The sequence below is a fragment of the Capricornis sumatraensis genome, chromosome 11 (genome assembly GCF_032405125.1).
Source record: "Capricornis sumatraensis isolate serow.1 chromosome 11, serow.2, whole genome shotgun sequence".
NCBI classification, from domain to species: Eukaryota; Metazoa; Chordata; class Mammalia; order Artiodactyla; family Bovidae; genus Capricornis; species Capricornis sumatraensis.
This window is the reverse complement of record NC_091079.1, coordinates 82,987,468-83,131,646: the sequence shown is the minus strand read 5'-3', so window position 1 is coordinate 83,131,646 and position 144,179 is coordinate 82,987,468. Positions and strand designations below refer to the sequence as shown.

The 144,179-nt window shown below is 40.5% G+C and overlaps 3 protein-coding genes across 3 annotated transcripts; 2 read left to right on the top strand and 1 right to left on the bottom strand.

Annotated features, from left to right (window-relative positions):
• Positions 1-11,268: 11,268 nt before the first annotated feature.
• Positions 11,269-24,698, bottom strand: FBXO43 (F-box protein 43). Its single transcript, XM_068983436.1, is given in 8 exon segments — positions 11,269-11,517; positions 11,623-11,829; positions 16,354-16,456; positions 18,805-20,287; positions 22,386-22,395; positions 22,397-22,457; positions 22,815-23,429; positions 24,568-24,698. Coding segments are annotated over 8 exon segments (2,859 nt in total).
• An 8,289-nt stretch (positions 24,699-32,987) lies between these two features.
• Positions 32,988-35,588, top strand: POLR2K (RNA polymerase II, I and III subunit K). The gene is made up of 4 exons (XM_068983963.1): positions 32,988-33,034; positions 33,806-33,874; positions 34,223-34,315; positions 34,982-35,588. Exons 2-4 carry the CDS (start codon positions 33,814-33,816, stop codon positions 35,002-35,004), a joined length of 177 nt encoding a protein of 58 aa, XP_068840064.1. The 5' UTR covers positions 32,988-33,034; positions 33,806-33,813; the 3' UTR covers positions 35,005-35,588.
• A 9,971-nt stretch (positions 35,589-45,559) lies between these two features.
• Positions 45,560-129,632, top strand: SPAG1 (sperm associated antigen 1). Its single transcript, XM_068983818.1, has 18 exons — positions 45,560-45,699; positions 48,051-48,210; positions 58,289-58,414; positions 64,311-64,375; positions 64,875-64,981; positions 65,573-65,678; positions 69,072-69,202; positions 72,468-72,574; positions 74,211-74,370; positions 103,137-103,529; positions 103,843-103,942; positions 109,990-110,142; positions 114,578-114,744; positions 118,131-118,263; positions 121,015-121,141; positions 126,954-127,118; positions 128,193-128,564; positions 128,670-129,632. Exons 1-18 carry the CDS (start codon positions 45,560-45,562, stop codon positions 128,799-128,801), a joined length of 2,844 nt encoding a protein of 947 aa, XP_068839919.1. The 3' UTR covers positions 128,802-129,632.
• The last annotated feature ends 14,547 nt before the right edge of the window (positions 129,633-144,179 follow it).

Sequence of the window (144,179 nt, the reverse complement as noted above, 5' to 3'; positions counted from 1 at the left end):
AAGTTTTCTTTGTCTGTGAGTCTATTTCTGTTTTGTAAATAAGTTCATTTATATTCCACATGTAAGTGATATATATTATCTTTCTCCACTTCACTTAGTATGACAACCCCTAGGTACATTCATGTGTGTATGTGCAGTCACTTAGGCATGTCCCACTCTTTGCGACCCCATGGACTGTAGCCCACCAGGCTCCTCTGTCCATGAGATTTTCCAGGCAAGAATGCTGGAGTAGGTTGCCATTCCCTTCTCCAGGGATTGAACTTGTATCTCCTGTGGTCTCTGCATTGGCATGCAAACTCTTTACCACTATGCTACCTGGGAAGCCCCGAGGTCCATCCATGCTGCTTCAAATGGCATTATTTCATTCTTTTTTATGGCTGCATAATATTCCATTTGAAGAAGGAAATGGCAACCCACTCCAGTATTCTTGCCAAGAGAATCCCATGGACAAAGGAGTCTGGCGGACTACAGTCCATAAGGTTGCAAGAGTTGGACGTGACTTAGTGATTAAACCACCAATATTTCATTAGTGTGTGTGTGTGTCTGTACATATATTACTTTGTACTCCTGACACAGGTCCATCTAGTCAAATGGATGGTTTTTCCAGTAGTCATGTATGGATGTGAGAGTTGGACCATAAAGAAAACTGAGCACTGAAGAATTGATGCTTTTGAACTGTGGTGCTGGAGAAGGCTCCTGAGAGTCCCTTGGACTACAAGGAGATCCATCCAGTCCATCCTAAAGGAGATCAACCCTGAATATCTATTGGAAGGACTGATGCTGAAGCTGAAGCTCCAATACTTTGGCCGCTTGATAAGAGCTGACTCATTAGAAAAGACCCTGATGCAGGGAAAGATTGAAGACAGGAGGAGAAGGGGATGACAGAGAATGAGATGGTTGGATGGCATCACTGACTCAATGACATGAGTTTGACCAAACTCTGGGAGATGGTGAGGGACAGGGAAGCCTGGTGAGTTGCAGTCCGTGGGGTCGCAAAGCGTGGAGACTGAGCGGCAACAGCTATAAATGCACACACACACCACACCTTTCCACATTCTTCTCTTGATGACGCCTTGGCTTCCATGATGATGTTTGCTCCCATGCCTTGGCTATTGTAAACAGTGCCTCTATGAGCACCGGGGTGCATTATTTTTCAAATTAGAGCTTCCATCTTTTTAGGATATGTACTCAGGAGTGGGATTACTGGAAGATCTTAATTTTTAATCTGCCAATCAGGTATAGGGCTTCCCTGGTGGCTCAGTGGTAAAGAATCTCCTTCCAGTGCAGGAGACATGGGTTCAATCCCTGGGTCAGGAAGACCCCTTGGAGAAGGAAATGGCAACCCACTCCAGTATTCTTGCCTGGGAAATTCCATGAACAGAGGAGCCTGGCAGGCTGCAGTCCATGGGGTCGCAAAAGAGTTGATACAACTTGGCGACTAAACAACAAAACAATCAGTGATCAGGGAAAATAAAAAGTCCATTAGCTTGAATTTCATATCTCCTTACCTTAAGCCAAACTGACAGCAAGTGATTCTCTAATAATCAGGGAGCAGGAGAACCAAAGTTTTGCTGCCATGGGAGAGAGCTACTACTCAGGTTAGTATGAGCAGGCAGAAAGCCTGCAGTCAAACAGCCACCATTTTAGCCTCAGCCCTAAATTCACTAGTGGGGATGAACACACTTTTAAACTCCTCTAAGCCTTAGCTGAAAGGGGGTCGGGGGGAGCAAGTATAATGGTACCACTCTCATAGCTTTGCTCTTAATATAATGAGATAATGTCCGTAAGATACATGGTTCACTTCCTGGCCAAATTAAAAATTAGCCACCAACAATAAAGATCTATAAATATTATAAATTGAGGTCACTGTCTCAGGAGTCCAGAGCCCATTTAGTCAACATTTGCTGTGTCTCTGATTATACTAGTAGACACTAGAGCACTAGAGAGTGCTAAGAAAGAACAGCTCCTGCCCTTGGGATATTTACACTCCTCATGGAACAATTCAAAAGCACTTACAAAGTAACTTGAAAATGAGTGCAGATTATCCTCTGTATCAGTACAAAAAGAGAGAGGCAGCAGTGGACATTTTCCTGGCAGCCGAGAATAAGGGAAAAGGAGGCCTCCCATGAGGGCAGCCTTGACAGCGCCTTATTTTCAACAGTGACATGGAACGCCCTCTCTCCGCGCCCCAGGGCAGCCCATCTATATACCTAACCCAGGGTGAGCATGGGAAAGGTGGAGCGAAGCCTTCTGGCAAACGGTGATCTTCTATTCAGTGCTTCGGTACTAGACTGAGTAGTGGGGACTCAGACACGGGTCAGAGGACTTCACTGTCTAACGAGGAAAGCACAGACCTGCTGATGAATGCTGTGAGAACACATTGGTCTCTGGAGACTGACATAACCAGCCTGGGGGTCAGGGAAGGTGATCAGCTCTGGTGTCCACTGAGCAGAGTTAAAGCAAACAGGAGTGAGGCAGAGGGGAAGGGAGAAGACGACAGGCAAACTCTCAGTGACGGGAGGGTCGGAGCAAAGGGAGCATTCATCCTCCACTAAGGCAGTGGCTCGATTTTAGCTCTTTCAAAAGCAAACAACTATATCTGAAGTTCCCTAGGTTATCAGCTGAAAAAGTAAAGAAAACTGAGTTGGACAACATTTATCTCATATTATGAATTGCTCAATTATTAATTCAGCAATTAAGATTTTAAACAAATGACTCAGATTTCTACTTCAATAAGATCAGATTTGTACTCAAACCAGACCATAACTGTTTTGTTCTTAACCCATGACTGTATTATTATGAGTTATTTTAAATATTTAAGGTTATTCAGCTTTTTTCAGGTGACATCCAAACTTACTCAAGTCATTAATATTTACCAAAACTCATGAAAACATCCAAGAGATAAAATAACATTCAGTTATCAGCTTAACCAGTTCTGGGGTTTTAATGTACAGCATGGTGGTTGTAGCTAATCATACTGTATTATGTACTTGAAGATGCTAAGAGAGTAAATGTTCCCACCATACACACAAGCTGCTGCTAAGTCGCTTCAGTCGTGTCTGACTCTGTGCAACCCCATAGACGGCAGCCCACCAGGCTTCCCCATCCCTGGGATTCTCCAGGCAAGAACCCTGGAGTGGGTTGCCATTTCCTTCTCCAATGCATGAAAGTGAAAAGTGAAAGTGAAGTCACTCACTCGTGTCCAACTCTTCGCGACCCCATGGACTGCGGCCTACCAGGCTCCTCCATCTGTGGGATTTTCCAGGCAAGAGTACTGGAGTGGGGTGCCATTGCCTTCTCGGATACACACAAGAAGAAACAGCAATTAGGTGATGGGATGGAAAAAACAGCAATTAGGTGATGGGATGGAAATTGTAGCTAATACAAGAATGGAAATCATTTTGCAATAATATATGTGCATCGAGTCAACATGTACACAGTAAACTTACACAGTCTTATGTCAGTTCTACCTCAGTAAAGCTAGGGGAAAAATAAAATACTTTTCCTTTAATACAAATCCTAAGTTTTGAACACGTATTTCCCTCTTTTGAATACCAACACACACAAAAATTAAGTACCTTTGCCACCCTAGCACATAAAAATTTGAATGTTGTTTACTTTCTGCATGTAGTTCTATGCCACTTAAAGTGATACATATTTCACTCTAAAGGCCAAAATTCTCTGCCCTGAAACTCCTAACATTATGTATGTATATACACATACATGCATGCATATCTTAATTTTCATTCATAATAGTATATTTTATATTATCATATCATATGATAATCATTATTTATTCAGCAATTAATACTTGCTGCACCATCTATCATGCACAAGACGTCCTGCTCTAAGAGACAGAGAGGTGGATAAAACAATTCTGCTCTTAAGGAACTTGCTAAGGGCAGAAGAATTTGTATTGATACAAATAAGACATGCCAGAATTACCACAAGAAAGGTATAAATGAACAGTAGATTCAAAGAAGGTAAGAATTTCATCTTGTTGGAGAGATCAGAAAATGATTCATAGAAAGAAACTAAGGGTTAGCTGGATCTGATGGGATTTAGTGTGGCAAGGGAGAGAGGAAGTGGGAGACGGCACTGGGGACGTTTAGAAAACAGTGAGTCTGGTTTGGCTGGAACAAAGTATGCAGAGTGGAACGGTGGGAGAGATTGCTAGAAAGTTAGGACCATTAGGAGATCCTAAATTCTGCTACATCTTTAATAGGAAGCAACATAATTGGAGCCACATTTTAGTACAAATAACCTGGCAATGGACACTGAGGACGGAGTCAGACGGGGGCAAAGTAGAAGCAGAGAGACCTGTGAGGAGGCACTGAGCAGGATCTAGGCAGGATGGGAGTAGGGCCTGAGCCAGCGCCTCCTTTCTGCTGAAATGAGAATTCCAAAAGGAAAAAATCGGCAGCACGCCACCACCATTCACAATTAGCACTCACCTCCACGTTTCTACTGCTCCTTCCATTCTTCTGGCCCCACAGTCTGTGATGAGGGAGCCAGGATGGCAAGCCATTGGGCAAGGGGAAAAAAGATGGCCCAGCTACAGACCCAACTGCCAACAAGGTATTCTGTTGAAAGTCATTCCGGAAAACAGTACACACTTCCAAGCCAGCTAAAATATTTTAATTACCAACTCTGAGTAATAACTACTACAAACATTTATTCTATATACATTTTAAAAGTTAAGTCAAGGAATATTTCCCATATCTGGCAATGTCACATCACATCGATGTCAAGTATATAAAAGCTAAACTTACTTTTTTGAAGGACAGTCAAAATCACTATAAGTGAGTCTTTGGCGGCCCCTTGTGGAATGTTTAGTGTGAACTTTGAAATATTTACTCTCCTCCACAGCATAGGGTTTCCCTTATGGCTCAGCTGGTAAAGAATCCACCCTGAATGCCGGGGAAACCTGAGTTCGATCCCTGGGTTGGGAAGATCCCCTGAAGAAGGGAACGGCTACCCACTCCAGTATTCTGGCCTGGAGAATTCCATGGACTGTATAGTCCATGGGGTCACAAAGAGTCAGACAGGACTGAGGGACTTTGACTTCCACAGCACAACATACACAGAAACAATAATGGGTATTTCCATCTTTAATATATTACATTATTTTTAAGAGATGCAATTTAAAATAAATCCACATGAATAACTTAATACAAACCAGGAACATAAGAGATCGGATGTAAAAAATGTTCAGTAAATTTTTGCGTCGTAAGTTTATGATGGTTTTGCTTCGTGTCATAAATTAAGCAAAGATAACAAGAAGTCAAAAAACTTAGCTTTATATGGTGCTAAGTACATATAAAAATTTTTTCTCAATAATACTTCTACCCTTAAATTATTACTAAGAATTCTTTAAGACTTTACTAAGTCTTTAAATAGCTGGAATAAATTTTAACATATATTATTTTGCTCACAGAAATGCCAGAATAAAATGATTAGATAGCTCTTAAGTGTCACTTTCCTTTATATGACTTATGGCAAGTTTATCACCTTTTTTGCCAAATTAGAGTGTCAGGAAGTCTCTATCCTTCCTGGAATCACATTGAGGTCAAATAGAATATTACTGCCCATTAGCGAGCAAGGCTCGCTAGGAGGGGCACACCTTAGGGGGAAGAGATAGATTGCTATCCTAAATCAGTATAAGGTAAAATATTTATTGGTTGTTCCCAAAATTAACACTAATTTTTTTCCTAATGTCTTCATTAGAAGTGAAACAAAATAGAAGAATATAAAGTACCAAATTAATCATCCCTCAATATATGATTGGTGAGCTTTTTTCTTACTACTTTCTCCCACCTAGTAGTCAGTACCTGTAAGAATGTAGTCATTACTAGAATGTGGTAATATTTATTTTTGTCTTCATGCAATGAAGATGTAAAGACCTTGGGTTGGAAGCAGTGGCCTTTCTTCGGAACTGAACTCTCAAGATAATTGTATTCATGCAACTCATTTAGCTCATCAAATGAGATAGTTGTTTAAGCCACTAACACACTAAGGAGCTACTCTATTCAGGCAGAATTATTCTAAATTAGAATTTTTTTCCTGGTATACCAATAGGTTTTTCTTAAATGGCAAAACAATCTTCCATTTAAGACATGGTAATCATATGCATCTTGAATTTATCAGCAAGAGTTGTGCAAAGAGTTTTGTCATATACAAGTGGCTGACTATCTCTGCTAGACCCCACACTTGCTATCTGTGTGATCTTAGCTTATTTAACCTGATTCCTGGTTTCCTGATATAAAACAGGAATGATAATAACTGCATTAAAGAGTCACTTAGAGTCCCTCTGAGTCATGTAAAGGACTTAGGACAGTGCCTGTACATAGCAAATGCTCAGTTAACGCTTTGCTGAAAAAATTTTTCAGTCAGACAATTTTCACAAGCAGGCTAGAGGTTGACTTCACAGTTTCATTCAGCATAGTACTAATAATATCAAGATCATATGCTGTATAGCCATAACTGTTGTTTTATTTTATTGTATTTATATATACCCAAATGTGTAGTTACACTGATTGGCATCATAAATTAAGAGTAATTTCACGATACATCATTTCATTTAATTTCCCTTATTTAAAGAAACATACTTGGAATCAGTAAGTGACTTGTACAAGGGCACAGTTAGTAAGAAGTTCAGGATACCAACCCTGGCTTTTTGATTTGTGGCCTAGTGTTCCTTCCAGAAAACCAGGATCATGGCATCTGCTCCCATCACTTCATGGCAAATAGATGGGGAAACAGGGACAGACTTTATTATTTTGGGCTCCAAAATCACTGCAGATGGTGACTGTAGCCATGAAATTAAAATATGCTTACTCCTAGGAAGAAAAATTATGACCAACCTAGACAGCATATTAAAAAGCAGACACATTGCTTTGTCAACAAAGGTCCATCTAGTTAAAGCTTTGGTTTTTTCCAGTAGTCATGTATGGCTGTGAGAGTTGGACTATAAAGAAAGCTGAGCACCAAAGAATTGATACTTTTGAACTGTGGTGTTGGAGAAGACTCTTGAGAGTCCCTTGGACTGCAAGGAGATGAAACCAGTCCATCCTAAAAGAAGTCAGTCCTGAATATTCATTGGAAGGACTGATGCTGAAGCTGAAACTCTAATACTTTGGCCACCTGTTGCAATGAACTGACTCATTTGAAAAGACCCTGATGCTGGGAAAGATTGAAGGCAGGAGAAGGGGATGACAGAGGATGAGATGGTTGGATGGCATCACCAACTCAATGGACATGAATTTAAGTAAACTCTGGGAGTTGGTGATGGACAGGAAGGCCTGAAATGCTGCAGTCCATGAGGTCACAAAGAGTCAGACACGACTGAGCAACTGAACTGAACTGAACTGTTTCTTCCATTACACCCTAACTAGTTATAAGAAAAATCAGCTAAGAGAATGAGCAGGCCAAAAAATTGATTACATATTTTAAGGCAATTTAAGAAATCATTTATTATTAAGAAATTATTCTTATTATTACTATTTATTAAGAGACTATTTTAAAGCAATTTAAGAAATCTGACTGTGGCTCAGATCATGAACTCCTTGTTGCAAAATTCAGACTTAAATTGAAGTAAGTAGGGGAAACCACTAGACTATTCAGGTATGAACTAAATCAAATCCTTTATGATTATAGAGAGGAAGTCACAAATAGATTCAAGGGATTAGATCTGACAGATAGAGTGCCTAAAGAACTATGGATGGAGGTTCGTAACATTGTACAGGAGGCGGTGATCAAAACCATCCATAATAAGAAGTGCAAAAAGGCAAAATGGTTGTCTGAGGAGGTCTTACAAATAGCTAAGAAAAGAAGAGAAACAAAAGGCAAAGGAGAAAAGGAAAAATATACCTCCTTTGTATTAAGAAAATTCCAAAGAATAGCAAGGAGAGATTATTAATAAAGTCTTCCTAAGTGAACAATGCAAAGAAATAGAGAAAAACAATAGAATAGGAAAGACTAGAGATCTCTTTAAAAAAATTAGAGATACCAAGGGAACATTTCAGGTAAAAATGGGCACAAAAAAGGACAGAAATGGTATGGATCTAACAGAAGCAGAGGATATTAAGAAAAGGTGGCAAGAATACACTGAAGAACTATACAAAAAAAAGATCTTAATGATCCAGATAACCATGATAGTGTGATCACTCACCTAGAGCCAGACATGTTGGAGTGCAAAGTCAAGCAGGCCTTAGGAAGCATCACTACGAACAAAGTTAGTGGAGGTGATGAAATTCCAGCTGAGTTATTTCAAATTCTAAAACATGATGTTGTGAAAGTGCTCCACTCAATATGCTAGCAAATTTGAAAAACAGTGACCACAGGACTGGGAAATGTCAGTTTTCATTCCAATCTCAAAGAAAGGCAATGCCAAAGAATGCTCAAACTACTGCACAACTGCATTCATCTCACATGCTAGCAAAGTAGTGCTCAAAATTCTCTAAGCTAGGGCTTCAGCAATATGTGAACCGAGAACTTCCAGATGTTCAAGCTGGATTTAGAAAAGGCAGAGGAACCAGAGATCAAATTGCCAACATCCGCTGGATCAAAGAAAAAGCAAAGGAATTCCAGAAAAACATCTACTTCTGCTTCATTGACTACACAAAAGCCTTTTGACTGTGTGGATAATAAACTGTGGAAAATTCTGAGAGAGATGGGACTACCAGACTACCTTACCTGCCTCCTGAGAAATCTGTATGCAGGTCAAGAAGCAACAGTTAGAACTGGACACGGAACACAATACTTTCCAAAATGGGAAAGGAGTGCGTCAAGGCTGTATATTGTCACCCTACTTATTTAACTTATATGCAGAGTACATCATGCAAAACGCTGGGCTGGATGAAGCACAAGCTGGAATCAAGATTTCTGGGAGAAATATCAATAACCTCAGATATGCAGATAACACCACCCTTATGGCAGAAAGTGAAGAAGAACTAAAGAGCCTCTTGATGAAAGTGAAAGAGGAGACTGAAAAAGCCAGCTGAAAACTCAACATTCAAAAAATGAAGATCATGGCATCTGGTCCCATCACCTCATGGCAAATAGATGGAGAAACAATGGAAACAGTGACAAACTTTATCTTCTTGGGCTCCAAAATCACTGCAGATGGTGACTGCAGTCATAAAATTAAAAGACACTTTCTCCTTGGAAGAAAAGCTATGACCAACCTAGACATCATATTAAAAAGCAGAGACGTTACTTTACCAACAAAGGTCTGTCTAGTCAAAGCTATGGTTTTTCCAGTAGTCATGTATGGACGTGAGAGTTAGAGTATAAAGAAAGCTGAGCATGGAAGAATTGATGCTTTTGAAGTGTGGTGTTAGAGAAGATTCTTGAGAATCCCTTGGACTGCAAGGAGATCTAACCAGTCCATCCTAAAGGAAATCAGTCCTGAATATTCACTGGAAGGACTGATGCTGAAGCTGAAACTCCAATACTTTGGCCACCTGATGCAAAGAACTGACTCACTGAAAAAGACCTTGATGCTGGGAAAGATAGAAGGCAAGAGGAGAAGGGGATGACAGAGGATGAGATAGTTGGATGGCATCATGGACTCGATGGTCATGAGTTTGAGTAGGCTCCAGGAGTTGGTGATTGACAGGGAAGCCTGGTCTGCTGCAGTCCAGGGGGGTCGCAGAGTCAGACACAACTGAGCAACTGAACTGAAGAAATCATTTAGATTCTATGTTTTTGTATAATCAAGCATTGAAAATTAACAAATTATTAGGACAGCATTATAATGGTTTACCTGGATATAAAGTAACACTGGTAGCGCTAAAAACAAATCCACTCATTCAATGAGTATTTACTGAGCCTCTGCTACTTGCCTGGCAGCAGGCTAGGTACTAGGGATACAATGGTATTTTAATCAAATATGACAGAGTCCAGGCCTTCACAGAACTTACAGTCTCACGGTGAGAGAAAATTAAAGACATAAATAAAAGCACAGGATGCTGCTGGAGCTATTGCCAGCCAGTTACAATAATACATCAATAATTGACAATAATTAGGATAGTGATTATTTTATGGATATCTGGAGACTTTGTTTAATAAAGTCATTCATGAGTACCATGTGATCCTCTTCCAGTTAACCTACCAACCCCTTGACCTCACTGCATCTGTAAAACCTACCAATAAGAAGCTTGGAATTAGCTTCATTCATTAACTTTTGAATTCCTACTCTGATCTTTTGTCTTCACAAAGTTTTATTTTTATTATAAATTCATTTAAATACACGGCACTAAGTCCTTACACTCTTTCACTCATTATCAATTTAAATACTCATCCAAATTTAAAGCCAGAATTTTTTTTTTAATTAAACTTCAATTGTTTAACAGTTCATTAAGTAGAGAATAACACATGGAGATTATTTATCTCTAAAACTAAACATGGTAAAATCTACTTTTTCACCACCAGAGTGAAATAAAATATTATATTCTAGTGGATTGAGTAACCACAAAATGACAAATGTGACATACAAAGGGGGCAGTGTGATTGCGGAACATGGAACAATAACAAAGTACCTCTGGATGGATTAGAGGCAGGATTCCAGATTCCTACACTGCACTACTGACAATTTCATATGTAACAAGGTAAAAGAAACTTCTGTGTGGCTTATGGGGATTTATTAATTCACTAAAACTCTCACTGGAATAACCACATATATCTAATAAACTACTTTTTAAATCTGCTTAGTTATCAATATTAAGTAAATTTTATTTAACCAGAAGTCTGCCCAAATATGACACTTGCTAAATTAAGAGAAAGATTGAGATTATAGAGTAAACTCAACAGAATTTCTGAAAACATTTTATTTATATTTCATTTTCAGTCAAATATTCAAAGATTTTGAAATCTATAAGGCCATCTGTCTCAAGTTCAAAAATTTTAATATTATCTGGAAAACTATTTTTGAAAGTGATTAGTGAAGAACATTTCAACACATAGTGATGAAATGCACAGTTTTTAAATTTTACCTGAAACAGTTAAATACATTTAACACTAAAAATTCTTTATTTAAAAACACTAAGTTATTAAAATGAATAAAAACGACATAGTAAAATTAGATTTTTCCAAAACTCACTACTTCAAAGAAAACATACAATGACATGGATCATAATATATACAAAACAGGAAATAAATCATCATCTGTCATTGATGGGGAGATTTGCATGCTTTCAAAATACTCATAATTTTAAGTCACACAAAATGTTGCTCAGAGGGAATGCTTCTTTTATATTTAAAGTCTCTTTAGAGGCGTTTTAAATTCCGCTTACTCTGGGCACTTCCTGGAAGAACATCTTTTCTATTTCTTGGCTTTGCTGCTCCTCTACTACATTCTTCAGACCCATGATAAGCACACAAACATAGCACACAAAAGTCAAAGCCACAGGCTGTGCGGCTACATAGCCCCCTTTTCTTATAAGGCTGGTACTTAGCAGGGGACTGGCACCTTGGGCAAGGTTTTAACGCTTCATCAATAAAAAGTGTTTTGGCAACCTGCAGTAAAAGCACACACACTAAATCTTCCATTTTCACATAGAGGACAGCTTTATTTCAAACTCTGTAAATAGTTACTCCTAATAACTTATGATAAATACTCACCTTGACATATTCTTCCTGTTTACTACTACTTAAGTGAGTAACAGAAGAGCTTGCTATAGGTGTCAAAACTTCTCCCCAAGGAGAAAATGTTGAAGCTTGTTCTTTCTGAAAACCTGGTGTCCTAGCCTGTGCTTGCACAGACCTTAAAGCTGATCGATTTAACAGATGGAGCCGAGTGGCGGCATCCTCAACATTTAATACAGCTCCCTGTGGTAAAAGACAAGAGGGGTCAACACTGCCATATCGAAAGTTCCAGGACAGGTTTCAGATGCACATGTAACATGTTTGGAAGTGATTTCTGCACCACTAGAATTTTCTTGCTAAACCATTCCTTTTTAGAGAGAGAAAAAAAAAAATTCTCTTATCTAGCATTTAAAAGTCAAAGAAAAATACAAAGTTGAAACAATAAATGCTAGCTTTAAGTTTGCATCATTGGTTATTTTTCTGTTTAAGGCATGAGTTTGCAAATTTTTCCTGGAAAGGACCAGACAGTTGCAAGCTAGTCAACTGTCATTTTAGCAAACACAGCTACAGAGATATGTAAATGAAGGGTCAGGGCTGTTCCAATAAAACTTATTATAAAAACACAGGTGATGGACAGGATTTGGCTCACAGGTCAGAGTTTATCAAGTCCCCTTTTAGCCCAAGGTAAAAGAGGAGGTAAATTTTTTCAAAATTTGCTATGGGACATCATGGAATTCTGTGAAGATTTCTTACTTCAGCCGCATGTCAGAAAATTAATGGTCCTGGTTAGACCATGAAACCCAATTTGTTTGGCTGGCTTTTACAAATACCAAATACTTGCAAAACTTGATTCATTTTTACACTTGAGTTTAAACAGCTTTGATATTTTTAAAGGAGAAAAAAATATCTCTTATTTGAAATGGATTTCCACATTACTCAGATAGTTGCTGCCAAGTTGCTTCAGTTGTGTCCAACTCTGTGTGACCCCATAGACAGCAGCCACCAGGCTCTGCCGTCCTGGGATTCTCCAAGCAAGAACACTGGAGTGGGTTGCCATTTCCTTCTCCAACTCAAATAGTTAGCCAAGAAATATTTTCAGTGAATAATACTTATAGCCTTCTATTTTGTTAAGGTTGGAAATGAGAAAAACCATTGTAGGTTTTTTTTTTTTTAAACAAACTGGCGTTCTTAACTAATTATTAAAATAAAATATACTATAGGTGAATTTCCCAAGTGTCCACCTATCATTGTGTTTTCTCTACCTTGACAGCCTCCCTTTGTCAGAATTGTTTCCTAAAGGGGGAAGAGGTAGAACATGAGACATGATAGTAGGATAAGTATAGGAATGAAGCTAGCTGGCCATGAAAAATTATGCAGTTGACAGCGTAACAACATAGGCATATGTGTAATGGGTGACTACTGGTTTTTAGAAATTAGAATGAATACAGTTGAACTTACTCAAGGATTCAATATGTTACATCCTATAAATGATTTGCCACCTAGGCGAGAAGCATATGACACAAGAGTACTCTAAAAGAAAACACCCACTGGATTTCCACGCAGTGGGCAAATACAGTGATGACGCATGCACCAAAAAATGAATAGAGATATATTGTCAAAGCGAATTTCAGCCATAGAAGAACATTCATTCATTTAACAAAGATTTCGTCTAATAGGTGCCCAGTGAATAAAACAGTCTAACCCCTATCCTCCCAGAGCTTACTATCTCTGAACAGTGTAAGGTCTAGCAGTCAACAAAGGCAAATATTCATGAGTAACAACATTTTTCAAAATATAGGCACCCCCACCATACCAGAAAATATTTAAATGTGAGAGGGGAGTCTCTTACTGTTGTTCATTTCCATGATTATAAGTAAACAGTAAAGACTACAGTAAATTAAGAAATTTGATGGAAATAGTGTAATATTCCAATTTTATAGTCATTCTCACTGCTGCAAGGCAAACAGATAAAATGAGATCCTATTACACGTAACTGGTGCGTGTGCCATTTATTTTTCACAGGTAAGGATCTTTCAGTGACACTATACACATGTGAGGAAAACCATCAAACAACTTTGTTTTATAATTTTTCTGTTTTGGTTAATGATATACATTAGGATAGTGCAGGTAGAAAGCAGCCAGTTCATTCGGGAACAAGAGGGCAAAGGGCATCTGGAATGATGTCTCTGAAGAAAAGAAGGAACAGGTAGAATACCTGATTTATTCAGACTTACACAGAGAAGAGTTCCAGTTCTGGCGGATGGTGAGACAGGCATCTGTATAGAGAAACACTAAAAAGAAAGAAAGAGCAAGAGAGAGAGAAGGAGAAGGAGAGAGAAAGGGAAAGAGAGGAAAAAGAAAGAAACTGGGCAATTATTAACTTATTAACTGTGAGGGGAAAAGTTATATAAGAAAAAAGGTGTAATAGGTATAATCATACTGTACTATATGTTACGGCTGTCAAAAAGTCACAATAATCTCAACGCAGTCTTAATAATGTCAGCACCTAATCCTGATTCACTAATGATGGTGTAATTACATTCATAAACTAGGAGAAAAGACTTCAGAGGAAGAGCTGGGTAGGCAGGTAGTAGTGGGACGTTAGAGAACTAACCTAGTTCCTCTACAGAAAAAACTAAACAAGCAATAGCAGTGAAGACACGCCACTCAGAAATATGCAAGTGAATATCAAAAGAAAAAGAACAACTAGAGAGTTGAAACTGATTGCCTTGATGAGGCAAGAATCAAGAGCAGGAAGAGCAGGAAAATACATGTTTTGTTATAAGCTTCAAAGTCCAATTTGATGTTTTAAACCACATACTTGTTTTTAGTTTTTTAAAAATTTAAAGCGAATCAAAATAAGGGGGAAAACTCAAGGAAAAAAATAGAGTTCTTTAGGAATCCAAGTTTTTTTAAAAAGTAGGATATAAGGTAGAATACTTTATCTAGAATTACTCAAAGGCTTGCCAATGTTTCTTTTACATAGGATGTAAGGAATGCATGAAGCTAAAAGCTTAATAGGTACTTGCTTAAAAATTTGTTTTTTGGTTTGTCCTTAGCAGTAGGGTGCCACTCTAAAAAGATATGTTAAGAAGGCAATTAATATCTTCAATATTATAAGCTCCCAGAGCCAGCAGCTGCAGCAGTAAGTAGCTTGTGAGGGATTATCATAGGTGAGAAGATAAACTTGCCTTCAAATGAAATAGAAAGTCAATACTTTAGCTAACAGCAGTCCCTAATATTTCCTTGGAATGAGAAAACCCTCAATCTATCTGGGTGTTCCTATTTGTTTACTCTATGATTCACTTCCCTGGAGGCTCAGGCGGTAAAGAATCCGCCTGCACTGCGGGAAACCTGGGTTCCCTCCCTGGGTTCAGAAGATCCCCTGGAGGAGGGTATGGCAACCCACTCCAGTATTCTTGCCTGGAGAATCCCCATGGACAGAGGAGCCTGGTGGGCTACAGTCTGTGGGGTCGCAAAGAGTCAGACACGACTGAGTGACTAAGCACAGCACAACATGCCTCATTTCAATTATATTTAGCCAAAGTATGAGTTTACTTGTGTTATTACATGCTTTTTACTAGAATAAGAATAAGGAAGTTAATTCTGAGTTTCTCTTGGTATTTATGCCTAAGTAAGGTCTAAAAGTTGAATACATAGTAAATATGGGTACTCGAGTCATCAGATATTTGCTTATAATTTCAGGGCTGGACCTCAAATCTTTGAGAAAGTGCAAGGTCATGACGCTTTACAAGGACTAAGCCGCCATGCTCACTCACCTCCTGCTATTCCCTCTGCTGAAACAACCTTCCCGTCTAACTCATTATTCGAGTCTCAGCTGAGATGCATTTTTTCCTTCTCCTGATCCCCAAATATCAAACACTTCTTTTAAATGTCCTAATAGAACTAACTCTGAGCTTCCTCTAACACACCTGTATTGTAATCACCTGTTTATATTAGGTGTAAAGCTCCAAGAGAGCAGGGATCATGTCAAAAACATTCACCACGGTAATCTGAGCAACTGGCATATACTATCTACTCAAGACTATACTTGAGTAGAGTGTACTACAAGTATACTACATCAAGACTGGATGATTTAGTCACTAAGTCATGTCCGACTCTTGCAACCCCATAGACTGGAGCCCTCCAGGCTCCTCTGTCCCTGGGATTTCCCAGGCAAGGATACTCAAGTGGGTTGCCATTTCCATCTCCAGGGGAGCTTCCCAATCCAGGGGTCAAACAGGCGTCTCCTACGCTGGCAGGCGGTCTTCTGCATTGCAAGCAGATTCTTTACAGCTGAGCCACTAGGGAAGCACATAAAAGACTGAATAGGTAATGCTATAACAATATCTAATTATGAACAGGATCTGGCATATCCTATTAAAATGGTATCAAATACCGATAACAGCATATATACTTAAACAACAAAACCCAGCAAGATGTTCTTCATTTCAGTTAGTCCACTCCATTTATGGACTTGGTAGAGATGGAGTTTGGGGGCGGGGGGAAATGAGTTTATGAATGTGGGAGTTCCCTGGTGGCCTAGTAGTTAGCATTCTGGGCTTTCACTGGCATTCAATCCCTGGTGGGGGAACTGAGATTCTGCAAGACTGTGGTGTGACCAAAGGAATAAAAAAGAACTTACGAGTGAATGTTGATAAAGAGAAAGACCAAAGAATAGCAGGAAAACCAAATTAGGTTGTCCAGACATATGTGATTATCAGATACTCATACAAATATGTTTTAGAATAGCATTATATACATTACCTCAGAATTTGTTTTCAGTTGTGTGATATGTAATTTCCTCCTTCGATTTGCTTTTTTATCTTGAACAATAATTTCGCGCCAATTTCTGCTCACTTTCCAAACACTGTAACGAAAAGATCAGTCCTTATATTGTATATATGCCACAGAATTAGCATTTTTTACATATGACAATAAGAGAAACTTGTTTATAAAGATTTTGGATAGTTAATTTAAAGCTAAAATTTCACATTAAAAATATGACTTGATTTGCATAGCTGTGAGAGAAGACCTATTAAAATACGTCAGCATCATATTGATAGGTTACTATCTTACAAACGGTTAAGGAAATAAAACAGTTTCATATAAACCCAAGTGAGTCCACTGGAGACTGATTAAGAGGATTTAACTTACATGCAACACTAATATTTAAAACTTGGAACATGACATGCCACAAATGATTATCAGCTACAGTGCAAGAGATTATATAAATTTCTCCTATTATTGTATTTAACAAATATCTGTCATTTTGAGTAAACAAACACAAAAACAATCAATCCTGTTTTGGAACTACTAAGTGCCAGATACAGCTCACCCCTGAACAACATCAGTATTCTTGCATGGAAAAATGCCATGGACAGAGGAGTGTGGTGGGCTACAGTCCACTGGGTTGCAAACAGTCAGACATGACTGAGTGACTAAGCACACACCTGAACAACATGGGTTTGAACTCTGTGGGTCCACTTACATGTGGATTTTTTTCCACGGTAAATACTACACAGTCCCTGGTCAGCTGAAACCAGGGATGCCAAACCACGGATACAGAGGAAACTCAGATGTGGAGAGCTGCCTATAAATTATACAAAGATTTTAAATTTTAGGCTGCACACCAGAGGGTCAGCACCCCTATTTTCTGGTTGTCCAAGGGTCAGCTATAATAAATATTATTATGAGCAGCACTACAAGTTTCTATTTTGTAAACCAAAGTTTATGAGAACAAAGCAGCTAAAGAAAAAAACATAATTTATGTCCAGTGAGTGCTTATTTATCAATAAAAGTGAATGAGGTTAAGAGAAGGTTATGGAGGGCCCCAGGTTACACCTAAGTTGTCAACACTACTATCCTTCCAGCCATCTCAGTTACCATTGGCTCTCTAAGCTGACACAGGCACCTTGTATTAGATGGAGAGGAACTAGCAAAAAGTCACTCATTAATGGAAAAGAAATGAACCATCAGTATATAGTTGGGTGTTCACCTCAGCTATTTCAACTGAGTCCGTCTCTCACATTTCCAAGAATAAGCACTGCCAAGTTACACATGCACTCTGCAGTGCAAATACTAGAAATCTTGAGGGATGAGCAGGGAAGGCAATTATTGCAATGTGCTCTTTCACTTACATTGCAATATGACTGAATATCACTTGTCCCACAAGTGAGCACCTAAAAGGGTCACCCAAGTTTTAACTAGTCTGTATCCAAATATTCGGTCGTGTAAAAACAAAATCCCTATATCATAGCCATATCCCTAATTTTTTAAACAAATAATTTATCTCATTTGAACGTTTTTTAAGGCATAGACATATAGGTCATTAATCTTTCTTATTGTCCTATTTGGGTTACACCAAAGACATTCCTGACCAAGACTATTCTGAAAGGACTGAAACCTCAACAAGAGTTTGTGGGGAAATATGGGCTTAGACATCAGAGGGCTCAGTTATAAATCTGCAGCCATTCCTATCTCCTCGAGTGACTGCCGGCAGGTCGCTTAACTTCTCTAGAGCTCAGTTTTCTCATCTACAAATACATGAAAGGACTAGACATTTCAGAAGACTTCTAGCAATGAAATTCTACAATTCTGTGCAATAGCCTACACTTAGTTTATGACAGCGGAGCCTGGTTGGCTGCCGTGTATGGGGTCACAGAGTCGGACACAACTGAAGCAACTTAGCAGCAGCAGCAGTTTATGGGGGAAAGGTGAAGAAGGGTTTCAACAGAAGTAGGAGCCAGAAAAGAATAAGGATTCGATGAACCAAACTCTTGACATATACCTACGGAAAAAGAGACTGACTAACTCTCTTGTTTGTCCTGCCTCAACCATGACCTTGCAGAAATCCTGTTCTACATGGCTTCTCTCCTTCCTGGTCCTGGCATACCGATGGGGCTTGTCTTCTGATAGTCCTGCACTTTGCAAAACTGCCAATATAAGCAGTTTCAATTTAGTCTTGTAACTAGTTCCTACCCTCAATACTTCCATATATGTGACTCAGTTTCTGTTTACTTATGAAGCAGCATTCAAGATACTGAAATTTCTGACACTGAAGAATTTCACTTAACCATCTTTCAAAAAATATAAAGTAACCAAGACAGAGATCATAAAAAAAATTTCAAAAAGCTACTCAACTAACAGAAAAGTTTTCCACCTTAAAAAAAGAAAGTGATAAAAGGCAGTTTTATTCCAGAAAAAAAAAAATCTTACCTACATAGGCTTTCTGCAGTCAAGGAATCTAAAACCATAGCAAGAACATGCTTTAGATTTCTGTACTTTAATTCTGTTAAGATGTCCAGCTTTTCTATACCCATTTTCTTGCCAATCAGTCCTGCAAGTACACGCTGTAGTACAGCTATTTTTCCCCCGTCCCTTTCTTCTAACAATTCATGTGCACCGTTTTGCTGGAATCTTTTCCTTTTGCTTTTCATAAAAAGCTCATGCACTAATTGCAAGGCTGGGGTCTTTGATAAATTCTTAAAGCTTAAATCTTCACTCTTATTGTCACTGCTCGGTTGGCTCTCTGAAATGTCTGAAGCGGTCGCTGGTGTTGATTCAGAGCTAGAGAGGTAGGTCTGGTTTTCTTCTTCTGTCTCAGATTGTGAGCCTTGCTCCCGAAGGGTGGACAGTCTTCTCAATCTTCCAAGACGCCTCGACTTTTTTATGGTGTCCCTGACTTTGAGAGAACCCTTATGTTTCTGAAGTAGTTCTTGGAAAGAGCCCTCTTGCTCAGATAGGGGATCTTCTGATTTATCCAAGCAAAGTGAGTTGAAACCGCTGTCTTCAGGGGTCGAAATATTGCGTCTCACTCCAGCTGAAGGAGAAAATCTTCGACTTGCACTAAATTTAACACTTGGTAAAAGATTACTGATTGGAGTCACAAATATGTTCTCATCTGTTCTACAGCTTGTTCCACCAACAGAAGAGCCCAGAAGTTCAGGATATGTATTCTCATTATTAATACATAGACTGCTGTCACTGAAGTCATGTGTGATAGAGTCTTTAAAATTACTGCCCTGAATCGGAGATATACATTCAACTTCAAATAGGCCACAGTCATCTTTGGAATCATCCACTGTGGAAGTCTTCTGTTGAGAAAAATTAAGTCTCAATTTTTGACTGCTGGAAGTTACTTCTTCTGTTCTCAAAGTGCTAGTAACTGAAGAACTCAAAGTATCTTGCCTTGGAAAACCTGAAGCACTGCTTGGAATATTTTTTTCTAAATTGGGAACTTGGCTTGTACTGCTTTCAAGGGAACTGCTTTGTGATTCAACATCCCTGTCTAGAAGAGAGAAAGATATGTCCAATCTTCTGCGCAGCAAATGTTTTTTTCCACTGACTTTAGGAGTTTCACAAAGGTCTGGGGTTTTATCATTTTCCTTCCTGAGGAAGACAAATCTCTTTCTTTGAGTGGGAGACTCTAAACTATGGGTTAAGGCCAAACTTGAAGTTTCAGGATATTCGTGGATCAATGTTGAGCCTCTTTCTTTCTTTCCAAATAATTCTTTATCTGTATTATCAAAGCTGGACGATTTTAACAGCTCACTGTAGCCACTATCTTGAAAAGAAGATGTGGAACAAAGGTCTCCAAAGCTGGAGGACTTGAGCCTGACAATAGGAGAGTCGACTTCATTTCCTGCTCCAGTGCCGGCTTCACCTGAATGCCTTTCTGACATCTTCCAAAGCTCTGTTTCTACAAAGTGAAAACAAATTTTATTCTTCCTTTGAAATTAATAGCCTGGCAGCTAATACCAAAATACTTGTTATGAGCACAGATGATTATGGAAAATTGTATGGCAATAAAAAAAGTTACTTTAAAAAAACAAATCTCCTCTGCTCTATACTCCTGTATATCTTGCTTACAACAGTGTTTCAACATCATAAAAACCAAATTTTCCAGGATATAAATGTTCACAGATTACCTGACTAAGCATAGTCTAGGCACTGTGCACAGATATTTTCATTAACTATGCTTGAGGAAAAAAAAATATCATGGCATAATTTTTAGATGATTGTATTACCTTATAATTTTTACAGTGCTAAAGTACATTATTGTAGTTCCAACATTCTAACTTATTTGTGCTGGCCTATATTTAGTCAAGTGGATATTTCCTTTCTGAGTTCTGTAATGTAAATAAAGATGCTTAAAAAAAAACTATATGCTGATTTTGACCACTGGTCAAGTGAGTGCAGCCACTATAAAACAGCAATTCAGCAAAGCAACTCTAGGATAATGTTACTCATACTTGTAACATGGGCTTGTCTCAGAAACCTGGTCTTTCTGACCATTCACAAGGTCTGAATTCCAAGGCTTTCACCTTTGCAAAGGCTCTTTGGCTCACTGATAAATTAGTAACATATTCTTGAGCTAACCAAAATGAACCAAAGCTCCACAGGCCATCTCAAACCTGGAAAGTTATACTCATTCGTGTCTCATCTGGTAAATATTTTCTACTCAGGAACCCACCCTTTATAATATTCTTAAATTGAAAATAAAGAATTTAAGTACATTACTTAGAGAAGTGTGATTCAGTATTATATTTGTAAGGAAGGACACTAGGAAACATTTAACTTTAAGGAAACACTTTAAGGAAACTCTTTTTAAGGAAACTCTTAAAGGTTTTCAACAGTATCACTGCATTCCTTTTTAGAACTTGAATTAAATCTTAAACTTTTCGAAACTTGAATTAAATCTTAAAGTATAAGAAAGTTATTTCTCCAGATTATTCAAAGGACATGAAGAAAACTGTCATTCTTTTAAAGTTTTCTCCAGACCGAATACATGATTCTCTATTTAAAAGATCCTGGGAAGATATATTGTTAGTTGAATATAATGGGAAAGTTATTTATGCCTAAGTTCCAGTTAAACATGTAAGTGAATACATTTTTTTTTAATTGCTATTCTAACCAAAAAACCAAATTGTTTCTTTGTGGTATAATGATCATTATTACTGGGCAAAGTAAGTGTTTTTCAACTTTTAAAACCTATATTCTATTTTGGTAAATCTCACACATGTTCTCTTCTGACTTAGATTCCCTCAGATTGTGACAATCACTGGTCTCTTCTGTACCTGCTTACCAGCCAAGATGATCAAATTTTGCTTTCTGTATTTCATATTTTAAAACAATTTTTGTTTTCAAATTACACCTCCACACACGAATGTTTCCTACTCTCCGAAAATCACTTTATTAAGTAACATTTTCTCTCATGTCATTTGGTAAAGTTAGGTCTGAGCCTTTTTAAAACTTTTTAAAATTAAAACAAATGTAACTATTCTTCTACTTCACCACTAGGTGTCTCACCATGCTCGAATTTGGGAACCTGAGAGGCAAATTGATGGAAACAAAAGCAGGGATGCAAATAAAATCCTCTCCCCGCTAAAAACCATAGACCACTTGCTTTAGACATACAAAAAACTTCCGATTTTCCTTTTGTTCATCTACCCATTTGAAATTTCTTCCACCGTGCTTTCTCTGGTGTCATCTTTTTTTTTTTCATCATTTTCAACCCAAGACACTGGTCTCAAAACGTGGTTTTTCAAACTTCAAAAGTATTTATGCAAAATCGTGGAATGCCGGTTGACTTGCTCAGTTTCACTGATTCAACAGTTCACTGATGAAACAAACAAGCCTCTTCAATATTCATTTTTTAAAACCAAGCTCCTGATAAAGAACACACATCTCTATAGTGCTCTTTAAAAAGGCAAAAACAAAAACACTGGTTAACTCAATGAAGTACTTAAAGTAATTAAAACCGAATTTCCTTCATTTGTTAAAGTGCAACATCTTACCATCAGTAAAATCTTGAGTTCTTAGACGCCAACGTTACGTAGGCTTCCGATAAAGGAAATTTCTCACTTTGCCTTTAAAATTCACGCCAAAGTAATACCACTTAAAGAGACAACTAATTTTGAACAATTAATGGAAACGTGCAGTAGCAGCACGATGCCGGCTAAGATTTGAAGGATACCTCAAGTACGTGCTATCGGGATTATTTTCTAACGCTTTAAAAGACCTAAATCACTTTGAATTCCCCCCAGCTTTCCAGACAACAGAAATTGTCATATCTCTGTGTGCTCCAGCTAGTCTCGGGACGGAGGAAAACGGCCCCAATTCGGCTCTCTGACCACGCAGGGTCAGCTGCTGCGCGGTCGCGTCCTGCGCGAGGTGCCGTCGGCGGGTGGCTGGTTAACGGTCTCCCCCGGGGGCGTCAACCAGGCCGCTCGTCGGTCCGCGGACCCTCCCCAGGCCGGGCTGGCGGAGGGAGGCCGGCCCCAGGGCCCCAGGAAGCCGCCGACGGGAAGAGGATGGGCCGGCGTCGCCTGGAACCAGAGCGAGAGGAAGGCGAACCGCGTCGGGGCGCCTCTCTCGTCGCGGCCCCTGGGAAGCTGAGCGGGCGCGGGGCAGCGGCCGCCCAGGGGCCGGCCGCCCTCACACACCTGGCGTCCCCGCTCCCGCCCACCTGGGGGCCCCGGGGCGGCCGCGCCCACCGCGCCGACGCGCCGGGCGGGGATGTGTGGGCGGCAGCCGCCCGAGCGCCGCCGAGGAGCCGCGGCCTCGTCCCCAGGGATGCTCGGCTATGGCAACCTCCACGCCGGCTCCGCGTGGGGCCGCCGCCTTTTCCCTCCTTCGGTTTGAACTGCCCGCCCTGAGTAACCGCCCCGCCCTGAGTAACCGCCCCGCCCCGCGCCGCGCCGCGCCGCCCCTTCCTCCCGCCGGCCGCCGCCCCGCGACCCCGCAGACCCCCGGCCCTGCTTGCGCCCGGGAGCTCCGCCTCTGCTTTCCAGCCCTCCGCGCCCCCACCGCACCGAGGCACCCGCGTGCGTGCTAAACCGCTTCAGTTGTGTCAGACACACTGTGACCCCGCAGACTCTAGCCCTTCAGGCTCCTCCATCCATGGGATTCTCCAGACGAGAACCCTGGAGTGGGTAGCCTTTCCCTTCTCCAGGGCATCTTCCCGACCCAGGGATCGAACCCGCGTCTCCTAAGTCTCCTGTATTGGCAGGCGGGTTCTTTACCACTGAGTGAGTGAGTGGAAATCGCTCAGTCGTGTCCGACTCTTTGCAACCCCATGGACTATGCAGACCATGGAATCCTCCAGGCCAGAATCCTGGAGTGGGTAGCCTTTCCCTTCTCCAAGGGATCTTCCCAACCCAGGGATCGAACTGAGGTCTCCCGCGTTGCGGGCAGATTCTTAAACCACAGCCACAAGTGAAGCCCTCTTTACCACTAGCGCCACCTGGAAAGCCCCTCTGAGGCACCTAGGGCTTTCTAATTTGGTAGGCTCTTTCTCACGCACCCCCCACCTCCCGCCCCCCATCCCACCCACCACCACCCCCATCCCCGCTCCCCGCCCCTCCCCCCCCCCCGCACAACCCCCACCACCCCCACCTCCGTTTTAACTTCGGGCAGCACTGTATAGAAAGGTTAACAGGTCCTAGGCGCCATGGGTGCTAGGTTGCTTTAGTCGTGTCCGACTCTTTGCGACCCTACGGACTGACTGTAGCCCACCGGGCTCCTCTGTCCATGGGGATTCCCGACCCAGGGATCGCACTGGCATCTCATGTCTCTTGCACTGGCAGGCGGATTCTTTACCGCTAGCGCCATCTAGGAAATCCAATAGGTCCTACTGTGGGATGCTATTAAAAATAATGTAGGAGAACGTTCACTTGAAGATGTTTCCAGCGATGAAATGAAGCGTGAAAAGCAGGTTACAAACCGAATGCCATCCTTTAGAAGTACAGATACACACAGGATAAGATCTGAAAGGTATGACTAACTTGGTTACAGCATCTGTAGACTAGATTATGCTTAAAAAAAAAAAAGACATCTAAAAAGGGATATTTTATGTGCCAGGCTCCATCCTCTGCTCTTAGCAGTTTCTTTCTAATCTCTCTCTTTTTTTTTTCTGTCTTCTTTTCCTCTGTTTATTCCCTACATGGGGCGTCCTACATAACATTTTTCTTACTTTACCATTCTGTGCTTACATAATTCGGATTAGGAGTTAAAAGCATTACTTTAAAGTCAGTTACAGCCACTGCTACCACTCTCCTCCGACACAGAACTTCTCCATCTGGATGCCCCTTCGATATTCTAAATGCCATATATTAAAAAAAAAATCAGACTCACTAACAATTATTAAGCTTTGACTATGTGCCAAATGAGGGCTTCCCTCATAGCTCAGTTGGTAAAGAATCTGTCTGCAATGCAGGAGACCCCAGTTCAATTCCTGGGTGGAGAAGATCTGCTGGAGAAGGGATAGGCTACCCACTCCAGTATTCTTGGGCTTCCCTCCTGGCTCAGCTGGCAAAGAATCCACCTGCAATGTGGGAGATCTGGGTTCAATCCCTGGGTTGGGAAGATCCCCTGAAGAAGGGAAAGGCTACCTACTCCAGTATTCTGGCCTGGAGAATTCCATGGACTGTTTAGTCCATGGGTTCACAAAGTCAGATACGACTGAGTGACTTTGACTTTCACTTTCTTTCAATGTGCCAGTTACTGGGCTGCTGCTGCTGCTGCTAAGTCGCTTCAGTCATGTCCAACTCGGTGCAACCCCATAGGTGGCAGCCCACCAGGCTCCTCTGTCCCTGGGATTCTCCAGGCAAGAATACTGGAGCGGATTGCCATTTCCTTCTCCAAATTACTGGGCTAGGTACTGGGAAAACAAAGATGGAAAGACGCAGTTACGGCTAGCTGGTATAAATGCTATAGTAGAGGAATGGCAGTAACACAAAAAGGTCAACTAACGCTATAGAAGAAGAGCGGCAGGGCTGACTATACAAAGACTGTGATATGCTTTTATGTATTTATCTTTTGGCTTCACCCGCACAGCATGTGGGATCTTATTTCTGAAACCAGAGATCAAACCCATGCCCTTTGAAATGGAAGCACACACTCTGATATATGAGGTGGAATTTGAAGGACGAGTGACATCTTTCAAGAGAGCAGGTGATTCTAAACTCAAAACAAAATGTGCAAGAGCAGGAGAATTGAAACAATGGGGGCACATTACAGAAACTGTAAATAACTTGTTATAGCTGAAAACTGACTCGTTCCAGGAAAGGGCAAAGAAAATTCTTGACAAGGGGAAGAAGTCAAGCCATGGAGAGTTTTGGATGCATGTTAAGAGTCTGAAGTTTATCCTCTCAGCAATGCAGAGCATTTTAGAAGGACCACTCTGGTGGCAGAGTGGAGGACAGAAAGAAGGGAGGTGAGAGGGGCACTGGAATCTACTGTATTACTCTGGAACATAGTGGGTGTGGAGAAGAACCTAGACCCGACTCAGTCAGCAGAACCAGCTGTCTGGAGCAGGGGAATGAGGAACAGAGCACAAGTTTGGGAGAAAGTAAGATGAATTTAGTTCAAGGTTAAGTATGAGGTACCAGTAGGACTTACGGTAAGGAACTGGTAAATTACACATTTTCAAGATGGCACCTTCCTGAAGCCTCAGTCACACATTCAGGTAGAGGGAGGAGTGTTCTTTCTAGGTCCTCAAACAAGTCTCTATTACAATCCAGGCTCTATTTTGCCTCTCCCTGCCCAGCACTTGCTATCCTCCTCTGCTGAATTTTCTCCATATCATATATCACCTTCTATAATACCATATTACTGGAACTTCCCTGGGATGGTCCAATGGTTAAGAATCTACCTGTCAATGCAGGGGACCCAGGTTTGATCCCTGGTTTAAGAAGATCCCAAATGCCGCAGGGCAACTAAGCTCATGCACCACAACTACTGAGCATGCATGCAGCAACTACTGAAGGCTGTGCACCCTAGAGCCTGTGCTCCACAAGAGAAACCACCGCAGTGAGAAACCCACATACCCCAAAAAAGAGTAGCCCCACTTGCTACAACTAGAAAAAGCCCTCGCAAAGCAATGAAGACCCAGAGCAGTCAAAAAGAAATAAATTCCTTTTTGGTTACATGTTTTAAGGTCTGCATCACACTCCACTGTAATGTAAAAAGGGAAGGGAATTTGTTCTGTGGTTAAAATCCACACACCCCCAAACACCATTTAAACACTGGCCTTTTCTCTTTCTGTAGTTAATTTTTCTTTTGTTCCAACTGAAGAGTAAAAGAGTACACCATAACTCCTTTAGATAGTCAAAGGGTATTTTTAATACCACTCCTCATCCAAAAAAGGGGGGGGCAAAAGACACCTGGTTACATGTTAGCTTGCCCTAGCTTTACTCATATAGCCCAAATTTAAGCCACTGAGCTATATTTTCCTATTATTTACCCATCACAGTATTTGGCCTCTTCTCTTCCCTTTCTGGATTGGCTGTAATCTTGTTACTGACCTCAGAACTCTAAAACCCAAATGTTTTCCACTGATCTAATGCTTCTTTTGGAAACTATCCAGGAATACATAATGAAAGGTTTTCCATCACCATGATATTCAAGCTATGCAGTATACTTAAATGAATATGATCAAGGAAAAGGAAAACAGATATTCAGGGGAGAAAAATAGCAACATGTATCTCCATAACCACACTATAAGGATTTAAAAGCACTAGTATTCAAGATCACAAGACAAATATGTTCATTCAGTTCAGTTCAGTTCAGTCGCTCAGTCATGTCTGACTCTTTGCAACCCCATGAACCACAGCACGCCAGGCCTCCCTGTCCATCACCAACTCCCAGAGTTTACCCAAACTCATGTCCATCGAGTAGGTGATGCCATCTAACCATCTCATCCTCTGTTGTCCCCTTCCCCTCCTGCCTTCAATCTTTTCCAACATCAGTGTCGGTTCAAATGAGTCAGCTCTTTGCATTAGGTGGCCAAAATACTGGAGTTTCAGCTTTAACATCAGTTCTTCCAATGAACACCCAGGACCGATTTCCCTTAGGATGGACTGGTTGGATCTCCTGGCAGTCCAAGGGACTCTCAAGAGTCTTCTCCAACACCACAGTTCAAAAGCATCAATTCTTCTGTGCTCAGCGCTCTTTATAGTCCAACTCTCACATCCATTCATGACCACTGGAAAAACCATAGCCTTGACTAGAGAGACCTTTGTTGACAAAGTAATGTCTCTGCTTTTGAATATGCTGCCTAGGTTGGTCACAACTTTTCTTCCAAGGAGTAAGCGTCTTTTAATTTCATGGCTGCAGTCACCATCTGCAGTGATTTTGGAGCCCAAAAAAATAAAGTCTGACACTGTTTCCACTGTTTCCCTATCTATTTCCCATGAAGTGATGGGACCAGATGCCATGATCTTAGTTTTCTGAATGTTGAGCTTTAAGCCAACTTTTTCACTCTCCACTTTCACTTTCATCAAGAGGCTCTTTAGTTCTTCTTTACTTTCTTCCATAAGGGTGGTGTCATCTGCATATCTGAGGTTATTGATATTTCTCCCAGGAATCTTGATTCCAGCTTGTGCTTCTTCCAGCTCAGCATTTCTCATGATGTACTCTGCACATAAGTTAAATAAGCAGGGTGACAACATACAGCCTTGATGTACTCCTTTCCCCATTTGGAACCAGTCTGTTGTTCCATGTCCACTTCTAACTGTTGCTTCCTGACCTGCATACAGATTTCTCAGGAGGCAGGTCAGGTGGTCTGGTATTCCCATCTCTTTCAGAATTTTCCACAGTTTATTGTGATCCACACAGTCAAAGGCTTTGGCATAGTCAAGAAAGCAGAAATAGATGTTTTTCTGGAACTCTCTTGCTTCTAGGATGATCCAGTGAATGTTGGCAATTTGATCTCTGGTTCCTCTGCCTTTTCTAAAACCAGCTTGAACAACTCGAAGTTCATGGTTCATGTATTGCTGAAGCCTGGCTTGGAGAATTTTGAGCATTACTTTACTAGCATGTGAGATGAATGCAATTGTGTGGTAGTTTGAGCATTCTTTGGCATTGCCTTTCTTTGGGATTGGAATGAAAACTGACCTTTTCCAGTCCTGTGGCCACTGCTGAGTTTTCCAAATTTGCTGACATATTGAGTGCAGCACTTTCACTAATATGTTCATTAGGATAGGGCAATGCAGTGATGTCTGGCACAAAGTAAAGGCTCAAGAAAAGTTAGCTGTAACAGCATCTACTGACCATGGTTCAGAATGATCCTAAAATTACTGATTCTTGCAGATAGGAAAGGGAATGTTGGGCTGGGAACTAGCCTTGACAGAAATTCTTTATCCTACCCCTCTGTAGGGTCCCAGGAATCATTTCTATTCTGCATGTGTTGATCCATTTTTGAGGATCCATTATCTTAATACCTCAAGCTGCAGAATCAGAATCCAAGTCAGTTTGCAATAACTAAAGTTATACTCTTCCAGGCAGTCCAGTTATTAAGAATTGGTGTTTCTAGTGCAGCAGACACATTTTTGGTCCCTGGTTACGGAACTAAGATTCTCCATGCTGTGTGATGTGGGCCCTGCCTCTCAAAAAACAATTTTTGTTTTTAAACAGGCACAAAGATACACTTTCTGGATCACTCCATAACCTTTCTCTTATGATGACAATAGTTTTACCTAATATTTCTTCAGTCAGTTCAGTTGATCAGTCATGTCTGACTCTTTGCTACCCCATGGACTCCAGCACACCAGGCTTCCCTGTCCATCACCAACTCCCCGAGCTTGCTCAAACTCATGTCCATCACGTTGATGACACCATCCAACCATCTCATCCTCTGTCATCCCCTTCTCCTCCCACCTACAATCTTTCCCAGCATCAGAGTCTTTTCAAATGAGTTGATTCTTTGCATCAGATGGCAAAAGTATTGGAGTTTCAGCTTCAGCATCAGTCTTTTTGATAAATATTCAGGACTGATTTCCTTTAGGATGGACTGGCTTGATCTCCTTGCAGTCCAAGGGACTCTGAAGAGTCTTCTCCAACACCACAGTTCAAAAGCATCAATTCTTCAGCGCTCTATTGAGTTACCTCTTCCCTTTGGCTAAGAGGGGAGGTACTTTGTAAGACAGCTGCGGATAAAAAATATTTATGTTCTACCTTAGCCTGTCTGTGGAGGAAGAAACTGCATAGTTTCATCTTGTTTATTTACCTTATATGCAGAGTACATCAGGTGAAATGCTGATGCACAAGCTGGAATCTAGATTGCAGGGAGAAATATCAATAATCCCAGATATGCAAATGACGCCACCTTTATGGCAGAAAGCAAAGAGGAACTAAAGAGTCTCTTGATGAAAGTGAAAAAGGAGAGTGAAAAAACCGGTTTAAAACTCAACATTCAAGAAACTAAGATTATGGCATCTGGTCCCGTCACTTCATGGCAAATAGATGGGGAAACAATGGAAACAGTGACAAACTTTTATTTCTTGGGCTCCAAAATCACTGCAGATGGTGAATGCAGCCATGAAATTAAAAGACAATTGCTCCTTGGAAGAAAAGCTGTGACTAACCTAGACAGTGTATTAATAAGCAGAGACATTACTTTGCTAACAAAGGTCCATCTAGTCAAAGCTATGGTTTTTCCAGGAGTCATGTATGGATGTGAGAGTTGGACTATAAAGAAAGCTGAGTGCCAAAGAATTGATGCTTTTGAACTGTGGTATTGGAGAAGGCTCTTGAGAATCTCTTGGACTGCAAGGAGATCAAACCAGTCCATCCTAAAGGAAATCAGTCTTGAATATTCATTGGAGGACTGACACTCTGATGCTGGGAAAGATTGAAGGCAGGAGGAGAAGGGGATGACAGAGGATGAGACGGTTGGATGGCATCACCGACTCAATAACATGAGTTTGAGCAAGCTGCAGGAGTTGGTGAAGGACAAGGAAGCCTTGTGTGCTGCAGTTTATGGGGTCACAAAGAGTTGGACATGACTGAGCGACTGAACTGAACAATGAAGAAGCAGGATACTCCACTGTGTTTCCTGTATATTTAAAAATTGGCCTCTAGGAAAACCCAGAAAGTCAAGTCCCAAGTTGGTCTGTGGAGGTGCAACCAATTAACTCTTGGAAATGAAAGGTCAGGCTCAATGTTCCCAGGTTGCTGGATGGGAGAGAGAAAAGCAATAGAGCCTGCTTAATAAAAAACCAATAGAGGCTTCCCTTATAGCTCAGTTGGTAAAGAATCTGCCTGCAATGCAGGAGACCCTGGTTTAATTCCTGAGTTGGGAAGATCCGCTGGAGAAGGGTTAGGGTACCCACTCCAGTATTCTTGGGCTTCCTCTGTGACTCAGCTGGTAAAGAATCCACTTGCAAAATGGGAGACGTGGGTTCAGCTGGTAAAGAATCCACCTGCAATGTGGGAGACTTGGGTTCAATCCTTGGGTTGGGAAGATCTTCTGGAGAAGGGAAAGACTACCCACTACAGTATTCTGGCCTGGAGAATTCCATGGACTGTACAGTCCATAGCATTGCAGAGTTGGACACGAGTGACTTTCACTATCAATAAGAAACCAAAGTAGTAGATGTTGCGGAGAAAGAAACCTGCTTCTCAGATTAACTACAATAGTTATTAACAACTGTTTATTTTCTAAATTTAATAACTTCATTTTCTTCTTCCCCTTTCTGACATAAATATTTGCTGTTGAGAGTGCTAATTCTTAGGTAGGTTGATTCAGGAGGGGGAGGAGGGGGGGAAGAGGGGGAGGAGGGGGGGAAGAGGAGGTAGGGGAAGAGAAAGGGGTCTGGGGCTCTCAAGGAGGAGAAAAGGACAAACGTTTCTTTCCTACATTCCTTCAACATAGTCACATAAAATGTTTTTTTTCTTTAAGCCCAGAGCTAATAATTACACAACTCATCTTGCTCAAGGTATGTTTTTCCTTAAACTCTTTACCAATGATTATAAAACAACAATGTATCCTGTTGGAGGACATGTTCCTCCTTAAGAACCTTCTGACTATCCTGTCATCTTAAAATGTATGTGGTGGGAGTGGGTCTGGTAAGATCTTTCTGGTGAAAGTGAAAGTTGCTCAGTCCTATCAGGACTCTTTGCTACCCCATGGCCTGAATTCTCCAGGCCAGAATATTGGAATGTGTAGCTTTCCCTTCTCCAAGGGATCTTCCCAACACAGGGATCGAACCCAGGTCTCCCACATTGCAGGCGGATTCTTTACTGTCTGAGCCACAAAGGAAGCCCATTATTTTAAAAATGTTATCCCATTATTTTAAAATGTAAGTTGTGGGAATGGATCTGGTAAGACCTTTACAACCCTGAGACATTCTTTTGATTTACTGTAACAACCAACTGAAAAAGTATATAGCTCCCTTGCTAAGACTAGGGAGGGGGGCACTCTCCATCCCCTCTTCTGATGTCTACGTTAGAAGCTTTCCGTCCTTTTTCACTGTAATGAGACTTCTGCCACACAAAGTTCTGAGCGTTTGAAGCCTGGTTCCTGATGCCCATGCTAAATCTTCAGAGACCACAAATCCGACATCGTTCACCGTAAGCTATTACTGTGGAAAAAAAAAAAAAAAGCAAAGGTTGCGAACCCAACTGTTCAATTTCATTAAAATTTTGACCTTTGAAAGCATACGGCCTCACTGGTCGTCGTCTTGTTCTTCTAAGGAGGAATGAATCCAGGGGACAGAAGGAGGGTCAGTGGACAGCTGCTGCTGCTAAGTCGCTTCAGTCGTGTCCGACCCTGTGCGACTCCAGAGATGGCAGCCCACCAGGCTCCGCCATCCCTGGGATTCTCTAGCCAAGAACACTGGAGTGGGTTGTCATTTCCTTCTCCAATGCATCAAAGTGAAAAGTGAAAGAAGTCGCTCAGTCGTGTCCGACTCTTAGCGACCCCATGGACTGCAGCCTACCAGGCTCCTCCGTCCATGGGATTTTCCAGGCAAGAGTACTGGAGTGGGGTGCCATTGCCTTCTCCACAGTGGACAGCTACCACTACCTAAATCCCTTAGCTTTAAGTGGGAGCAACTGACGTACCTGCCCACAAGTAAAATGTGTGAGTCAGAGAACGAGCTCCTAGGAGAGAAAGGGTCGAAAAGCAAAAACGAAATTATATGAAAGATAGCGACCGAGGGGGTGCTCCACTGCCCCGGCACAAATAGCAAACGATTCGAAACACGTAGTCTGAAAAGGGCTTTTCGACGTGGATATCCGCGGTGGAGCCGATTCTTCTACGTTCCTTGGAGTAACGGTCAGCCTAGTATTCCACGAGCACTTCACTGGGGTTTCTCTTCTAACCCTCTGCCCGCCTAGAAAAATGTTCCTTTCTGCAGACTTCACTTATCAGAGAGACAAACCTCCTTGGACGTGAAAGGCTGCTAAAATGCTTTGCTTCCCTGAAAAATGAAAACAGCTAGGAGCGAAACAAGCACTTTCCACTGGACTCGGAAACACGAAAGCATCCGCTTCACCCGCTTCTGCTCAATCCAGGTTCCTCAGCCACGCCCGGAGCGGAAGGGGCGGAGACTACGGAAGGGGCGGAGACTCCGATACGTCAGAAGCAAGCGCCGGAAGTTGGCGGCGGGTCAGAGGGGAGTCGGAATTTGTTTCTAGAGGCCTAAAGATTTCTCCGTGTTACGTGAGTAGGAAGTTGAAGGTTTGGGATTTGAGGGTGGGAAATTTGGTCCCAAACTGAAAAGACAGTAAGGTCTAAAGAGGTCTAGTGTAAGGGTTAGAGTTGGGAGAGGCTGGGGATAGAGTCGATACTTTTAGTTTTTTGCCTGTTTAGCTGTTGGGTTGTTTCCCTGTTTAACTGTTGACTAGCTTTGGGGAGTTATTTATTCTTCTCTTTGGTTCGCGCGTTCTCCTGTCGAGAGAGGTAATTTTTCTTTTTCTTTTACAATCTCCTGCTAAATTTTGGAAAAATATAACGTGTTAAATGAAGACGCGGGCTTTGCAATCAGATCTAAATCTCTCTGATTCTGCAACTGAGTGTGTTAGTCGCTCAGTCGTGTCCCACTCTTCGCGACCCCATGGACTGTAGCCTGCCAGACTCCTCTGTCCGTGGAATTCTCCAGTCAAGAATACTGTAGTGGGTTGCGATTCTTTACCCCAGGGATCTTCCCGACCCCGTGATCGAACCCGGGCCTCCTGCATTGCTGCTGAGTAATCCTGCCCAAATGAACTTCCCTAAACCTGACTTCTTTCATCTGTAAAATAAGAGTCCAATTTGGGGGCAAATGCACAACGCGTTTTTTTTGTTTCGTCCTTTAGACCCAGCCATAGGATTTGAAACAAAGTACCGACTAGGAATTGGGACCTTTTTAGCTTGCCCTCGGAAAAATGATTCCTGGTTGGATTTGTGAGGGCCCCGTTTTGAGATATTAAATATTTGAGTCTCCGATTTCAGGGACAACAATGGACACCCAGAAGGACGTTCAACCCCCAAAGCAGCAGCCGATGATCTATATCTGTGGAGGTAAGAATAACACAAAGTAAGAGTATTTAAACTCGGTTTTAAAAAAAAGAATTGTGCATTTGTCTTTGACTTAAGTGAGTCGTTCATCTTTAAAGTTAGAAAGCTGAACAGCTTTAGCAATCTTTAAAAAAAAAATCCTCTCATTAACTTTTCATTTCCTCTTCTAGGAAAAGTGCCTTGCCCACCACTCTTTTTTTCTCTCTCCTTTAGCTTACTGATAATAGCAACACATCCTTGAGATTGAGTGTATTTTAGTGTGTTGGATGAAAAATATGGTCAAGATAATTTGCTTGTCTGTAATAATTTCTCTTTTAGGCATTGAATAAATGAATGTGTTTTCGTTTCTAGAATGTCACACAGAAAATGAAATAAAATCAAGGGATCCAATCCGATGCAGAGAATGTGGATACAGAATAATGTACAAGAAAAGGACTAAAAGATGTATCCTTTTAACTGTGCTTCTTAGGTATGAGATGGGAGCAAGTGAAGAATAACGCCTGGTTTGATAGTCAAAGACTAATTACTTGTGAAAATGGTAACAACTTTGATTACTACACCAAAAAAAAAATGTTTATCATTTTCTTTGACAATACTTCGGTGTGTAGACATATACCAAGTAATCTAAATACTAGTTGATTTTGGCTTTCATAAGTGTATTTTTCAGCAGTTCTATATAAGTACTCATTCCTGAGCTTCAGTTTATGAACAAACTAAATTATACAAGGGGAACTAAATAGTGTTTTTATGCTACCTAATGGAAAAAGTGAGACTTATGAATTAGTTGAAAGACAGAGTAAATTGTTATGTAATAACTGACAGTATTTTTTAGAACAGTAAATTATTGCTTTTAACACTGCTTTAGTTTCTTGGTGCATTGGTCTCTATCACGGAAAGAGAGCTAATAATTAAAATAGTTTATTTTTTAGTTCACTTCTCATCATAGTAGATAGTGAATTTTATTCTTTGTGCATTTTAGATTAACTTAAATCTAAAATGACTAATGTTTTAGATTAAATAAATAGATTATTGCAAAGAGAAAGTGACTTGGAAGTACTAAAATTTTAATTTTAATGTACCTTTTTATGTCCTTAACTTGGTATATTACAGTGGTGGTTTTTGATGCTCGGTGAAACATGAAATTTGGAGGAATATCTTCATTTTTATTTGGATTTGTTGTTAATGTTGTATAGATTTTGATTAGTGTACTTTATGAATACAATTATATACACATTTCATTTTAAAAAACCATATTGTATTTAGATATCTGTTAATAGCTTATATAAAGATATTATTTTTCATTCAGTTACATGGTTTGTATTTTAATTTTATTGTATATGTAATCTGACACTCAGTGGAGGTTAAAAATGTTTCCCAAACTACACTTTAAGCAAAACCTGGAATCATCTGGGACCCTTGTTAAAAATGAAGTTTTCTGGGGCTTTTTAAAGGTCTGATTAAGTAAGTTCTTAGGAAACCTCTGTTTTCCATCACCAATTGTTTGTAAACTCTCCAGCTTTTGTATAGAGTATACCAGTGCACTTACTGTCAATGTGCATACCTCATTTTGAGTTACAGTTTTCATTTGTTAACTTGGCATAGGCTTTCTGTATTTATATGTAATGGTTGACTTTTTAAAATCTTGGGCAAGGGAAAAGAAATTTTGATGGTTGCTTTCTGCAAGACAAAATCAATCCCAAGTAAAGTGGATGAAGCAGACTGTTAAGGCAGGTGTGGTTTCCCAATTGTAATTATTCATTAAAGTAAACAAAAAATTCTGCTTTCACCTATTAAAAAAGTTGGTTTACACTTAATTATTGGATGAATGTTTAAAGCTTTTGCTTTGATAACTAGGAATATGGATACTGAGATACTCCATCTGTTCCAGGATTCAATTAGATAAACTTCATTGATAGCTTTGTGTGCCTCGAACATTCAGAGAATTATCTGTGCCATTTAAAAGAAGTACCTGTTATTTTTACTGCCATCCTTAAATACTAAGTTCTGTAAGTTCATTATGTGCTATATAGCACTACCATACTCGAGATTTTTAAAGGGTGCTTCCTTAATCCAGTTTTTCCTAGACCGTGGCTTTCATAATTCCGTGATTCTGCCATATTCCTTAATTCCTTCTTGAGCTTGTCCTTTCTGTATGGAAGAGTCCTGATAAATGACAGCTGCCTAAACACCAACTCACTGATAATGTTGCTCTTAACTATTCTAATTTTATCATAGGTCCTTTGTGCTTTAGTGGTTTGAGTATTGTTATTTGGTTAACTAGTCTGTGGTTTAATGGGTAAAGTATTACGCCTGGAATTCATTTCAGTCAGTTACCTCCTTGTGTCTCCTTTATCTATAAAATGGAAGTAATTTTACTTCTGGCCTACCTGGACAGTTATAGAAAAGGTAAAATAGATATAAAATAGCTTTTAAAAAATAATTTTGAATACTGGTCTATAAATATAAAAATCAGTAAATCTGAGCTTGAAGCTAACACATAACTTGTTCCCTACTTAAACTGTTTATCAGACACACAGGTTCATCAAAAATATGTGGAAATTGATTCAAATCCAACACTACTCATTTACTGGCCAGTTTATTTAACTTCAGCTTAATTGTTGAAGTCAAGAAATTAATACATCTATACCTACATACACCTGCAGAGTCCCTTGTTAGATGGCAGTGACTTCACCAGGATTCACTTTCCTTATTTGTAAGGTGGGCATCAAAAATTACACTGTAGCACCTACCCCAAACATTTGCTGCAGGATAAAAACTCTTAAAGTAATGAATGTTAGCTATTCACACTGTTACAGTTTCTGCACAGATGATTGTATCCACTTCAGTTCAGTACAATCCCTCAGTTGTGTCTGACTCTTTGCAGCCCTGTGGACTGCAGCACGCCAGGCCTCCCTCTCTATCACCAACTCCTAGAGTTTACTGAAACTCATGTCCATTGAGTTGGTGATGGCATCCAACCATCTTATCCTCTGTCATCCCCTTCTGCTCTAAATCTTTCCCAGCATCAGGGTCTTTTCAGATGAGTCAGCTCTTCACATCAGGTGGCCAAAGTGTTGGAGTTTCAGCTTCAACATCAGTCCTTCCAATGAACACCCAGGACTGATTTCCCTTAGGATGGACTGGTTGGATTTCCTCGCAGTCCAAGAGACTCTCGAGAGTCTTCTCCAACACCAAAGTTCAAAAGCATCAGTTTTTCTGCGCTCAGCTTTCTTTATAGCCCCACTCTCACATCCATACATGCCTACTGGAAAAAGGTAGCCTTGACTAGACAGAACTTTGTTGAAAAAGTAATGTCTCTGGTTTTGAATAGGCTGTCTAGGTTGGTCATAACTTCCTTCCAAGGAGTAAGCGTCTTTTAATTTCATGGCTGCAGTCACCTTCTGCAGTGATTTTGGAGCCCCAAAAAAGTCAGCCACCATTTCCACTGTTTCCCCATCTATTTGCCATGAAGTGATGGGACCAGATGCCATGATCTTAGTTTTCTGAATGTTGAGCTTTAAGCCAACTTTTTCACTCTCCTCTTTAACTTTCATCAGGAGACTCTTTAGTTCTTCACTTTCTGCCATAAGGGTGTTGTCATCTGCAAAGCTGAGGTTATTGATATTTCTCCCGGCAATCTTGATTCCAGCTTGTGCTTCTTCCAGCTCAGTGTTTCTAGTGATGTACTCTTCATATAAGTTAAATAAGCAGGATGACGATATACAGCCTTGATGTACTCCTTTTCCTATTTGGACCCAGTCTGTTGTTCCATGTCCAGTTCTAACTGTTGCTTCCTGACCTGAATACAAGTTTCTCCTGTATAGCAAGTCAGGTGGTCTGGTATTCCTTTCTCTTTCAGAATTTTCCACAGTTTATTGTGATCCACACAGTCAAAGGCTTTGGCATAGTCAAGAAAGCAGAAATAGATGTTTTTCTGGAACTCTCTTGCTTTTTCCATGATCCAGCGGATGTTGGCAATTTGATCTCCGGTTCCTCTGCCTTTTCTAAAACCAGCTTGAACATCTGGAATTTCATGGTTCATGTTTTGCTGAAGCCAGGCCTAGAGAATTTTGAGCATTACTTTACTAGTGTGTGAGATGAGTGCAGTTGTGCGGTAGTTTGAGCATTCTTTGGCATTGCCTTTCTCTGGGATTGGAATGAAAACTGACCTTTTCCAGTCCTGTGGCCATTGCTGAGTTTTCCAAATTTGCTGACATACTGAGTGCAGCACTTTCACAGCATCATCTTTTTGGATTTGAAATAGCTCCACTGGAATTCCATCACCTCCACTAACTTTGTTCATAGTGATGCTTTCTAAGGCCCACTTGACTTCACATTCCAGGATGTCTGGCTCTAGGTGAGTGATCACACCATCTTGATTATCTGGGTCGTGAAGATCTTTTTTGTACCATTCTTCTGTGTATTATATCAACCTTTGGATTAGTCTCAGCTACTGGTCTTGCTGTTTTCCGTAGTCTTCAGCTTGCTCATTGTAGAGTCCTAACCCCTAGACCACCATGGAATTCCCATCCCAACTTGGATCGTTGTAAAATAGAAATTTCACGGCTCTGTCTTGCTGAAAATCTTCAGTAGCCTCCCATTTTGATAAAGTAAAAAACTGTTGGGACTAGTACAAGCAGAGCCCTCTTCCTCCTCTGTCACCACTTCAACCCACCTCTTAATCTTTGGTTCTAAGGAGATGTATGCAGTACTTTAATCGTGTCAGATTTTATCTTTTTGGGCTCCAAAATCACTGAAGATGGTGATTACAGCCATGAAATTAAGACACTTAACTCCTTGGAAGAAAAGTTATGACCAACCTAGATAGCATATTGAAAAGCAGAGACATTACTTTGCCAACAAAAGTCCATCTAGTCAAGGCTATGGTTTTTCCAGTGGTCATGTATGGATGTGAGAGTTGGACTGTGAAGAAAGCTGAGCACCGAAGAATTGATGCTTTTGAACTGTGGTGTTGGAGAAGACTCTTGAGAGTCCCTTGGACTGCAAGGAGATCCTACCAGTCCATTCTAAAGGAGATCGGCCCTGGGTGTTCTTTGGAAGGAATGATGCTAAACCTGAAACTCCAGTACTTTGGCCACCTCATGCGAAGAGTTGACTCATTGGAAAAGACTCTGATGCTGGGAGGGATTGGGGGCAGGAGGAGAAGGGGATGACCGAGGATGAGATGGCTGGATGGCATCACGGACTCAATGGACGTGAATCTGAGTGAACTCCGGGAGATGGTGATGGACAGGGAGGCCTGGCGTGCTGGGATTCATGGGGTCACAAAGAGTCAGACACGACTGAGCGACTGAACTGAACTGAACTGAAGCTGATAATGGACCTTGCCTGTGCCTTTTCTCGTGTTTTTCTCTCTGCCTAAAATGACCTTTCTTGTGTTATTGCGAACATCAGAATTTTGAAATGTTTTGTTGTGTTCTAGCTATCTCTATTATTGTGGGAAAGTACAAAACCGTTCTTCCTTATCCTTTGTCTGTGACCTTCTTTCTCTCTAGAAACAGAATGTTCTTTGCTAGTGTCCTGAAATTTTGCAGTATGTACCTTGGAATGAATCTGTTTGCTTGTTTTGGTTGCTGGGTGTATACTCTCAGTGTGGAAATTCAAGCTCTTCAGTTCTGGGAAATTTTCTTGAATTAATCACTTCCTATCCTCAGTCAGCAAAAACAAGACCAGAAGCTGACTGTGGCTCAGATCATGAACTCCTTATTACCAGATTCAGACTTAAATTGAAAAAATGCAGAAAACCACTAGACCATTCAGGCATGACCTAAATCCCCTTATGATTATACAGTGGAAGTGACAAATAGATTTAAGGGACTAGATCTGATAGAGTCCCTGATGAACTATGGAAAGAGGTTTGTGACATTGTACAGGAGACAGGGATCAAGACCATCCCCAAGAAGAAGAAATGCAAAATAGCAAAATGGCTGTCTTGAGGAGGCCTTACAAATAGCTGTGAAAAGAAGAGAAGCAAAAAGCAAAGGAGAAAAGGAAAGATATACTGCTTTGAATGCAGAGTTCCAGAGAATAGCAAGGAGAGATAAGAAAGGCTTCCTCAGCAATCAATGCAAAGAAATAGAGGAGAACAATAGAATAGGAAAAACTAGAGATCTCTTCAAGAAAATCAGAAATACCAAGGGAACATTTCATGCAAAGGGGCTCAAAAAAGGACAGAAATGGTATGGACCTAACAGAAGCAGAAAATATTAAGAAGAGGTGGCAAGAATACACAGAAGAACTATACAGAAAAGGTCTTCACGACCCAGATAATCACGATGGTGTGATCACTCACCTAGAGCCAGACATCCTGTAATGCGAAGTCAAGTGGGCCTTAAAAAGCATCACTATGAACAAAGCTAATGGAGGTGATGGAATTCCAGTTGAGCTATTTCAAATCTAAGAAGATGATGCTGTGAAACTGCTGCACTCAGTATGTCAGTAAATTTGGAAAACTCAGCAGTGGCCACAGGACTGGAAAAGGTCAGTTTTCATATCAATCCCAAAGAATGACAATGCTGAAGAATGCTCAAACTACCGCACAACTGCACTCATCTCACACACTAGTAAAGTAATGCTCAAAATTATCCAAGCCAGGCTTCAGCAATAGGTGGACCGTGAACTTCCAGATGTTCAAGCTGATTTTAGAAAAGGCAGAGGAACCGGAGATCAAATTGCCAACATCCGCTGGATCATGGAAAAAGCAAGAGAGTTCCAGAAAAACATCTATTTCTGCTTTCTTGACTATGCCAAAGCCTTTGACTGTGTGGATCACAATAAACTGTGGAAAATTCTGAGAGAGATGGGAATACCAGACCACCTGACCTCCCTCTTGATAAACCTGTATGCAGGTCAGGAAGCAACAGTTAGAACTGGACATGGAACAACAGACTGGTTCCAAATAGGAAAAGGAGTGTGTCAAGGCTGTATATCATCACCCACTCTGCTTATTTAACATGCAGTGTACAGCGTTAGAAATGCTGGGCTGGAAGAAGCACAAGCTGGAATCAAGATTGTTGGGAGAAATATCAATAACCTCAGATATGTAGATGACACCACCCTTATGGCAGAAAGTGAAGAACTAAAGAGCCTCTTGATGAAAGTGAAAGACAAAAGTGAAAAAGTTGGCTTAAAGTTCAGCATTCAGAAAATGAAGATCATGGCATCTGGTCCCATCACTTCATGGCAAATAGATGGGGAAACAGTGGAAATGGTGGCTGACTTTATTTTGGGGGGCTCCAAAATCACTGCAGATGGTGACTGCAGCCATGAAAGTAAAAGATACTTAGTCCTCGGAAGTAAAGTTGTGACCAACCTAGACAGCATATTAGAAAGCAGTGACATTGCCAACAAAGGTCCATCTAGTCAAGGCTGTGGTTTTTCCAGTAGTCAGGTATGGATGTGAGAGTTGGAGTATAAAGAAAATGAGTGCAGAAGAATTGATACTTTTGAACTGTGGTGTTGGAGAAGACTCTTGAGAGTCCCTTGGACTGCGAGGAAATCCAACCAGTCCATCCTAAGGAAAATCAGTCCTGGGTGTTTATTGGAAGGACTGATGTTAAAGCTGAAACTCTAGTATTTTGGCCACCTGATGTGAAGAGCCGGCTCATTTGAAAAAACCCTGATGTTGGGAAAGATTGAAGGCAGTGTGAGAAGGGGACGACAGAGGATGAGATGGTTGGATGGCATCACGGAGTCAATGGACAACGGGAGTTGGTGATTGACAGGGAGGCCTGGAGTGCTGCAGTTCATGGGGTCGCAAAGAGTTGGACACAACTGAGCGACTGAACTCAACTGGTCCTCAGTATTCTCTCTCTAGATCTTTTAAATCTAGTTTAGACTCATTGACCTGACTTTTTCATCTTTTCTCTTTTTTTTAATCTGTTCTGTGAAAGATTTCACATTTACTTTCTAATCCATCTGTATATTCTTGGATGGAATGTCTTTATGAAGATGATAGTGATGTTTTTAATTTGCCAACATAGTCTATTTACTTTCCAGTTAGTGTTTATCCTGCTTGTTTATTCAGCTTGATTGTTTCTGTACACAATTATGACCAGAAAAAAACAAAGTGTGCGTGAAAAGAAATTTTCTGAGCACGTGTAATTGCAACTCCTCTTTAATAATCCTGTGTCTGAGTGAAGCTGGGTCTGCAAGGCTAATCAGTGGATGGCAAACCGGAGACTAGCCAGTCGTCACGCAGAGACTAAACCCCGCCCGCGGCGGTCCGCCTCAAGCTCTTGGTCTGGGGAGGGGCGGTGTGGGCAGGGGCGGGGCGGAGCGGCGCGCCACTCCCCGGGTGCCTGAGCGAGGCTGGTACGGTGTGTGGCTGGGTCCTCTGCACGGCTTGGAGTCTGAATCAGGTGAGTATGTGCGCCCAGGAGTAAACTACATCTTCCCATCGCAATCCCTCCCTCCGGGGGGCGGGGTGAAAGATAGACTCGGAAGTAGGGAGGGAGCGCGGGATGAACAGCCTTCTCAGTCGGGGAAAGAAACTGGGGCCTTTTGTTTCTCGGGGCTGAAGTTGGCCGGTGTTGGGGCAAGGTCTCCGGTGGCGGCCACTAGTTCTTGTGAACAAAGCCGGGGAATAGAGAGAAATTATTCATAAGAGTCTTGAAGTGCCCCCTGACCGCTGCGGGTTGGCTATAGAAGCTCCGGGATCGCGGACAGGCCCTGAGCCCGCTGTCCTCTCTGGTCGCGCTGTACATAGAAACCGTTGCTACGGGCTGGAGGATGCCGTTTCCTTTCGGTCTCCGGCTGCAGGTGGCGCCCAGCCTTGTGGATGCTGGGGAGAACGTGCGAAGGTGGAAGTCAAAACAGCGTTTCCTGTTACTAGCGCATTGCAGTTTGCGCTGGAGGTATTTATTACTGACAAACTGATGAGTAAATGTGGGAAATGGATGTGAGTTAGGATGGTGGAGAAGTTAACCCCAACTAGGACCACAACTTTCCTAATCAGATACAAGGTGCAAGCAGATGTGGAAGAGTTCTAACAAGAGCAAGTAAAGTATAACTTGTTTTTTGGAGTTTGAGAGTTAACATTTATTGATCTTGAAAATGTGTCTCCTCCCCACCGCAGTCCTCCACGTGGTAGTTTTCAAAAAAGATTCTCAGAAACGTTAAAACGGGGTTTACGTTGAAATTCTCTTAATTAGGTAAGCGATGCCTTTATCATTTCTAACGTTTTTCACTATGTGTTATTCAAATCATAAAACCTCAGGGGTTTCAAGATTCCTTTAATTGAAGGTAATCTTTTTTAATCCCGTTAGGTGCTTAAATCCTCCCATCAAATATCCTCCAGCTCTTGGGAAAAAATTGTGCTACAGACAATTCATTCTATTCTGGGCAGCATCAATAGTTTTAAAGTTCTTCACTTGGTTTCTTGTAACTTCCACCATGAAGTCTACCCTTGTGATGGGAGACCATCCTACTGGGCCCTGCTAGTTATGGTGTGAAAGCCATATTCTCACTTCCTCGCTGGACCTCATTCAAAAGCTGACAAACTGTCATCTATATTCTGTACCCAAGTCAAAGCCAGCAGGAATATGGAGATGCTGACAGTGCATCCTTTTTCTGCAGAGGTCTGATGTATGATCAGATTCAGAGGGCAGGCATGCTGAAGGGAATATTCCTTATGGATTAGACTTATTGCTACTTGTTTTAAAATTTATCACCCAGTGTGTTTTAGCGCAGTGTTTAAAAAAAAAAAGTTTGACAATATAACTCATAATGTATACATTTTACTTTGTAACATTTATATACACATTTGTGTGTGCATTTATATATGCCTGTATTTATCATTTCTTTATATAGGCATGAAATAAAATTTTCTGTAAAACAGTATTTAATGGTTTGTGTCAGGTAGTCTGATTTTATTCCTGATTGCAGCTGACTAAGTTGATTTCATGAGTTGCCACCTGTGATTTGAAAAGCACAGTTAAGTATGTGGGCTCTGTAGTGGCCTGAGGTTCAACTCTTTAGTTCACTACTTAATAGTTATATGACCATATGCAATTTATATACTTGAAACATCACCTTCCTCATCTGTAAAAAGGAAGTAATATCTTTCATGAAAGTGGTCTTGAGGACTGAGATAATTCATGACATAGAAATTTAGCTTCATAAATGTTAACTGTTATTACTGCTCTCTGTTTAAAACATACTTGATACAGTAGTTGAAGGATTAAATAAAATAATACATGCAAAGTTCATTAAGAATTATGTATTTGTTGCTGTTATTGACACTATCATTAGCAGTATATCATTAGAGTGAAACTGTCCAAGGCCATCATATTCCCAATTCAGTTGAATTTAGCAGGTATTTCTTAAGGGATATAAGACACTACTTACTATGTTAGTTCTGAAGCTCTGAGATGAGTTAGGTAAAATCTCTCATAATCTAGAAGAGAAGACAAAGAAATAGAATTTGGATATCTGCTTTATGGTACGAGAGAGGTATGTGCAGAGTGCCTTTAGAACGTATTAGGCCTGGCAGCTGTTCACTGATGGGAGTGGGCAACTGAGAGTGAAAGGAGGCAGAGAATGTGGAAGAAGACGATGCAGAATTACAGAAAGGAGATTATTTATGTTTGTACCGAATCAAAAAGACAATTAGGATGTTAACAGCTAAAGTAGGAGATACCAAAATCAATGTTTAAAGATACCTTAAGAAAGCAGCTTGAGCACTAAAGAGGATCAGAATACGCACACTACACCCAAGTTGGCCACTTTGGCATAAGGATTATTTTGAGCAGAAGGCAAATAAGAGCAGACACAGAAAAAACTCTTTCTGCCTTCTCCTTTTCTGCCTAACAGCAGGACATAAATTTCTGTTTATGAAGGTATTCCCTCCTCTCCTCTCATACCAAGGTGAGGAGTACAATCCTTATCACAGCAGTTGGACAGTCAGCACTGAGGTGAGTCTGCAGAAACAAACCTCATTAAAATAACTCATGTTCCATTAGTTTTTCCATATATTTACTTTCTAGAAGCCAAAACCCTTTTTCCTTTGTCTAATCATTTCTACACAATTTATCACACTTTGTTAAAATGATACATAGGTTCCCAGAGGTAGTGGTTTCTTTGAGTTTTCACTTTTCTGTGAAGCCTCCAGGAGTGTATAAAGTAAACCTTTTCTCCTGTTAATGTCTTTTGTCGGTATGAATTATTGGCCTCAGGTACTGAACCCAAATTGGTAGAGGAAAAAGATTTTTCCTCTACACACCAAATCCTGCTTTGTCATTACATTTCAATTTTGCTTAAGTGAAGATTAAGGAAGCTAATCTACGTGTGGTAGATAGTAATTTAGCCCCATGAATGCTAACTACTCTTATAGAGTTTACAATGAGCTTCCTCCTTAGAAGAAATACTCCAGGGACTTCCCTGGTGATCCAATGGTTAAGACTTTGCAGGGGGTTGCCAGTATGATCCCTGATCAGGGAGCTAGGATCCCAGATGTCTTAAAACCAAAGAACCAAAATAAAAGCAATCTTGTAACAAATTAAATGAAAAGCTTTTAAAATGGTTCACATTAAAAAAAAGAAATACTCCATCTCCTTTTCTGTAGAAATGAAAAATAAACATTGCAGAAGTACCTAGATGGTTACTACTATCCAAATTGAGTTTTACTATATAAGATTCATAACTGTTTTCCTACACTACATTTCAGCTATGGCCACCAAAGATTATCCATCATTGTGGGGCTTCGGGACAACAAAAACATTTAAAATTCCTGTTGAACATTTGGATTTCAAGTATATTGAAAAATGTTCAGATGTTAAACACTTGGAAAAAATTCTTTGTGTGCTCAGGTAAGCGTTAAAAAATCTTGTTTCAGTCTGCCAATTTTAATTATCTTGTTGACTTCTGAAATTCAAAGCCTCATTAGAAATTTTGGAGCAAAATTTCAAATATTGAGATTGTTGTTTTTGTCCATGTTAGGTGCCAAAACAGTGGTTTTAAATCTGTGGTTAGTTTGGAGGGTTCTGGCCCGATTAAATTCCAGCAAGAAAATGCAGGAGACAGGTTCAATCGCTGGGTTGGGAAGATCCCCTGGAGAAGGAAATGGCAATCCACTCCAGTATTCTTCCCTGGAGAATCCTATGGACAGAGGAACCTGGCAGGCTACAGTTCATGGGGTCACAAAGTCAAACATGATTTAGTGACTGAACCACATTTTCCAGCACCAGACTTAGGTTAATCGGCATCCCAGGAGGAGAGCATTTTTCTTGCTTCCTTCCTCCCATCAAGGTAAAGCAGCTGTTAGGAGGCATCTGCTTCTGCTGATAAAGCGCTTTGGCACTGTCTCACTTCAAACTACCTGCCAACAAAGGTGGGTGACTCACTGGGAGCTGTCACATGGACAGTGGGGTGGGAGCAGGAAGTAGGACCAAATGTCAGGGAATCAGGGCCTTTTCTGGGTAAGAGCCCTATGGCCGTGATTGTCAAACTTTCATATTCACCAAATATGGCAATTAAAAAATTGCTAATTTGAGGGCCCCATTCTTAGAGATTCTGCTTCAGGAAATTGGGAGTGGGGCCCAGGAACGTGTTTCCAACAACAGCCTGGAAGATCGACAGGCAGGTGGTCAAGGGGGCTCTGCAACAAACGCTGACCTGGGACTTCCCAGTGGTCCAGTGGTGTGCCTCTCAATACAGGGGATGCAAGTGTGATCCCTGATCAGGGAACTGGGGTCTCACAGCCCTCAGAGCAACTAAGCCCTGGTACTGCAACTAGAGAGAGTCTGTATATGACAATGAACGATCCCACATGCAACAAAGATCCCAAGGTGCTGCAACTGAGACCTGACGCAGCCAAATAAACAAATGTGCTCAGTCGCTCAGTCGTGTTCGACTCTGTGATGCCATGGACTTTAGCCTGCCAGGCTCCTCTGTCCATGGAACTTTCGACGCAGCTTACCTGAAGCAGATTGTTGCCATTTCCTTCTCCAGGGGATCTTCCCAACCCAAGGATCAAACCCGAGTCTCCTGCATTGACAGGCAGATTCTTTACCACTGAGTCACCTGGGAAGCCCAAGTAAATAAATACTTTTTTAAAAAGGGAAACACTGACCCGTTGCATACGAACCTGTGCCACCTGTGTGGTGTTTCTCGAGGGATTTTCATTTGGAGGGTTTTCTCATATTGCGGAAGCACTTGTGAGCATGAACTTCCCCTTTCCAGGACATCAGTAGTATTCCTTTTACTCAGCAGTGATTCATTCTTTCCTATGATGCCCTTCTTTATCTCTATGTCCTTTCCTTTTTCTTTCATCTTTAGCCTCCTGCCCTTCCTAAGCAGTCCTGCTTGTCCCCAGCCAGAGTTGAGGTAATAGCCTCATCATATCATTGTTTTCTCTTGTGTTTTTCTCAACATATGAGAACATTTTCATTTGTATTTGATCAATGACTAATAAAGAAAACAAGAGTTTATGGGATGAAAGAATTTGAAAGATTTTTTTAATTAATAGCCTTTTTAAGTGGTATGGACTTGGAATTATATTTTAAACTTTAATTTGCAAATGGGATTTATTTTTATTTCTCTAAAAATTTAAAAGTAAGTAGATTCACAAGAAACAGGGAAAAGATTGATTTTCCTTAAAAAAATAAACAAGCAAAAAAGAACAGATGTCTCTAACTCTGTGAAGAAGGAATTCTGTTCCTTGAGTGATTGAATTTAGAGGTGTGTTGTTCTAAACTCTTCCTCTGCTATTATCTTCCTATCCCCTTAGGGAAAAAAATTGAGCTAGGATAGTAATTCCTCACTGGAAAGTAACTCCAAAGTCTCACTCTTTGCCTGTCTCTAATAATGAATTTCCATTTATAAGTTTAAAATTACGTTATGTACAAAATGAACATGTGAGTGTTGAAGAGGAGAGAAAATGTTATTCATTCAACTATTAAAGTGTGTGATGGAAATTGGTGTCTTTGGAGCTCCTGTTTCTCCCCTTCATTGCGACACTCCATAGATCAGATGAAAGTAGAGGTTGCTGAAATTGAGGAAGGTTCGGGGAAAGCAGCAGCCCAGCCTTCCTCCTTGTAGGGAGGCAGGTCATGAGATCTCCTTGGAACCCCTGGGCTCCATGGAACCCAGCTTGCAAACCACAGGTTTACATGATCTCTAAATAAAGTGGTAACTCTAAAATTTCTGAATTTTTTAAAAGGTCTGGTGAGGAAGGATACTATCCTGAACTTACAGAATTTTGTGAAAAGCACCTTTCAGGCTTAGCTCCTGGAAGTAGAGCTTTGAGGAAAGATAAACCTGCGGCAACAGCATCCAGTTTTACAGCAGAAGAATGGGAAAAAATTGATGGTGACATAAAGGTATAGAGTAACATCACTTTTTTGGTGACATTGTCATGGGATATGTATCTACTTGTCTGAAATCAGTAAAGGGAATTTTGTGGTAATTACTTACGTATTATTGGTTGCTTCTTACATCCAGGAAACTATTGTGACTATGTTTTTGTAGATTTTTATATATATATGGAGGTGCGGAGCATGCTCACGTACATGTATGTATTTTAAATGACTAAGTAATACCCCATCCTACAAAAGAAACATAATTCAGTCAGCATGTATAAATCGTGCTATCCAAACATGTTTGTTCACAATTTTTTGTACATCCTGGTTATTTCCTAGGAATAAGTTGTTAGAATTCAAGTGCCCTGATATGAAAGGATCTGAATGCATTTCTGTTAAAACACATTTCTTTGTGTCTCAGAAAGTTGTACCTTCGTAGTCTCCCAACAGCAGTATGTAGGAATGCCCACTTCAGGGTACTCTTCCCTGGATACGCATAATCATTTTTTGCATTTTAAAATCAAGTAAATGGTTTAAAAATGACAGTACATAATGTATTGTTTGTTTACCATAACATTAAAGTTTTAGAAGTCTGTCACTTGAATTTTTTATTTCGTTAATGACCTGCTTGTATCTTTACTGATTTCTTTTAATCAGCATTATTGTTATAGTTTACATTGAATAAAACTTAGCCATTTTATAAAACAAATGAATGTATACAACAAAACAGAAACAGGCTCACAGATATAGAGAACAAACTAGTGGTTACCAGTGGGGAGAGGAGAGGAAACAGAGGCAGGATAGGAGTAAGGGATTAAGAGATACAAACTACTATGTATAAAATAAATAAACAGCAAGGATGAAATAGAGAAATAGAGTCATTACTTTATAACTTTAAATGGAATATAATCTACAAAAATATTTAACCACTATGTTGTACACCTGAAACTAACATTATATTGTAAATCAACTGTATTTCTATTTTTAAAAAGTTAGCTGTATTACGGTAATTTCACTGAGCTTTGACAAATCGTATACTATAGAATATTTCTATCACCCCTACAAGTTTCACTGTGCCCCTTTGCAGTCAGTGCTGACCATATACCCTGGTTCCTGGCAGCCACTGAACTGCTTTCTATCATTACAGATTTGCCTTTTCTAGCCTTTCATATAAATATAATTGTATAGTATATCTTCTTTCATATCTGTCTTCTTCCACTTAGCATGATGCTTCTGAGATTCATCTGTGTTGCTGCATGTGTCCATGGTTCATTCCTTTTAATTGCTGAGTAGTAGTGATTTGTATGGCTATCTTACAGTTTGTTTAAGCATTTACTACTTGATGAACAAATGCCAATTTTTTTTTCCTTTCTTTTTTATTTATTTGGCTGTGTCGCATCTTCAATCTTCATTGTGGTATGTGGAATCTAGTTCCATGACCAGGGATCGAATCTGGGCTCCCTGCATTGGGAACTACAAGTCTCAGCCACTGAACCACCAGGGAAGTCCCCCAGAATATTTTCTAAAGTGGCAATCAATCCTGCCAATAATGGATAAAAGTTCCAGTTGCTCTACATCATGGTCCATAATTAGGATTGTCAGTTCGGTTAATTTTAGCTCTTCTGTTGGGTGTATGATGGTATCTCATTGTGCTTTTTATTTGCATTTCTCTAATTGCTAATGATCAGATAGATTATATTCTTTGCAGCCAAAGATGGAGAAGCTCTATACAGTCAGCAAAAACAAGACCAGGAGCTGACTGTGGCTCAGATCATGAACTCCTTATCGCTAAATTCAGACTTAAATTGAAGAAAGTAGGGAAAACCACTAGACCATTCAGGTATGACCTAAATCAAATCCCTTATGATTATACAGTGGAAGTGAGAAATAGATTTAAGGGCCTAGATCTGATAGACGGAGTGCCTGATGAACTATGGAATGAGATTCGTGACATTGTACAGGAGACAGGGATCAAGACCATCCCCATGGAAAACAAATGCAAAAAAGCAAAATGGCTGCCTGGGGAGGTCTTGCAAATAGCTGTGAAAAGAAGAGAAGCGAAAAGCCAAGGAGAAAAGGAAAGATATAAGCATCTGAATGCAGAGTTCCAGAGAATAGCAAGAAGAGATAAGAAAGCCTTCTTCAGCGATCAATGCAAAGAAATAGAGGAAAACAACAGAATGGGAAAGACTAGAGATCTCTTCAAGAAAATTAGAGATACCAAGAGAACATTTCATGCAAAGATGGGCTCGATAAAGGACAGAAATGGTATGGACCTAACAAAAGCAGAAGATATTAAGAAGAGGTGGCAAGAATACACAGAAGAACTATACAAAAAAGATCTTCACGACCCAGATAATCACGATGGTGTGATCACTCTTCTAGAGCCAGACATCCTGGAATGTGAAGTCAAGTGGGCCTTAAAAAGCATCACTATGAACAAAGCTAATGGAGGTGATGGAATTCCAGTTGAGCTATTTCAAATCCTGAAAGATGATGCTGTGAAAGTGCTGCACTCAATATGCCAGCAAATTTGGAAAACTCAGCAGTGACCACAGGACTGGAAGAGGTCAGTTTTCATTCCAATCCCAAAGAAAGGCAATGCCAAAGAATGCTCAAACTACCACACAATTGCATTCGTCTCACACGCTAGTAAAGTAGTGCTCAAAATTCAAGCCAGGTTTCAATAATATGTGAACTGTGAACTTCCTGATATTCAAACTGGTTTTAGAAAAGGCAGAGGAACCAGAGATCAAATTGCCAACATCTGCTGGATCATGGAAAAAGCAAGAGAGTCCCAGAAAAACATCTATTTCTGCTTTCTTGACTATGCCAAAGCCTTTGACTGTGTGGATCACAATAAACTGTGAAAAATTCTGAAGAGATGGGAATACCAGGCCACCTGACCTGCCTCTTGAGAAATCTGTATGCAGGTCAGAAAGCAACAGTTAGAACTGGACATGGAACAACAGACTGGTTCCAAATAGGAAAAGGAGTGTGTCAAGGCTGTATATTGTCACCCTGCTTATTTAACTTATATGCAGAGTATATCATGAGAAATGTTGGACTGGAAGAAGCACAAGCTGGAATCAAGATTGCCGGGAGAAATATCAATAACCTCAGATATGCAGATGACACCACCCTTATGGCAGAAAGTGAAGAGAAGCTAAAAAGCCTCTTGATGAAAGTGAAAGTGGAGAGTGAAAAAGTTGGCTTAAAGCTCAACATTCAGAAAACAAAATTCATGGCATCTGGTCCCCTCACTTCATGGGAAATAGATGGGAAACAGTGGAAACAGTGTCAGACTTTATTTTTTGGGCTCCAAAATCACTGCAGATGGTGACTGCAGCCATGAAATTAAAAGACACTTACTCCTTGGAAGAAAAGTTATGACCAACCTAGACAGTATATTCAAAAGCAGAGACATTACTTTGCTGATTAAGGTCCGTCTATTCAAGGCTATGGTTTTTCCTGTGCTCATGTATGGATGTGAGAGCTGGACTGTGAAGAAGGCTGAGCGCCAAAGAATTGATACTTTTGAACTGTGGTGTTGGAGAAGACTCTTAAGAGTCCCTTGGACTGCAAGGAGATCCAACCAGTCCATTCTGAAGATCAGCCCTGGGATTTCTTTGGAAGGAATGATGCTAAAGCTGAAGCTCCAGTACTTTGGCCACCTCATGCAAAGAGTTGACTCATTGGAAAAGACCCTGATGCTGGGAGGGATTGGGGGCAGGAGGAGAAGGGGACGACAGAGGGTGAGATGGCTGGATGGCATCATTGACTCTATGGACGTGAGTCTGAGTGAACTCCGGGAGTTGGTGATGGACAGGGAGGCCTGGCGTGCTGCAATTCATGGGGTCGCAAAGAGTCGGACACGACTGAGCGACTGAACTGAACTGAATTACTAATGATGTGGAATGTCTTTTCATTTCCTTCTCATCCGTATATCTTCTTTTGTCTTTAAATCCTTTGCCCATTAAGAAAATTATATTGTTTATGTTCTTATTGAATTGTAAAATACATATCTTCTGTGTATTTTACACATGAGGATATATCTTTGCAAATATTTGCTGATATTGTATGGCTTGCCTTTTCATATTTTTTTTAATAGCATCTTTGGAAGAGCAAAAATTTTTACTTTTGATGAAACCAATTTTTCTTATAGTTTGTGCTTTTGTGTCCTATTTAAGAAACCTTTGTCTCATTTAAGATCCCTAAATTTTCTCCTATGATTCGTCTAGAAAGTTTTATCATTTTAACTCTTAAATGTAGGTGTAAGATCAATTTTATTTTTTGGACACACAGACAAATATATACAGACACCCAGTGCATATATTTGTATATACCAATATGGATATCGAAATGTTCAACATCTAATGAATGATTATCTTTTCTTCATTGAACTTCTTGGTGCGAATGTCAAAAATAGGTTGACTTTGTACATGTAGCTCTGTTTCTGTATTCTGTTCATCAATCTAAATATCTGTCTTTACACCAGTATTCCATTGTCTTGATAACAATGTCTTTTTAAACATTTTAAATTTTATATTGGAGTATACTCACATGCTTGCAGAAAGCAATGGCAACCCGCTCTAGTACTCTTGCCTGGCAAATCCCATGGACAGAGGAGCCTGGTAGGCTGCAGTCCATGGGGTCGCTAGGAGTCAGACACTACTGAGCGACTTCACTTTCACTTTTCACTTTCAAGCATTGGAGAAGGAAATGGCAACCCACTCCAGTGTTCTTGCCTGGAGAACCGGGGAGCCTGGTAGGCTGCCATCTATGGGGTTGCACAGAGTTGGACATGACTTATGCGACTTAGCAGCAGCAGCAGCAGCAGCAGCAGCGTACTCACCTGTTAGCAAGATTATGCTCAAAATCCTTCAAGCTAGGCTTCAGCAGTACATGAACCAGGAACTTCTAGATGTATAAGCTGGGTTTCAAAGAGGCAGAGGAACCAGAGGTCAAATTGCCAACATTCATTGGATCATGGAGAAAACAAGGGAATTCCAGAAAAACATCTACTTCTGCTTCATTGACTATTCTAACACCTTTGACTGTGTGGATCATAACAAACTGTGGAAAATTCTTAAAGAGAGGGGAGTACCAGACCACCTTACCTGTCTCCTGAGAAACTTGTATTCAGGTCAAGAAGCAGCAGTTAGAACCGGAAATGGAACAACTGACTGGTTCAAAATTGAGAAAGGAGTACAACAAGACTGTATATTGTTACCCTGCTTATTTAACTTCTATGCAGAAGTTAAATTTCACATCATGTGAAATACTGGGCTGGGTGAATCACAAACTGGAATCAAGATTTCCAGGAGAAATATCAACAGCCTCAGATATGCAGATGACATCACTCTAATGGCAGAAAGTGAAGAGGAACTAAAAAGCTTCTTGATGAAGATAAAAGAGGAGAGTGAAAAACCTGACTTGAAACACAATATTAAAAAACTAAGATCGTGGCATCCAGTCCCATCACTTCATGGCATATAGAAGGGGGAAAAGTGGAAGAAGCAATGACAGATTTTATATTCTTGGATTCCAAAATCCCTGTTAATGGCGACTGCAGCCATGCAATTAAAAGATGCTTGCTCCTTGGAAGAAAAGCTACGACAAACCTAGACCTATATTAAAAAGCAGAGACATCACGTTGCTGACAAAGGTCTGTAAAGTCAAAGCTATGTCTTTTCCAGTAGTCATGCTGGGATGTGAATCAGACCATAAAGAAGGTTGAGTGCCAAAGAATTAATGCTTCTGAATTGTTTTGCTAGAGAAGACTCTTGAGAGTCCCTTGGAGTGCAAGGAGATTGAATTAGTCAATCCTAAAGGAAATCAACCCTGAATATTCATTGGAAGGACTGGAGCTGAAGCTCCAATAGCTTGGTCATCTGATGCAAAGAACCAACTTAGTGGAAAAGGCTCTGATGCTGGGAAAAATGGAAGGCAAAAGGAGAAGGGAGAGGCAGAGGATAAGATGGTTAGATAGCATCAACAACTCCATGGACATGAATCTGGGCAAACTCTGGGAGATAGCAGAGGACAGAGGAGCCTGACATGCTACAGTCCATGGGGTTGCAAACAGTCAGATATGACTTAGTGACTGAACAGCAACAAAATAGTTGATTTACAATAGTTGTGTTGTGTTAGTTTCACATGTACAGCAAGGTGATTCAGTTATACACTTACATATATCTATTCTTTTTCAGATTCCTTTCTCATATCAGGTAGTGCAAGTCCTCCAACTTTGTTCTTTGTTTTCAAAGTTGTTTTGGCTGTTCCAGGTCCTTTGCTTGCCAATTTCTACAAAATAGAAATTGTATTTGTGTTGGGGTTGTTTTGAATTTGTTTATCAGTTTTGGAAGAATTGATATTTAGATAATATTGAGATTTCTGATTGATGAACATGTATTTTTCTGTTCATATAAGCTTTATTTAATTTTTTGAAGCAGTGTTTGTAGTTTTCAGTGTATATATATACTTCTTATATATTTTTAATGAAATTTACTCCTAAGTATCTATTTTATACTATTATAAAAGTTGATTCTTTAATTTAATTTGCTCATTCCAAGTCACTTCAATTATGAAATTTTATTTCTTTATTTTTATTGTGGAAAAATACACATCATATGGAGTTTATCATCTTTATCATTTTCAAGTATACAGTTCATTAGTGTTAAGTATATTCATATTATTATGCAACCAATCTCAAGGACTTTTTCATCTTCCAAAACTGAAACTCCATACCATTTAACAATAACTCTCCGATCCTACCCCCACCACCAGCCCCTGGCAACCATCATTCTACCTTTTTTTTTTCTGATCTGTTTACATTCTTTTTATTTTTTATTTGTTTATTTTTTATTGAGGATGATTTACAGTACACTTTCAGGTGTACAGCATAGTGATTCAGTTATACATACATATATGTTGGTATCTTATTTTTTTCATATCCTTTTCCCATATAGGTTATTGTGAAGTATTGAGTATAGTTTCTTCACTTTGATTTATCTCTAGGTCCATCCATGTTACTACCAATGGCATTATTCCATTCTTTTTTATGACTGAGTAACATTTCATTGAATAAATATACCACATCCTCTTTATCCATTCATCTGTTGATAAACATTTAGGTTTCTTCCATTTCTTGCCTATTGTAAGTAGTGTTGCAGTGAATATTGGGGTGCATGTGTATTTTCTTTTCTCTGAATCTATGCCCGGCAGTGGGATTGCAGGATCATATGTTAACTCTATTTTTAGTTTGTTAAGGAACCTCCATACCATTCTCCATAGTGGCTGCACCAGTTTGCATTTCCACTAATAGTATAGGAGAGTTCCTTTTTCTACACACACTCTCCAGCATTCATTGTTCGTAGACTTTTTGATGATGGCCATTCTGACAGTATGAGGTGATACCTCATTGGGGTATTGATTTGCATTTCTCTAATAATGGGTGATGTTGAGCATCTTTTCTTGTGCCTTTTGGCCACCTGTGTGTCTTCTTTGGAGAAATGTCTATATAGATCTTCTGCCTGTTTTTTTGATTGGGTTCTTTGGAGTTTTTTAATATTGAGTTATATGAACTGTTTCTATATTTTGGAGTTTAATCCCTTGTCAGCTGCACCATTTGCAAATATTTTCTCCCATTCTGTAGACTGGTTTTTCATTTTCTTTATGGTTTCCTTTGCTATAGAAAAGCTTTTATGTTTAATTAGGCCCCATTTGTTTATTTTTGCTTTTATTTCCATGACTCTAAGAGATGGATATTGCCACAATTTATATCAAAGAATGTTCTGCCGGTGTTTTCCTCTAGCAGTGTTTTGGTATCCAGTCTTACATGTAGGTCTTGAATCCATTTTGAATTTATTTTTGTGCATGGTGTTAGAGAATATTCTAATTTCCTTTTTTTTACATGTAGCTGTCCAGTTTTCCAGCACTATTATTAGAGAAACTGTCTTTTTGCCCTTGTATGTTCTTGCCTCCTTTGTTATAGATTAATTGATCACAGGCCTGTGGATAATTTTGAGGCTCTTTATCCAGTTCTGTTGATCTGTATTTATGGTTTCTGTGCCAGTACCATACTCTTTTGATTATTGTAGCTTTGTAGTATAGTCTGAAGTCAGGAAGCCTGAATCCTGCAGCTCTATTTTTCTTTCTCAAGCTTGCTTTGGCACTTCAGGGTCTTTTGTGTTTCCAAAAATTTAAAAATTTTTGTTCTAGTTCTGTGAAAAATGCTATTGGTAATTTGATGGAGATTGCATTGCATCTGTAAATTGCCTTTGGCAGGGAATTTATTTTATCAAAACTGCAAAGTTATTGGTATAAATTTGTCTAAAATATCTTTTTTTTAAATATCTGTAGGATTGTTAGAGATGAGCTTTTTTTATGCCTGCTAATTTGTATTTTTTCCTTTCACTTTCTTTTGACTAGTCTTGTTATGTTTGTCAATTGTTTAATTATTTCCAAAAAAACCAAGATTTGGATGTTGATTTTATTTTTCTATTTTATGTTTTATGGATTTCTACTCTTATTTTTTAATTATTTTTATTTCCTCCTACTCACTTTGGCTTTAATGTGTTTTCTATTAGTTTTTTGAGGTAGAAGGTTAATTATTAATAATTGATCTTGAACCTTTCTTCTTGTTTAAAGTTGCAAATTTTCCTCTAATACTTTATCTGCATGGTATAAATTATTATATATCATGTTTTCATTATCTCTTAGTTCAAATTATTTTCCATCTGATTTCCTTTTTAACTCATGAACTCCTTATAAGTGAATTCAAATTCCAATTTCTTGGGGATGGTCTAAATACTTATTATTACTGAATTCTAGTTTAGGTCTGTTGTGGTCAGATTCCATACTTTGTACAATTTCAACCCTACGAGATTTATTGTGACTTTTTTTGGCCTATGCTCCATGTGCTCTTGAAAATAGCATAGAAGTCTATATTGATTAGGCCAAGTTGGTTAATGTTGCTCACATCTACTCTAATGTTACTGATTTTTTGTCCACTATTTTCCTGTGTCCATACTCAATCAAATAGATTCATTTTGGATACTGAGTATTTTATTTTTGGAATTTCCATTAATTCTTTTTTAAAGTTTTCAGTCTTCTGAATTTCTCAACTGTTTCTGCCTGTTGTTCACTCTTCTCATATATTTATTGCAGCTGTTTTTAAGTCTCTGTTTGTTATTTCCAACATCCATTCACTCTCTGTGTCTGCTTCTGTTGGCTATGGGTAGCCTTTTGCTGATTCTTTGTCTTTATTGTCATTTTTTTATATTTTATGCTGTCCAATGTATATAAAGGACTTCCCTGGTGGCTCAGATGGTAAAAAATCTGCCTGCAATGCAGGAGACCCAGGTTTGATCCCTAGGTCACAAAGATTCCCTGGAGAAGGGAATGACTACCTTCTCCAGTGTTCTTGCCTGAAGAATCCCATGGAGAGAGGAGCCTGGAGGGCTACAGTTGCAATCCACGGAGCTGCAAAGAGTCGGACACAACTGAGCAACTAAACACAGCACAATACATTGTGTATAAAAAAATCAGAAGTAATTTATATTTACCAATAGAAAGGAGCATGTCCTTTCTGTCAAACTGCTAAAGTTGGAAAATATGGTCAATCTAATCTGTATGTTAATTTGCACCTGATTTGCTTGGGTGTTTGAGATAAAGACATAGGTTCTACTGTCAAGGAACTTACAGTGTGGTAAGAGAGACAAACAATAAATAGAGGATTTTAAATATTCATGCTAAACACTTTTGTCCCAACCAGGAAGTTCAGAGAAGGCTCACTGGAAGGGAGATGAATATGATCTTGCAAGATAAATAAAGTAGAAAGGGCAGAAATGAGTATACTGACCAATACTGAACTGTACACTTAAGAATAGTTAAGATGATACATTTTATGTTATTGTGTATTTCCCTACAATTGCAAAACACAGAGTAAGAAGGGCATGTCAGATAGAGAGAATGTCATGATCAAATTGTCACCTAAAAATTGACCCATAGTATGATGATATATAGTCTTTTCTAATGTCTGGTTAATTATGTAAAGCTGTATATTTACCTTCTTTTTTTCCTCTCTTCTTCTCAGAGTTGGGTATCAGAAATTAAAAAAGAAGATGATAAAATACACTTTCATGAAACTGAAACATTTCCAGCGGTGGAAGATAATTTGCCTCCAGTTCGCGGTTCAAACAGCCATCTTCATGTTGCCAAGGTATACCTTTTTGGTGTGGGGGGTCGGTGGTAGGGGAGGAAGTTGTTGTTTATTAAGAACATTAGCTTGGTTTAATCATTGTAGCCAAAGTGTGGTGTCCTCTGGGCAGCTGGAGAGTTTTTTCATGGTGATCCTGTGTTTTCACCTTGTTGAGTAAGCCTCCCCTGGAGATCAAAACAAAACAGTATTTTCCTTTGAAGAACTTGCATCTTGGGTTTACTGCTTCCCTTATTTTTATTTTTTGACTGTTCTGTCTCTTCTACTCTGACAAGTTTTGATGAGTACTTAAGATCCAATTGAGTATGTAAACGTTTCAGGGAATAATTTTATGTATCCAGTAGAGGTACAGTGGGAATAGTTTGCATAATTAAATATGGATTTAAAGCATTAAACAGATGGATTAATCTGTTTAAATAATGCATTAAATACATGGATTTCAAGCAGTTATAGATGGCTTCTCTGTTTAGTGCGTCCCCCTCCCCCACCCCCAGCCCCTCATGGTTATTTCTCTGAGACTGGTCTCTATTTTGCCACGCAGGTCTCTCCTTTCTAGCACATGGTTTCCATAGAGAAGGGCCCTGTTGGAGTTCCAGGTTCACTTAACTTCCAGTTAAAACTGAGTTTCTTTGTGTCTTCTTGACCCTGATATTACAGATCCCAGCCTGTCTCCAGGGGATTTTGGCTTGAATCATACACTGCATTGCCTCTGCCCTCCTTTTTTCCCTGCTTTTTTTCCCTTTTATTCTTATCTCTAAGAGGATGGTTACCTAACTGTCTTCATTTTGGGTTGGGTCATTTTTGTTTTTCTCCTTTCTTCTTTGACCTCTCAGTTTTATTTGAAAACTATCCATAGCCCTTCATCACTCTGCTCCTTGGTAATTTACCTTCCTGGATCTTTTTACTCCTCACTAGGAATTACGCAGGTAACTGAGGTACACAGTAAATAAGTATGGCAAGGATAACACTATCTGTAATCAATGAATTTGTATTTATTGAACCCTGATTATGTGCTAAGTCTATATCCTGAAACTATAACAATGAATAATATTTCCTCCGTGTCCTTACTGTAGTCCAGTAGGAGTAGACAGACTAATGTAGTTCTCAAAGTATGGTCCATGGATGCTGGTTATCCCTGAAATCCTTCTAGGGGATCCATAAAGTCAATATTATTTTTAAAACTCTTTTGTAAAATAATGCTTTGTCTCTTTCACTTTGTTGACTTTTGCACTAAGGGTAAAACTGCTGGTTGCTGTTTAGTCGATTAAGTCATGTCCAGCTCTTTGTGACGTCATGGACTGTAGCCACCAGGCTCCCCTGTCCATGGGATTTCCCAGACAAAAATAATGGAGTGGGTTTCCATTTCCTTCTCCAGGGGATCTTCCTGACCCAGGAATCAAATTCACTTCTTCTGCATTGGTAGGCAGATTCTTTACCCCTGAACCACCAGGGATGCCCAAAACTGCTGGTGCCTTACCGTGAATTAAGGCAGTGGCACTAATTGAACTAGCGGTCATTGTTTTCTCCACTGCTATGCACTCATAGTAAGAAATTCCTATTTAACTTAAAAATGTCTTTGATGAAACAACAAAAAATGTATTCTTTTTGTTAAATATGATACCTTGAAGACATATCTTTTTAATATTCTGTGTGACAAAATGCAGACTTCACAGAAGGCACTTGACTGTGAAATGAAATATGATGATCATCATAAGAAAACCCACTTGTGTGACTGACTGTCAGCTGAATTAGCAACTTTTTCCTGGAACAACTTTTACTTGAACAGATGACGACAGACCAGCTGTAGTTATTCAGAGTTCAGTTTTTGGTAGTAGACATTCTCATATAAATGAATGAAATAGTCTGTCAGTTCAAGGAAAACAATGAATGGTATTAGCTGCCAGTGGTAAAATCTGAGCTTTCAGGTGGAATTCACAGTACTTCATATTCTTAGGGGGCTCTCAGATAGATGCTTGTGACCAAAAAAAAAAAAGAAAATTTCCCCTTAGGGGAGACACTTAATGACTTTTATGATGAGCTCTGTGAGTAGTTTTAATTTTTTTTAAAAAATTGAGCTACAGTTGATGTATGGTATTATAGGAGTTATAGGTCTTATAGTAATATACAATTTTTAAAGGTTTACTCCATTTATAGTTAATATAATATATTGGCTGTATTCCCTGTATTTTACAGTATATCCTTGTACCTTATTTATTTTGTACATAATAGTTTGTACCTCCTAATCCCCACTTTCTCCTTCTCTCTCCCTACTGGTAACCACCAGTTTTCTATGTCTGTGAGTCTGTTTCTTGTTTGTTATATTTATTAGTTTGTTTTATTTTTCGGATTCCACATACAAGTGGTACCATATAATATTTGTCTTTCTCTGCCTGACTTATTTCCCTTAGCATAATAGCCTTCAAGTTCATCCATGTTGTTGCGCATGGCAAAACTTCATTCTTTTTTATGGCTTAGTAGTATTCCATTGTATGTATATGCCACTTCTTGATTCATTCATCTGTTGATGGACACTTAGGTTGCTTCCAGATCTTGGTAATTGTAAATAATGCTGCTGTGAACATTGCGGTGCATTTATCTTTTCAAGTTAGTGTTTTAATTTTATTAGGTTGGTGCAAAGGTAATTGCAGTTTTGCGTTGTTGAACTTTCCTGTTTGATATTGGAATACATTCTTAAATGTGGTTATATTATACATCATTTTAATTTGAATTTCTTGCTTTATGTTTTTTTGCTAATGACTTATTTTTGTTGTTTGAGATCCCATGGACTGCAACATGCCAGGTTCCTTGTCCCTCCCAGAATTTGCCCAAGTTCATGTCTATTGAGTCAGTGATGCCATCCAACCATCTTATCTTCTGTCACCCTCTTCTCCTTCTGCCTTCAGTCTTTCCCAGCATCAGAGTCTTTTCCAGTGAGTCTGCTCTTTGCATCAGGTGGCCAACGTATTGGAGCTTCAGCTTCAGTATCAGTCCTTCCAATGAGTATTCAGTATGATTTCCTTTAAGATTGACTGGTTTGATCTCCTTGCTGTCCAAGAGACTCTGAAGAGTCTTCTCCAGCACCACAGTTCGAAAGCATCAATTCTTCAGTGTTCTCCTTTCGTCATGATCCAGCTCTCATATACATACATGACTAATGGAAAGACCATAGCCTTGACTATATGGACCTTTGTTGGCAAAGTGATATCTTTGCTTTTTAATACAATATCTAGGTTTGTCATAGCTTTCCTGCCAAGAAGCAATCATTTTCTAATTTCATGGCTGCAGTTATTTGCTGTTTATATTACTCAGTTAGTAAAGAACCCACCTGCAATGCAGGAGACCGTGGTTCGATTCCTGGGTCTGGAAGGTCCACTGGAGAAGGAATCGGGTATCCACTCCAATATTCTTGGGCTTCCCTCATGGCTCAACTGGTAAAGAAGAAGACTGCAATACGGGAGACCTGGGTTCGAGCCCTTTGTTGGGAACATCCTCTGGAGAAGGGAACGGCTACCCACTCCAGTATTTTGGCCTGGAGAATGCCATGGACTGTGTAGTCCATAGGGTTGCAAAGAGTAGGACACAACTGGGCAACTTTCACTTTTTCATAGAAAGGATGTTAGACAAAGAGCAAATTCAAGTGACTTTTTCATTCAAGTTCAAAATGGTTGTTAAGCAGCGGAGACGTCTGGCAACATCAGCAATGCACTTGGCCCAGGAACTGCTAATGAATGTACAGTGCAGTGGTGGTTCAAGAATTTTTGCAAAGGAAAGGAGAGCCTTAAAGATGAGGAGCATAGCGGCTAGCCATTGGAAGACCAATGAGAGAACTCTTTGAAACTGATCCTCTTAAAACTACATGAAGAACTCAACGTCGACCATTCTACTGTTGTTTGGCATTTAAAGCAAATTGGAAAGGTAAAAAGCTCAATAAGTAGGTGCCTCATGAGCTGACCACAAATCAAAAAAATTATTCTTTTGAAGTGTTGTCTTCGCTTATTCTACACAACCACAACGAGCCATTTCTTGATCAAACTGAGGTGTGCAATGAAAATTGGATTTTATATGACAACTGGAGATAACCAGCTCAATGGCTGGGCTGAGAAGAAGCTCCAAAGCACTACCCAAAGTCAAACTTCCACCAAAAATAGGTCATGGTCACTGGTGGTCTGCTGCCTGTCTGATCCACTACAGCTTTCTGAATCCCAGCAAAATCATTACATGTGAGAAGGATATGTTCAGCCTATCTATGAGATGCACCAAAAACTACAACACTTGCAGCTGGCCTTGGTTAACAGCAAGGGCCCAGTTCTTCTCCATGACAACCAGTGCTTCAGAAGTTGAATGAAGCATCCACCGTATTCACCTGACCTCTTGCCAACTGACTACTACTCCTTCGAGCATCTAGACACTTTTTGCAGGGAAAACACGTCTACTACCAGCAGGGTGCAGAAAATCCTTTCCAAGGGTTTATCAAATCCTGAAGCACAGATTTTTATGCTACAAGAATAAACAAACTTATTTCTCATTGGCAAAAGTGTGTTGATTGTAACACTTCCTATTTTGATTAATAAAGATGTGTTTGAACCTAGTTATAATGATTTAAGATTCACAATTCAAAACCACAATTACTTTTGTACTAACCTAATATTTGGTATATACCCTGGAGTGGAACTGCTAGATCATATGGTAGTTCTGTTTTTAGTTTTTTGAGAACCTGCCATACTGTTCTGCACAGTGGATGCATCAATTTATGTTCTTACCAACAGTGTACAAGAGTGGTCTTCTCTCCACATCCTTTCCAACATTTGTTGTTTCTGATCTTTTTGATGATAGCCATTCTGACAGGTGTGAGGTGATATCTTATGGTTTTAATTTGCATTTCCCTGATGATTAATGATGTTGAACATCTTTTCATGTGCCTGTTGGTGATCACTATGAAAATTTTAACAGATATGATTTTTAATTGTATAATGAAATATAGGAATATTTGGAAGACCTGTGTTAACCCCTAATGACCAGTATATAATATTACAGAATTGTGCTTGTGTATCCATTCAGATGATTTCAAATGATGATTTTTAAGGAACTATTTTTAAGCGGTTGTTTGCTTTCCTCCCATTCCCTTCTGGTGCTTGCAGTGGGCATGTGACCTGGGTTGAGCCACTTAATGACACGAAGCTAGGGATTGGTCATTGATGGGCCCATAATGCAAACTAGCTAGTCAGAGCCCTTCCCTGGGATTTCTCTTAACTAAAGATGGGGAGAAGAGTCAGTCTCCTTTTCCCTTCTGATTGGGAAGCCGGTGAGGTTATAATCCCAGACTGAGTATAGCCACATTTCCTGCTGCATAGAGAAAGCAAGCAATCAGGCAGAGAGAAGCAGAGACTTCTAGGGAAGAGAAGACAGGTGGAGAGAGGAAGAGCTATAGGGAGAGGGTATATGAATCCTTTATCCAGCAATATCCCAGCCCTTCCATCCATTTGGTTACATAAACCAGTAAATTATTCTTTTTAAACAAAATTAGTCCAACTTGGGTATCTGTCATTGCAAGCAAAACAGCTCTAATACAGCAAAGTAGCTATTTCTTCAATGCCTAGGTTTTAAAAGAATGAATGATAGTTTCCTATTTTTTCATTATAAGAAAATCAATAATAATCACATTTCACACATGTAAGTTTTAAAGTTTTACATATGTACCTAAAGTCCTATTCATCACTCTCATAATTAATCTGCTGTGTATTATTATGTTAATAATTATAATACTGAAGCTGTCCTAACTTCAAGGGTAACTTATTCTTATCCATTCAATTCATGTATCTTAAGCTAATACTTCACCTTTATAAGCAAATATGCTAATCTTATATTAAATATTTCATAAAATATAATTTTATTCTTTCAGGAAAAGAATTCTAAAAGTCGACCAGCTAAAAAGAAAATTCCGAGAGATTATGCAGAGTGGGATAAGTATGTTTTATATTTCTTTATATAAAATTGTCAGTAAAAATTCACTGTCATAAAATACTGTAATAACTCCTTTATTATTTTAAATCTGAACATATCAAATGTAAGTTACGTCAGTAGAGTACTAAGAGTATTTGGATTAAGCACTCTTGATTTTGTTTTTTCATTAAATAAAAAACTACGGCATCCTTTTATGAGTAACCAAAATTAACTAATGTAATATTTACCCATCCAAAATAACAAATTTGTACATTAAGAGAAATTAGCCACTACTGTAATAACAAAGTTCTGCACATTTAGGTCTGATTAATATTTAAGTCCTCGCTAAGTTCTGTGTTTTTTAGGAAAAAATACAGGTGATTTCTAATACAAACCTACCATATATTTTTGGAATATTATTTCTAAAGGCACAGTGATACGGATACAAGAGTATCAATAATAAGTTTCATTCTCTTGTTTATACTGAGCTTTTTCCTAATTTTTTATTATTCTTTCATTTAAGATTTGACGTGGAAAAAGAATGTGCAAAACTTGATGAAGATAAAGAAAGAACTGTAATAAACAACAAATCACATTTGTCTAAAATTGAGACAAGACTAGATACAGCAGGTAATGGGGGGAAATAGGAATGATTTAGTAGTCTTTAACTTTTTTGAATGATAATAAAAGCTGTTGACCCAAAGACATTCTCTTTAAGTGCTGCATATTTCCGTGGAAAGTTTATGAATTTTCTCCTAGGGCTGACTGCCTCTAACAAATTCCATTCTATCCTTAAACTTCTTAATTTTATGAGTAATAATAGTTATGATACTTAAATGTAATAAGACTTAAAAATATATGAATATGTAAACCAATTTTTTTTTACCATAATTCAGTTTTCATTCCCTTTTTTGAATCTTTTTTGCCCAAATCCTTCAAATTTCTTTTCCTCCAAACAAAAAGATGGACCACTTTCTGTTCACTTGAAGTCCACAGGTACATAGTACCTTTAAAGTAAAGCAAAACAATGATTCAGAAATCTAAACCTTCAAAAATTCTGAATGATTAAAAAGAATAGAAATATCATAAACTTAGGAAACCTTTTATTTTCTTTTGTTTTTATAGTTTTCTGCTTCTGTTAAAATAAGCATTTTTGGATTTAAATTTGGAAAATTCTATCAAGTTATAGTTTTACTTACAGCAGATAACATTTATTTCTAGGTCTAACTGAAAAGGAAAAGGATTTTCTAGCTACTCATGAAAAGGAAAAAGGAAATGAAGCTTTTAAGTCAGGAGATTATGAAGAAGCTGTAAAGTATTATACTCGGTGAGCAGATTTTTGATGTGGTTTAATCTTGTCATTTAAAAAATGATAGTGTTTAATTGTTGAAATGATAAAAATAAGCTAAATAATGTGTCATAATCACTCAGTATATTGTACTTGAAATTTATCATAAATTCACTTGTGTTTGCCTTGTTTTTTCAATACTTTTCTTAAAACTCCAAGTTCCCACTCCACTCCCATGTTTGACACAGTTTCTAACTTTACTATTTTACAGAGGAAATAGAAGCTGTCTGGATGGAACTCAACAGAAAGTTCATTCAGGATAGAGGTTAAAAACTCAGGTTATATAGTAGACTGCCTGGCTCTAGTACTTATGGTACTACCTCCCACCACAGGGCCTTTGCATATATTGAACCTCTGTCTAGAATACTCTTTCCTCTACTTGTTATTTAGTTAATTCTAACTTATCATCCACATCTCAGCCCATGCCTTACTTCTTTTGTGAAGTTTTCCTTTACTTCTCAGATCATGTTAAACCTCCACCCGACTCAATTACCGCACCAATGCCCCCCACCCCCGCCACTGCCAAATTTGCAAACCCATATAGTAATTTTACCTCTTTGTAATATCTGTGGGAGGTATGATTCAAATTTGTGTGATCTGGCATTACCTGGACTATGAAGTCTGTAAGATTGAGCCCACTAGTAATTTTTTAAAATACCATTGGACCCCTAATGCCCAGCCGACAGCTGGTTCACAGTACATGTTCTTTGTATGCTTATATGAACGTATGAAGCTCTTATAGTCTGTGAAAAGTAAACTAATTTCTTAAAATACTGTTATAGACAAACTGTGCTTATAGAACCACTAATGCTATCTTATTAATAGAACTAAATGCTATAAAATCATGCTTCCATCTTTGGAAATAAGTTAAAAAAAACAAACAAACGTTGTTTGTGTCTCTAAAGAGGTTTGCTCAGCTGTTGAAGTGAACATACAAAGTAAAGAGAATATTGAGGTATCATTCATTCAGTTCAACCTCCCCTGTTTAGGCAGGTGGATGTCAGCTCTGGTATTGTTTTCTCTCTTCTTATAGATTTCCACCAGCGGAGAATCTTTTGTCTATTACAGGGAACAAACTTTCTTGTCTTCCTCTTTGAAGAAATCATAGAGGTGAAGAATTAAAGCAGCATATTGCAATGGTTAAGTGAACTCAAACTGCCCCTTTTCAGACCTTGGGTAGATTCTTCACCTCTTTTGTCTCAGACATCTCAGTGTGATGAGACTATAATAGTGCCAACCTCAGAGCAGCTGTGAGGATTAAATAAAACAAGTTGCTGAGAGGCAGGTAACATGATGGTAAAGAGAACAGGTGCGAGAGTAAACCACTGAGGTCTGAATCTTAACTCTCCCATTTTCAAGCTTGTGGCCTTGGGCATGTTACTTAACCTTTCTGCCCCATCTGTTTTCTCGTCTATAAGATTGGGAAAGCAGTAACTCCTCCTCTGTGCATTATAATGAGGATTAAGTGAGTTTAATGTTTAATGTCTAGCATGTGGGAGGTACTCAGTGTCAGGCTCTTGTGTTATTCATTCTTAGATATATTTTCTATGTTTGATTGCTACCCAACCATGTGATTTGTTTATATTCATCTTTGATGATCTTGTGGGGCTTCCCAGGTGACTCAGCAATAAAGTATCTGCCTGCCAATGCAGGAGATGTGGGTTCGATCCCTGGGTTGGGAAGATCCCGTGGAGCAGGAAATGAAAACCCACTCTAGTATTTTTGCCTGGGAAATCTCCACTAATGATCTTAATAAATGGACACTTTTTGTGTGAGTTTTCTGTTTTTATCTGATATTGTAATTCTGGATTTAGAAGATTCAGTGTACCAATACCCTTATCGTTCCTATATTTAGGAATACGTTATTTTAAAACTATAGAGAGAGTATTCATTTCTTTGACTGCACTAGGTCTTAGTTGCGACAGGCAGGGTCTTAGATCTCCATTGTGCTGTGCGGAATCTTTTAGTTGTGGTATGCAAGCTCTTAGTTGCAGCATGTAGGATCTATTTCCCTGACCAGGGATTGAACCCGCTGGGCTACTTGATTGGGAACATAGTGTTTTAGCCACTGGACCACCTGGGAAGTCCCTAGCAAATGCATTATTTTACAGCATTTCAAATCAATTTTATAAGCAATGGCCAGGTAGGTTTAAAATTCTTCTTTTCATTAATTATATTGCATTCATACCCTTAGTGTAGCAAAACTTACTCTCTTAAGATCTGTATTCCTCAGTTACTACTGCTCTTTTCTGTTTCCTTCAATTAAAATCCTTTGGTAAGATTATGATTCTTTCCTAAGAGTTAAATCTACTTTTAGATAACAGACTAATTTGTGTCTGTTAAGACAATAATAATTTAACAAAGGGTATTAGTTGTGGTTGATCACTATTTGCTTGTTTGTTGTTTTTTTTAACTAGGAAATTGTCCCCAAAAAGTAAAAAAAAGAAAAACAAATTTTGATGTTAACTAAACTGGCTTTTTTTGAGGAGATCTGTGTGGGTATTTAAGGGCTTCCCTGGTGGCTCAGATGGTAAAGAATCCGCCTGCAATGCGGATTTGGGTTTGATCCCTGGGTTGGGAAGATCCCCTGGAGAAGGGAATGGCTACCCATTCCAGTATTCTTACCTGGAGAATCTCATGGACAGAAGAGCCTGGTGGGCTACCGTCCATGGCGTTGCAAAGAGTCGGACACAACTAAAGTGACTTAGCAGCAACAATATGGGTATTTAAATGATCATGTCACTTCTAAAGCCAGAATCAATTTTAAACCTTTTCACTAGAAACTTAAGCATCTGTCTAAACATTGATTTAGTAGTTTGTAGAATTTTATGTTATTACTTTTGACAGCCCATGCTGTGTTAATTTGCTGGGGCTGCCCTGCAAACTGCCACAAACTGATTGACTTAAACAACAGAAACGTATTGTCTCACAGCTCTGGAGGCTAGAAGTCTGACATCAAGGAGTCTGCAGGGTTGGTTTCTTCTAAGGCCTCTCTCCTTGGCTTGTCTGTGGCCATCTTCCCTCTGTGTCCTCAAGGGATTTTTCTTCTAGGTGTGTCTTCTTATAAGGATACTAGTCATATTGGATTAGGAAACACCCTCATGACCTCACTTTAACTTAATCATCTCTTTCAAGACTATCTCCAAGTATAGTTATATCCTGAAGTGCTGGGGGGTGGGACTTCAACATACCAATTTGAGGGGACGCAATTCTACCCACAACATGAGCTGTGATTGTTTTAGCTTCTAACTTTAGCTGAGTTTCCTGTCATTTTATGTTTTCCTGTCATTCGCTTGTTGACATTAATGTCTCTTTCATACATTTTACCACAATAAAATATTAAAAACTTTAAAAAAAGTGTCTCTTTTACAGGAGCTTATCCGTGCTTCCCACCGTAGCAGCTTACAACAATCGCGCTCAAGCAGAGATCAAACTGCAGAACTGGAACAGTGCTTTTCAGGACTGTGAAAAGGTCTTGGAGTTAGAACCTGGGAACTTAAAGGGTAAAACATATTCATAGAATACCTTTAAATTTGCAGCACCATCTGTTGAAGGTCATTTGTAGACACTCATTATGTTTACACTAAAAAAATTCAAATAAACTCAGATTTCTATATGTGAATCATTACCTTCCTCAAGTTACTTTGAATTTCAAGTTTAACTTGGGATTTAACTTAATTACTTGCACTGATGTAGCTAGTAATCCCAGATGGTTGAATAAAGTGTACATGTTTTTGTTTTTAATTGTTTTTGGCTGCACTGGGTCTTCATGGCTGCCTGCAGGCTTTCTCTAGCTGTGGCGAGTGGGGGCCACTCTTTGTTGTGATGTGCAGTCTTCTCACTGCTGCGGCTTCTCTTGTTGTGGAGCAGGGGCTCTAGAGCACGTGGGCTTCAGTAGCTGTGGTGCATGGGTTTAGTTCCCCTCAGGCTGTTGGATCTTATTTTCCCAACCAGGGATCGAACCCACGTTCCCTGCATTGGCAGCTGGATTCTTAACCACTGGACTACCAGGGAAGTCCTATGTGGGTTTTTAAAGAAATATCTCATGCTTGCATTTGAACTGTAGTTTGTGGGGTTTTTGTTTCCTTTCAATTTTTAAAAAACTGTGGTAAAATGGACATAGCACAAAATTTTACCATCTTAGTCATTTTTAAGTACAGAGTTCGGTGGTCTTAAGTACATTCACATTGTTGTGCAGTCAGCTCTGCTGTCCACCTGCAGAACTTTTTTAATCTTGAAAATGTACCCATGAAACAGCAACTCTTTGTCCTCTCTACCCACCCCAGCCTCTGGCAACTCAGTCTACTCTCTGTCTCTGTGATTTTATTATCCTAGGTACCTCATACAAATTAAATCATATAGTATTTATCTTTTTCTGACTGGCTTATTGAACTGTATCTTTTTATCTAAAAAATAAATTTAAATATGATTTTTAAAATATTTATTAGTAAGCCCACATCAGAGCTCTAGAACGTTCTACCAGCTGCTTTTTGGGTTTTTCCACCTAGATGTCCACAGACCATTTTAAATTAAGTGTGTCCAAAGCTGACTACATCTTTCCAACAACACCCGTCCTCTGTTCTGATTTCCTACACTACCTTCTTGTGGTCCAAGCCTGAAGTAAGCAAGTCAGAGTCTCCTCTCCTTTTCTGTTACCAAGGAGTCATCCCAAAAGGGAGAGGCATACATTCATTCTGTTTCTAAATACTATGGATTCAGATAAATACAACCACTTACTTTTTTCCCACATGCCTACAAACATGGGTGGGCAGAAACCATGAGTGTGCTGAGGATGGATCCTGGTGCATCAGCCCAACTGTCATCATCACGGATGCCCTCCCTTCCCAAGTAAAGTTCTTCTTTGCTTGTATGTTGTCTCTATCACAGCATATGGGTGGGGTCCTAGCTTTAGGCAGGTACCCATAAAGGTTTTACAGTTTCTACACCACCACTGTGCCAGGCCCTGTGCCATGTAGTACATATATTAACTCCATTACTTTTCACAACAGCTCAGTAAAGGTGCAGGTACTGTTTTTAGTGGACTTGCCAGGTGGCTTAGTGATAAAGAACCTGCCTGCCAACGCAGGAGATACAAGTTTGATTCCTGGGTTGGGAAGATCCCCTGGAGAAGGAAATGGCAACCCACTCCAATGTTCTTGCCTGGGAAACCCCAAGAACAGAGGAGACTAGCGGACTATACAGCCCATGGGTTCGCAAAAGAGTTAGACATGATTTAGCAACTAAACAACAACAGCTGTTACTAGCACACTCATTGTACAAAAGGACGTGGACATATTGAGAGACTGCACAGCTCACCTAAGATCACCCAGCTGGTAAGTGACAGAGCCAGGACTTGACTGGATGAGACTCCAGAGTCCACATTCAACCACTGTGCTACTCTTCTGCACTAGAATGGTCTTCTGTTTTCATTTTTCCCTCTTTGAATAATTTCTTAAGCACCAGAATCTTCACTATATAAAAAAACAAATTTGACAGAGCCAAATCTAGTAATCAGTATGGCCATAAAACATTAAGAATTCTTAGACTTTCTTAAGTGGATAAATATCATGCTCTTTGAAACTTTATTTTTTACTTAAAAAGTAATTGTTCTAAATGTAGCATGGTATATGGTTATAACCCGAAGCAGAAGATGGACATTAGTGGAAAGATTGGTGAAATCCACATAAAGCCTAATGTTTAGTTAAAAATATTTCTTAGTTTTAGCAAATATATCATAGTTATGTAAGATGTTGGCCTTAAAGCTGGGTTGGGGTATATGAGAACTGTCTGTTTTAGCTTTGCAACTTTCTGTAAATCTGAAATTATTTCCAAAATAAAGAGTTTTTAAAAATGGTAATTGTTATATCATGAATATTTCTTTATGGACAGTTCCTTCTGAAATCTGAGTAGGAACAGTAATAGCTCAATTTGTACTTATGCTATAATTTTGTTCATATTAATGATGAAATGATTTATCCTCTAGATTTTCCTGGCTCATTCTTAGACTAAAATCAAACTAGCCAAATTTGTTTTAAAATAGTGTTATTAAAATAAATCAGATATAAATTACAGGATCAGATATAAATTCCAGAGTTACAAAGCCTTATTTTTTTCACAATCATGGCTTACTATACAAAGTTCTCTTATGACATAATTAAGCATGATGGGACTATGAAGGCATTCATTTTAGTATTAAAAATTATCAAATTAGATGCTGTAACCTTCAAAAATTCTCTGATACAATTTACCAAAGTGTGCAATTTCTGAACTTAACTGACATAAACACCAAGATTCTCTCAGTTCCTATTCATTTTAGATTGCTATAAAGACTTCAGTAAGGACCCATATTCTGAGTTAGGTGCTTGGTTATTAATATAAATGCCACATTTAACTGAAAGGCTTTTTAAGTTTTCAGAAAGTAGAAATAATAGTCGTGATGATTATAAGGAGGGACATATTATTATTTAGTGAAGAGCTTCCCAATATTGTAGCACAGCATGGTGCCTCCAAAGGGTTAAGATGTGGAGTCTCTCAGCCTTGGAGGAACTGTCAGAGCCTGGAGCTGTCAGAGGGCCAGGCTGTTGGAAGGGACAGTTTTTTATTGCAGCCTCTTCTGTTTGACCTCAGGATCATTTTCTATATTCGGAAGAATGTGAAAATGGGACTAGTTTGCACAATTGCATTATAAATTCTTCCCCTTGAAAAATGTGTCATAATCAGAATGCCATATGTTAAAAAAAATATAACTTTATTTTGGTAAATTTTCAGCTCTTCTGCGCCGTGCCACCACATATAAGCATCAAAACAAGTTCCAGGAAGCTATAGAAGACTTGAATAAAGTACTGGCTGTTGAACCTGATAATGAGTTGGCCAAAGTAAGTACAGAAAGCAATCCCTCACCTAATTCTGTAGTTTGCTTTTTCTGGGTTTATGTTAAGATGATACCAACCTTGCTGGATAAATGATATTGAGGAATGAATAGGATACAACTTTAAATAGTAGATACATCTCAGACACTCCCGGTGTTAACATGTATTTGAAGTGAAAGAAAGCAGACTCTTAAATTGTCCAAAATCATTAACCTACTCCTAAAGGATAAATAATTTTCTCTTTCCTGCAGCGTTGTAGGCAATCCTTTTCTTTGAGCCAATTTCAGTTTATTATGCAGAGTGGTGTAGAAGTTCCTAGGTAGGATTAGGCATGAGCTTAATGGCCATAAAGAGTGTTTTATCCTTTAACTTGTATGGTAAGCATAGCATCATTGACAGTAAACTGACTCAGATATGTACTCAGGGGATCTGTGTTCAGACCTAGAGAGTGGAGGTAAGTGTCAAAAACTATGAAGGGTCTGAGACACTCCCCTACTTAAAACTTAGCAAGGTAGCCTAGAATATACAGGACTCCTGGTTCAGACACAGAAGACTCTTGCTCATGGCATGGCAATCCAATGAGCAACTCTTTGTCCAACTCTTTACGACAGTTTGGCTCCTGGAGTTTGCTCAAACTCATGTCCATTGAGTTTATGCCATCCAACCATCTCAGCCTTTGTTTCCCCCTTCACCTCCTGCCCTCAGTCTCTCCCAGCATCCAGGTCTTTTCCAGTGAGTTAGCTCTTCATATGTGAAGGCTAAGATGGTTGGATGCTATCAACTCAATGGACATGAGTTTGAGCAAACTCCAGGAGATAGTGAAGGACAGGGAAGCCTGGAGTGCTGCAGTCCATTGGGTCAGAAAGGGTTGGACATGACTGGGCTACTGAACAACAACATTATAAAATATGGGTGCTGAGTTTTCTAAATTTGAGATTCCTCAGCTGTGACACAAACCCACTGAGTGGGTAGTACCTATCTGGGCCTTCTGGTGCCTCCATGGAACTTGGTGGCCAGGGTAACTGCATAAGCTTGAAGCTTATGTCCGTCTAGTCGGTAATGCCATCCAACCATCTCATCCTCTGTCATCCCCTTCTCTTCCCGCCTTCAATCTTTCCCAGCATCAGGATCTTTTCAAATGAGTCAGTTCTTCACATCAGGTGGCCAAAGTATTGGAGCTTCAGCTTCAGCATCAGTCCTCCCAATGAATATTCAGGGTTGATTTCCTTTACGATGGGACACAAGCAAATCTGCCGAACCTTTAAATATTACTCTTTAAAAGCATGTGTAGTATGGTTTAATTTTATAAAACTTTTGGACATGTCTGCAAGTTTATATGCATACAAACATATCTAGGAAGATGATCATCAGAATATCAGTAGTTTATCTGAGAGGCAGGATTGCAGATAGTTTTTTTTTTTTCCTTTTTTGTGCTTGTTATACTTTAATTTTTTATAATAGACATATATATAATCAGAGAAATTAATGAAGTTATTTGAAAAGAAAAATAAAGACCACCATAAAAAGCTTCATCTTAGTTATCTTTATTTGCTTTTCAATATCTTCTTATTATTACCTGCAAGAATAGTTGTATTTTTTACTAAAGAAAAAAATGTTCTTTAACATGGTGATTATGTTGTAGAAAACCCTGTCAGAGGTTGAAAGAGATCTGAAAAATTCTGAACCTGCATCTAAGACTCAAACCAAGGGGAAAAGGATGGTTATTCAGGAAGTAGAAAACTCAGAAGATGAAGATGAAAAGGACAGTGGAATAAAACATGAAGATGGCAATGGAGATAAAAGTAAGAATCTTTTCTCTTTGGTTTATGCAAAAGAGCTATCTTGTTATATGATAAGCTGCTTCAAGTTTTCTGTTTGTACTGAAATTCTTAGTCTACCAAACTTTTGTTAGCCTTTACCTTGTAAATCCACAAGCAAGTTTTTTCTTCTTTTTTCTTAATATGGCTCATCTGTTTTTCTTTTATTATTGAAGCATAATTGACTTATAATATGATGTTAGTTTTGGCTGTACCACATGTTTCAATAACTTTATATATCATGAAATGATCACCATGTAAGTCTAGTTAAAATCTTTTCCTTAATACAATCTCCCAAACCTATTTTTCTTCATAATCTGACATCTTTTCTAATGCTCAATTTAATTCCTGATTATCACCTTTACATACAAATGACTGCTTGTTTGTCACCAACCATTTGTAAGTTAATCTTAAATCAGTCTCTGAGATGATTGTTTTATGGGTAGCTCCTTAGTTGCAAACAAATATGTTGACTTCAGAGGGGTTATTTACCTAAAAATGAATGCGCTATTGGTGTACGTGCCTCTCTCCAAGGAAATTTTTAAAAAATATGCAATTTCACTTTTGATGTAATTGTTTTTTTTTTAAAAAGAATCTAGACTATATAAACTTTCATCTTCATAATGTAAGACGATGAAAGTTATATCAACTTTAAGTAGAAAAAATCTGCCTTTTCACCTGACCAGAGCAAGAGGAAGTTTTTGTTTTTTCTTGAGAACTCCTGAGCGACTAAGGGGGAAATGTCAGTGTTGAAAATCATTCCCAGGTAAAAATCAACTTTAAGTAATTTGATAGAATATTTTAATTTTGAGGGAGAAATATGAAGTGTTCAAGTCATTCAACTAAAAACAAAAAAAACAAGGAGTATAAGTTTTTGTTTTTTCTTTTTAAGTGGCAAAAAATATAATGTAAAATACATACCTCAGGTTAATATATGACCAGTTAAGCTAGGATGAAGACAAAAGCACAGAAAAGAAGGAGGTGAGAGAAGCGGAGACAGAGCAAAGCAACTGAGAGGGGATAGGAAAGTGAGGGCACCAGAGGGAGGAAAGGAGACTTTAACGTAGGCGGCTCTTCAAGCACTGAGGCGCACCTTTTTAAGTAAGTTCTGGCAGCAAGTGTTTTTCTTAGGGTTTATGTGTAACAAGATAATTAGCCAGGATTTTGCAATTAAAAAGAGTTATTTAAAGTCTTATCTGAAACAATATAAACTGTATCAATTGCTATTATTTTACAATTATTTTTAAAATTTACGTATAGCAAAAATGGGCTTCCCTGGTGGCTCAGTGGTAAAGAATCCGCTTGCCAATCAGGAGAACAAGTTCAATCTCTGGGTCAGGAAGATCGCCCAGAGAAGGGAATGGATACCCACTCCAGTATTCTCATCTGGACAACTGCATGGACAGAGGAGCTACAGTCCATGAGGTCACAAAAGAGTTGTACACTACTCAGCAACTACACAACAAAAACTACAATAGTAAAAACGGACTGTTTTGGTGTGCAGTTCTAACACGTGTGTAATTTTGTATAACCATCACTGCAGTCAGGAGACAGAACGATTTCATCACAAATTGTTGGCCAAAAGAAAGTGTTCTTTCTTTTTTGCTTCCCTTTTAGCCAAACCCTCCCCTCCCCCCAAGCCTTGGGTAGCCATTGATCTATTCTCTGTTCTTACAGTTTAACTTTTCCCAGAAAGTCACATCAATGGAAGCAGAGAATATGTAACCTTTTGCAACTAGCTTCCTTCACATAGCATAATGTCACTGAGATTCATTCATGTAGTTGCATGTATCTTTGATTCATTCTTTTTTTATTACATATCGCTGCTTGTTTATCCCTTCATTTCTTCAAGGGCATTTGGGTTTTTTCCCAGTATTTGGTATTTATGAACAGATAAACACTAAGATTTATCTATTCATAAAATATGCTACTAAGATTCATGCACAGATTTTTGGGTGAACATATGTTTTCATTTCTCTAGGGTAAATACCAGGAGTGAACTGTGAGTCCTAGGGCAAGTGTATTATGTTTAACTTTACTAAAATCTCCCAACTGCTTTTCCAAAATGGCAGTACCATTTTTCATTCCCATGAGCAGCATTTTCATTCTTCCGATTTTCATTTTATTCCCATAAGCAGCATTTTTCATTCCCATGAGCAGCATTCCCATGAGAAGTATATGGCTTCAACAGTACATGAACTGTGAACTTCCAGATATTCAAGCTGGATTTAGAAAAGGCAGAGGAATAGAGATCAAATTGCCAACATCCTCTTGAAAAAAACAGAGTTCCAGAAGAACATCTATTTCTGCTTTATTGACTATGCCAAAGCCTTTGACTGTTTGGATCACAATAAACTGTGGAAAATTCTGAAAGAGATGGGAATACCAGACCACTTGACCTGCCTCTTGACAAATCTGTATGAACAACAGACTCATAACAGCAACAGTTAGAACTGGACGTGAAACAACAGACTGGTTCCAAATAGGAAAAGGAATACATCAATGCTGTATATTGTCACCCTGCTTATTTAACTTACATGCAGAGTACTCCCTGGTGGCTCAGAGGTTAAAGCATCTGCCTGCAATGCAGGAGACCTGGGTTCGATCCCTGAGTCAGGAAGGTCCCCTGGAGAAGGAAATGGCAACCCACTCCAGTATTCTTGCCTGGAGAATCCCATGGATGGAGGAGCTTGATGGGCTACAGTCCACGGGGTCGCAAAGAGTCAGACACGACTGAGCGACTTCACTGAGTACATCATGAGAAACGCTGGGCTGGAAGAAGCACAAGCTGGAATCAAGATTGCTGGGAGAAATATCAATAACCTCAGATATGCAGATGACACCACCCTTATGGCAGAAAGTGAAGAACTAAAGATCCTCTTGATGAAAGTGGAAAAAGTTGGCTTAAAGCTCAACATTCAGAAAACTAAGATCATGGCATCTGGTCCCATCACTTCATGGCAAATAGATGGGGAAACAATGGAAACAGTGGCAGACTTTATTTTTTGGTACTCCAAAGTTGCTGCAGATGGTGATTGCAGCCATGAAAGTAAAAGACGCTTACTCCTTAGAAGAAAAGCTATGACCAACCTAGATAGCATATTAAAAAGTAGAGGCATTACTTTGCCAACAAAGGTCTGTCTAGTCAAAGCTATGGTTTTCCCAGTAGTCATATATGGATGTGAGAGTTGGACCATAAAGAAAGCTGAGTGCTAAAGAATTGATGCTTTCGAACTGTGGTGTTGGAGAAGACTCTTGAGAGTCCCTTGGACTGCAAGGAGATTCAACCAGTCCATCCTAAAGGAAATAAGTCCTGAATATTCATTGGAAGGATTGATGTTAAAGCTGAAACTCCAATACTTTGGCCACCTGATTTGAAGAAGTGACTCATTGGAAAAGACCCTGATGCTGGGAAAGATTGAAGGCAGGAGGAGAAGGGGACGACATAGGATGAGATGGTTCAATGGTATCACTGACTTGATGGACATGAGTTTGAGTAAGCTCCGGGAGTTGGTGATGGACAGGGAAGCCTGGTGTGCTGCAGTCCATAGGGTTGCAAAGAGTTGGACATGAATGAGTAACTGAACTGAACTGAACTAAGCAGCATATGAGAGTTCTAGCTGCTTCACGTTCTTGCCAGCATTTGGCATTTTATGTTTAAAAATAATTTTAGCCATTTGGTTAGGTGTATGGTGGTTTCTCATTGTGGTTCTAATTTGCATTTTGTTGTGGTTGTTGTTTAGTTACTAAGTCGTGTCTGACTCTTTCGCAACTCCATAGACTGTAGCCTGTCAGGCTCCTCTGTCCACGGGATTTCCCAGGCAAGAATACTGGAGTAGGTTGCCATTTCCTCCTCCAGGGGATCTTCCCGACCCAAGGACTGAACCCACGTCTCCTGCATTGGCAGGCAGATTCTTTACCACTGAGCCACCAGGGAAGCCCTACCCAGGGTTTGGTATTACTTAATTGCCTTTTCCCTTGCTAAATGTTGATATTTTCTTTCTTCCTCACTTGTAAGGAATTTTGTACTGTATGTTAGCAGTTCGTAATATTATTATATGTGATTTTCAGTTTTGTTCAAATCTGATGCAGAACTTTAAAAATCTAGTTAGTTTTGGGTAACAGTTTTCCTACCTAATTCTGTGAACTATGGTTCTATTGTTAATTTAGTTTCAAAACTTTTGCAGTGTTATCTGAATCTGTCCCACTTGTGTACCACCCCATGACCACCTGGGGTCTGGGCAGTGGTTTCCCCTGTAAATCACTTCTCAAAAATTTTGGTAGAATGTTTGAGGTTAGATTTATGCATATGGATCCCCTGGTGGGCAAGCTCATTTCAGATACAATTATAAAATTTTTTTTTTTTTAAGTTCCCTCCTCTCTGTGATTCTTCCCTACTCTTTGTGGCTCTCAGAGGTTTTTCTTCCTCTTCCTCTAGCTAGAAAACAACAATTTAATTCTACTGTACACATCCCATGACTATGCGCCTCTAGGACTGAGCAGCAAGAGGAGAGAAAGAGAAAAAAAAAAAGAATGGGGATATCCTAGGGACCAGTTTCTCTGACCAGAATAAGAGTTCCTCTCCCCCAAGGTTTTAAGTATCTACTACTTGACTGCCGCTGGGTCTTCAGTTGCTAATGCACTGTTTGGGGACTGGGACTGGAGAGAAAGGAAAAACAAAACAAATGGAAATAGGGAATTTCCCCATAGGGGCTAAATATCTTTTTTTTTGTTTTAAGATAAATAGCAGAGGGCATCTCCTAAAGCTATTTCTTTCCATACCCAGCAGACTGTTCTGGGTTTTGAACTGCCATTGATCCAGGATAGGAAATATCAAAGAAAAGAAAATGGAGAAACTGACTGCTGTTTGGGGAGGTATTTCCAATTCTAGTTCCATTCCCCCATCAGCCTGCTACCATTTTCCTTTCAGTGTCCTCATATAACTGGGCTCCATGAACTCTGTCCAAGGTTGTTAGTTGTATTCAGTGTGAGACACAGGGTGGATTTTATTTATTCCATATTTTATTTATTTATTTATTATTTATTTCATAGTTTGTTTATTCCTGTGATTCCAGAGGAATCACACTTCTCATTACTTTTATTTAAACAATTAGCACCCTTGAAGAACTATGAAAGTGCTTTACATATAGTATTTCACTTAATCCTCAAGGAAGCAATTAATTATCCATACTTGAAGTATTCACCTGTAATGCAGGAGCCCCGGGTTTGATCCCTGGGTTGGGAAGATCCCCTGGAGAAGGAAGTGGCAACCCACCCCAGTGTTCTTGCCTGGAGAATCCCATGGACAGAGGAGCTTGGCAGGCTGCAGTCAATGGGGTTGCAAAGAGTCGGACACGACTGAGCGACTAACACGCACACATAGATTAGGAAAGGTTGTTTGCCACATTTGCACAGATTGTAAGCCACGTGGATAGGATATGGCTTCAAACCTGTGAGATTCCAAAGTCTATCTCTTCAAGGTGGTTATTAGATGCCAACTAAGGCCCAGGGACTCCAGCAGTGCCTTTGGGCAGCGTGTTGACTGATGCCTGGTGCCCGGTGAAGGTTTGTGTGCTCCGTGAAAACCAACGGTGGGAGAATTGGGGCACCCGGCATGTCGCCTGGCCACGTGGAGCAGCTGAAGGGCATGTCCCTGCTACTTAGGGCCTGACAAAACGTGGCTCACTGGAGAAGGGAATGGCAAACCACTTCAGTATTCTTTCCTTGAGAACCCCATGAACACGATGAAAAGGCAAAAAGATATGACACTGGAAGATGAGCGCTCCAGGTGGGTAGGTGTCCAATACACTACTGCGGAGAAGTGGAGAAACAGCTCCAGAAAGAATGAAGAGGCTGGGCTCAAGCAGAAATACCACTCAGCTGTGGGTGTGTCTGATGGTGAAAGTAAAGTCCAGTACTGTAAAGAGTATTGAGTAGGAACCTGGAATGTGAGATCCACTAATCAAGGTAAATTGGATGTCGTCAAGCAGGAGATAGCAAGAGTGCACATTGACATTTTAGGTATCAGTGAACTAAAATGGATGGGAATGGACAAATTTAATTCAGATGACCATTATATCTACTACCATGGGCAGGAATCCCTTAGAAGAAATGGAGTAGCCCTCATAGTCAACTAAAGAGTCTGAAATACAGTACTTGGATGCAGTCTCAGAAACGATAGAATGATCTCTGTTCATCTCTAAGGCAAACCATTCAACATTACAGTAATCCAAATCTATGTCCCAATCACTGATGCCAAAGAAGCTGAAGTTGACTGGTTATATGAAGACCTACAAGACCTTCCAGAACACCAAAAAAAAAAAAAAAAAAAAGATGTCCTTTTCATCACAGGGGACTGGAATGCAAAAGTAGAAAGTCAGGCAATACCTGGAGTAACAGGCAAGTTTAGCCTTGGAGTACAAAATGAAGCAGGGCAAAGGCTAACAGAGTTTTGCCAACAGAACGCACTGGTCATAGCAGACACCCTCTTCCAGCCACAAAAGAGACAACTTTACACATGGACATCACCAAATATTCAAAACTGAAATCAGATTGATTATATTCTTTGTACCTGAAGACGGGAAAACTCTATACAGTCAGCAAAAACAAGACCTGGAACTGATCATGAACTCCTTATTGCCAAATTCAGACTTAAATTCAAGAAAGTAAGAAAACCACTGGACCATGCCCTAAATCAAATCTCTTTTAATTATGTGGTGGCAGTAATGGATAGATTCAAGGGATTAGTGCCTGAAGAACTATGGATGGAGGTTTGTAACATTGTACATGAGGTAGTGACCAAAACCATCCCCAAGAAAAAGAAATGCAGGAAGGCATAGTGGTTGTCTGAGGAGGGCTTCCAAGTAACGGGAAAAGAAGAGAAGTGAAAAGCAAAGGAGAAAGGGAAAGATATACCCAACTGCATGCAGAGTTCCAGAGAATAGCAAGAAGAGATAAGAAAGCCTTCTTAAGCAACCAATGCAAAGAAATAGAGGAAAACAATAGAATAGGAAAAACTAAAGATCTCTTCAAGAAGATTGGAGATACCAAGGGAACATTTCATGTAAAGATGGGCACAATAAAGGACAGAAACAGCAAGGCCCTAACAGAAGCAGACGAGATTAAGAAGAGGTGGCAAGAATACACAGAACTAGACAAAAATGTCTTAATGACCCAGATAACCATGATGGTGTGGTCACCCACCTAGAGCCAGACATCCTGGAGTGTAAAGTCAAGTGGGCCTTAGGAAGCATCACTACGAACGAAGCTAGTGGAGGTGATGGAATTCCAGCTGAGCTATTTCAAATCCTAAAAGATGATTCTGTCAAAGTGCAGCACTCAACTCAATATGCCAGCAAATTTGGAAAACTCAGCAATGTTCTAGGACCGGAAAAGGTCAGTTTTCATTCCAATCCCAAATAAAGGCAATGCCAAAGAATATTCAAATTATCATATAATTGCACTCATTTCACATGTTAGCAAGATTATGCTTAAAATTTTTCCCGCTAGGCTTCAGCAGTATGTAAACTGAGAACTTCCAGATGTTCAAACTGGATTTAGAAAAGGCAGAGGAACCAGAGATCAAATTGCCAACATCTGTTGGTTTATATAAAAAGCAAGGGAATTCCAGAAAAACATCTACTTCTGCTTCATTGACTACATGAAAGCCTTTGACTCTATGGATCACAGCAAACTGGAAAATTCTGACAGAGATGGGAATACCAGACCACTTTACCTGTCTCCTGAGAAACCTGTATGCGGAACAAGAAGCAACAGTTAGTAGCAGACATAGAACAACAGACTGGTTCAAAATTGGGAAAGGAGTACGTCAAGGCTATATATTGTCATCCTGCTCATTTAACTTATATGCAGAGTATAACAGCAAAATGCCAGGCGGGATGACTCAAAGCTGGAATCAAGATTGCCAGGAGAAATATCAACAGCCTCAGATATTCAAATGATACCACTCTAACAGCAGAAAGCTTAGAGGAACTAAAAAGCCTCTTGATGAAGGTGAAAGAAGAGAGTGAAAAAGCTGGCTTAAAACTCAACATTCAGACAAAGATCATGGCATCCATTCCTATCACTTGGCAAATAGATGGGGAAAAAGTAGAGACAGTGACAGATTTTGTTTTCTTTGGCTCCAAAATCACTGCAGAGGATAACTGTAGCCACAAAATTAAAAGATGTTTGCCCCCTTGGAAGAAAAGCTATGACAAACCCAGAGAGCATATTAAAAAGCAGAGACATTACTTTGCTGACGAAAGTCCATATAGTCAAAGGTATAGTTTTTCCAATAGTCATGTACGGATGTGAGAATTGGACCATAAGAAGGCTGAGTGCCAAAGAATTGATGCTTTCGAATTGTGGTGCTGGAGAAGACTCTTGAGCATTCCTTGGGCAGCATGGAGATCAAACCAGTCAGTCCTAAAGGAAATCAGTCCTGTATGTTCATTGGAAGGACTGATGCTGAAGCTGAAGCTGCAATACTTTGGCTACCTGATGCGAGGAGCCGACTCATTAGAAAAAGACCCTGATGCTGGGAAAGATTGAGGGCCAATGAAGAAGGGGGCGAAAGAAGATGAGATGATTGGATAGCGTCACCAACTCAATGGACATGAGTTTCAGCAAACTCTGGGAGACAGTGAAGGACAGGGAAGCCTGGCCTGCTGCAGTTCACTGGGTTGCGAAGAGTCAGACATGACTTAGCAAATGAACAACAACAACAAGCAAGTATAGGTTCCATAAAACCCAGGCTGAACATCACAGGGCTATCCTGTGAAAGAAACAGGTAGAATTTGGTGTTTATCCACTCTTGTGCTGATGCTGCACCAAGAACTCTTATCTGAGTTTGAACATATGTTGAGAAACAAATGAGTTAAGGACTAATATTGATTTTCATTTAAAAAATGGGCAGAGGAACTGAATAGACATTTTCCCAAAGAAGACCTTCATGTGGCCAACAAGTACATGAAAAGGTGCTCAATATCATTAATCATAGGGAAATGGAAAGCCAAACCACAGTGAAAACCTCACTCCTGTGTGAATGGCCATCATCAAGAAGACAAGAGATCACAAGTGTCAGCAAGGATATGGAGAAAAGGGAACTCTTGTACACTGTTGGAGGGAATATAACCACTACGGAAAAGAGTATGGTGGTTTCTCAAAATATTAAAAATAGAACTATTTTCAAATTTTTAAGTAAAAAAATTAAAAATTACACTTCAACTAAAAAATTTTAAATATGATTCAGCCATCTCACTTCTGGGTATATGTCCAAAAGAAATGAAATCACTGTCTTGAAGAGATATCCATTGTTCATTGCAGTATTATTCCCAATAGCTAAGACATGGAAACAATCTTAGTGTCTACCAACGGATGAATAAGTACAGAAAGTGTGATATAAACAGACACAGATACACACACACACTCAAAAGGAATATTATCCTGCCATAATAGAAAGGAAAATCCTGCCATTTGTAACAACATGGATGGAACTTGAGGATACTATGCTCATCCCCTAAGTGAAGCAAGTCAGAGAAAGATAAATATTATATGATCTCACTTAAGTGTGGAATCTTAAAAAAGCCAAATTCATAATAATAGAGACTAGAATGGTGGTTGCCAAGTGCTAAGGGTTGGAAGTATTGGGAGAAGTTGGTCAAAGGGTATAAACTTCCAGTTATAAGATGAGTAAGTTCTGGGGATTCAGTATACAGCATGATGTCTATAGTTAACAATACCATATTATATACTTCAAAGTCGCTAAGAAAGTAGATCTTAAATATTCTTATTACAAAAAAGTTAGTAGTTTTGCAAGGTGAAGGATGTGTTAAGTAACCCTATTGTGGTAATCATTTTGCAATATATATGTGTATCAAATCACCACACTGTACAACTTAAACTTATACAATGTTTTGTGTCAATTGCATCTCAAAATACTAAAATGCCCTCTTCACAATTAGAGATAAACAAGAGAGGGCTGATCAAAAAATTTGTAATACACATGGTATTTGTAATACACATGGTGGTTTAGTTGCTGAGTCATGTCTGACTCTCACTACTCCATGGACAGTAGCTTGCCAGGCTCCTCTGCCCATAGAATTCTCCAGAGTACTAGAGTGGGTAGCTGTTCCCTTCTCCAGGGGATTTTCCCAACCCAGGAACTGAAACTGGGTCTCCTGTATTGCAGGCAGATTCTTTACCAGCTGAGCTACAGGGGAAGCCTGTAACACACATGGTTCCAAAATTAAAAATCTGAGTCAGGATTGTTGTGGTGTAATATCGCTTATCAGATTGATATGTTTCTGAGTTAGGTGGTTATCCCTAAGGCAAGTCCCATAGAGTAGCAGTATTCCCATTCAGATCTCCAAGCAATCAGAGCTTTAAGAGGACCATTTCTGATCCTGGCATTCACGGCCCTCCATAATCATTTGTAGATTAGGGAATACATACAAATACACAAGATTCAGAGAACAAAAATGTCTTATAGGAAGGACAGAAAATTTTAAATTCCCCTTTCTCAGGAAAGCAAATCAAGATTAGGTTCAGTTCAGTTCAGTACAGTCGCTCAGTCGTGTCCGACTCTTTGCAACCCCATGAATCGCAGCACACCAGGCCTCCCTGTCCATCACCAACTGCCGGAGTTCACTCAGATTCACGTCCATCGAGTCAGTGATGCCATCCAGCCATCTCATCCTCTGTCGTCCCCTTCTCCTCCTGCTCCCAATCCCTCCCAGCAGCAGAGTCTTTTCCAATGAGTCAACTCTTTGCATGAGGTGGCCAAAGTACTGGAGTTTCAGCTTTAGCATCATTCCTTCCAAAGAAATCAGAGGGCTGATCTCCTTCAGAATGGACTGGTTGGATCTCCTTGCAGTCCAAGGACTCTCAAGAGTCTTCTCCAACACCACAGTTCAAAAGCATCAATTCTTCAGTGCTCAGCTTTCTTCACAGTCCAACTCTCACATCCATACATGACCACTGGAAAAACCATAGCCTTGACTAGACGGACCTTAGTCGGCAAAGTAATGTCTCTGCTTTTGAATATGCTATCTACGTTGGTCATAACTTTTCTTCCAAGGACTGAGCGTCTTTTAATTTCATGGCTGCAGTCACCATCTGCAGTGATTTTGGAGCCCAAAAATAAAGTCTGACACTGTTTCCCCATCTATTTCCCATGAAGTGAGGAGACCAGATGCCATGATCTTCATTTTCTGAAGGTTGAGCGTTAAGCCAACCTTTTCACTCTCCTCTTTCACTTTCATCAAGAGGCTTTTTAGCTTCTCTTCACTTTCTGCCATAAGGGTGGTGTCATCTGCATATCTGAGGTTATTGATATTTCTCCCAGCAATCTTGATTCCAGCTTGTGTTTCTTCCAGTCCAGTGATTCTCATGATGTACTCTGCATATAAGTTAAATAAGCAGGGTGACAATATACAGCCTTGATGTACTCCTTTTCCTATTTGGAACCAGTCTATTGTTCCATGTTCAGTTCTAACTGTTGCTTCCTGACCTGCATACAGATTTCTCAAGAGGCAGGTCAGGTGGTCTGGTATTCCCATCTCTCTCAGAATTTTCCACAGTTTATTGTGATCCACACAGTCAAAGGCTTTGGCATAGTCAAGAAAGCAGAAATAGATGTTTTTCTGGAACTCTCTTGCTTTTTCCATGATCCAGCGGATGTTGGCAATTTGATCTCTGGTTCCTCTGCCTTTTCTAAATCCAGCTTGAACATCAGGGAAGTTCACAGTTCACGTATTGCTGAAGCCTGGCTTGGAGAATTTTGAGCATTACTTTACTAGCATGTGAGATGAGTGCAATTGTGTGGTAGTTTGAGCATTCTTTGGCATTGCCTTTCTTTGGGATTGGAATGAAAACTGACCTTTTCCAGTCCTGTGGCCACTGCTGAGTTTTCCAAATTTGCTGGCATACTGAGTGCAGCACTTTCACAGCATCATCTTTCAGGATTTGAAATAGCTCAACTGGAATACCATCTCCTCCACTAGCTTTGTTCATAGTGATGCTTTCTAAGGCCCACTTGACTTCACATTCCAGGATGTCTGGCTCTAGGTGAGTGATCACACCATCACGATTATCTTGGTCATGAAGATCTTTTTTGTACAGTTCTTCTGTGTATTCTTGCCACCTCTTCTTAGTATCTTCTGTTTTTGTTAGGTCCATACCATTTCTGTCCTTTATCGAGCCCATCTTTGCATGAAATGTTCCCTTAGTATCTCTAATTTTCTTGAAGAGATCTCTAGTCTTTCCCATTCTGTTGTTTTCCTCTATTTCTTTGCATTGATCGCTGAAGAAGACTTTCTTATCTCTTCTTGCTATTCTTTGCAACTCTGCATTCAGATGCTTATATCTTTCCTTTTCTCCTTGGCTTTTCGCTTCTCTTCTTTTCACAGCTATTTGTAAGGCCTCCTCAGAGAGCCATTTTGCTTTTTTGCATTTCTTTTCCATGGGGATGGTCTTGATCCCTGCCTCCTGTACAATGTCACGAACCTCATTCCATAGTTCATCAGGCACTCTGTCTATCAGATCTAGACCCTTAAATCTATTTCTCACTTCCACTATATAATCATAAGGGATTTGATTTAGGTCATACCTGAATGGTCTAGTGGTTTTCCCTGCTTTCTTCAATTTCAGTCTGAATTTGGTAATAAGAAGTTCATGATCTGAGCCACAGTCAGCTCCTGGTCTTGTTTTTGTTGACTGTATAGAGCTTCTCCATCTTTGGCTGCAAAGACTATAATCAATCTGATTTCGGTGTTGACCATCTGGTGATGTCCATGTGTAGAGTCTTCTCTTGTGTTGTTGGAAGAGGGTGTTTGCTATGACCAGTGCATTTTCTTGGCAAAACTCTATTAGCCTTTGCCTTGCTTCATTCCGCATTCCAAGGCCAAAATTGCCTGTTACTCCAGGTGTTTCTTGACTTCCTACTTTTGCGTTCCAGTCCCCTATAAAGAAAAGGACATCTTTTTTGTGTGTTAGTTCTAAAAGGTCTTGTAAGTCTTCACAGAACCGTTCAACTTCAGCTTCTTCAGCATTACTCATTGTGGCATAGACTTGGATTACTGTGATATTGAATGGTTGCCTTGGAAACGAACACAGATCATTCAGTATCATAATAATCCAAGTCTATGCCCCAAGATTAGGTAGATTAACCTTAATTCACAGCTCAAAGAAACGACTACAGTTTTTTGCTGGATTCCTCCTCCACCACCCCCATTCTCCTTATGCATGAGTCTGTATGAATTTTTTTTACTGTTAAGATTTAACTGTGTATAAAATTTTAATGTATGTTTTCCTATCAAGTCCTGTATTTTTGTTTTTTTCTATATTCATAAAAAATCCCAAGATATATTTAAAAAAAAAGATTAAGTAGATTAAATGGCTGGAAGCCCAGTAGCATTGCTTTGAAGATGAAATAAGAACAATGGAACTATCTTATATTCATTTTTACCAAGTTCCATTGTTAGATAACATGGACAGAGACGTCCTGGAGGCTTGGACAAGACAGGAGAAATCCAGGTTAATTTTAGGAAAACAATGTGAAAGCCCAGAGAGAGGTTATCAAGTTGGAATCTTTGCTGGTGGTTCCCCTCCCACCACATTCCAAGAAAGAACCCTCAGTCATTATGGGGTATGATGCAAGGAGCCCTAAGACCATGGGAAAATGCAGCAAGTAGTGTGTTCTAACCCCAGGTGATAATGCTGCTCCCCTGCGGGCTCCACCTGGGTTGGCCAGGCCCAATTCATCCAGACTGAGGTATAACATAACCAGTGGGTTTAATTTAACAGCTGACAGCTACTGAGCGCCTACTCTGTGTCAGGTACTGGGATAAGACAATTGATAGGCTTTCTTCACCTGTCCTTCTAAGGACTCCCAAAGCTGATTGGTTCTGGGATTTGAATTCCTCGGCTTTCTCGGAAACTTCCCTATTTTCAGTTTCCTTCTCTAGTAGAGGGTGTGTCCCAGGGGTAAAGAATCTGCCTGCCAATGCAGGAGATGCATGTTTGATCCCTGAGGTGGGAAGAATCCTTGGAGAAGAAAACGGTGACCCACTCCAGCATTTTTGCCTGGAGAATCCCATGGACAGAGGAGCCTGGAGGGCTACAGTCCATGGGGTCGCAGAATCAGACATGACTGAGCACGCACACAAATCCCTGGGAGAGGGCATTTAGAAGTGGCCATCAGAGGAAAGTAGCGTCTAGACTCCCTTGCAGTGTTGTTGCTTGTTCCCTGCTTAAAAATGAAATATAAGAAAATTAAAGTCATTAACAAACAGAAGAATAAAATATAAATATTGTTCTTGTCCTAGAATTGTTGGAATCAGGAGGGTGTCAAGGTGGGGATTTCAAAGAGTTAAAAGGCACAAAATCATAAAGAAAATGAATGATTTTGATTATGTAAAAATTAAAAATTATATAAGATAGATACAATGAAAACATAAAAGGCAAATGAAAAAATAAGAGACGCACAAGGGGTTAATGACATTAAATATGAATAACATTTACAAAGCAATGAAACCAAGTTAAAGAGCCTAGTACCAAAATGAACAAAGCATGTGTGTGTGTGTGTGTGTGTGTGTGTGTGTGTGTGTGCACGCGCGCACGTGCGTGCGCTCAGTCCCTCAGTCATGTCCAACTATTTGTGACCCCCATGGACTGTAGCCCGCCAGGCTCCTCTGTCCACAAAGCATATAAGTAGATAAATCACTGTTGAAGAAATTAAATGATCAATACATTTTGTATTGCTAATAAAAAGATGAAAATTAGATTCTTTTTTCCTCTCCCATCCAATTAACCAGGATAAAAAAAGAAGTATTCTTTGTTGTCAAGGGTAAGATAAAATAATTTTATTTTACCCTTAAAATAAGGGTAGGATAAAATTTATATCTCAATTAAGAAAAATTGAGATGTAATTCCTGTATCATAAAATTCATCCTTCACAAATTCACTGGTTGTACAACCATCCTGATTATCTAATTTTAAAACATTTTATCATCACAAAAAGAAATCCCATACCCATTAGCAATAAGTGCTATCTCCCTTTCCCCCTGGCAACTACTAAACTTTCTGTCGCTATGGATTTGTCTGTCCTGAATATCTCATGTAATGGAATCATGCAATATGTGGCCTTTTGTGTCTGGCTTCTCTCACGATAGCATGATGTTTTCAGGGTTCATCCATGTTCCAATATGTATCAGTATTTCATTCTTTGTTTTTCCCCTTTCAGTTTTATTGAGATATAATTGACATCAGCACTGTATACAGTTTAAGGTGTACAGCATAATGATTTGACACATAGACCATGAAATGATCAGCACAATAAGCTTAGAAAGCATCCATCATCTCACATGGTAATGAAATTTTTTAAATAGAAAATCTTTTTCCTTATGATGAGAACTCTTAGGACTGTTGTTCTCTTAACAGCTTTCATATAAAACTGTTAATTATGTTTATCATGTTGCACATTACATCCCTAGTACTTACTTATCTCATAACTGGACGTCTGACTGCCTTCATCCAGTTCCCCCCTCCCCTCGTTCCCCACCTCTGGTAACCACAGATCTGATCTTTTTTCTATTTAATACGCATTTGTTTGTTTGGTTTTGAAGTATAACTGACCGACAACATGTTATACAACTTAGTGAGTTCATCAGTCAGTTCAGTTCAGTCGCTCAGTCGTGTCTGACTCTTTGCGAGTTCATATTTCTATACATTTCAAAATGATCCCCACAGTAAGTCTAGCTATGATCTGTCACCATGTGAAGGTATTACATGATTGTTGACTATATTCCCCATACTATACATTTCATAACTGTGACTCATTTATTTTTGCAACTGGAGTCTGGGTCTCTTAATCTTCCTCAGAAAATCTCCTCCCTTCAGCCCTTTTGCCTCCAGCTACCACTTGTATCTGTGACTCTGTTTTGTTATGTTTGTTCATTTGCTTTGTTTTTATATTCCACATGTAAGTGAAATCATACATTATTTGTTTTTCTCTGACTTATTTCACCTAGCGTAATACCCTGTACATTTATCTATGTTGTCACAAATGGCAAGATTTCATTTTTTATGACCAAGTAATATGATATTTCATTATAAATAAATAAATTATCTATGTATATATACACACATGCTAAGTGTGTGCCAAGTCACTTCAGTTGTGTGCGACTCTTTGTGACCCTATGGACCATAGCCTGCCAGGCTCCTCTGTCCATGGGATTCTCTTGCCAAGAATACTGGAGTGTGTGTTTATATATAAATAAATTACATCTTCTTTATCCGTTCATCTATTACTGGGCACTTAGGTTGCTTCCATATCTTGGATGTTGTAAATAACGCTAAGAGGTATATTTATCTTTTCTAGTTAGTGTTTTTGTTTTCTTCAGACAAATACCCAGGAGTGGAATTATTAGTATGATCGTGCTGTTTTTAATTTTTTGAGGAACTTCTCCATACTTTTCTCCATACTTGCTGTACCAATTCACATTTCTACCAAGAGTGCACAAGGATTATACTTTCTCCACATCTTTGCTAACACTTAATTGTCGTCTTTTTGATAATAGCCATTCTGGCAGGTGTGAGGTGATAGATCATTGTTGTTTTAATCTCTGATGATCAGTAGTGTTGAGCATCTTTTCATGTACCTATTGGCCATCTGTATGTTTTCTTGGGAAAAATGTTTATTCATATCCTATGTCCATTTTTAAACCAAGCTGTTTGGTTTTTTGCTGTTGAGTTATATGAGTTGTTTATATATTTTGGATACTAGCTCCTTATCAGATATATTGTTTACAGATATCTTCTTCCATTCAATAGGTGGCCTCTTCAGTTTTTCATAGTTTGCTGTGCAAAAGTTCTTTAGCTTGATGTAGTCCCATTTGTTGTTTTTACTTTTATTTCCCTTGTCTGAGTAGACATATCCAAAAAAATATTACTAAGACCCATGTTTTAGTACTTCACTCCTTTTTATGGACAAATATTCCATTGCATGGATAATATCACATTTTCTTTTTTTATTAATCAGTTGTTGGACATTTGGGTTTTTCCACTTTGTGGCTATTATGAATAATGCCTCTATGAACATTCATGTACAGGAATTTTGGGTTTGTGTCTGTGCATGTACATATGTTTATAATTTGGGGAGGTATAAACTTAAGAGTGTCTTCCCCGGTGGCTCAGATGGTAAAGCGTCTGCCTGCAATGCAGGAGACCCAGGTTCAATCCCTGGGTTAAGAGTAAAATACTGGTTCTATGAGAGTAGAAAACCGCAAGACTGTTTTCCAAAGTGGCTACACCATTTTATATTCTCAGTAGCAATATGTACAGATTTCAATTCCTCCACATTCTTGCAAACACTTGTTATAGTTCACCACTTTCAGTATAACCATCCCAAGGGGTGTAAAGTGGTAATTCCCTATGGTTTTGATTTGGATTTCCCTCAAAAAGCTAAGATCATGACATCATCCCATCACTTTATGGCAAATAGATGGGGAAAAAGTGGAAACAGTGACAGATATTATTTTGGGGGGCTCCAGAATCACTGTGGACAGTGACTGCAGCCATGAAATTAAAAGACACCTGCTCCTTGGAAGAAAAGCTATGACAAACCTAGACAGGGTATTAAAAAGCAGAGATATCACTTTGCCAACCATGGTCTGTATACTTAAAGCCATGGTTTTTCCAGTAGTCATGTACAGATGTGAGAATTGGACAATAAAGAAGGCTGAGCGCCAAAGAATTGATGCTTTCCAACTGTGGTGCTGGAGAAAACTTTTGACATGGACACCCTCTTGGACAGTGTAGAGATCAAACCAGTCAATTCAAAAGAAAATCAACCCTGAATATTCATTGGAAAGACTGATGCTGAAGCTGAAGCTCCAATACTTTGGCTACCTGATGGGAAGAGCCAACTCATTGGAAAAGACTTTGATGCTGGAAAAGATCAAGATGCGGGAGGAGAAGGGGGCGACAGAGGATGAGATGGTTGGATGGCATCACCAACTCAGTGGACATGAGTTTAAGCAAACTTCAGGAGATAGTGAAAGACAGGGAAGCCTGGCATGCTGTGGTCCAAGGAGCCAAAAAGAGTCGGACACGACTTAGCGACTGAACAACAACAACAACGACGACTTATGGTGATCATTTTCCATGTGTTTATTAGTTATTTGTGTGTCTTCTTTGGAGAAATGTTTATTCAAGTCATTTGCCCATTTTGAAGGTTGTCTTTTTATTGTTTCACTTTGTGTTATTTATATATTCTGAATACTAGACCCTTATCAGATACTTGATTAGCATATTTCTTCCATTCCACAGGTTTTTTAACTTTCTTGATAATATCAGTTGAGGCACAGAAGTTTGGGGTCATATACAAAAATCAATTGTTAAATCCAAGGTCATGTAGATTTACTCCTATGTTTTCTTCTAAGAGTTCTAGGGTTTTAGCTCTTATTTTTAGGTCATTGATTTATTTTGATTAATTCATATAAGAAGGAGTCCAACTTAGCTTTAGTTTTTTTTTGGGGGGGGGGTTTGTTATTGTTTGACATGTAGAAATCTAGTTACCCTAACATCATTTGCTAAAAAAAAAACAAAAAACTATTCTTTCCGTATTGAATGGACTTGGCATCTTTGTCAGAAGTTAGTTGGCCATACCGACACACTTATGGTCAATTAATCTACAACAAAGAAGGCAAGAATATATAATGGAGAAAAGACAGTCTCTCCAATAAGTAGTACTGGGAAGACTGGACAGTTCCAAGTAAAAGAATGAAATTAGGACATTTTCCAGCACCACATACAAAAGTAAACTCAAAGTGGGTTAAAGACCTAAATGTAGGACCAGAAACCATAAAACTCCTGAAGAAAACTTAGGAAAAACATTCTTTGACATAACTTGTATTTTTTTGGAATTGTCTCCTAAGTCTAAGGAAACAAAAGCAAAACTAAACAATGGGACCTAATTGAACTAAAAAGTACAGCAAAGGAAATCACCAGCAAAACAAAAAGACAATCTACTGAATGGGAGAATATATTTGCAAATGATATGATCAATAGAGATTAATATCCCACATATATAAACAGTGCTAACTTGCTCTGTCCAAAGAAACCACTCAATTAGAAAATGGGCAGAACATCTGAATAGACATTTTTCCAAAGAAGATATATAAATAGCCAACAGGCACAGGAAAAGATGCTCAACATCATTAATCATCAGTTCAGTTCAGTTCAGTCGCTCAGTCGTGTCCGACTCTGCAACGCCATGAATCGCAGCACGCCAGGCCTCCCTGTCCATCACCAACTCCCGGAGTTCACTCAGACTCACGTCCATCGAGTCAGTGATGCCATCCAGCCATCCCATCCTCTGTCGTCCCCTTCTCCTCCTGCCCCCAATCCCTCCCAGCAGCAGAGTCTTTTCCAGTGAGTCAACTCTTTGCATGAGGTGGCCAAAGTACTGGAGTTTCAGCTTTAGCATCATTCCTTCCAAAGAACACCCAGGGCTGATCTCCTTCAGAATGGACTGGTTGGATCTCCTTGCAGTCCAAGGGACTCTTAAGAGTCTTCTCCAACACCACAGTTCAAAAGCATTAATTGTTTGGCGCTCAGCTTTCTTCACAGTCCAACTCTCACATCCATACATGACCACAGGAAAAACCATAGCCTTGACTAGATGGACCTTAGTCGGCAAAGCAATGTCTCTGCTTTTGAATATGCTATCTAGGTTGGTCATAACTTTTCTTCCAAGGAGTAAGCGTCTTTTAATTTCATGGCTGCAATCACCATCTACAGTGATTTTGGAGCCCCAAAAAATAAAGTCTGACACTGTTTCCACTGTTTCCCCATCTATTTCCCATGAAGTGAGGGGACCAGATGCCATGATCTTCATTTTCTGAAGGTTGAGCTTTAAGCCAACCTTTTCACTCTCCACTTTCACTTTCATCAAGAGGCTTTTTAGTTCCTCTTCCCTTTCTGCCATAAGGGTGGTGTCATCTGCATATCTGAGGTGATTGATATTTCTCCCAGCAATCTTGATTCCAGCTTGTGTTTCTTCCAGTCCAGTGTTTCTCATAATGTACTCTGCATAGAAGTTAAATGAGCAGGGTGACCATATACAGCCTTGATGTACTCCTTTTCCTATTTGGAACCAGTCTATTGCTCCATGTTCAGTTCTAACTGTTGCTTCCTGACCTGCATACAGATTTCTCAAGAGGCAGGTCAGGTGGTCTGGTATTCCCATCTCTCTCAGAATTTTCCACAGTTTATTGTGATCCACACAGTCAAAGGCTTTGGCATAGTCAAGAAAGCAGAAATAGATGTTTTTCTGGAACTCTCTTGCTTTTTCCATGATCCAGCAGATGTTGGCAATTTGATCTCTGGTTCTTCTGCCTTTTCTAAATCCAGCTTGAACATCAGGGAAGTTCACGGTTCATGTATTGCTGAAGCCTGGCTTGGAGAATTTTGAGCATTACTTTACTAGCATGTGAGATGAGTGCAATTGTGCGGTAGTTTGAGCATTCTTTGGCATTGCCTTTCTTTGGGATTGGAATGAAAACTGACCTTTTCCAGTCCTGTGGCCACTGCTGAGTTTTCCAAATTTGCTGGCATACTGAGTGCAGCACTTTCACAGCATCATCTTTCAGGATTTGAAATAGCTCAACTGGAATACCATCACCTCTACTAGCTTTGTTCATAGTGATGCTTTCTAAGGCCCACTTGACTTCACATTCCAGGATGTCTGGCTCTAGGTGAGTGATCACACCATCACGATTATCTGGGTCGTGAAGATCTTTTTTGTACAGTTCTTCTGTGTATTCTTGCCACCTCTTCTTAGTATCTCCTGCTTCTGTTAGGTCCATACCATTTCCGTCCTTTGTCAAGCCCATCTTTGCATGAAATGTTCCCTTGGTATCTCTAATTTTCTTGAAGAGGTCTCTAGTCTTTCCCATTCTGTTGTTTTCCTCTATTTCTTTGCATTGATCGCTGAAGAAGACTTTCTTATCTCTTCTTGCTATTATTTGCAACTCTGCATTCAGATGCTTATATCTTTCCTTTTCTCCTTGGCTTTTCGCTTTTCTTCTTTTCACAGCTATTTGTAAGGCCTCCTCAGAGAGCCATTTTGCTTTTTTGCATTTCTTTTCCATGGGGATGGTCTTGATCCCTGTCTCCTGTACAATGTCATGAACCTCATTCCATAGTTCATCAGGCACTCCATCTATCAGATCTAGACCCTTAAATCTATTTCTCACTTCCACTGTATAATCATAAGGGATTTGATTTAGGTCATACCTGAATGGTCTAGTGGTTTTCCCTGCTTTCTTCAATTTCAGTCTGAATTTGGTAATAAGCAGATCATGATCTGAGCCACAGTCAGCTCCCAGTCTTGTTTTTGCTGACTGTATAGATCTTCTCCATCTTTGGCTGCAAAGAATATAATCAATCTGATTTTGGTGTTGACTATCTGGTGATGTCCATGTGTAGAGTCTTCTCTTGTGTTGTTGGAAGAGGGTGTTTGCTATGACCAGTCCGTTCCTCAGCAAAACTCTATTACTCTTTGCCCTGCTTCATTCTGTATTCCAAGGCCAAATTTGCCTGTTACTCCAGGTGTTTCTTGACTTCCTACTTTTGCATTCCAGTCCCCTATAATGAAAAGGACATCTTTTTTTGGGTGTTAGTTCTAAAAGGTCTTGTAGGTCTTCATAGAACCGTTCAACTTCAGCTTCTTCAGCATTACCGGTTGGGGCATAGACTTGGATTACTGTGATATTGAATGATTTGCCTTGGAAACAAACAGAGATCATTCTTTCGTTTTTGAGATTGCATCCAAGTACTGCATTTCGGACTCTTTTGTTGACCATGATGGCTACTCCATTTCTTCTGAGGGATTCCTGCCCACAGTAGTAGATATAATGGTCATCTGAGTTAAATTCACCCATTCCAGTCCATTTTAGTTCGCTGATTCCTAGAATGTCAACATTCACTCTTGTCATCTCCTGTTTGACCACTTCCAATTTGCCTTGATTCATGGACCTGACATTCCAGGTTCCTATGCAATATTGCTCTTTACAGCATCGGACCTTGCTTCTATCACCAGTCACATCCACAGCTGGGTATTGTTTTTGCTTTGGCTCCATCCCTTCTTTCTTTCTGGAGTTATTTCTTCACTGATTTCCAGTAGCATATTGGGTACCACTGACCTGGGGAGTTCCTCTTTCAGTATCCTATCATTTTGCCTTTTCATACTGTTCATGGAGTTCTCAAGGCAAGAATACTGAAGTGGTTTGCCATTCCCTTCTCCAGTGGACCACATTCTGTCAGACCTCTCCATCATGACCCGCCTATCCTGGGTGGCCCCACACGGAATCGCTTAGTTCCATTGAGTTAGATAAGGCTGTGGTCCTAGTGTGATTAGGTTGACTAGTTTTCTGTGATTATGGTTTCAGTGTGTCTGTCCTCTGATGCCCTCTTGCAACACCAGTCATTAATCATCAGAGAAATACAAATCAAAACCACAGTGAGATATCACCTCATATCTGTCAGAGTGGCTAGCATCAAAAAGACCACAAATAACAAATGTTGGCAAGGATGTGGAGAAACTGTAACCCTTGTGCACTGTTGGTGGGAACATAGATTGGTGTACGTGGCCTGGAAAACAACATGGGCAGTTTCTCAATAAACTAAAATAGAACTACCATATGATCCAGCAGCTCTACTCCAGGGTATATATTCAAATAAAACAAAAGCACTAATTTGAAAAGATGCATGCACCTCAATGTTCATAGCAGCATTATTTACATAGCCAAGATATGCAAGCAGCCTGTGTCCATCGGCAGATGAATGGCTAAAGAAAATATGATATTCACGCACACACTGGATTACTACTCCGTCTTAAAAAAGAGTGAAATTTTGTCATTTGGAACATCATGTGGATAGAATTGGAGGGTATTATGTTTAGTGAAATAAGTCAGAGAAAGACAAGTACTGTGTGATAAAACTTATATGTGGAATCTAAAAAATAAAGTAAGCTAGTGGATATAACAAAAAAGAAACAGAGTCACAGAGAACAAACTAGTGGTTACCAGAGGGGAAAAGGAAGGGGAGGGGCATGCTAGGGGGGTCAAATTAAGTGCTACAAACTATTATGTATAAAATAAATAAGCTACAAGGATTTATTATACAGCACAGGGAATATAGTCAATGTTTTATAATAACTATAAATGGAGTCTAAGCTTTAAAAATTGTGAATCACTATTTTATATACCTAAAACTTATATAATACTGTAAGTCAACTATACCACACACACACACACACAAAAAACCCCACCTGATTGATTGATGGACTGACTGATGTGGCCCAAAGCTGTGGTTTTCAGAGGTTTCATTGTACTATCACATTGATTTCCATTTGATAAAAATTAAAACCTATGTTACCCTAAAAAAAATCACTTGGCCATAGATATATGGGCTTATTTCTGAACTCTCTACTTCATTGATCTACATGTCTATCATTATATCAGTATCACAGTTTTGATTACTGTAGCTTTCCATAAGTTTTTAAATCTGAAGTGTAAGTCGTTTGATTCTGTTCTTTTGCAAGATTGTTTTGGCTATTCTAGGCCTCTTGAAATTCCGTACAAAGTGAAGGATCAGCTTTTCCATTTCTTCCCAAAAAGTTATGGATGTTTGATAGGGATTATGTTGAATCTGTAGACTGCTTTGTATAGTATTGATATTTTAACAAAAGTAAGTCTTCCTATCCATGATGAAGAGAGATTTTTCCATTTAATATCTTTCAGCAATATTTATCCCACAAGTCCCATTGCCTTGGTTAAAATTGCCTTAATATTTTACTTCTTTGAATACTATTGTAAATGGAATTGTTTTTGTAATGTCATTTCAGAAGTTTTCATTGCTAGTTTATAAAAATAACAGATTTTTATATGTTGATCCAAGGAGAGATAAGAAAGCCTTCTTAAGTGAACAATGCAAAGAAATAGAGGAAAACAGTAGAATGGGAAAGACTAGAGACCTCTTCAAGAACATTAGAGATACCAAGGGAACATTTCTTGCAAAGATGGGCACAGAAAAGGACAGAAACGGTATGGACCTAACAGAAGCAGAGAATATTAAGAAGAGGTGGCAAGAATACACAGAACTGTACAAAATAGATCCTAATGACCTGGACAACCATGATGGTGTGATCACACACCTAGAGCCAGAAACCCTGGAGTGTGAAGTCAAATGGGCCTTAGGAAGTATTACTATGAATAAAGCTAGTGGAGGTGACGGAATTCCAGTTGAACTATTTCAAATCCTAAAAGATGATGCTGTGAAAGTGCTGCACTCAAGTGCCAGCAAATTTGGAAAACTCAGCAGTGGCCACAGGACTGGAAAAGTTCAGTTTTCATTCCAATCCCAAAGAACAGCAATGCCAAAGAATGTTGAAATTACTGTACAGTTGCACTCATTTCACATGCTAGCAAGATTATGCTCAAAATCCTTCAAGCTTGGCATCAATAGTATGTGAACCAAGAATTTCCAAATGTTCAAGCTGGATTTAGAAAAGGCAGAGGAACCAGAGATCAAATTGCCAAGATCCGTTGGATCATTGAAAAAGTAAGGGAATTCCAGAAAAATATCTACTTCTGCTTCATTGACTATGCTAAAGCCTTTGACTATGTGGATCACAACAAAATGTGGAAAATTCTGAAGAAGATGAGAATACCTGTCTCCTGAGAAACCTGTATACAGGTCAAGAAGCAATAGTTCGAACCAGACATGGAACAACGGATTTGTTCAGAATTGGGAAAGGAGTACTGCTGCTGCTGCTGCTAAGTTGCTTCAGTCGTGTCTGACTCTGTGCGACCCCATAAACGGCAGCCCACCAGGCTCCACTGTCCCTGGGATTCTCCAGGCAAGTATACTGGACTGGGTTGCCATTTCCTTCTCCAGTGCATGAAAGTGAAAAGTGAAAGTGAAGTCCCTCAGTCATGTATCCAACCCTTAGCGACCCCATGGACTGCAGCCTACCAGGCTCCTCCGCCCATGGGATTTTCCAGGCAGGAGTACTGGAGTGGGGTGCCATACTACAAGGCTGTATATTGTCCCCTGCTTATTTAATTTATATGCCGAGTACACCGTGGGAAATGCTGGGCTGGATGAAGCTCAAGGTGAAATCAAGACTGCCTGGAGAAATAACAATAACTAGATATGCAGAGGACATCACCCTTATGGCAGAAAGCGAAGAGGAACTAAAGAGCCTCTTGATGAAGGTGAAAGAGGAGAGTGAAAAAGCTGGCTTGAAACTCAGCATTCAAAAAATGATTCCTGTTCATTTCAGAAAACAATCAGAAAACTCAACATTCAGAAAAATCCAGGGGACAGAGGACAGGGAAGCCTGGTGTGCTGTAGTCCATGGGGTGAAAAAGAGTCAAACCCTACTGAGCGACTGAACAACAACTTGTACCCTGAAATTGCTGAATTTTTTAATTAACTCTAGTAGTTTGTGTGTGTGCGTGTATTATGTAAATATATAATCCTAAAGAATCTATCTGAAGATAATCATGTTATCTTTGAATAGAGATAGTTTTACTTTTTCCTTTCCAGTATGGACGTCTTTCTTTTTCTTGTCTCAACTGACCAGGTTACAACTTCCAGTATAATGTTGAGTAGCTACAGTGGAAACTCTTCAGGGGAAAGCTTTTAGGGTTTCACTACTGAGTATGATCTTAGCTGTGAGTTTTTGATAAATGTACTTAATGTACTTAATCAGGCTGGGAAGTTTTACTTCTTCATTTTTTGAGTTGTTTTTTTTTTTTAATCATGAAAGAGTATTGGATTTTGTCAAGTTCCTTTTCAATGTCACCTATGGTCATATGGTTTTTCCCCCATGTTCTATTAATGGCAGGTATTGAATAAATTGATTTTTCTACTGTTGAAATACTCTTCCTTTCCTGAGATAAATCCCATTGATCATGATGTATAATACTTTTAATATGCTATTGGATTCAGTTTGCTGGTATTTCATTGAGAATTTTTGTATCTACCAGCTACCCTAAACCACTGCACCACCCAAGGTTACTGAAGTCTTTGTGGTTTTTAGATCTGATGGTCTCCTTCAGTCTTTATGCAGTGAGAACTGTTGGTCATTCCTTCCTTTGACTGTTGTTTTCGTTGACTCCTTTGTCCCTGAAATGCTCTTTCCTCTTGGTTTCTGAAGCAGTACACCTTCCCGTTTTTCTCCTCTCATTTCTAGGTGGTACTCCACTTCCACTGGCGATTCTGATCATCTTTTTAAATGTATTTCTCAGGGATCCTTTGGAAGATCTCAGTGACTCCCTCCACATCCACCAAACTTCTTCGATGATTGTTATTATGCTCGCAATTCCCAAGTCAGTGTCTTCCAGATAAGGCCTCCTCTGATCTACGTTTGGAGCTATCTTCTGAATGACTCCTCTGGAATGTCTTCCAGGGAGCTAAATAGCCGCCAGGACTCACAGGTCTTTCGTGCCTGGGCCTCTGCTTACCTGTGCAGGGAAATTTCAGGGGCATTTCAATCTTAAGGAAAGAGGTACAGCATTCATTTCGTTTCCTCTGGATCCTGAATCCCAGGTACGTTGGTTTCTAGCTCTTCATGCTTGAGGGAATTCCGTAGTCTTCTCCTTGTGTCTCTTTCTTCATTTGTAATGTGGGGATAATACTTGGTATGAAGATTAATGATAATGTATGTAAAGGTCCTGACTCATATTAAGTTTTAAATAAATAGCAGCTATTTAGTAACAGTATTGGTCAGACATGAGTGGATGACACCCGAGGGAACAGAAAACAATACTAGCTGCTCATCATTTCTTCTGACACTGATTTATGCTTCCGTCCATTTTTATTCTGGGTGGAACCTGAGCAGCAAATACCAGATGAAGAGTACTAGAGCCTTGCTGTAATAATTCTACTGGGTTCAATCTAGGGATTTATCACTATTACAAGATCATCTTTTGTTTTAATAATTAAGCCTCTTTTGGTTAGTGATCCAAAATTGAATGTCATTCTGCTGTATGGAAAAGTGAAAGTGAAGTCGCTCAGTCGTGTCTGACTCTTTGCGACCCCATGGACGGTAGCCTACCAGGCTCCGCCGTCCATGGGATTTTCCAGGCAAGAATACTGAAGTGGGCTGCCATTTCTTTCTCCAGGAAATCTTCCCAAACCAGGGATCGAACCTGGGTCTCCTGCACTGCAGACAGACACTTTACTGTCTGAGCCAGGAAAACTCTATTAATTAGTGTGCTTTTATATACTCATTTTGCCTTTTTATACTGTTCATGGGGTTCTCAAGGCAAGAATATTGAAGTGGTTTGCCATTCCCTTCTCCAGTGGGCCACATTCTGTCAGACCTCTCCACCATGACTCGACCATCCTGGGTGGCCCCACACGGCATGGCTTAGTTTCATTGAGTTAGACAGGCTGTGGTCCGTGTGATCAGATCAGCTAGTTTTCTGTGATTATGGTTTCAGTGTGTCTGCCCTCTGATGCCCTCTCACAAGGCAAAATGATAGAGGAACTCTATCCTGAAAGAGGAACTCCCCAGGTCAGTAGGTGCCCGATATGCTATGAGATGGCTGGATGGCATCACTGACTCGTTAGACATGAGTTTGAGTAGACTTTGGGAGTTGCTGATGGACAGGGAGGCCTGGCGTGCTGCAATTCATGGGGTTGCAAAGAGTCGGACACGACTGAGCGACTGAACTGAACTGATAAACTCATTGCTTGCCTTAAGGTGACCATCATCTTATTCACTGATTTTCATTTATGTACTTGTTGGTTTCTATTTCATCTGTGCCTCAGATTCTGGCTTTAACATTCATGAAACAGAATGGGAAATACATTCATTAAAAATTAGATGAGAATTTGTTACAAGAGAAAGTTGGGAAGTCTCTGCAGTTAGTGCTTTGAAATGATGAATTGCTTTGTTTCAAATATTTAGACACCCATTAATGAAATATTTATTTTCATAGTTAAAAATCAGTTCAATAATCAATTATTAAAGCTCTGATAAATACTTGAAATCTTTCAATCAAGATCAGAGAATTTTTACCTTGGAGTAAGGTATTGTAATGGAAATTATACTGACTTTTTAAGGTTCACTTTAAAGACTAGGTGGCTGTTTTATGTGAGTTCCTTGCTAAAACCATTTTTAAATGCCTTAAAAATCACTTGGACTTGATGATTTGAAAAAATTGATAATTTTTTGATTATTTGAAAAAGATAATTTGAAAAAGTTATCTTCTCCCAGTTCTTTAACAGAAGGAAAGGGTACCCTACCTTGGGAGTGCAGTTGTATTCAAGTCTTAGTAACTTCATTCATTCATTTGTAAATTGTTAAGCGGAAGAAAAGTACAAATTATGTAAGGTCTACCTCGACACGTATGCTGTGATGAAGGGAATGATGTTTGAAATGCCGGTTTTCACATCCCAAGCTCTTCGGCGTTCGAAGAGTTAAGTCCGGGCTTTACTTGAGTCCTCAGCCCCGGAAACCCTCGGGTTCCACAGGAGCGCGTCCTCCGGCGCTCAGCCCTCGGGCCGGACCGGCCCCCAGCGGCGCCGGAACTGCCCGGCTCCCGGCGAGGGGCGGGCCGGCTCCTCCCGGCTTCGCCCGCGACCCCGCCCCCGCGCCGGCACTGCCGCGGCCTCGGCGGTAGCTGCTCCCGATGATGCAAACAGTCACTTCCCGCATCCACTCCCCACAGAGGCGGCGGAGCCGGCGGGAGCCGGGAGCGCCGCCGAGCCGCGCGCCATGGGCAACATCCAGAAGAAGCTGACGCGCAGGAGAGAGGGCGGCAAGCGGCCGGAGAGGGGCGCGCCGCGGCGGAGCCGGGCGCCAGGGGCCGGCGCGGACAAGCGGGACCGACCGCGGGCCCCGGCCCCGGCGGGCGGCGCCAACGGGCAGCCGGGCGGCGGGCGGGGCGCCGGGGAGCCCGCGGCCGGCGCGTCCCTGGGACCCGACGCGCCCCCGCCCGTGCCCTCTGCCCCGATGGGCCCCGCCGCCCTGAAGAGCCAGGGCAACGAGCTCTTTCAGAATGGGCAGTTCTCCGAGGCAGCGCTCAAGTACTCGGCGGCGATCGCGCAGCTGGAGCCCGCAGGTGAGTGAGCTGCGCCCGGCGGTCTCCCCGGCCCCTTGCGAATGACAGGGGCCCACTGCGTCCGTTCCCTTCCTGGGAACCGAGGGCAGGGCGGATGCGGCCGAACCTCGGGGCGCGCCGCGTGTGCCCGGGGCGGGGCGCGTGGGCAGCTGCCGGTCACGGGCTTGGCCTCTGGCCGGAGCGGGCCCCGGCAGCTGCTCGCAGCCGCGTTAGCCGCGGGTGTAGGACCGTGGTGCCGCGGGAGACCTCAGTCTTCTGCTGAACTGTGATTCCGCCAATGGATTGTAACCATTTAATTAAATGTGATTTTTAGGAAGTGGAAGTGCAGCCGATCTAAGTATCTTATATTCAAATAGAGCAGCATGTTACCTCAAAGACGGAAACTGCAGTGGCTGTATTCAGGATTGTAACAGGTAAACTGCCCGTTTTTCAGCTTTGTCAACAGATTATCATTTCAGTGGGATGAATGCAGTATTTAATACCCTTCTAACGTTTCTGCGTAAATCTGATTTTTTAAGACATTGAAGGTGCGTTAATTGGTTAACACATAAAGCTCATACATCCTTTTACATATATGAAGACAATTATAGAAGATGTTTGTGCAAACTTTTTTCATTTCTTAGCTACCACCTTAATCATAATCTTTCCACATCGATCCGAGTATTGGAGAAGCCTTCTGACCGGTGTCTCTGCCTCCTCCAATCCACTGTAGCATCAGGATGACTTTTCCTGAAGCATTATTTTGTGCAGACTGTTTCAGCCTGTGTTCAGTTGCCCAATATGCTGTTGCAGATCATTATAATCTCTGCTTCCCTGGTGGCTCAGGCGGTGAAGAATCTGCTTGCAATGCAGGAGACCTGGGTTGGATCCCTGAGTCGGGAAGATCCCCTGGAGAAGGGAATAGCCACCCACTCCAGTATTCTTGCCTGAAGAATTCCAGGGACAGAGGATCCTGGCGGGCTACAGTCCATGGGTTTGTAAAGAGTCAGACACTACTGAGTGACTAACACTTTGTCCCCACACTGCACCCCGTGGCCCCCCCCCAAGCTTTCTGCTCCCCTTTGGTCTGTATGTGTAATGCCCTCTGCACAGCTTTGCTTCAGGAGTCTTTCCTCAGCTTCCCTCTCCTCTCCACTTTCCTTGTCACCTCAGACTTCGTGGTCTTCTGCATGGCTGTGACACTTGACTCACTCTCACACCTGTAGGCACTTATGTCACCCTCTGCAGAGGAATTTAAACTCTCTGAGGTCAGGAATTGTGTGTGCATCCCTCAAGCACAGTAGTCACCCATGGTACTCAACAAGTTACATACTGAGATGGATGAATATATTTACATAAATAAAAAGTATCTTAAAAAATTTTTTTTAACCATTAAATATTAAGCCTGCTTGAGGAGCCCTTTGGAAAGAAGTTACTATTTATTGTTGTTCGGTCACTAAGTCATGTCCGACTCTGAGACCCCGTGAACTGCAGCACACCAGGCTTTCCTGTCCTTCACTATCTCCCAGAGTCTGCTCAAACTCATGTCCATTGAGTCGATGATGTCATCCGATCATTTTGTCTTCTGTTGCCCCCTTCTCCTCTTGCCCTCAGTCTTTCCCAGCATCAGGATCTTTTCCAGTGAGTTGGCTCTTTGCACCAGGTGGCTAAAGTATTAGAGCTTCAGCATCAGTCCTTCCAGTGAATATCCAGGGTTGATTTCCTCTAGGATTGACTGGTTTGATGTCTGTGCTGTCCAAGGGCCTCTCGAGTCTTCTCTAGCACCACAGTTTGAAAGCATCAATTCTTCAGCACTCAGCCTTCTTTATGATCCAGCTGTTACATCCGTACATGACTACTAGAAAAACCATAGCTTTGACTATATGGACCTTTGTGGGCAAAGTGATGTCTCTGCTTTTTAATACATTGTCTAGGTTTGTCACAGTGTTTCTTCCAAGGAGCAAGCATCTTTTAATTTCATGGCAATAGTCACCATCCGCAGTGATTTTGGAGCCCCCAAAAGTGAAATCTGTCACTGTTCCCATTTTTTCTCCATCTGTTTGCCATGAAGTGATGGAGCCAGATGCCAGGATCTTACTTTTTGAATGTTCAGTTTTAAGCCAGCTTTTTCACTCTCTTCTTCTATTTTCATCAAAAAGCTCTTTAGTTCCTCTTTGCTTTCTGCCATTAATATGTTACTGTTAGTGCATCTAAAAAGTAAGAAGCTGCATGTACTGGTGTAACCTTCACAATCTTCATTTACTCCTGTTGTGTGGTATAATTATTAGTATTACTCCCTTTCACTCTTAGAAGCCCTAGTTTGGACAGTGACATACATGGACACCTTGATTATAAGTTGAACAATTTTTTTTTTTTCATTGACAATATCAGTTTACATATGTGGGTTAAAACTTGCTGGTTATCTGTGCCTGCAGTTTAAAAAGAAAGTCGTGAGCTGCTTGTATTTTTTGCCAATTTTACATATTCAAATTTAAAATAAATAATATTTATATTTACTTTGGTCTGTCCTGGCATCATCAACGGTTGTGCTAGCTCACAACGTTTTCAGGATTTGGGGAGTTGGTTGAAGTCAAGTTGGTAGTTGAAATCTGACATGATTGGAGTACTACTAATACTATGAAAATTGGCAAAGGCCACAATTCTGGGCCTTTCTCTCAGGAGAGCCAGCTGTTAAACGTTTGCCACTGCCCATAGCTAACAACAAAACCAAGTAGATTTGCATAGTATCAGGCACCTTGAGATTTGCAGCTGAGAACCTTTCAGTTCAAGTGTCTGTTGCCTAATACATTACCCTTCAGACGTGTCTCAGGTCTTCCATCAGTGAGTTCAGTACGCTGGTTAAAAAACAGTGGACTTACTTTATCCTTAAGTGAGATGGTGTAAGTGAGATATGGTGTAAGATGTTTTCTTGCTAAAATGTGTTGTGTTTCGGGGGAGACCCAGGAGGAAGTCACAGAGGAGACTGTTGAGACTGGAGTGGAGTTTTGTCTTGAAGGAGAGCAGGAGATTGCCTTCCGGGGAGGGAGGAGGCAGAGGGGAAATGGGTGGTGGTTTAGGTGAGGGGTCCTTAGTGAAGGGCTGTGTTCTCCGCCAAGGAATCTGGTTCTGCTGGTCAGTACCGACCTTTCTAGAAACTGACCTACTTAGATGTTTTCTTTGATACCTGACATATGAGTCTCAGCATAAGGTGACTGGGTGATTGGGGTGATTTTATTCAAAAGCAGTGATTCTCAAATTCATCTTAATGCCAGGGAAACCATGATTTGCCTTGGGGGACATGTTGAAGTATGGCTGTATTGAAAACCAGTTTTCTCTTCACCTCGAAAGAAAGCCTGTGTTTTAGTTTTTCAGTTAATTATGTTTGCTCCTTGGAGAGTTGTTTGCACAGACTTTTATTACAAGTGGTAGCAGGTTTCAAACAGTGAAAAAGAAAAATTCCCTGGGAGCAAAATTTAAAATAAGGGAGAACCTATGAAATGACTTTCATAGATTTACTTGTGAAATAACTTTTTATGCATTTTTTTGGGGAAAAAGACAGAGAACACTAGCACATCTTGACTGAACTTAGGCAAACATTAAGCAGATATTGCAAAAGAAGCATTTGTTCCAGAAGTAATTGTTCCAGAAATGTTAGAGCTTTGAGGATGACAATGGTGACATGGCAGCCCCTGTCTGCACCAAGTACATGCGCAGGAAAGCAAACGGAACTCCATCCTTTCAGGTTACAGAGGTTAACATGAATATTTTCCCCTAAGATTACTATGTTGTACCCTATTTTTTCCCTAAATGACAAGATTAACTTGTTTTTCAGGAATTAAGCAAATCAAATATCAGTTAATTTGGCTTATTTTTAAAATAATAATTGAAGGGGCACTAGAAGTATTTAGTTTGCTCAAATTCACATCCTCTGCTATCCCCTTCTCCTACCTTCAGCGTTCCCCAACATCAGGGTCTTTTCCAATGAGTTACCTCTTCGCATCTGGTAGCCAAAGTATTGCAGCTTCAGCATCAGTCCTTTCAGTGAATATTCAGGGTTGGTTTCCTTTAGGATTGACTGATTTGATCTCCTTGTGGTCCAAAGGACTCTTCAGGAGTCTTCTCCAGCACCACAATTCTTCAACACTTAGGTTTCTTTATGGTCCAACTTTCATGTTGGTACATGACTACTAGAAAAACCATAAAACAATTCTCATAATTTTTTATCAGCTAAAAAATATCTTCACTGCTCCCAATCTGTCAGAGAACCTTTATGAGTTATCTAAATACATCAAAACTCTTTCCTGGACTTTTCATTGAGAGTGTTTCGACAGACTCAAATGAATGTTGCCTAGTAATTCTGTTTCTGCTCATCTTTGCTTCTCTCTGATGGACTTGAAATTAGAAGGCCCTCTTAACTGTGTTAACTTGAATAGTTAAGCTCTTGTAAACTCTGATTTAAAAGTTCTCTGTGTGTTTATGAGTAAATGCACTTTTCTTTTTTTGCTTTAGTGAAATTCCCATTCATAAGCTCACATTCATTTTCAGGATTGTGGTTAAAAAGAAAAATTTGCATTTACTCAGCTGGGAAGTGCTATAAATTAAATGCATCATCTCATTCAGCTTTAGATTCCATGCCTATCTCAGGTCCATCTTGTGGATAACTAGCTCCTTGGGCATTGGAAGTCTTTGGTAAAATGGGGATAGTCTTGTGTCTGTGACCTATATTTATAATTAGTGTTCATGTAGTTACTATCTCTTAAGCATTAAACTAAGGTAGATTTAAGACAGGGGTACAGGTGATAGATCCTGATATCCCAAAACCTGTTTTCTAGTGTTTGAGTGTTTTTAATAGACTTTTATTTTTGAAATAACTTTTACTGGTTACAAGAGTAACACATACCTATTACGGAAAAAAAGAATTTTAAATCCAGTACAATGCAAAAGAGATTTTTAAAATCATCCCCGATCCTAGTACCTAGGCAGAGCAAAAATGATTCTTTTTCAAAGAAATGATGCTAATTACGTTTAATGACATTTCTGGAACAGAGTGAGTGGTATACAGCCCAGGAGCACACCCACATGTGCAGTCAAGTATCCATACAATGTGAAGAATTATCAAGGGCTCTCTCTGGGTGGTAGGTGACTGCGCCTTTCTTAATCTGTGGTGCTTTCATCTATGCTTGTGGTGGCAAGAGTGTGGGTCCTGAAGGTTCACTTGGGAGGGCTTTGCTGAGCGCCTCCAGTGGCCCTCTGTGATCTAAGTGCTGGGATATAGTAATGATCACGACCAGCAATGCCCTTGGTCTCCCGTGGCTTAAGTTCAGAAGATGAGGCATGTGGGCAGATTGCTCCCTCATCTGTGACCTGAGCGTGTGAATGTTCACCCTCCAGGCCTGTTGTGACATTCGCTGTCATCTGCAGTGACTCGCACCTGCAGGTGTTGTCAGGGCTTCCTCCTTCCAGATCACTGTAGACAGGGATAAACAGACCTACTGGGGAAGAAATCATGCTTTTCCTGAAGCAGGCCAAATGTCTGATATATGGAAACTGCTCGTGCATAAAGAATCACCAGCAAACCTTTATCCCCACTGTAGACAGTCTGGCACAGATTCTTGTTAGTGGATCAGAGAGGAGAAGTAGGCTCTTCGTGGGATCTCTGCGTGAAATATTAATAAATGTTGGTATCGACCCATAATATTCCTTTACAGTTTCAACTGATTTTGTTAAAACTAAGAGCGTACAATAGTTTTCACTCAAATACCATCTTTTGATTGTATGCTTTATTTCAGAGTATAGTGAAGTGCATTAAGTTAGTGACGTAGCCTTAAGCAGTTACTTCAAACAAAACCAAGGAACATAACCTTGAAATATATCTCTAGTGATACTGGAAGTACTTCACAGAATAGAAAGTACACTAGAAAATTCATGACTTACAGAAATCATTGTATACCAACTTCCTCAATTTCCTCCGGTCTATTTTTGACCGGCAGCAAGTAAATCATAATCAACTGTGTTAAGCTTTAGAGGGCTGATTTTCAAAAGGTACTGTAGGTTTTTGTGGTTCTATGCTAAGTGCCTTAGTAAGTACATAGGTGCAAATAAAATTTTCCCTTGGATCTGTCAATAACAAGAACCTGGTGCAAAGCCTACTCTGAGCCAGTGCCATGTGGGCTCTGTTAGCCCATGGGGGTGGGGGGCGACCCTGGGATGGGGGCTTGGAGGGGTAGGCAGTGCCTGCTGCCTGGGGAGCTCAGTCTCACTGGGGGAAGAGCAAGTGCCAAAGGGGACTGGTTTAAAAGAAGGGAAGTAACCACAGATTGATTGCTCTGGGTTTGCCTTTCTGGTATGTTGCCAGGTCCCCAAGGTGAAATATCAGATATGAATATATGTGAGAGTTCAGTCCTAACCGATATGTCGGGTTAGTATGAGTTAGGGAGTGATCTTCATAACAAACGACATGTAATATTTCTGTCTCCTTTAGGGCCCTGGAACTTCATCCATTCTCTATCAAGCCTCTTCTTCGACGAGCAATGGCCTATGAAACTGTAGAGCAGTATCAGAAAGCTTACGTGGATTATAAAACAGTGTTGCAAATAGACTGTGGAATCCAGATAGCAAATGACAGTATTAACAGGTAACCTAATCAGAGGCTGCTGCCCGAGGGCGAGTTATTTTCTAATGGAATGAGGTTTCGGTTCTTCCCCTCCTTTCAGAATGAGGTCGAGGTGTGGACATGTTCTTCCTTATTGGCATTACATGGATGCGTGCCTTTTTTCACCCCTTCAAAACCAAATGGTTCTCACTCTCTAACTTTCTAACTATCCCATGATATGTTTTGAGTTGTCCTCTGACACCTTTATCTTTGTTTCCTGGTCCACTTATCACTGTTCAGGGAATATTATGTGTGATATACACTTAATTTTAAAAACAGCACAGGGTATGGCTCTTCTGCGCAACTCAAGATGTACAGAATTTGATTTTAGTATTTGTTAATATCTGTGGGGTTAGAAAGGTGTTTGCAGTGATGTCATACATCAGTACTGATTACAGGACGAGATCTAAAAATGCGGCAAAGGCTGCCGTGTTGAGTCTCCTGCAGGATCTGCAGGCGTTCAGGGGCAGCACATCTGTCAGTGGAAACATGTTTTATTTTCTCCTCAGGCGAGGGGATGTTTCATGAGCCTGCTAGAAGTTTGTGTTATCTGCCCTTTAGTAGACACTCATCTAGGATGGTGATGGCTTCCCTTGTGGCTCAGTAAAGAACCCGCCTGCAATGTGGGAGACCTGGGTTCGATCCCTGAGTGGGGAAGATGCCCTGGAGGAGGGCATGGCCACCCACTTCAGTATTCTTGCCTGGAGAATCCCTATGGACAGAGGAGCCTGGCGGGCTACAGTTCATGGGGTCACAAAGAGTCAGACAGGACTGAGCGACTAAGCACAGCACAGGATGGTGAAATAGCAGAGTTTATATTATGGCCTGTTTACTCCTCAGGTGGGAACGGGAAAGTAAGAGCTTCCAGATTTCATAAACCGCTTTCACGTGAACTTTGAAAAGTTACCACTTGGCCATGTATGAGATTTTCTAATTCCATTTGTCCAAAGTATAATTTCTCTGAAGGATTTTTGTGTGTCACACTGTGCCTTGTGTGGATCTAGAGTAGCATGCCCCACACACCACACAGAAAGAGAGGAGGGGGAAATGACATAGGCTCTGTCTTTAAGCAAAGTAGAATGTAGCTAGAGGGGAAACAGCTTAACATAAATCACGTTATCCCCAAGCATGAACGTTAATTGATGAGTGGGGGGATCACAGAGGGGTCAGGCTGCCCTGGTCTATGGGCTACAGCTTCGGAGAACAAGCACTGGAGGTGGTCAGTGAAGGGCATTGATTGGCCATGGAGGGGACCTTGGACAAAGCTGAAGAAGATGAGAACTTGTGTCTTACAGTCCTGCCTTACCTCCCCACCTGGTCCCACTGCACTTTGGAGAAAACTGTTGGAAAGATCTGTGTGTCGAGTGGGCAGCTTTTCCCTGGTGCTTCTTCTCCGTGGTCGCTAGGGACCTGCCTGTTGGGAAGAAAAGAAAAGATACTGGTTATTGGATCTAGAGTGGGACCCGATGGAACCCTGGGCATTCAGGGCCTGGTCTCCATCCTGTAAAATCAGGGGTGTCCCTGGGAGCCCTCCAAGCCTTTTCTCCTGCTGCACAGCCGCCTGGTTGCACATCACTTGCTGCCTCCACATGGGCTCTTCTTCGCCGCTTTTGTCCGGCTAAGTCCCTTCTGCCCTTTAGGAGAGGATGTCGTCCCCTGATCCACCCATCTCCCCCAGCACATGTGCCCCTCAGGCTCCTCTCCCTCCCTATGCCTTCTTTGCATATTATCTCTTTTCATAAAGTTCTTTTAGATTCATTCCACTAAGAGTTCTGGGAAGTCAGGGTTGTGTTTTATCCAGCTGTGCTGTTGGCGGTACCTTGTACAGTAGGCATCCTCAGTAAAATTGTGTGGAGTGAATGCATTCTCCAGCAGACCCTGTGCTGTGGGTTTCTGCTATCAATTCGCCCATCTCTGCCTGTGAGTCTCCGAGATGGTTGGGAAAGTAGGACCTTCTCCCAGGGTTAGAGGGTCTCATGAAAAAAAGTGGGCAGACACCTGAAGTGTCTGCCAGAGACAAGGGGCCTGTGAAGAGGTGTTTTAGGAACTCTGGTCCATAGTGATAGACTGAATGGGTCTGAAGGGAGAAATTTATGTCTGAGAGACTGGGATCATTCATATTTCTGAACCTTCTACATTTTTTACACTTAAAAAAAATTGAAGTAAATTCACATAACAACTGAATTTACTATTTTTAGGTGTACAATTTAGTGGCTTTTAGTACACTCACAGTATTGGACAGCCACCACCTCTAATAGATCCAAAATACTTCATCCCACCCCTGCCAAAGGGAAACCCCCATGAAGCCCCCGATTTGCTTTCTGTCTCTGGATTTACTTATTCTGGAGAGTTCATATAATACAGTGTGTAGCTTTTGTGCCTGACTCACATAGCTTAGGTTTTCAAGGTTGGTCCATGGTGTGGCATGTGTGATGATGTCATTTCTGTTTATGACTGAGTAATATTCCACTGTATGGATGTGTTGCACCCATTAATCTGTTGAAGGACATTTCGGCTGTTCCCACCATTGGCTATTGTGAATAGTGCTGCTGTGAGCATCATGTGCAAGGTTTTGTTTGCATACCTGTTTTCAGTTCCTTTTGGGGTATTCCTAGGCATGGAATTACTGGGTCATATGGTAATTCTGTTTAGTTTTTTGAGAATTATATTGTAATTTTTAGATGTACTCAAGAAGGTGCTTCTACACAGACTGACTTTTAAGACTCATTCATTTTTTTAATGGAATGGTTATTGCTTATATATCATTTTATAAAAAGGTAAGGAGGCTTTGTCTGGTTTTGGCATGTATATTTTCTGTAATATTCATTAAAAAATTAATTAAAAAATTTCACTATTCCTTTTCATGAACCCTATATTTATGCTTGCTTTTCCATCTAAACAGCTTTTTTTTTGGAAAAAAAAATTTAAACATCTATGTTTATTTTGTTTCTTCCATTAACCATATTCCTCTTTTCCTCTCCAGGAATCTCATATGTTACATTTCCCTGTATATACTTATTTACTCCCTGGCAACACATCATCTCTTTTAAGCTGCTTCTTCCTTCCTTTCTGCTGGTAATACACGTTTTGCTTGAAAATTCTTTTTTCTAAAGCATCTTTTCTTCTTCTATGGTGGGTGGTTATACATTATTTAAAAAAAAAAAAATTTGCACTAAAATATGAGATGTGGCTATCATAACCAAAGATCACTGTTGAAATTTAAGTTTATGAAACTGTAGGGAGAATGTATGTATTATATTTGGCTTTATATGAATATAATTTTTTCACATAAAAAGTACTACTGAGTTAACTAATTTGAATGCATTCTGCTGAGTGACTTTCTCAGTCTTGGGGAGCACCTTTTTTTAAAACCAGATTTATCCCAGACATAATTTAGTTTTGTTTTAAAATCTAAGTATGATACTTTGTGTGTTTAAAATGATGGGAAAGTGATAATCAGGGGTGGTAATCTGAATATTATTTATAGCCATTAGCAAATGTCATTAATACAAGGGTCCTTGTAGTAGACTCCATTATCGAATTCTTTCATCTTTATGCATATGAAAACACAATGAGTAGATCATTTCAGAGATGAAAAAATGCAAGGTAAGAGTATCTTAACCATATGTTAATGTTTCAAAAAGAAGCACTATTCCATTTGACAGCCACTCCTCGTCAGTTTTGGGCTTCCCAAGTGGCTGAGTGGTAAAGAATCCTGCCAGTGCAAGAGATACAGGTTCGATTCCTGGATTGGGAAGATCCCCTGGAGAAGGGAATGGTAACCCACTCTTGCCTGGGAAATCTCATAGACAGAGGAGCCTGGTGGGCTACAGTCCATGGGGTTGCAAAGAGTCAGACATGACTGAGCAACTAAGCACACACATGTACACACCCTCATCAGTTTTAGCAGCCAGTCCTGTATACCTATTTTTAGTATGCAGTTTGGGCATAGAAGTTCTAAAGTACTTCTGTTAAGTCTCAAGAGTAATAATCACTTTAGCAATTAAATGAAATGTTACGTGGGGCACATTTCTTCTAGGCTTCCTAAATTTTAGTTTTATACTTTACTTTTTTAAAAAATTAAAATTTTATTGCATATACATTTTAAAATTTCTTAAACCAATTAGAAGTGTCTTCATTTTTCTTTTGATACAAAAAAGATCTAAAGTTACATAGTTTGGAGCAACTTTTAAAAGTCCTTTCAAAGACAGTTTATGTGGACAGCATATAGCTCAAGTTGGTGTGTTTTCTACAGGAAAGTATACAAATACATGTTGTTGTTCAGTCGCCAAGTCATGTCTAACTCTCTGTAACCCCGTGAGCTGCGTAGCATTTCTAAGTTTTACCTTGATGTGACCTTCAGTAATATAAAAAAGCAAACTGCGTGATCAACAGAGAAAACTGATTTTCTTTTTAGGATAACGAAGATTTTGATCGCTCTGGATGGCCCAAACTGGCGGGAGAAGCTGCCGCCCATTCCTGCTGTGCCTGCCTCCGCACAAGTGCGGGCTTGGCGGCCTGCGGTAGAGACGCCCCCAGACCAAGTGGGAGATTCCTGTTGCCATCCCCAGCCAGGCATGCCAGGTAGGGGAAGCCTGCATTCATTTCTTCTGAGGGTTACTGTGAGCTGTGCGTATTATTTTCTCAGTAGAGCGGGAGGATAAGTGCGTGATATCAGGCGTCAGACCTGGGTTTAAGTTCAAGACCCTGCTCTCCCTCTGTCTAACTGCATAGTCTTAAGGAGTTGCTGCCCACGTCCAGGGTCTTCATGTATATGAAAGGGGGAGGTGTGAGTAACTGTCTCACGGAGTTATGCTCAGGAATAAGAGGAGATATGCATACAGCATACTCAGCACAACGTGCTGCCTGTGTAAGCGTACAGTAACCTCTTCATAGAGTTGGACTGTAAAGAAAGCTGAGCGCCGAAGAATTGATGCTTTTGAACTGTGGTGTTGGGGAAGACTCTTGAGAGTCCCTTGGACTGCAAGGAGATCCAGCCAGTCCATCCTAAAGGAAATCAGTCCTGAATGTTCATTGGAAGGACTGATGTTGAAGCTGACACTCCAATACTTTGGCCACCTGATGCAAAGAAATGACTCATTTGAAAAGACTCTGATGCTGGGAAAGATTGAAGGCAGTAGGAGAAGGGGACAACAGAGGATGAGATGGTTGGATGGCATCACCGACTCAATGGACATGAGTTTGAGTCAGCTCTGGAAGTTGGTGATGGACAGGGAGGCCTGGCGTGCTGCGCCCATGGGGTCAAAAAGAGTTGGACACGACTGAGTGACTGAACTGAACTGACTGAACCTCTTCATAAAGGTTTGTTATTGTTTAATCGCTCAGTTGTTTCTGACTCTTTGCAACCCCATGGACTATAGCTCCGGCTCCTCTGTCCGTGGGATTTCCCAGGTAAGAATACTGGAGTGGGTTGCCACTTCTTGCTCCAGGGGATCTTCTCGATCCAAGCATTGAACCTGCATCTCCTGCATTGCAGGCGAATTCTTTACCACTGAGCCACCAGGGACGCTCCTAATAAAGGTTGAGTCAGCATTATTATTAGTAATAAGAAAATGAATTAAGTAGCCATGTAGTTCTCATCATACCATGAATGTGGTGGCAAGGCTAGTGTCATGAAATTGATGTTTTTAAAAGAGTAAAGCCTTATAACATGTATCTTAGCAGTACCTCCTTCTCCCTTTCATCATAGTTGTTTAGGTCCACAACTATATCCCCACAGTGCCCATCTCAGCACTTTGTGTAGAGTGTGTAGTCAGTGTGACTTCATGCTTGCCTTCTGCCTGAAAGCCAGCTGAGGCTGTTTCTACTGCCTGCTTAGGGAGCCATGGGTGTCTTTGTTGGGCTTCATCTTGCAAAGCCCCTGAGGTTCCTGAACTGACATGTCCCGAAGGCTGGTGTTAGACCCTCACTCTTTTCCTTGCCTAGAAAGAAGAGGCAGGGAACTTCTACCAAGGCTTTTAAATGGGCAGCAGTTCTGGGGAAAGTGTGGGAATCTCTAGTTTCTAGAGTCTGTAATCAGTGGGGACTGGCACAAAGTATTTGGTCAGTAAAGGGTAGCTCTTCATTATTAATAATGTGCAAAAACTAACCATGCTGTAGATATGTGCTAGCAAGTCATGAGCACAAGAATAATCAGTTCTTTCTGTTCATATTTATTAGTGAGACTGGATTCCACGTTCCTAAAAACAGTATGAGAAGAAAAGCTTGAGGAAAAATTTTCAGCAAATTAGAGGGAAAAAATCCTCTGTAATAATCTGTTTTAGAGCTTATATAGATGCCAAGATTTATGGCGAGTGTCATTTGGCTGCATAGTGTGAGATCTTTTGAAACATGAAACATTAGGCAGAAATATTCTGTGATTTGAAATAAAAGATGAAAAGTTAATATCCTTGCCATTTGTGTGGAGGGACAAATAAGGTTATCATTTATATTCTGAGTTTATACTATAAATTCAGTGCATCTATCAGGATCTTTAGATCATAGAATTTAAAGATATATTTTAAAAATTAAGTTATGGATTTTCATTTTATATCTAGATACTCTATAAAGTTAATACACAGATTTAAAACTTAAAATTTTAATATTTTATGTATGGTAGACAACCTTGGTTGCAAGTCACAGAAAATCTGTTGGCTTATAACTGTAAGGAGATAGTTTTGGCTCAAAGTAACTGAAAGAACCTGGGCAGGCTCCAGAATCAGGTACAATTTGTCAGGGCTCAGGGTATGGCCAGAAGCAGAGAACTGTAGCAGTTTTAGACTTAATGACTACACAGATCAGTGTCCAAAGAGAGAGAGAGACACTACTGCTTTTGGTGGTATTAATTTAAGGATGAGGAAATACGTTGCCCTAAAGACCTAGCTTTTTTTGGCCTGTTGTTCTGTAGGCTAAACTGTCTTGGTATTTATTCTAATGAGTCATATGCTTATTCCTGAGCCACTCCCTGTGATGAAGAAATGCCTTGATTGGCTTAGACCCAAGTTCTGATTGGTGGGGTCAGCTTCCCCTGGACACGTGGGCTGAGTAGGAGAGGAGTGAGAGCTGCGTGAATATCGAGGTACCCTTAGGAAGAAGGGAATGGATCCTGAGTGGAGGGTCATGCTCACGGCAAGATAATAGGCAACAGTAATAGCTGGGACTCTGATTGCCGGTAACAGAAAACCCGACCATGAGTGTCTTAAGCAGAAAAGGTTGTTTATTGGCTCCCCTCTTGTGGAAAAGTCCACAGATAGGATAGCTGCCCGGGCGGCTGGATTCAGGGCTAAGAGGTTATGCTTGAGCTCTCTGTCTTAGCATCTCTCTTGCTCTGTTGACCCCATTCTCAGACAGATTCTCCCCTTGTATTGCACAATGACAAAATAGCCCCTCCTTTTATCCTCGTGTTCCACAGGGAAAAGCAAGAATTACCTTAGCAGAAGCTGCCACAGAAATCTTATTGTCACTCATTGGCTCTCATAGGTCCTTCCCTGACCAATTAGCCGACTGTGGCCAAGGGAGTATAATGTGCTGGTTAGTAAAGCACAGATTATTACCCCAAAAGGTAGGGCTGGGGTGGGGTTTGCTTTGCTGAAACCGCAGGAGCAGAGAGGGGAGGAGGTGTGGTTTCTCCAAGGAAACTTGGACTATTGGGAGAGGTCTAATTCAGGCTTTAGTGGGTTTGTTCGTTCATTTTTCACAACACAGTTACCGTTTCCAGCAGAGAGAAGGCATACCAATATGGATAAAATGATACAATCGCTTGTATTCTATTTTCTAATTTGAAAAAACTGTGTTGTCATTGTGTAATCAAATTTTTACTTGTAGCCAATTTATCTTTTTAATTCACATATAAAATTTTGTTCCATTTAGACTTTAGCTCTGTGTGGTTTGTGGTCACTTAGTTTACAGTATACTTAAAGTTTTGTAGAGGTGCTTGTATGAATAATTCCACTTTTTTGTGTGTCCCATAGATGAAAAAGTATTTAAAACCCTTAAAGAAGAAGGAAATCAATGTGTAAAAGACAAAAACTATAAAGATGCCCTTAGTAAATACAGTGAATGCTTGAAGATTAACAACAAGGAATGTGCCATTTATACAAACAGGCAAGTTCTCTGCCACTTGCTCTATTTCTTATGTTGATATCTTTGATGAAAAAATTATAGACTGATTAATTGCCAGCTTTTCCCCATGACTGAGAATTTGGTATATACAGTAAATTGTTTTAAGTGAGTGTTCTTTTTTTAAAAAAAGAAGTGAGGCCATAGGAGAGATTGAAAGCCTGAGGTGTCTTGGTGTCTTGTTGCTGGGAGGGCTGACACAGGCTGTGTTAGGGTTCCTGCTCAGCCATTGCTGGCTTGGCGGTGCTGCCCCTCCCTCCCTGGTGTGAGGCCTCCCTGCTCCTCCCTGGTGTGAGGCCTCCCTGCCCCCCCCCCCCACCTGCCTCCCTGGTGTGAGGCCTCCCTGCTCCTCCCTGGTGTGAGGCCTCCCTGCTCCTCCCTGGTGTGAGGCCTCCCTGCCCCCCCCCACCTGCCTCCCTGGTGTGAGGCCTCCCTGCCCTTCCCTCCCTGGTGTGAGGTCTCCCTGCCCCCCCACCTGCCTCCCTGGTGTGAGGCCTCCCTGCCCTTCTCTCCCTGGTGTGAGGCCTCCCTGCCCTTCCCTCCCTGGTGTGAGGTCTCCCTGCCCCCCCACCTGCCTCCCTGGTGTGAGGCCTCCCTGCCCTTCCCTCCCTGGTGTGAGGTCTCCCTGCCCCCCCACCTGCCTCCCTGGTGTGAGGCCTCCCTGCTCTTCTCTCCCTGGTGTGAGGCCTCCCTGCCCCTCCCTCCCTGCCTCCCTGGTGTGAGGCCTCCCTGCCCTTCCCTCCCTGGTGTGAGGTCTCCCTGCTCCTCCCTGTGTGAGGCAGCTGGTGTGAGGCCTCAGCCTCCACAGTGGGACCGGGAATCAGCTGTCTTGCAGGCTAGTGTCTCCAGTGTCCCTTTCCTCTTGAAGTACTGAGGGCAGGGTCCGCGTCTTCTGGAGGGCAGTCGGGATGAGCTGACTGTTCCAGAACGCTGCTCCCATTATGGTGAAAAAGGTAGTTACCTGGAATACAGCGATTGGGGATTTTTTAGGGAGTAGAGAGTCTTCAGGGACAAGGACGATTAAGGTATGGGTTCTGAAGAATAGTGACTTGGCATGGGTTTTTGTAGCTGTTTCAGAAAATATTTTAAACTTAAGTGTTCACTGTTTTGTTTTGGCACATGTTTTCCTCTTTTTGGCAACCTTCTTTTGTGAAAAGTTCTCTTACTAAACCAGCATTTTTCTGCCCTTCTCCTGTTCGGCCTCTGTGGTCTTGGACATCAGTGGCCTCTTAATTTTCCCCAGAGACTGCCTCCCCTCTCGTGCAGACTGCTCATGTGCCTGGCACTCCCCTGTTCCCTCTCTAAGGCTTTTCTTTTCTTCTTTTTTTAGGCTTTTCTTTCCCTGCTGTTCTTGGGCTTCTAAAGGTGTAGATCCCTTTTTTGCTCTAATAGCCGCTGGCCCATTTCATCTTCTCCCCAGCTCCATTTACCTCCTTCCAGTTCTGAGCCCGACATCTCTGTGGACATGAGTTTGAGCAAGCTCTGGGAGTCGGTGATGGACAGACAAGCCTGGCGAGCTGCAGTCTGCGGGGTCACAAAGAGTCAGACACGACTGAGCGACTGAACTGACTGATCTGTCTCTGAGCCCTGGACCTGAGCGCCGCAGCCCTGCCTTCTGCGGTCATGATGGGTTCTCACCCTTGACCCACGCCTCCCTTGTCAGTCCATGCAGTGCAGGTGTCCTGACTTCTAAACTCTTCTAGGACTTCTAAACTCCTTGCCGTCCCCACTCCCTATCAGTCCCGCTCTGGCTGTCACCAACTCCCCCTCACCGTCTGCCGTACCCTCCCAGGTGTTCCCTGCACAGCCTCGTCCCTTCCGATTCTCCACTTGGCAGCTAGAGTGACCTTCCCCAAACACAGTGAATGGGTCCGCCTCTGTTTAAAAACCCATCATGCATACTAAGTCGCTTCAGACCGCATGGACTGTAGCCCGCCAGGCTCCTCTGTCCATGGGATTCACCAGGCAATAATATTGGAGTGGGTGGCCATGCCCTCCTCCGGGGGATCTTCCTGACCCAGGGATCGAGCCTGTGTCTCTCACGTCTCCTGCATTGTCAGGTGGATTCTTTACCACTAGCACCACCTGGGAAAACCTTAAAAACCCATCACCAGACTCCATAAAGTGCTGGATAAAGCTCAGCCTCCTTCCAGGCCCTTCCTATCTGGCCTCCCCCTCCCCAAACCCCCCCCCCGCCCCATACTCCCGCCATAGCGCCGGAGCACCATGTTCTCTGTTACTGTCGAACTCTGCGCGCGCTGTGTGCCCTCCCTCCACCTTAAGTCTCAGCCCGGTGCCTTCCCATTGGATAATACTCGCTGCACACATACTCTGGGCTTCAACTGAAATGTCCCTTCTTCTGGGAAGTCTTCCCTGACTATCCCTTCACTTCAGCTTCACCAGTCTGAAGAGACTCTCAGCTCTGTGTTTCCAGAGCATCCTTTACAGATTTCACTGGATTTGCTGCTTTTAACAGACTGTCTCTTCCCCTAGACTGCAGCCTCCTTGAGGGCCTGGACTGTTTTGATTGCAGTGGTATCCCCAGGGTCCCTAATTGCAAGTATTGCTAGAAAATGCCATCACTGGAGAAAAAAAAAAAATGTTAGGTTTCAATTGCAGCAGCTGTGGTATCGAAACAGACTTACTTAGTTATTTTCTGATTTCTATTAGCTGCCCAGATTTATGGATATGTTGTTTTTACCTTTCATAATGCTGAGTTCCATTTCATTACACCAGAGCCCTCTGTTACTTGAAGCTGGGCCAGTTTGAAGAGGCAAAGCAGGACTGTGACCAGGCCCTTCAGATGGATCACGGGAATGTGAAAGCTTGCTATAGACGAGCCCTTGCTCACAAAGGGCTCAAGGTGAGGAAATCTTCGTTTTCATATGTCACGGTCATCTTTGAACAAATCACGTGCTTTCGATGAACATAAATTGTGGGCTTGAGGAATGGGCATGGCAGTATCCTGTTTAAGCCTGGTTCTGTAGTCACCAATCCTGAAATCTAGGAAGATGCCGCAGATTTCTAAGATTCCTTCCAGCTCAAAAATGATGATTTATTTCCTGATTTTCTGAGGAGTGTCGTTAGAATAGGTCCACTTTAAGGGACAGGAAGGTTTGCTGAGTTACTGAAGGCCATCGGCAATGCCGCTGGATTCCTCGGGCAGAGGGCTGGGGTTGTCTGTGGCGGGGTGGGGAGGAAGGAACGGGACAGAAGAGGTGTTCACCCGTGGACACTGGCAGAGACGCAGCAGAGGCGGAAGTTCATGTGATTTGAGCCTTAAACTGGCAAGTGGTCCCTATGAGGCCATAGGACAGCATTCTTCTCCAAGAAAACCATGCCATTATTTTCAAAGAAGGTTTATATAATTACACTTTTCTTGATGCTGCTGCTTCTGTGTGGAAAACTCAAGTGAACATTTTCATTTGTAGAAAATAACACAAAACTCAGAACATTCTGGGAAATGGCATTTCCTGCAATGGTATTTTTAAAGAATCTGATTAAAGTTTAATACAGTGAAGTTCGCACATTGTAAGTGTACAGATCATTGACTTTTTTTTTCTTCTTTAAAGTTTTTTTTAATTGAGATATAATTGACATTTTATATTAGTATCAGATGTACAGCATAGTGATTTGATATTTGTATGTATTGTGAAATGATCAGATGATCACAGTATGTTTAGTTCACCATACCGCTGCTGCTAAGTCACTTCAGTCGTGTCCGACGCTGTGTGACCCCACAGACGGCAGCCCACCAGGCTCCCCCGTCCCTGGGATTCTCCAGGCAAGAACACTGGCGTGGGTTGCCATTTCCTTCTCTGAGTTCACCATACAGTTAACACATTTTTTTCTTGTGATGAGAACTTTCAAGATTTATTCTCTCGGAGACTCTCAAATGTACAATATGCTATTATTACCTCTTGTCATCATGCTGTACATCACATCTCCATGGCTTATTTTGTAACTGAAATTTCATACCTTCTGAACATCTTTGACCATTCTGCCCATCTTCTACTCCCCAACCCCCACCTTTCCTCTGCAACCACTATTTTTGTTCTATTTCTGTGAGTTCAGGTTTTTTTTCATTGTTGGGTTTACTTTTTTTTTTTTAGCCAGGTCTGGGGACTGGCTCAGAGGGTAAAGTGTCTGTCTGCAAGGTGAAAAACCTGGGTTCGATCCCTGGGGCAGGAAGATCCCCTGGAGAAGGAAATGGCAACCTACTCCAGTACTCTTGCCTGGAAAATCCCATGGACGGAGAAGCCTGCAGGCTACAAGCCCACGGGGTTGCGAAGAGTCAGACATGACTGAGCAACTTCATTTTTTTCTTTTTTTGGACTCCACATATAAGAGATCATATGGTAATTGTCTTTCTCTCTATGACCAATTTTACTTAGCGTGATGCCTTCAGAGTCCATCATGTTGTCACAAATGGCAAGACTTGCCTTTTTAATGGCTGAATAATATTCCTCTGTGTGGATATACCACATTCTCTTTATCCATTCATTCATCGATGGACACTTAGGCTGCTGTTGTGAATAATGCTGCAGTGAGCGTGGGAGTGTCCTTTTGAGTTAGAGTTTCCGCTTCCTTCGGATGAATCCTGGGGCCGTGTCCCGGGTTCTGTCTTGAGTGGCTGTGATGCGTGTGGTGCAGTGTGATGAGGGAGGGTGTACAGCAGGAGGGAGAGGTCTGCGGGCAGAGTGTTGACCTTACTGAGTTTGAGAGCGTTCTTTTAACTCCATAAAACCTAGGTTTTGTTGAAAGAGGGTGGTCATGTTTTTTGTGTCCTGTATCAGATGAGGATGTGTGCTTGTGTGCTCTGAGCACTCAGGCTTTTCTAGGGCCTAGATCCCCTCTGGTTGCAGTGGAGTGACACCCGTACTGAGGCAGGATGACCCGTCACGACCCCTCAGCCATGCTGCTGCCCTGCCTCCCCTCCCCGGCCCCTCCTTTTGTTATAAAGGATACAGATGAACAGCCAATCGAAGAGGTGCAGAGGGCAAGGTCCAGAAGTGTCCCACGTGTAGGAGCTTCTGTCCTGGTGAAAGTGGGCCGTGTCCCCCTCCGGCGCGTGGCTGCCCCATTCGCCAGCCCAGCAGCTCCACGGCGGCCCTGTACGCCCAGTGTGTTTGCTCTATTCCCAGTGCTCAGGCCACCTGACCACCACCACCATGCGCCCCCCCCCCCCCCGCCCCGCCCCGCCCCGCCCCTGCCCCGCCCCGCCCCGCCCCGCCCCGCCCCTGCCCCGCTTCTCTTTTGTTTGTTAACAACATACTCATTTGTAAACCTGGAAGATCTCCTGGTTGGGGTGGGGGGGCAGGCGGTGTGGCACCATGAATTAAAAGAGGCTTCTTGAAAGTTTACTCAGTTGTTTTTGAACTTAATGGATTGGGTCCATGAGGCAGTCATGATCTGTGTGACTCATGAGCTTCTATATCATTATTCCAAACTCTTAGAGCAGGTTTATCCCATACTGGCTGCCTCACTGTTTGAAAGACTGGAATTTTATACTTCCTTGGAATGAATTCTGGAAATTGCATTATGATGCAGAAAGAGAATCCCAACTTTTAGTGATCCTACCCTGGTAGAGTGTGAGACTGGCAGCTTGTTTTTCTGGTTCGATCTCTCGTAGCTTTATCTATGTCCCCTGTGGTTTGAGTTATGTGCCAAGTGAATTTGAGTATCTTCAAAGGCTGTTTATAAAATGCATCAGAACTCACACCTGGACTGGCTTCCTCTGTCTGACTGGTAAGGAGGTAGCCTATGGGCCCACAGGGAGCAGGGCCTTGCCTGTGCTTCTGAGCTAAACTCTGCTTTCTCAGATTATTTTGTTTTCTAGCTGGCTTTAATTTGTGTGTGTGTGTGTGTGCCAGGTTTGACAACTACAGAGCTTTCCTTTTTTTTTTCTCTATATAGTTTATTTTTGGCTGCACGGGGTCTTCATTGCTGTATGCTGGCTTTCTCTAGTTGTGGAAAGCGGGGCTCCTCCCTAGTTGTGGTGCGTTGGTTTCTCACTCCTGTGGCTTCTCCTGTTGCAGAGCACAGACTCTAGGGCACGCGGGCTCGGTGATCGGCAGGCACACAGGCTCAGTTGCCTCATGGCATGTGGGATCTTCCCGGACCAGGGATCAAACCCACGTCCGTTGCATTGGCAGGCGGATTCTTAACCGCTGGGCCACCAGGGAAGTACAGGGCTTTTCTTCCTGTTCAGGTGCTCTTCATAAGGAAAGGTAACTGAGCATCTTGGTTTCAGTTACAGTTTGTTTGCTCTCTCAAGTGCCACGCGTGTGCTGGGCTGTGGGAGCACAGAGTGGTGAGGCATGTAGCCTGCCCTCGGGAACTGACAGCCATCGGGGACGCCAGCAGGCCCAAAGCGTCGAAGACAGTAACATCAACTAAAGTAATTGTTGTTATTGTAGTTTAAGCACATTTATTAATAGTAAATGTTGTCACAGACATATGTGATTGATCTTTTTTTTCCAGGCCTACTAAGGTCATTAGCATCTCTTCCTGTCCTCCTTTTTTGCAGGAGCCACTTTGCTCTGTGTGGGAGCTCTGCCCTCCACTCCAGGGGCTGGCTTCCCTTCCAGTCTCTGCTCTGACAAGCAGTATCAAAGGAGACGCCTGCCCTTGTTAGCGTCCATCTCAACCCTTGTTTTTCTTACTTGCATAAATGACAGTGCACGCACACTTACTTTATTTATTCGTCTATACCCTCATCTTATTATTGCTTTCCCTCATAAGACGTGAGCTTCCATGAGGGCCCAGGCCCCGCTGCCTGCTCCCCCTCCATGTCCCAGCCCACAGCACACGGAGCACTGGTGACCCGTCTGCTCTGACGCTGTGTTGACCCGGCGGCCGGGCCCCTCCTCTGCACCCCCCACCCCGTTGCCGTCCAGCCCTTCCTGCTCTCGGGCCCTCTCTCTACACTGCCTGCCTCTGTTTATCATTTATCGAAGTGTATTTCTTGCTTTCTTAGTTTTTCTTCTAACCAAACAGATTGGTTCTTTAGGCACGAACTGTCCTTGAACGGATGGAAAAAGAGTCATGTCCACGCCTCGGTGGTGACCCTCCATTTCCAAGGCTCCATTTTCAGGCCTCTCCCTTGAGCTCCACAACCATCCTCCACAACCCGCCTTCTGCTCATTGCTGCCTCGATCATCTCACAGATCGTCTTTCTGTGCCTCGGTTTCCTCATCTTTAAATGGGGACAGTAAAAGTTAGTATTTAGAGGGCGGTTGTGGGAATAAAATGCGGAGAAGGAAGACTAGTCCCCGCTCCGCCTCCCCCGCTGCCCCAGCCCCTTGCCTTTCCACATGGTTCCCTCCCTGCCTGAACACCCGGGATGGAGACACAGGGCCACTGGTTTTCTTGAAGCAGGTTCTGACTGCTCTGGTGACACGTTGGTGTGTGCAGATTGGTTGTCAATAGTACTGATGTACTATATAGTTCGTAAATAATTCACCTTTTTTAAACAATAAGTTAGAGCGGTTTAAGGCTCTCCCTTTAAGCACATCGCTCTTGCTCTGGTATATTGCTGGGTGGAGTGGGAAGGGCTGTGTCCTTACAGCTAGTCCCCCAGGAATGTCACATAACCACTAACTCATTTTACCTGTGCTTCGTGTCCAGCGCATGCTATTATTATATGTCACGAATACTTGAGAGGTTACACATCATTGGAATTCTTCGCCCCCTCACAGAATTAATTTTGGCTTAATCAGAACATGAGTCTGGTCTATAATTCTAGAATATGGCCTCTCACCAGCGGGCTGATTTTGTGGTGTCCTTCTCTGCCACCAGATTCTGCGCAGTGTTTGGTTAAACACAACACTTTTCATTCCCTTCTACCTCTCCAAGGTATTGCCTGACTCTTTATGGAAGAAAAAATGTTGACTCTAGCCTGTCTGGACAGCTTACAACTCCAAGGGTGTCATGGAATAGGATATTATGGTAACAACTAAGATTTGTCCAGCTCTTTGTAGGTGTTAAGCCACTCACATTTTATTAATTCATTTATTACTTGGCATAACTCTGTGAAAACTAGAATGAAGACTCTTTTGTTATTTCTATTTTAAAGATGAGAAAACTGAAGCCCAGAAAGGTGATGTGGGATCTAGCTCAAGTTTTTGCTGCTAGTAGGTGCTGATATGAGGCTGTTGCTTCTTTCATTTATTCATTTAGCAGACAGTGCCTGTGTGTCAGGGACAGTGAAAGCTGTGGTAATACAGGATTTAACTTCTGACTCCAGGTTCTGTGCTCACTCTTCTGTGTTATGTGTGTGTGTGCGCGCTCAGTGGCTCAGTCGTGTCCGACTCTTTGTGACCCTGTGGACTGTAGCCCACCAGGCTCCTCTGTCCATGGGATTCTCCAGGCAAGAACACTGGAGTAGGTTACCATGCCCTCCTCCAGGGAATCTTGCTGACCCAGGGATCAAACTTGAGTCTCCTGAATTGGCAGGTGAATCCTTTATCACTGAGCCACCTGGGAAGCCCCTTTTGTGTTATGGATTATAGTATCTTAGCCCAAGACTTAGCTCATAGGCCTGACTTCTTTCACTAATGGGAACCTACTGCACACGCTCTGTGTACTTATCTCACCAATCTCCCATTCAGGCTCATCTGTGCCCCTTGTCCTTTTATTTATGAGAATTGTTTTCTCTGCCCTCCTGCTTTCAGAATTATCAGAAAAGTTTAAACGATCTCAATAAAGTTCTCCTACTAGACCCAAGTATTGTTGAGGCAAAAATGGAACTGGAAGAGGTTACCAGAATCCTTAATATTAAGGATAATACAGCATCATTCAACAAAGAAAAGGAGAGAAGGAAAATTGAGATTCAAGAGGTACGTGTATTTGATTATCTCTGAAAGTACTCTTTTGGAGATTCTATACTCATGGGATTCTGAGGTCATATTCCTATGAATTTTAAAAATTCTGTATTTTTATCCTAGTATTCAGTGAAGACATTTTAACAGATTATAATGACAAAATTTTTCTTTTGTTGTGATAACTGGCTATTGCATTTCCACCTTGGATTTAAGAACCTGTTGGGTGTCTGCATTCTTTCTTTCTGTGCTCCCTTCCCTCCATGCCACCTGGCCTGTGGCTTTATTGCTTCCACTCCAGGTTGCCCTGTGAGCCTGTGACCACTGAGCTTTGCTTCCTGGTTGACCTGAAGAACCCTAGAGGACTGATTCAGTTTCAGCGTCCTGCACACCACACCCAGAGAAGTTCCTGATCAGTTCAGACCTTTCTTAGTATTTGTAAACAAGATCAGCCTCATCAGGGGTCCTGGCCCACCTAGAACCAAACCTGCCTTTGTGATTTCAGACAATCCAGTGCCTTGTGTTGTAGCCTTTAGTGAAGAATGTCAGCTCGTGGATCCCTATGTATTCATGAATGCTCATATCAACCTACCTATCATCTAACATTTCCACTAAGAGTAGGAGGCTAATATGTGAAAGAAGCGAGGGAGTTTTTTCCCCACTAAGGAGGGAAGAAAAAAACTGTTTTTAAGAGAACTGAAAAATGTAAGTTCAAGTCCATATCAAATAAAAGGAAATAAGTAAATATAAAATCTGTCATGAAGAGATACAAAGTTGTTATAGGTCTTCTTTTACACAGCAGCTTTTACTCATGGAAAATTATAAAAATTTCATGGTCATATTCTCAATGTCAAAAAAAATGTTAAACCTTAAAAAAAGAATACTTTTATGAATGGATGCTTAGACTTTAAAACGTCTCTTCCTAAAAAATAAGTAGATTTTATGATTTATTGCAAGTTATATATTTTTCACTCAGAACTTGAAATGCAGCCCATGGTGTTTTTCAGTTCCTTCCTGTTTTAATGAAAGTAACCTGGGAGGGTGTGCAGGCACTGCTGTCTGGGTCCTGGTGTAATTCTTCTCCTCCTGCAGGTGAGTGAAGGCCGTCAGGAAGAGCCTGAGGGGACCTCAAAGGAGGTCCCCATGGACAGCCTTGCTTCTGAGAAGGGGGACACCAGCAACGGGCCACAGGAGCTCTATGAGAAACTGCTGATCTCCAAGCCTAACAATGCCTACGAATTTGGTCAGGTTATAAACGCCATCAGCACGAGGAAAGATCAAGGAGCCTGTGCACACCTGCTAGCCATCACTGAACCGAAAGATTTGCCAGTGTTGTTGAGTAACAAACTTGAAGGGGACACATTCCTCCTCCTCCTCCAGTCTCTGAAAAGTCATCTTATTGATAAAGATCCCTCCTTGGTGTATCAGCATCTTTTATATCTGAGCAAAGCAGAAAGGTTTAAGGTAAGTGGCAAAAATATCTCATTCGTGGAGATAGATTCTTTTAGGGTTTTTTATAACTTCAAAATGTTCATTTGTAAGCTGATATAATTTTTTCCCTTATTGCAGATGATGTTGACACTAATTAGCAAAGGCCAAAAGGAACAGATTAAGCAGCTCTTTGATGACCTCTCAGATGCACCAAACAAACATTTTACTTTAGAAGATGTACAGGCCCTCAAAAGGCACTATGATCTTTAAATCAAGATAATGGTTAGATTTCTTCCATGTATGTATGTGTTCCGGTAATGCCAGTGAGATGGTATTGTAATAGAGTTGCATGGATAAAACCTGGCTTAGAAAAGATCCCTTGGTCTGGACTATAAAATATTTTACTTATTTTTATACACAGAACACATATATTCTACAATCTGCTTTTTATTAGTTGTAAATATTTTCTTATGTACCAGAGCTAACATCTTTATATTTAATAATAAGTATATTTGGAACTTGTTAAGATGCATTTTAATTTATACTATACATTTTCTCTTAATGACTTGTTAAAATTTTGAGTTAAATTCTACTTCTTTGGGCTATGAAGCAGTCCTCTTAAGTTTGATAGACATGTCATTTCTTTATAGTTCATTTTTAAAAGTGAAAATCATTAACAGTGATTATTACATCACCTTTATTTCCTGCTAAGATCTATATAAATCCCATTTTATATTACTTGTGGATGACAGGCCTCTAAGATGAAACACAACATTTAAGTCTATAATATGAAATGATTATTAAATAAACTGTGGCTATTTAGCGCTATAAGAGGAAACTATTTTTTTCTAATATGGAAGTATTGCCTACTAATTAAGAACAGAAATTGCCAAAAATTCTATTACTAGATTTTTAAAGGCTGGTTTCCCTTATGTGTTGTTTATATAAGCAATAACAGAACCACCACTGTATAAAATCAACCAAGCCTGCATTTCTATTTGAATTGTCACTCACACATTTCCCCCAAACATTTTAAATTACTTCTCCCTCTTTTGTCCCCTCCTCCTTTAAGCATGATCATATTTATTCCCTTAGTGCAAAAGGGAAAATGAAGAACTCTTTATACTGAGAGCTCGCTTGTTACTTGGGTCAAAGTAAAGGTATTTCTGACAATAAAACTCTCAGGCCTCTCTCAGTGTGCTGTCGTAAAGGTATTTCTTACAGTAAAACTCTCCAGCCTCTCTCAGTGTGCTGTCGTAAAGGTGTTTCTTACAGTAAACCTCTCCGGCCTCTCTCAGTGTGCTGTCGTAAAGGTGTTTCTTACAGTGTGCTGTCGTAAAGGTGTTTCTGACGGTAAACCTCTCCAGCCTCTCTCAGTGTGCTGTCGTTTATTCCTGTGGTCTTGGGTCGGTTCTCTTTTTTCTGGAGCATTCTCTTGTTCTTCAGAAGAGCAGATGAAAGAAGACTATCGCATTCATTATTGCCATATGCATTATTATTTTATCTAATATTTAATAATTAAAGAATATTTAAAGTGTTGTGGGGAAATGGTTTCAAACGGCCATTTTTCCTTAAAATATTTATGTATTTATTTCCGGCTGTGCTGGGTCTTCGTTGCTGCGCGGACTTTCCTCCAGTCGAGGTGCGCAGGCTTCGCCTGGCGTGGCTTCTCTTGCTGTGCAGCAGGGGCTGTGGGGCGTGTGGGCTTCAGTAGTTGTGGCTCCCAGGCTCTAGAACGTCGGCTCAGTACTTTTGGCGCATGGGCTTGGTTGCTCCTTGGCACGTGGGATCTTCCCAGACCAGGGATGCAATCCACGTCTGACGCATTGGGCCGGCAGATCTTTACCACTGAGCCACCAGGAAAGCCCCTGCCCCCCTCAATTTTTCTTTTAAACTATTCTTTCTTAAGTTCATAAATGAAAATCTACTGTGATGGGTATTTAACTCTAGTCTTCAAGCAAAAAAAAAAAAAAGTTTTCTCCTTTTGAATAATAGTTTTTTTGTATAAGCAAATGAGGGAGTGTGTTAGTAACTGTATAGTAGAAACATAAAAAGGAAACAGGTACATACCGAGTACTAGCTGCAGGGGACAGCCTCCCCCGTGGAGGCGTGGGAAGCAGTGGGCCGTCCCAACTGTTGGGGTCACGCCTGGAGACACTTGTTTCTCCGCAGCAGCACCAGCAGTCCGGAGGCGGGACTTCCATGACGGAAGGAAGGGAAGAGGAGGTAAAGGAAGCAGGCAAGAATATCAAGGGCATGGAAGGAGCACGGTTCCCAGACTGCTTCAGGACTTCAGCAGGAAGTCTGCCCTCGAGTCTCCGGGAGTACCCCACTCAGGGTTCTCTCCACTGGGTCTGTGGGCATCCCCAAGTGCTAACCTCACACCCCCTCCCATTCTGTGTCATGCCCCTGAGTGTGCAGGCAGTGAGAGCAAGCCCAGTAGTTGGAGGATTCACAGAAGAGTGGACCAGGGTGTGCAGCTAAGAGAGAAATTGCAGTTGGAGATGTATATAACACTACCTTCCAGAAAACAAGAGAGAGATTTCCAGCACCCACTCTGGTGAGCTCTAGGAACAAGAAGAAACATCAGAATTCCTCCATAAGGCCGAATAAGAAGAGTGGAGGAGGTCCACCCATTCAGAAATCAAGAAACACCAGCAATCAGTACCATCTAAAGGCAACCAGTAAAGACTTAAGGAGAGGTCTGCTACTTCAAATACAGAAACTGCAACACAAAGATACAAGGAACATGAAAAATCAAGAAAATATATCACCCCCAAAAGATACCAATAATTCTGCAACAACTAAGCTCAAAGCCACAAAATACTCTGATGTAGCTGATAAAAATTTCAAAATAGCTGTTTTGAAGAAAGTTAGCTACAGGAAAAGTCAAAGATAGCTTAATGAAAATAGGAATGAAAATACATGAACAAAATTAAGTCTTTGCCAAAAAGTCACAAAAAAGAATTAACTCTGGAGCTGAAAATTTCAATGCATGAGATAAAGAATGCACTGGAGAGCCTCTGCAGTAGTGCATTTCTTCTGATAGTAAATGACTTGGGGATGAGAATTTTTAAATAAATCACAATTTATAAAGCAAAGAAAGCATGTATGATCTATGGGATTTGAGAGCAGATATATGCTAGGAGAATTGGGAATCCAGACAGGGAAGGGACAGAATGTTTACTTAAATATTAGCTGAAAACTTCCCAAACCTGGGGAGACCTGGACACCCAAATTCACAAAGTTATTCACCCTATTATCTAAATGTGAAAATGCCTTCTTCAAGACACTGTAATGAAATTACCAAAAATCAAAGCATCTTAAAGGCAGCCAGGGGTTTAAAAAAGAGTGTAAGCTACAATGGAGAAGGAAATGGCAACCCACTTGAGTATTCTAGTCTGGAAAATCCCATGGACAGAGGAGCCTGGCAGGCTACAGTCCATTGGGTCACTAAGAGTTGGACACGACTGAGCGATGGAGTATAAGTATAACCTACAAAGGTACATCCATTAGACTAGCAATAGGTTTCTCACCAAAACCTCAGTCTAGGAGACAGCAGAACTACATATTCAAAGTGTCGAAAGGTAAAAAATGCCAACCAAGAATACTCCATCTAGCAAAGTTATTCAGATATGAAGGAAAAATACCTTCTCAGACAAACAAAAGCTGAGGGAGTTTATCACCATTAGACCTGCCTTGCAAGAAATGTTAAAGAAGGAGTTCTTCAAGCTGAAATGAAAAGAGGCTTATCAGTGACATGAAAACACCTTTATACCTGTAAAGATGAAAAATATGTACTCAAATTTAGAAAATTCTATAATAGGATGCTGTATTAGCCACTTTAATTATAGATAATTAAAGGAAAAGTATTAAAAATAACTATAGCTATTATAATTTGTTAACAAATATACAACATAAAAAGATAATTGTGACATCAAAAATATAAAAGGGAGGGGAGGGTGGAAATTTCATGAGGAAAGGAAGATGCTATCAGTGTAAAATGGACTGTCATCTGTGAGCTGTTTTAGGTAAGCCTTGTAATCAACAAAGCAAAAATCTAGAGTAGATTCATGAAAGATTTTTAAAAAGAATCATAGCATACCGTCATGGAAAACCACTTTCCAAAGATGAAAATGAATGAAAAAGAAACAGAAGAAGAAAAAACAAGCAGAGGGAAAAGAAACAATGGAAATAAAAACCACCAGAAAACAGTAAGATAGAAGGTCCTTACATATGTGTTCATCAATTAAAAAGAGTGGCTGCGTTGATTAAAAAACAAGACCCATTCCCCCCCCCAAAAAAAAAACAAAAAACAAGACCCAGCTATATGCTTCCTTCAAGAGATTCACTTCAGCTTTAAAGACAAACAGACCCAAAATGAAGGGATGGAAGAAGATAATTCCAATACAGGTGGAAACCACAAAAACTGGGATAGCATACTTATATCAGACAAAATAGACCTTAAGCCAAAACCAATAAGAAGTGAAGAGAGTCATTATGTAATAATAAAAGGGGTCAATAAGCAAGAAGATATAACAATCATAAAGATGGGGATATGCACTCAACACAGGAGCATCTAAATATATGACTAAGTGGGATTTATCCTTGGGCTACAAGAATGGTTCAACATGTGCAAGTTAATAAATGTTATCCACCATATTAATAGAATTAAAAAAATCTCACAATCATCTCAGTAGGTACAGAAAAAAAGCATATAACAAAATGCAACATCCCTCGCAACAGATTAAATACAGAAGAAACATACCTCAACATAATAAAAGCCATATGTGACAAGCTCACAGCAAACATACTCAAGAGTGAAAAATTGAAAGTCTTCCTCTGAGATTAGGAACAAGACAGTTCTTATTCAATAATAGTATTGGGAATCCTCACTAGAGCAATCAGGCAAGACAATGAAAGAAAAGGCATCCAAATTGGAAAGAAAGGAGTAAAATTTTCATTATTTGCAGATAGATGATATGATTTTCTATCCAGTTGGCCCTCACTATCCATGGATTGACTTCTGGGGTTGACTGCATCTACAGATTCAGAATCCATGAGAGGGCCAACTGTACTACACCATTTTTTTTCATAAGGAACTTATGCATCCATGAATTTTGGTATTGGTGGGGATTCCAGAAATCAGTCCCCCATAGACACCAAGGGATGACAGTTTAGAAAATCCCAAAGTCTCAACCAATAATATTGTTAGAACTAATCAACAAATTTAGTAAAGTTGCAGGATACAAACTCATCTTATAGAAATCAGTTGCATTTCTATACACTAATAATTAAACACCTGAAAAATAAAACTATCCCACCCACAACAGACTTCACAGGTGGTGCTAATAGTAAAGAACCTGCCTCTAATGCAGGAGACAGGAGAGCTGCGGGCTTGATCCCTGGGTGGGGAAGATCCCCTAGAGGAACACGTGATAACCCACTCCAGTATTCTTGCCTGGAGAATGCCATGGGCAGGGGAGCCTGGCAGGCAACAGTCCATGGGGTCACAAAGAGCCAGACACGACTGAGCATGTACACGCATACACAATAGCATCAAAAGCAAAATACCAGAAATAAATTTAATGAAAGATCTATGTAACCTCCCTGGTGGCTCAGACGGTAAAACGTCTGTCTACAATGCGGGAGACCTGGGTTCAATCCCTGGGTCGGGAAGATCCCCTGGAGAAGGAAATGGCAATCCACTCCAGTACAATTGCCTGGAAAATCCCATGGACAGAGGAGCCAGGTAGGCTACAGTCCATGGGGTCGCAAAGAGTCGGACACGACTGAGCAACTTCACTTCACTATGTAACTAAAACTACAAGACTTTGTTGAAAGAAATAAAAGATGGCACAAACAAATGGGAAGATATCCCCACACTCATGAATTGGAAGAATTAATAGTGTTAAAATGTCCATATTACCCAAAGCCATCTTTCTGGGATTCAGTGCAATCTCTATCAAAATTCAAATGGCATTTTTCACAGAAATAGGAAAAAATATCGCCCATATTTGTCTAGAACCACTAAAGGCCCCAACAATCAAAACAATTACAAGAGAAAAGAGAAAGCTGAGGCATCATACTTTCTGACTTTGAACTGTACCATAAACCTTAGTAATTAGAACAGCATGATGCTGGCATAAAAATAGACACCTAGACCACAGGAATAGAATAAAGACCCCAGAATGAAACCTCTACATATATGCCAACTGGTATTAGACAAGGAAACCAAAAACACCCAGTGGGGAAAGGGTAGGCTATTCAGCAAAGGGTATTGGGAGAACTGAACAAACAAATGCAGAAAACAGAAACTGGACTTCTCCTGTTCCATTCAGAAAAATTAACTCAGATCAAAAACTTATAAGACCTGATAAAGTGCTCATCAACTGATAAATGGATAAAGAAGATATGGAATATATATATATATATACACACACACAAAGGAATATTATTCTGCCATTTGTGACAACATGGATGGACCTTAGGGTATTCTAAAATACCAATGACATAAGTCAGAGACATACTGTATGATATCACTTATGTGTGGAATCTTAAAGCTGAATTCCTAAAAGCAGTGTAGATTGGTGCATATCAGGGGGCTAGGGTGGCGAACAGAAGACATGCTGTTTAAGGTACCAGGTAACAACTAATAGACAAATAAGTCCTGGATCTAATACAGCATAGTGATTTTAGATAACAATATTATAAACATCAAACTTGCTAAGACTCTAGAGCTTAATTAGTCCTACCACAAAGGAGAAATGATAATGATGTAATGTGATAAAGGTGTGAACTAGCAGTACAATCGCAATCATATTGTATATAAATGTATCAAGTAATGTATACTTTAAACGTATACACTGTTACATGCCAAATATATTTTCAATTAAAAATAATTGCATATATTTACTTTTAGCTTCACTTTTTGGCCAGACACTGTGCCTAGTTTATCACATGTTGTCTAGTTTAATCTTTATAACAACTCTGTTACAGACTAAACCAGAACACAGGAAATTAAAGACAGAAAATTTAAGTTAAATCTTTGTAAATTAACAAGGACTACAAATGTAGCAAATAGTCTAAGATTCAAACTTGGACAGGCTTTCTTTTGAATTCATATGCACCGTGCTGTGTAATGGAAAGTGTTAAATATATGACTAGAATAATGAATATGGTGCCTGGCCTTTATGAGTTACAGCTTAGAGGAGGCAGAGGAATGTAAATTAGCAACTTTGGTACCCAAGTTGAGGTATTTAGGGTGGCTACTCAGAGCAAGCGGAATGCCTACGCCTGCCTGTGAGAGGGTTAGGAAAGGTTTCAAGGAGTTGATGTTGCAGCTCAAGTTTGCCCATTTGAATGAGAGAAAATGATGTAGCAGGCAGAGGAAAGAGGAGACACAAAGGCATTAAGATGCATGTTGAAGGTGTGTGTTGAACTAACTGAGCCTGCTCGGGGAGCTGCGTCTCATCTTAGTATCAGTGGAGCATAAGCTTTGTGTGATAAGCCTGAAGGAATGACAGCTGGATACAGCAGGAAGCTGCACTTGAAATGGTAGAAATATCAGAGTTTTAATTTTACAAATAGTTCCTTCCCTAGTCAGGCATTACCACTCTTAACCAGTACGTGGTTTTCTTCCCCGCTTGGCACACAACACTGTTTCAGCCTCTCTGTAATGGGTTAGAGCCAGGTGACCACTTCTGCCAACAGGGTAGGGGTAGAAGCAGTCCATCACTTCTGGGCAGGAGCAGGCACACAGCCCTCCACACAGACTTCTCCCTGTACACAGGAGCTGAGAAGGCCTCATGAAGACTTTAGATTTCTCGTCTGCAAAAAACGCGGACGGACACCTTCCGACCACTCGGAGCTGTAGGATTACAAAGTTATTGTAAAATGCCTGGTGTTGCTTCATAAGTTCCTGCTCTTACCTTTCATGGTGTAATTTCTTTCTTCACATAAGTATTATGATCTCATCTATTCTGTTAGAAAAGGATAATAAAGCTCTTTTCAAATATTTACAGACCACATTGTATTTACTCACTGGATAAATCACACACATTTAAGACTCAGCCAAAAGAGACAGGATAGCCAGAGAGGCGGTCTGGTGCCGTCTGCTGGAGATCAGGCATGTCACAACAGCCAAGAAATTACTCCACAGGTTGAGGTTAACAACCTATTTGTAATAGCACATGCCTTTTCTAACCTTTACCGTTTTGAGAGTGAGCCAACACTGATAGATATTCAGAGTCTGGCACAGGCTGGTGGGAGCTTAGCAAATGTTGAATAAATGAACCTAGAGGACGCTGCCGTAAAAGGTACCTGCAGTTCAGTTCAGTCGCTCAGTTGCGTCCAACTCTTTGCGACCCCATGGACTGCAGCACGCCCGGCCTCCCTGTCCATCACAAACTCCTGGAGTTTTAAGGTGCCCTGGTTTCCAAAATTCAGATTAGAGAAGCTCCTGTTATTGAGAAGTTTATGATGACACTCTAAATATTCCTCAAACAATAGTTCTTGGAATATTTGCTTCAGAATCTTAGAGTTCAAGGGGTTGGGAATCTAAATTTTAAAGTATTTCTTGTGATTCTCAGGCAAGTTGAAATATTCACCCACTGTCCTAGAAGCCAAGTGGGTTTATATAACTAATATGAGATACACAAGCATTGTGAGTGAACGAAACTACTTGTGACCCTCAGAATAAAGTATTGTAGGGGATACATAAAAATGATAGCGCCTGCTTTTAATGAGATTATGACTAATTTGGAAGAAACGGAAAATAAAACCAAGTTCAAGAGGCTCTGGTAGGGAAAAAAAAGGCATTGTTAAATGTTCAAGTCACTGTCAAAGTTATTAAATGGGCCAAAGTTAATCAAGAACATTTTCAGTAAGAGGTGAAGTCTGAGCTGTGTTTTCCTATTGACTTGGGTTGGTGAGAAGGAAGAACAGTCTGACTGAATTCCTTTATGTAGAAGTCCCAGCAGCACAGGGCACTGGAAACAGCAACTTGACCACTGCAGGCAGGCTCCACAGCATAGTGAGCGGAACCAGACAGCAGCCGCACAAACCAAATTGATTTGGTTTGCTATTTTTTCCATTTCATATGTGAACTATTTCTCAATTTTAAAAATTGAAGGGGGGAAAAAAAGCACAAACGATCCAATTCAGACACTAACTTACTAAGCTCACCCCTTTAAGCATGTCAAGAATTTACCAGCTAACACCATACACAAAAATAAACTCAAAATGGATTAAAGATCTAAATGTTAAGACCGGAAACTATAAAACTCCTAGAGGAAAACATAGGCAAAACACTCTCTAATATAAATCATAGCAGGATCCTCTATGACCCACCTCCCAAAGTAATGGAAATAAAAGCAAAAATAAACAAATGGGACCTAATTAAACTTCAAAGCTTTTGCACAACAAAGGAAACTATAAGCAAGGTGAAAAGACAGCCTTCAGAATGGGAGAAAATAATAGCAAATGAAGCAACTGACAAAGAATTAATCTCAAAAATATAAAAGCAGCTCATGCAGCTGAATTCCAGAAAAATAAATGACCCAATGAAAAAGTGAGCCAAAGAACTAAACAGACATTTCTCCAAAGAAGACATACAGATGGCTGACAAACACCTGAAAAGATGCTCAACATCACTCATTATCAGAGAAATGCAGATTAAAACCACAATGAGGTACCATCTCACACCACTCAGAATGGCTGCTATTCAAAAGTCTACAAGCAATAAATGCTGGAGAGAGTGTGGAGAACAGGGAACACTCTTACACTGTTGGTGGGAATACAAATGAGTACAACCACAATGGAGAACAGTGTGGAGATTCCTTAAAAAACTGGAAATAGAACTGCCTTATGACCCAGCGATCCCACTGCTGGGCATACCCACCGAGGAAACCAGAATTGAAAGAGGCACGTGTACCCCAATGTTCATCGCAGCACTGTTTACAATAGCCAGGACATGGAAGCAACCTAGATGTCTATCAGCAGATGAATGGATAAGAAAGCTGTGGTACATATACACAATGAAGTATTACTCAGCTATTAAAAAGAATGCATTTGAATCAGTTCTAATGAGGTGGATGAAACTGGACCCTATTATACAGAGTGAAGTAAGTCAGAAAGAAAAACAGCAATACAGTATATTAACGCATATATATGGAATTTAGAAAGATGGTAATGATGACCCTGTATGTGAGACAGCAAAAGAGACATAGATGTAAAGAACAGTCTTTTGGACTCTGTGGGAGAGGGTGAGGGTGGGATGATTTGGGAGAATGGCATTGAAACACGTATATTACCATATGTGAAACAGATCGCCAGTCCAGATTCGATGCATGAGGCAGGGTGCTCAGGGCTGGTGCATTGGGATGACCCTGGGGGATGGGATGGGAAGGAAGGTGGGAGGGGGGCTCAGGATGGGGGACACATGTACACCATGGCTGATTCATGTCAATGTATGGCAAAAACCAGTACAATATTGTAAAGTAATTAGCCTCCAATTAAAATTAATAAATTAATTTAAAAAAATTTACCAGAAGGACTGAAAGCTAAGGATGAGTGAAAGACTAACTTGTTCTGTGCTGCAACTGGAAACAACGTGAGGATGTCTGCTCCTAACCATTCCCATTTAATGTTGTATTTGAGGTGGAAGCCAGGGAAATAAGGCAAAAAATAAAAGTTACTAAAGGCTTCCAGATTGGAAAAGAGGAAAGGAAGAAATAAAACTGTTTTTATTTGTAGACATGATTGTCTATGTAGAAAAATCCTACAGAATCTGACAAAAAGTTATTAGAATTAATAAAGGATGTACAAATTTGTAGGATTCAAGATTAATCTACAAAAATCTATTGTATTTCTACACAAGCAACGTTGGAGATATTGCAGGTTTTGTTCCAGACCACTTCAATAAAATGAGTGTCACAATAAAGTGAGTTCTATGAATTGTTGAGTTTCCCAGTGCATATGAAAGGTGTTGCTGTTCAGTTGCTAAGTCATGTCCAACTCTTTGTGACCCCATGAACTGCAGCACTCCAGGCTGCCCTGTCCTCACTGTATCCCTGAGTTTGCTAAAAAGTTACATTTATAATATACTATAGTAAGTATGCAGTAGCATTATGTTTAAAAAAGTGTACATATCTTAATTAAAAAATACTTCATCCATATGTAAAATAGATAGCCAATGGGAATTTGCTATATGACTCAGGGAACTCAAACTAGGGCTTGGTAATAACCTAGAGGGATGGCATGGGGAGGGAGGTGGGGGGAATGTTCAACTGGGAGGGGACATGTGTATACCTATGGCTGATTCATGTTAATGTCTGATAGAAACCAATGCAATACTGTAAAGCAATTATCCTTCAATTAAAAATAAATTTAAAAAATACTTCATTGCAAAAAAATGATGCTAACCATTATCTGCCACAAAACTTCAAAGTTGTAAAAACACCATATATTCAAAGCACAACAAAGCAGAGTGCAATAAAAACAAAGTATGTCTATATATTATTAATGAATAATTAGAAATTGAGATTTTTTTTTAAAAAAAGATCACTCTAAAAACTAAAAAGCACTGTTTAAAGAAATTTTAAAAACTAAATAAATGGGCAGATAAAATGTGTTGTTCATGGGTAAGAACAGTCAATATTAAGATACTAATTTCCCCCCAATTGACCTATACAATAAAAATCCCAGCAGACATTTTGGTGGGAATCTAGAAATTCCATCATAAAAGCAGTATTCAGATCACTAGGAAACAATAGATTATATATTAATAACAGCAATTAAGGCAAATTTTAAAAATTAAATAATCTCACAAGAAATTAGACTGTAAGAAAGCTGAGCACCAAAGAATTGATGCTTTTGAACTGTGGTGTTGGAGGAGGCTCTTGAGAGTCCCTTGGACTGCAAGGAGATCCAATCAGTCCATCCTAAAGGAAATCAGTCCTGAATATTTTTTGGAAGGACTGATGTTGAAGCTGAAACTCCAGTACTTTGGCCACCTGATGTGAAGAACTGACTCATTTGAAAAGACTCTGATGCTGGGAAAGCTAGAAGGCAGGAGGAGAAGGGGACTACAGAGGATGAGATGGTTGGATGGCATCACTGACTCAATGGACCTGAGGCTGGTGATGGACAGGGAGGCCTGGCGTGCTGCAGTCTATGGGGTTGCAAAGAGTCGGACACAACTGAGTGACCAAACTGAATTGAAGTATTCTTTAGGAGGAGGGGAAGACCTTACCCTTAACTAGAGACCTGAAATATATACTATTAGACATATTTTTAAATAGAGCTATCATATGGCAAAAAAAAAAAAATATATATATATATATATATATATATATATATGAGTAAAGAGTGTATGGGAAGCCTCTGAGTTATCTTTACAACTTTTCTGTAACTTTAAAAATATTCCAGATGAAATTTCAGAATAAAAATGCACAGCAAGAAAAGTTAAAGTCAATAATCAAATACTAGCTTTGGAAAAAATGTAATAAAAATATCTTAATAGCTACAATATGTAACATATAGCTATTATGATAACTATAATATATATATATATCTTTATTGCAATAAAGATATCTTTCAAACTGACAATGAGAAAACAACTCAAAAAAACAGGCAAAAACATTAAAGTCAATTTAGATAACCACAAATTTAATACCACTATTTCCCTCCCCTAGTAAAAAGAAGGCCACACAAGAAGATGTACAAATTCATTCATAGTCAGGGATATGAAAAATCAAGTAATAGATACTACTTTATACCAAACATCCTTGCAAAAACCATGAAGCTCCTAATATCTATTGTGAAATACAGCAGAAAGGGGATTCATGTATTGTTAGTGGAATTGGAAATTATGACAGCCTTCTGGGGAAGGCAGTCTGATAATCCTATTAAAATTAAAAATACATATACTTTTAACGTAGCTATTTGATTTCTATGAATCCATCTGGATATTCCAAAGTACCAGGAAACAAGGGCTTATGGATGAGGCTGATTCTTGCAGAGAGGAGAACAAAAGAGACACACAGTGAATACCCATGAATATGAAGCCAGCAGAGAGGAGCTGGAGCTTTATCCCTTGACTTGGACTGATTTCTGTAAGATACTGAGAAAAATCACAATAATCCATACATATATGCACTATATGAGATTATATAAATGTGGAGAAAGCTATGCTATCACACATAACTTGGTCATTGAAGTGGTGATGTGGGAAGGTAATGTGGGAAGAGAGGCAGAGAAGAGAAAGAGGGAGAAAGAAAAAAGAGAAAGAAAGGAAAAGGGGAAGAAGGGGAAAGAAAATCTTCTGTGCATATTTTATTTCAACTCTTTGGGACCCCATGGATTGTAGCCTGCCAGGCTTCTCTGCCCATGGAATTTTCCAAGCAAGAATACCAGAGTGGGTTACCATTTCCCTCTTCAACGGATCTCTCCAACCCAGGGATTGAACCTGAGGATCTTGCATCTTCAGCATTGGCAGGCAGATTCTTTACCATTAGTGCCACGTGGGAAACCCAAAAACTCTCAATAGCACTTGTCTCTAAAACATCAGTTCACACCTTACCTCTAAAGCAACAATGGTCTCTTTATTTAGCTGAATGTATTGCATTTTCCTTAAATGGAAAAACAAAAGGCCCCTGAAAATAAAAATGTCTGAGCTATACTGACCCTGGTGGCTCAATTGGTAAAGAGTCTTCCTGCAATGCGGGAGACCTGGGTCCGATCTCTGGGTTGGGAAGAGTTCCTGGAGAAGGGAATGGCAACGCACTCCAGTATTCTTGCCTGGAGAATTCCATGGACAGAGGAGCCTGGTGGGCTACATACAGTTCATGGGGTCACAAAGAGTTGGACACGACTAAGTGACTAACTTTTACACAGTTTATACTGACCCTGAGAAAAGATTTTCTGGTGATTGCCATACATCCTAGAAAATTTATGAATCAGCCTATTTGGTGGTGGTGGTGGTGGTGGTTCAGTCACTAAGCTGTGTCCAACTCTTTGTGACCCCATGGACTGCAGCACAACAGACTTCCCTGTCTTTCACAATCTCTCCGAGTTTGCTCAAACTTATGCCCATTGAGTCGGTGATGCCATCCAACCATCTCATCCTCTGTTACCCCCTTGTCCTCCTGCCCCCAATCTTTCCCACCATCAGGGTCTTTCATAATGAGTCAGATCTCATCAAGTGGCCAAAGTATTGGAGCTTCAGCTTCAGCATCAGTACTTCCAATGAATATCTAGGGTTGAATTCCTTTAGCATTGACTGGTTTGATCTCCTTGCAGTCCAAGGGACTCTCAAGAGTGTTTGAAAGCATCGATTCTTGGGCACTCAGCCTTCTTGATGGCCCAGCTCTCACATCTATGACAAGACTGCTGGAAAAACCATAGCTTTGACTATACAGACCTTTGTTGCCTTGAGAACCCCATGAACCTATTTGGTTAACCTTGTTAAAAGTGACTGCCACTGTCTTGTTTCAAAATTTATTCTAGTGGTCAACTGCATGAAGTGAGCCACCAACTCTGAGGTTTCGGTCCACACTCTCACGCCTTTACTGTCGTTCTGTCCTGTTGTAGCAGCCTCAAAGCCCTCTCCATAGATGGAGTACTTATTAAGTACACATAGGAAAAAGTAAAGACAGGATTCTTTGCCCTCGAGAGCCTATAGTTTCTTTCTTTTAAAGGTTTCTGTTTTCTTAGTATTCTGAATTCAGAATTTGGAGGCACCTGGTACACATGGGGTTGTGAAATATCTAAGTTTTACCTTCTCCATGCAGGATAAAAGGTAGCAGAAACAGGTGCTCCAATATTATTAGGTAAGAAGTGGAAAGAAAAACAAGAAAATCAGGACTATGTTGGCACCAGACAACTGCTAATCTCCATGCTCCAGGATTAGTAAACTCTCAAAGAGGAACGAACATGCCATGCCATACTGCTCATATATAAATGAAAAGGAACTGCTTACTAACCCTAAAAACATACCATGGGTCTCCATGGAATTGAAAAACAACTCAGAAGGTCCAGCCAGGTTTAATAGTAATTTCTACCAAACATTCACGGAAGACATAATTTCAGTCTTACATACTCTGATATTGAAGTTTATCCCAGGAGGTTAATTTAATACTTGGAGCCAAATTCACTATGTTAAAAACATTAAAGGAATAAACCACAATTATATGATAGGTGGCCCTCCCCCCAAAATAGTAGCCAATAACATATTTCCCAAGGTAAAAACTCTTGGCAACTAAGAGTTAAGTAAGAATTTAATAAATCTGATAAATGATATCTATAATATCTATAATGAAGTGAAGTCGCTCAGTCGTGTCCTACTCTTTGCGACCCCATGGACTGTAGCATACCGGGCTCCTCTGTCCATGGGATTCTCCAGGCAAGAATACTGGAGTGGGTTGCCATTTCCTTCTCCAGGGTAACTTTCTGACCCAGGGATCGAACCCGGGTCTCCCACATTGGAGGCAGACGCTTTAACCTCTGAGCCACCAGGGAAGCCCTTTTAATATCTATAATAGATACCTATAATCAGTTCAGTTCAGTTCAGTTCAGTTCAGTCGCTCAGTCTTGTCCGACTCTTTGCAACCCCATGAATCGCAGCACGCCAGGCCTCCCTGTCCATCA

Coding starts and splice junctions, on each gene's coding strand:
- POLR2K (XM_068983963.1), top strand. CDS start 33,814: ATGGACACCCAGAAGGACGTTCAACCCCCAAAGCAGCAGCCGATGATC. Junction 33,875..34,222: donor GATGATCTATATCTGTGGAG/GTAAGAATAACA, acceptor TTTCGTTTCTAG/AATGTCACACAGAAAATGAA. Junction 34,316..34,981: donor CAAGAAAAGGACTAAAAGAT/GTATCCTTTTAA, acceptor GGTATATTACAG/TGGTGGTTTTTGATGCTCGG.
- SPAG1 (XM_068983818.1), top strand. CDS start 45,560: ATGGCCACCAAAGATTATCCATCATTGTGGGGCTTCGGGACAACAAAA. Junction 74,371..103,136: donor AGATGGCAATGGAGATAAAA/GTAAGAATCTTT, acceptor CACTCCCCACAG/AGGCGGCGGAGCCGGCGGGA. Junction 121,142..126,953: donor TTGCTCACAAAGGGCTCAAG/GTGAGGAAATCT, acceptor TCCTGCTTTCAG/AATTATCAGAAAAGTTTAAA.